This window comes from Phacochoerus africanus, chromosome 11 (assembly GCF_016906955.1).
Source record: "Phacochoerus africanus isolate WHEZ1 chromosome 11, ROS_Pafr_v1, whole genome shotgun sequence".
Lineage (NCBI taxonomy): Eukaryota > Metazoa > Chordata > Mammalia > Artiodactyla > Suidae > Phacochoerus > Phacochoerus africanus.
The window spans coordinates 72,928,024-73,049,919 of NC_062554.1; the positions used below are offsets into that span (position 1 = coordinate 72,928,024).

At 36.3% G+C, this 121,896-nt stretch overlaps 3 protein-coding genes across 6 annotated transcripts; 2 read left to right on the top strand and 1 right to left on the bottom strand.

The window, feature by feature from the left end:
• Positions 1 to 58,681: 58,681 nt before the first annotated feature.
• Positions 58,682 to 103,934, top strand: GNGT1 (G protein subunit gamma transducin 1). 4 transcript variants are annotated; one of them, XM_047753221.1, is made up of 4 exons: positions 58,682 to 58,713; positions 91,940 to 92,279; positions 93,698 to 93,803; positions 103,668 to 103,934. In XM_047753221.1, the coding sequence occupies exons 2-4, from the start codon at positions 92,245 to 92,247 to the stop codon at positions 103,794 to 103,796; spliced, it is 270 nt and encodes an 89-aa protein (XP_047609177.1). In that variant the 5' UTR covers positions 58,682 to 58,713; positions 91,940 to 92,244; the 3' UTR covers positions 103,797 to 103,934. The 4 variants fall into 4 exon arrangements, with proteins under 4 accessions (XP_047609177.1, XP_047609178.1, XP_047609180.1 ...); XM_047753222.1 differs by having other exon boundaries at positions 93,701 to 93,803; XM_047753224.1 differs by lacking the exons at positions 58,682 to 58,713; positions 91,940 to 92,279 and adding an exon at positions 93,317 to 93,606 and having other exon boundaries at positions 93,701 to 93,803.
• On the bottom strand, positions 72,251 to 77,154 carry TFPI2 (tissue factor pathway inhibitor 2). Its single transcript, XM_047753220.1, has 5 exons — positions 76,823 to 77,154; positions 76,380 to 76,562; positions 74,783 to 74,962; positions 73,435 to 73,605; positions 72,251 to 73,067 (listed from the first exon to the last, which is right to left on the bottom strand). The coding sequence occupies exons 1-5, from the start codon at positions 76,908 to 76,910 to the stop codon at positions 72,991 to 72,993; spliced, it is 699 nt and encodes a 232-aa protein (XP_047609176.1). The 5' UTR covers positions 76,911 to 77,154; the 3' UTR covers positions 72,251 to 72,990.
• A 5,860-nt stretch (positions 103,935 to 109,794) lies between the features above and the next one.
• GNG11 (G protein subunit gamma 11) lies at positions 109,795 to 114,654 on the top strand. The gene is made up of 2 exons (XM_047753624.1): positions 109,795 to 110,426; positions 114,226 to 114,654. The coding sequence occupies exons 1-2, from the start codon at positions 110,331 to 110,333 to the stop codon at positions 114,349 to 114,351; spliced, it is 222 nt and encodes a 73-aa protein (XP_047609580.1). The 5' UTR covers positions 109,795 to 110,330; the 3' UTR covers positions 114,352 to 114,654.
• The last annotated feature ends 7,242 nt before the right edge of the window (positions 114,655 to 121,896 follow it).

Genomic DNA, 121,896 nt, shown 5'->3' on the forward strand with positions numbered 1-121,896 from the left:
GAGCAAATAAAATGGGCACTAAGTTTTGTGACTGTTATACAGAAACAATATGTAATTAAGACTGAAGAAGAGTGACAATCACAAGCAATGCCAGAAAAAGATAAAGACTCTGGTAACCTAACAGTGTTCTTGAATGAAGTCCAAAGAATGTCACTGTATACTCCCAAACACACTCTGCCATAGGTGCCCTCAGTCTGATTATGTACCATTACACCAGACATTCTTTTAACAAGCGGAATGAGATCAGATGACCTCATAAAATACAAAGGGACATACCCTTTTTAGCTGTGAGGGACATTGGTCCTGTCTGGGAGACAGGGAGTAGAAACATTCCTTCTGTGGGTTACTTTTAATAGAAGAGACAAGAAAAATTTGTTAAGGTTTGCATTTCTATATTTTGCATTGGTAAAGAAAAATTTTGTTACAGCAAAATAGTATGTGGGCTGGGAATTTTTATGGTGGGAAAGGGACTGGGGCTGGAGTAAGGGTTGCCTTGCACAAAAAGGGCTAGTCTGGTTTGAACTTCCTCTCAGTGCCAGAGAAGGGAGCATCTGGACCTTCTTACAAGCATTTCCAGATGTGAGGCAAAGGGGAAGAAGAGTGGTGAGGCTCAAAAGCTTTTAGCAATCAAGTATCCAAAAATGGAGTCAAATTTTTTGTTATAATCCACCCCCTGATGTTTGACTGATGACTGAAATGTGCCATGCTCATGTAATTGAATTTCAGCGTATTTAAGCAGGTCATTATTGCACTCTATGAGGCTTATTATCTGAGGCTGGCAAGAGAAAGAAAAGATCCTTAAATGTCTTCTTCAAAAGCCCAGTATTATATAGTCTGAAAAGTAAAATAAATGCCTTGGTCACCATCAGTAATATCTGGAACTCTGAAGAAAATGTGTGTCTTGGTGAGGACTCAGGCTGTACTTTTAGTATGTATGAAGGCAGGTGTGACCTTATTTTATATTTTGAGTATCTGCAAGGCAAGAAATTATTAGAGTTTCTTACCTTAAGTGCGCAATCATGGATAAGGGGTTGTTGTTGCTGCCATTGGGTGAATCAGACAGCCAGACCATTTGCAATGGCTCAAGAGACTACTGTTGTGCAGATGGGGCTGATTGCTGGACAAGGCATCCAGGGCTTCAGTGCCTAAAGTTTTAGCAGATGTATTGACTCTCATGCCTATTTTTTATCAGGAATATCCTGGTTAAGGGCTGGAAAGCAGCTGCTCTCCAGAGAGCTCCATCATTTTTGATGGTGATAATGTCATCATAAAGTTTACAGATCTCTTTTGTGCTTCATTTGTTAATCCCAGGAGGCTTAGGTGGCTAGAGAAAGCTGGAGAGGAGTTACCTCCCCTAGCACTCTGACACATAGCAAAGGACTAACAGCAGAGGAGGGCCCAGATCTGGCTCCATCTCATAATAAGAAGCCTCAGTAGTCATACTGAGCTTGAGAGTTGCCGCTTCCATGACCCAACACAATTTAGGTATCTGGGTATGTAGAGTGAAGTCACATATTCAGTGTATGTCCAGAAATTGCCACTATATTGGTATATAGCATGGGATGAAAGAAGGCAGTTTCTTGGATCAGAAGTCTATGGACAACTTATGACCATTGTAGGTGGTCCAGAGATGCCAAAAGACACGATGAGAGGAGGTTACTAAAGCCTCTACAGTAAAGGACTTTTTGGGCACACTAACAAGAGTGTCTGCTATGTCACGATTTGGATAGATTCTAGAGCCTTTTGTTGTAATCACACAGTAGCAGAATATTTACTATGTGCTGTTTGAGTGGAGTCAATAATTTCAATAATATCGAGTATGGCAACATAATGGATGAGAACAAGATATCAAGTTGGCAGTAATCTACTGAGTGATGCTATTCATTCCTTCCGAGTCTGGAAGGAGGTGAAATTAGACTATTAAATGGAAAAGCAGTGGGAATAATCATCTCTTCTTCCCTGAATAGATCTTTTATAATGGGATCAATTCTTGAAATCTCTGGGTCTGGTTTACCTTGAGCTATATTAACTATTTTAACGAGAGAGAGGGTCCATCTGGTCCCATTTTGTCAAACTAATTTGTAAGTGCAAAACAGTTTAATTTTAATTTACTGTTAATTAGGTCAGGGCATTTGTGCTTATTATAGGGTATTTGAGGCAGTAGGTTCTATGAATATGGGGCATTTAGGCAAAGCTGTATTTCCAGTGGCTTAAATGAAGCACGTCCTCTACTTTATGTTCAACAATTCTTTTGAGATACTTGGGGGTGTGCTTTGTTTCAGTTTAGTGGGATGCACCAGTGCAACTGTAATCTGAGCTCCCATAAGATTAAAGGCCATGAAGGTTTACCAGTTGTTACGTTTCAGCAGATGTTAAAGTTAATTGAGAAGTTTTGCTATAGAGGCACAAAACCCAATGAGCACCTTTTTCTTCTGTTACTGTGTAAATTATTTTAGTAACTTTTTGAATTGTAGTCGGATCAAATTGTGATCTTCTTTTAATTCATTTTTTTTTTGGTGTCTTTCCTTCCTTTATATCCAGGTCTGTTGCTTGCTTGCTTGCTTTTTTTGTGATTACTGGATATACCTCAGTGGGTTCCTCTCTACCCTGGTCATATTTATATGCTCCTTCCTCCAGAGAGCCTCAAATTAGTATCATCAGGGTCATGGACCTCACTTATGGCAATGGTTGAATTAATCCTTGATTGTGCCAGAGGAATGCCACAGGTATTTTTCCCTGTACCTCTGATGATAAGTATCCTTTTTTTGGCAACAGAAACATAAGTGCAACAGTAGCAGCCACAGCAAAGCATTTTGTAGGGTCCTAGTAAGTCATCTGGTCTTAGGGGTATGGAATTCTGAAATTCAAATTTTCACATAATGACTGCTATTCAAATAGCGACCACTCTTCTGTGTGAGTTACCACCCAGTGAGCCCACATTTATTACATAGGATGAAATCTTTCCCCTGAATACTCTATAGAATGAGCGCATACACATCAATGAAGCAAACCAGGTCATAGTTGATCACAGAGCAAGAATCATTCTCTGAACCAAGGGTCAGTTACAGCTTATGTTGGAATTGAGACACATGATTAAATCTAAGACACACAGATATGTCCAGACTTATGATATATATGTCCCAGGGCTGCTTTAATGAGGACCTGAATCCCATATTTCTTTCCCTGAAAGCCAATAAACTCCTCATTTAGATTGGTTAAATCTATAATAGAAGTTCAGTAGAGCTCAGCAAACATAGCACAAAGTAGTAGAGCTCAAAGTGCAGGGTAGCCAGCAGGCAGCATCTCAGGGTGCCTACCTGCTATCCAGGCAGTAGAGCCAGTTAGCAAGCCAAAAAAAACCAATGACTTCCCCATCCCCACCCAAGTAATGGTGATCATTGTCTAGGTATTCCACTTTCAGAGCCAACTGTGGTCATCCTGGAAAGATGAAGAGAATACACAGACACTGAATGGACCTCCACCAAATCAAGTCTGAAGACTCCAGGTGCACACCAATAGGGTATAAGAAGGACTTGTTTTTTACATAATATAACTTTCTGGAAAGAGAACAGCAGGCTTCCCAAGCAGGTCTGAAAATGGCTTGAGAAAACAAAGGAAAGAGACTAGTTTGGAGTTTCTATGATGATTAAGGGATGGCAGGAAGGGGCTTTTATGGTTTGAACTTTCTTCTGAAGGAGGGAGCACCTAGGCTTTCTTATTAGATTGCCAAGCTGTGAGACAGAAAGTAAAGAGGAGCGGTGAGTTTTAAAAGCTCTCAGCAGTCAAACATCAAAATTGGACTCAGATTCCATTACAGAGGGATTTTTGTACACAACAGTTCATAGTGGAGTGAATTGCTGAGAAAAGTTGTAGACTGCATAAGCTTAGGGGAGTTTAGGTAATATACTGTGGAAGATGCTATGGTGAATCGCTGGACCACCAACTGGATATTTCGAGTGCCTTCCTAAGGTAAACAAAAAGATGAGAACAAAGCTTTAAATGACAACTCATCCTGAAAAGGAAGACTTTAATTTTTTTTGATATTGTGAGATTTTACCAAGTCAATTTTGAAAGATTATAACTTCCATAATCAAAGTTCACCACTGTATTCCATATGGAGAAGCATACATAGTTTCTAGTCCAGTTTATGTCATAGAATCCATTGCATAGGGTACAGTCCAAACACTGACTAAATGAATATATGAATTTTATGGAGTTTTATCCTTTGCAGACTACTTTCTCATAGTATATGTCATTTGATATTTGAATATCTTCTCTGAAAACGATACTATTATTTACATTTTATAGGCAGGCAAATCAAGGTTCATAGAATGTAATACCTTAGCTCAAATTCAGGCAGCAGAAGAGCCAGGGTTCAAGCCTAGTTATTTCAAAAGACTTACATGTTTCTTACCAAATCACAGTGTCCCTGTTAGTGTTAGAGGTACTTGATCTCTATTTGGAAACAAATGAAATTATCTTTCAGAGTACTTTCTGTTAATTTTTTTTCCATTTTTCAAATGAAGAACTCTTCTTCAGAACTCTGCTTCATTAAAAGCTGTTTCAATGAATGGTAAAGAAAAAAAATCTCTTCATCACATCTAATTCTAATGGCACTTAATTCTACTGATTCACAAACTGTTGTTCAAACAGTTTGTCTGAAGTAACTCTCATTTCTTCCATGAACACATATTAAAAGTCCAGATTCAGGTCTTCTAAAGTATTCATTTATTATGCTTAAAATATTTTGAAGGTTTTGCAGATTCAAAGGAAAAAGAAACTATCAGATCTCTCTCCAAAGTAGTACTTCATATACTCTTAAATCAATGTAATATTGTGTCCAGAGATGAGTTTTAATTGACTGTAATCCTAATGAAATTTATTTAAAGGTCCTTATCACTCTGATTGCTCAATCTGTAATCAACTTTCAAGTTCAAAAGCTATGAGAAATACATTCCTTAAATGGGTGAGTCACATGAAAACTCTCACAGCATTACAAGTATTTTTTTTAAGGAATGAAGCTTACCATAAGTGTTAGAAAGCTGAATTACTTTTTGTTAGTTTAGTCCTCTCAAGGAGACTGTTTTCAAAATGTTTCAGTATGAAATTCCATCTACACTTCGATTCCTGAAACATCTAATTGAATCTCTGTCATTGTATTTCCATCTATGAATGCTCTAGATATTTCAGAGCATTCCATGGTTTCTTGAAAACATTCCTCTCTTGGATGGAAAACACTGTTATTAACCTACGTCATCCCTCTTGGCATCTCTCTTTCCTTAGACCCCCCGATAGACTGGTCCATCAGACTAGAACTCATACAAGTACAGACCTATCTGAATCCTAAGGTAAAAATTTCTTAGGTTCTTACCCTGAAACCCTTCAAAAGGTCCAGGTGATAAGCTTCCAAATATACCAAATATATGTTTACCTTCAAAGAAATGTGAATTACCTATTACAAAGGCATTGCTTTTTTGTTGTTGTTGTTAATTTTATGCCTTCCTACTAAGTCCTAGAAGGTACATTTCTGCGATCTAAAGAGATGCGATGACATCACTATCTATGTACCCCTCTGTTAATATGTGATAATAAAAATAGAGCATTCCTTCTACTTAACTTGTTTCTTTGAGTGTGTGTATGTGTGTGTTCTGGGGTCAGTGGGGAGTGTTATTGGAGTGAGGAGTTGTAATTTATGTAGTACTTACCATAATTTATTATGACAATTTAATTTCCTGTCTTCTTCCACAAGACAGTAGGATTCATGAATACACTCTAGTTCTTACAATCCTAGCACCTGACTTTTCATATAATAGGCATTTGGTTAATGTTTGTTGAACTAGATTTATAAATGAAAGTGATTTTTCCCTCTTTTATTTACTGTGTGGAAGCTTTGAGCACTATGAAATGTGGACAGATGTTTTTCCTGTATCAATTCCTTCCATTTTAAGGAGAATGGGTTTGGGTAATGATAACTTGTACTGTGAATGTTTGATCCAACTGTTATTATTTGTGTCTTAAGGTTAATAGTAACATTTCCAAAGGAAAAATATTTTTAGTCACATTAGGAATAGTGCCATTGCATCCTGTTTCAACAGCAGTTATGTTGAGTGCTTTTATTTAATGTGACAATTAGCACTTAAACAATGACTTCTTATTTTTTATCCTTCCTATTCTATCATGTGCTACTTTGGGGAAAAATGAAATCTTTGGTGGGAGTAATAAACATATCTCATATATAACACTGCTAGTGTTACTACACCTGCATCATAAACCTCTCACTTCTCAGAGTTCTAGAACGTCTTTCTAGATGTATATCAGCAATCTTTATTCTCAAATGACACTTAGGTAATTTTTGTACAACCCATTCTGACCTGCAAATTTTGATTCTATAATCACTCAAGAAGGAGTAGTTTAGTTGAAATCACCTTGAGATTGTGGTAAGTTCTGAAATCATTGTAGACATCCTCAGTTCTAGCCTCTGTGGCTTAGCAATTTCAGCCCATGTGTCAACAAGCAGAGCCTGGTTTCTCACATAACCCAATGCATACCCATGGTTAGCAAGAAACATGCATTTTTGCCTAAGTAGAAATGGAACATGATTTTTTTTTTCAGTTTTCAAATCCTTGCTCATGCTTGCTCACGCTTTTATATTCTCTCAGTTGGAATTAGTTTACAGTTGAAATATGGGTTTTAACTGGTGGGTCCTCTTTTACACAGATTTTTTTTTCAGTAGTCAGGGTTGGTTGAATTCACAGATGAAGAACAGCCAGTATGGAGTACCCAGCTATAGAGAGGGCCAACCATAGGTTACAATTTTTTATTATAGTTGATTTACAATGTTCTGTCAATTTCTGATATACAGCAAAATGACCCTGTTATATGTATATATACATTCTTTTTCTCATTATATATTTCATCATATTCTATCACAAATGATTGGATATAGTTCCCTGTGCTATACAGCAGGACCTCATTGCTTATCCATGCCAAATGCAATTGCATCTACTAACCCCAAGCTCCCAGTACATCCCACCCCTCCCTTTTCCCGTTAGCAACCACAAGTATGTTTTCTGTTCCATGAGTTTGTTTCTGTTCTGTAGATAGGTTCATTTGTGCCATATTTTAGACTCCACATTATAAGTGACATCATATATATTTGTCTTTCTCTTTCTGACTCACTTCACTTAGTATGAGACTCTCTAGTTCCATTCATGTTGTTGCAAATGGCATTATTTTTCTTTTTTATGGCTGATTAGTATTCCATTATTTATATGTACCACATCTTCTTAATCCATTCATCTGTTGATGGACATTTAGGTTGTTTCCATGTCTTGGCTATTGTGAATAGTGTTGCAGTGAACTAGGGATGCATGTGTCTTTTTCAATGAAAGCTTTGTCCAGATATATGCCCAGGAGTGGGATTACTGGATCACATGATAGTTCTCTATTTAGTTTTCACAGGTACCTCCATACTGTTTTCCATAGTGGTTATACCAATTTACATTCCCACCAACAGTGTACAAGGGTTCTGTTTTCTCCACATGCTCTGCAGCATTTGTTATTTGTGGACTTATTAATGATAGACATTCTGACTGGTGTGAGGTGATACCTCATTGTAGTTTTGATTTACATTTCTCTAATAGTTAGTGATGTTGAGCATTTTTTTCATGTGCATGTTGGCCATTCGTATGTCTTTGAAGAAATGTCTATTTAGGTGTTCTGCCCATTTTTCAATTGGGTTGTTTGTTTTTTTGTTGTTGAGGTGTATGAGTTCTTTGTATATTTTGTAGATGAAACCCTTGTTAGTTGCATTGTTTGCAATTATTTTCTCCCATTCCTTAGGTTTTCTTTTTTTTTTTTTATGGTTTCCTTTGCTTTGCAAAAGCTTATAAGTTGGATTGGGTCCTATTGGTTTATTTTTGTTTTTATTTCTATTGCCTTGGGAGACTGACCTAAGAAAACATTTGTACAGTTGATGTCAGAGAATGTTTTGCCTATGTTCTCTTCTAGGAGTTTGATGACGTTTTGTCTTATGTTTAAATCTTTAAGCCATTTTGAGTTTCTCTTTGTACATGGTGTGAGGGTGTGTTTAGTTTCGTTGATTTACATGCAACTGTCCAGTTTTCCCAGCACTACTTGCTGAAGAGACTGTCCTTTTCCCATTTTATAGTCTTGCCCCCTTTGTTTTTGACTGCACTGAAGGTAGGCATCCCTGACCCCCCTGAATTGTTCTAGCGCCCACTGACTCTATTAGCATCCTGAAAGGATTCTTTTCTACCACTCTCAAGTCTACCCTCCTGAATATTTTAATCACTGAGTATTAGTAATAAACATAAGAATGTCACTCCCAAGCTTTCAACCTCCCCAAGTTCTCTCCTTTCCTGCAGAATAAATCCAACTTTTATTAATAAAGTATTCTATGGTTTCATTACATCTGACCACTTACCACCCACCACTTTAAGCCCTAGTAATGCCAGAATGCTTCTAATAAACCTACAGAAATTTCCCAATTCAGTGAGCACTGTCTTTTATTCACTACCTACCTTGCTTGACCTAGCTTTCTATCCTTCATGTCTGTCAGTATTTCCTTCAGGAAGTCCAGGGTGCTGGTTGGAACCTTCCCATTGAAAGATTTCCCTTAAAACCTGAACTTATTATTAACCTATCAATTAAAACATATTTATTGTGTGCCTATGGTATCCTAACTAATCACTATAATATAGTATAATTTAAAAATTTCTCAGTCTCTCCTGGAAGTTCTTCAAAAATGGCAGTCATGTCTAACGTGCCCTTAACTTCCCCAGTGCCTAGTGCAAGTGGTACATAATAGAGGCTCAATAATTATTGGTTATATTGAACTGAGCCAGAATTTAAAAGGAAAATCCAAAATTATCCTCCTTGGTACCTTATTTTAGGAGGACAAAGCTAAGAGTTATGGTTCATGTATGGCTCTCCTAAGGAAGAAATAAAAGACTAAAATCAACTAGTCATTGCTAGATTATTTTAAAAACTCAAAGCCAATTCTTGATGTAATCAGTGGAACTCAACTCTAGTAAAGATTTGTACACAACATTGTTGAAAGTGATTTTTATTCATACTTGTATAACTTTATAATAAATTTTAATTGGAATCAAAATCAGGAGTAGCAGTTCTTATCACAGGTGATTTTCATTAGTTGCATAGGAAAAGCAAATTTGTCTTCTATGTATTCTTGTTGCAATATTTACCAAAGATAAATGATATAAATTCAGTAATATTCAAGATGATATCTCCCAGTTTCACAAATAATAATTTCCATGATGCATTCCTTTGACCAGCGTAGACCAGAATAAATCAGAGGTAGGATAAAACTGTTAAATTAGACCACAGCTGACCAGGAGGACAAAATTAAGGGTTAATTCTAGGGAATAAGCATCAGATGCAAGTTTTGCCCAGAGTCACAATGAGCTACACACATATCTAAATGCTCCTTGGACCATTCTTTTTTAAAACCTGTTTTAAATATATATATTTAAATATAGCATATTTAAATTTATATATGGTTAATTACAATATTAAGACTACTCTTTCATACAGAAATAACCCAATACTTTATAGACACTTTAAGAGACAGATTTCTGGCAAAGTTGCATGTTAACAGTGAATTTTTTAAATTTAAAACCCCAGGACTTGCCTGCTTTACTCCATTAAATGAAACAGTGGTTATTAAAATGAACTCCTGCATTCAGACTGCTTAGAAATTGCTCTTGGCATCCTGTGTCTGTTTTATGTGGGAACATCATATCTTTTGAGTTGACCTGGGGAGTTAGGTATAAACTTTGTCAGTGTGGCCAAATAGGAGTGCCCAGACTTAAATCCTCTTGCCCACGAATCCTCTTCTCACACCCAGTTACCTCTCAACTTTTTTCAGGTGGTTCTAACCTCCTTTTCATGAAATTCTCCTTCCTCTCTCTCATATGTTCCTGGCCATCAAAACTTATTACTTCTCCCAGGAACATTGCAGTTTACTTTTTATCTACTAATATATTTTCTTTTCAATTTCAAATCAATATATGGAAACATTTTTTTAACCAGACCAAGTGACTGGTTAACTAATAATTCTGTAAAATAATCATGTTGATGTTTCACACTGAATTTATGCCCAGTAGATTCTTCTCCCCTAAGGACACACACTTCTGCTCATACCAGGTAAGCTGGATGCATAGCACAAGTCAGATGTTTTTGCCTCTAAATCTGTTTATAATGCCAGTTTTCTTTGCTGTGGTACATTCCAAAGGAAGTTGTCATTTTTCCCCTCCATCCATGAACATGACTTGGCTTACTTCTGGAAATGGAGTCTATTTCTGCTCCCCTTAAATATGATCTGTCCTTGCTTTGACCAATAAAATTCGATGGGCAGTCTAGCTGTACTGGTGCCAGGTTTGAGACTTAAGGAACTAGCAGCACCTGCTCACTCTCTCCCTCTCCCTCTCCCTCTCTCTTGAAAACCAGCCCACGTAAGATGTCTGACTACTCTGAGGCCACCATTGGTAAGGAAAACCAACATATCCTGTGGAGAGGCCACACATAGAGAGATGCCCAATCACCTGCTAGTTATTCCAGCCATCCCACCTGAGGCATCAGACATGCCAGCCCCAGAGGATATCACATAGAATGGAAAAAACCACCCAGGTGAATCCCTCTCAGATGGCAAAATTGTAAAGAAAAAATAATTATTGTTTTAAGCCCCTAAGTTTTTGTTAAGCAGTTGTTATAATAATCATGTAATTTAATCAAATATGTAAGCCCATGAGGCTTGAATGTGAAATGAGTGAAAATTGTTGTTTCTGTAAAGACAAAATGAAAGCTTTGGGAAGTCATAAAAGATTTTAAAAATAACTTAGAAAATGTAAATATCACTACCAAAATATGTATCTAGTATATAAAAAGGATTATACACCATGATCAGGTAGGATTTATTCTAAGGATGCTAGGATGATTCAATACCTGCAAATCAATGTGATATATACCACATTAAAAAATGAAGGATGAAAATCACATGATCATTTCAATAGATGCAGAAAAGGCATTTGACAAAATTCAACATCCATTCATGATGAGAACTGTCATCAAAGTTGGCATAGAAGGCACACTTTGGCTTTTCACCTAAAATCAGGAACAAGGCAAGGATGTACTTTCCTCAGTTCTATTTAACATGGCATTGGAAGCCCTTACCATGGCAATCAGACAAGAAAATAAATAAAAATAAAATTATAAGAGAAGAAGTAAAACTATCACTCTCTGCAGATGACATGACATTATATTTAGAAAACCCTAAAGTCTCCACCAAAAAAACTACTAGAAGTAATAAATTCAGTAAAGTTGCAGGGTACAAGATTAACACACAGAAATATGTTGTTTTTCTATATATACACTAATAATGAACTATCAGAAAGAGAAATAAAGAAAACAATCCTGTGAAAATCACATCAAAAAGAATAAACTACCTAGGAATAAACTTAACTGTGAAAGTGAAAGACCTATACTCTGAAAATTATAAAACATTGATGAAGAAAATTGAATATGATACAAAGAAATGGAAAAATATGCTGTATTCATGGATTTGAAGAATTGATATTGTTAAAATATCTGTAGATTTAATGCAACCCTTATCAAAACATCCATGACATTTCCCACAGAACTGGAACAAATAATTCGAAAATTTATATTAGACCACAAAAGACCTTGAATAGCTAAAGCAATCCCGAGGAAAAAAAAATTGGAGGTATCAATGCTCCTTAACTCCAAACTATAGTACAAAGCTACAGTAAATAAAACAGTATGATACTGGCACAAAAACAGACACATAGATTAGTGGAAGAGAATGGAAAGCCCAGAAATTCACCTGTGCATACATATAGTCAATTAATTTGTGACAAAGGAGGCAAAAATATACAATGGGAAAAAAACAATCTAATAAGTGCTGCAGCTACATGTAAAAGCATGATAATAGAGCATTTTCTCACACCATTTACAAAAATAAACTCAAAAGAGATTGAAGACTTAAAGGTAAGGCCAAATACTATGAAACTCCTAGAAGAAAACATAGGCATAATACTCTTTGCCATAAATCATAGCAGTATTTTATTGGCTGTCTCCTAAGAAAAACAAAAGCAAAAATAAATTGGGACCTAATTATACTTAAAAGTTTTTGCACACTGAAGGAAATCATTGGCAAAGCTGAAAGACAACCTATTGAATGGAAGAAAGTATTTTCAAATGATGACTGATAAGGGGTTAATATCCAAAATATGTGAACAGTTCACACAACTCAATATTACAAAAACAACCCAGTTAAAAAATGTGCAGATGACCTGGATAGACATTTTTCCAAAGAAGATATACAGATGGCTAACAGGCACATGAAAATATGCTCAACATATCTATAATCATCAGAGAAAAGCAAATTAAAACCACAATGAGCTATCTCCTCACACCTGTTAGAATGCCTATCATCAAAAAGAATGTACATATTGGTGATGATATGGAGAAAAAGGTAGCCTACTATATTGGTGGTAGGAGTGTAGACTGGTTTAGCCACTGTGGAGAATAGTATGGAGGTTCCTCAAAAACTAGAAATAGAATTACCATATGATCCAGCAATACCATTCCTAAGTATACATTCCAAAGAAATCAAAAACACTAATTTCATAAGATACAAGCACTCCATTGTTCCTAGCAGCATTATTTATAAAAGCCAAGATATAGAAGCAACCTAAGTCCATCAACAGATGAATGGGTAAAGAGGATGTGGTAAATAATATGCACATAGATATACAATGGAATGTTACTCTGCCATAAAAAGATGAAAATTTACCATTTGCAACAACATGGATGGACCTGGAGGGTATTGTATTTAGTGAAATAAGTTAGAGAAATACTTATTTAATACTTTGTTACCACTTATATATGGAATCTAAAAAATAAAACAAACGAATATAGCAAAACAGAAACAGACTCTCAGATATAGAGAACAACTAGTGGTTACTGGTGGGGAGAAGGAAACAGGAAGGGGCAAGACAGCAATAGAAGAATAAGAGGTACAGACTACTATGTATAAAATAAATAAGCAACAGAGTTGTATTGTATAACACAGGATATAACCAATATTTTATAGCAGGTTTAAATGGAGTATATAAAAACACTGAATCCCTGAATTGTACATCTGAAACTAATACAATATTATAAAGCAACTATACTTCAATAAAAAAATATGTGATTGGGGAAGAAGACATAAAAGCCTAGGAATAATCTTCAGATTGCCTTGAAATATTTTGAAGTATATTTTTTATATTTCTCATTTGCTTTGTTTTGTCTTGTTTACTTATCCTGGGTATGAAATGTTTTAGTCAGAATTATTGGATATGTTAATTGAATCAGCCTCCATTGCCCACTTCATTACAGTTGAATATCTTTCTCTGATCCTGATAGCCAAGGAGCAGTCTTAAGGGTGCAACGTGCTGATCACTTTTCTGTGTCTATTAGCTATCCAACTAATATAACTCCAGTAGAGTGTGATCAAATTCACCTCTTTGCTGCCATCCTGTATTTTATACACAGGAGAGTTGGAGGCAATCTCTAGCACCTTGTCCAGATGAGCAGCCATAAATGACACACTCTAACAAAGGACGTCTGTCTGTTTATGGATTAGCTGAGTTTAAGACTTGTTTCCATAAAGAAAATAGAGAAAAATGGGATATAATTATGACTGCTATATAATAATGAAAAACTTTCCAGTTTGGGGGTTAGTGAAATCTTAGCATCCTTGAGCTGGGGAAACAGGAAAGTTTAACAAATATTTCCTCCCAGCCTCCTGAGCTGACACACAAGCAAGGTGTGCAAAGACTGGTACTTTGCTCATCTCTAAGAATCCATCAACATTTTTAGTTATAAATTCCTTCCAGGGCCTAGCATATACCTAAATATTATTCTTAGCTTATAGTGTTGTTACATAGGTTTTATTGTTAGAGACATTTTAAAGAGTTGGAAGGCAGATTCATTTTAACTTGAAAGTTTTTTGAATACCCATGAAAGAATTTTTCCTAAACATAGCAGTTAGATTATTCTCCTCCTCAACTCTATAGGTATTGTACACCAGCTATTGAATTTAGGCATCTCCTCACTTGAAAAGCGCTAGATAAAGGTAATTATATTACTTGCCAACATTATATTTCCCATATTGTGAACACTTTATATTCCATTATGAGAATATTAAACATGAGGCAAAAACAGTACTACACAACCAAGTATTCCTTTTGTTTCTTGATATTTCCCAGCTCTCTGCAGTTATGGGGCCATATGATTAGTCCTGGCCAATGAAAATAAAATATGATTGGAAGTATGGTAGTCCATTTCTAGCCTGAAGAATTAAAAGCTATCTGTGATTCTCTTTTTATTTCTCTGCCAGAGTATCTGAGAAAACATTGAGTTTACCGGTGATTCTGCTATAAGACAGTAGAGTCTAGATCAGTCTACGTCCCTAACTGGGTGAATGGAGCAGAGCCCTTTGCCCACCTGTGTAGAATATGTCACATGAGAAATTCACAAATCTTTGATGAACTTATATAATGTTTTAGAACTGTTTTGATATTGCAGCATAATGTAGCCTACCTACACACAACAGTGTGTATTAACAAAAATGATTAATCAATTAATTGATTGATTCAGCATACAGTCATCATCCACCAGGGCCAAGTACTGTTGCAAGACACTAGATTTAGGATGATGCAAAAAGACATAGTCTGTGTCCTCAGTGAGTTTTTGGTCTAATGAGAAAAATGGACAAATAAACCCTCAGTAGGAACATCTAGCAAACACTCAGGCTATGCTGCAACTATACCAGGCACTTGACATAAAAAATGTGAATAAGGGAGTTTCCATTGTGGCATGGCAGAAAGGAACCTGACTAGTATCCATGAGGATGTGGGTTCAATACCTGGCCTCACTCAGTGGGTTAAGGATCCAGCATTGCTGTGGGCTGTGGTGTAGGCCAGCCGTGGTAGATCTGATTCGACCCCTAGCCTGGGAACTTCCATATGCCATAGGTGCGGCGCTAAGGAAAAAAAGAAAAGAAAAAAAAAAAACAGCAAAAAAAAGTGAATAAATAAGGAATTTTCAATGCAATGCAATGTAATTCAGTTTAATTCATTGTAATACAGACATAGTCATAGAATGTTATACTATAATATGGTAAGTATTCCAAGAAAGTCTGTACAAGATATTTGGATGGCAAAGGTAAAAAAGTAATTAATTATCTTCAGAAATCATGGAAAGCTTCTCAGAGAAGGTAATATTTGTTTGGATCATGAGTTAAACTTCCCCTACTGGAAAGGTTGACATGGTAGTCAGCACTGCTCAACAAAAATACCCAGCTTTCTTCCTTCCCTGATAGGATTGCAATTCTTATCCCTTTTCTTTTAAAAAAATTATTTATTATTATTATTATTATTTTACTTTTTAGGGCGACACCCACGACATATGGAAGTTCCCAGGCTAGGGGTCGAATCAGAGCTACAGCTGCCAACCTACACCACAGCCACCGCAACACCAGATCCAAGCTATGTTTGCGACCTATACCACAGCTCACAGCAACACAGGATCCCCAACCCACTGAGCAAGGCCAGGGATCGAACCCACATCCTCATGGGTACTAGTCAGATTCATTTCCACTGGGCCACAACAGGAACTTCCCCCTTTTCAATTTAGGAATAATCATGTGCTTTGAGTGTGTGTGTGTGTGAATGAAATGTAAGTAGAATGAATGACTGACACTTTCAGGCATGTAATTGAAGAACTAGTGTACTATTTGCCACGACCCCTCTCACTACTGCTATGATCATGGAAGCACAATTTGAGATGAAGTTTCCACCATCCCTCGTGTTAGAGTGATCTATGATAAGATGAGCCTCACCAATCCATACGACAGGAATAAAAAGTAAATTTCTGTTTTTTAAGACACTGATACGTGAAGGGTCATCTGTTACTACAACACAACCTAACCAATTCTGACCCACACCATATATTCCAGGCTAAGAGAATGGCCAGTGCAGAAAGACCTAGAGATGTGAAATATGATTGTGCATTCCTGAAACAGTGAATTCTGTGGGGCTGAAGTTCAAGGCATGGAAGTGAAAAAAAGGCAGAAAAAAAAGATGAGGTTAGATGGGGCAAGTTGTGAACAGTCTTCCACTTTATTCTCAAAGTGAGGAAAATAGTTCTGGCATCATGATGATTGAGTTATGAGCACAGGTCTACCTTTATTCTTGTTCATCTAACCCTTTGCTAAGGAGAATCTTTTTTTTTCTCCCCTATAAAATATCTTTATTTTAGAAAAGAAACAAACTCATGGACTAGGAGAATTCTTTTTTAAAAAGCTCTTGGAGAAAGATTTTAAAAGATCAGTTGTCCTGTTGAGGTGATTAGGTATGTCGATGAAGTCACGCTGACAACTTTTTGTGTTGTATCATTCAAAGCAGGATGTTGTCAAAGGCTTGAATCTATAGTTTGTCATTGCCACCATATCTTGTTTGGAAAATGCTAATATCTACTAAAAAGTAAAACTGAAAATCTTTTTTTTTTTTTTTTTTAAGATTTGCTTGAGAGGGAGTTAACATGCTGATTATCTGTGGCAGTGGGGAAATGAAACTGTCACATCAATTACAAAAGCTGCTAAGTTGCCAGCAGGGAAAGCATTGATTCTCAGTGAGTTCAGATCTGTAATTTCAGATACCTTTGTCATCTTACTGAATGGAAAACTTTGAAAAGAAAATCACTTCTTCCATTCACAACAATACCCGTCATTGGAGTCTTTGAAAGGACCTGATAAAATGGAAATTTATTTTTGAAATGCCCTCCATTGTTGTTAATTTTTATTTCTAATTTAACTCTCATTTTTCCTTTACTTGAGGAATCAGTGTATCAGCTCACCGGATTCTTACCACAATTCAATATGACCACACAGTAGTTCTCAAGTTCATTTCTACATGCAACTAAATAAGAGTGATTGTGAATTGTGCATGTCAGTATCTCAACAAAGAAACATTTATTTCTATTAACAGTTTAAATTCTGGGCATATTTTGTATCTTCCCTTCTGCTGCCTCTACTAAGGCTATTTGATTTCCTCATAAAATAGAAATCAAGGTATTTAGAAATCTTGGAAAGTCTTTGCTCTCAGTGGGACCAGATCAAGCTGTTCCAAAGTTGGTCAAAGGAGATTCATGTAAGTTCCAGAAGGGATGGCTGCTGGGGAGGACAGAAGGAAGAGAAGGAGACATTATGGTGGACAGCAATTGACATCCCTTGTTTATCAAATATCCTTATGTGCCTCACCTGCTAACTTTATCTATCCCCAGCAACCCTTGTCCTCCCACTTATAACCAGGTTTCAAGTGTTGGGATGACAATCTGAAATGCTTCAAGGTTGCATATTTTTTGTTTAGGGATCGTGACAGAAAATAGCTATGTGCTCATCATTCCTGTTTCCTTTTCCTGTACACAAAGGAAGACTGTATTTCTGAGCCTCCCTTGAAGTTAGATTATGGCCACTTGACTGGCTTCTGGCTAGTGGGTTGAAGGCAGAAGAAATGTATTCATTTTGAAGCCTGTGGTAAAAGTCTGTATGCTTGTCCACACTCTTTTCCTTCTGTGGTTGTCATGGGGGCCATGTTTTTAAGATGATACTGTGATAAAATGGAAGAAACCTAGATTGCTGAGACATTCCTAAAGGAGAACTAGCTATCTTACAGCCAACAGCGATGTGAGGAAGAAACAAATTTTTGTCATGCTGAACCACTAATACTTGGTAGTTGTTTTTCCAAGTACCTAGTGTTTCTTGTTCTAATACGCAGTATTTTTGGAAATTAGAAAAAGTAATCTAATATGATCTGAGTATGGGATAATTTGAGAGAAGCAAAAGAAACCCCTATGACTAAGGTACTAAATAGGCCTTCTGACTCAAAAATGACACAAAAATATCAATACTTACACTTTATGGTTTACATAAACTATAACCCCCCAAGGTACATTGAACTAATGTTTAAAATTACTTTCCAGAAGACTTCGATCACATCAGTTCCTCTTAGCTTAGGGACAATGCAAAGCCATACCATGACTATTATATAAGAGCAGTACGCAGATCCAACAAATAAAAGAATAAGTTATAACAAGTAAAGAATAAATTATAACAAGCAAAAGAAAACTCTGTAAAGGAATAAGTTAAGGATTTGTGACTTTTCCTGACTTGTACTAAAGAAATATTTCGCACAGTTGCTTTACTTAAGCAATGAAATGAAGAAATCAGCTGCACTTTGAATTACATTACAACCAAGTAGTGATTTTGCATCACTAATTTAGATGAAAATGTTTTGTAGTGGTTCTACTTCTCAGTTTCAAGAGAGATTTTCGTGCATTCCCAACATCTCATGTATTTACTCACCTAGAAAAATCAATCTTCTACCTTTTTGTGTATAACTTAGGTACTTAAGAGATTGACAGTTGATTTGAGTAGCATCTTAGTATGAGACATGGATAATTTTGAACTGGTGGTATTGGTTTATGTGTGTAGCCTTTTGAGGAAAAGGTAAACAGCCTCCTCATAATGCTATATTGTTCAATAAGAAATCCTATTAAGCTGCTAAACATCAGTTTTTTGACCTTTTTGCTTCTGTGAGCTGTAATTAGAGTTTTAAAATTTTCTCCCTAAAAGCCAAGTTTTAGCACAGAGACAAATAGTGATTCATTATTGAAAAATGTAGTGCTTTTGGCATTTTATTTCAAAAACTATTTTGTGTCTGGCCCATGTGAAAGACATATTTTAAAAGCCATTAGCTACTTTCTTTAATTTAAAAAAAAAAACTTAAGTGGGTCTATGTAGCAAATTGAGTCACGCTCATAAAACGAAAATGGAGTTTTACAATTTAGCTACCGTACTAAGAAAGCTTATCTATTGTGCCCCCATGCATCTTTTGGATTTATGCACTTGTAAGTATTGTGCAATAGAAAGAGCCCCAGTCTCAAAACTAAAACCTGGGTTTTCTTCTGGCTTTCCACTAACTTTGTATGACCTTATGAAAGGTCTTTCACAATAATAACTTACATTCAGATGGTGCTTGAAAAACTTAAGTATTTTTTTATCTGTCTCATCCTCTGTATGAACTAGTTAGAATCATAATTTTAGTTTACTGGAGGTTCATAGGAACCATCTGATTTTAGAGGAGAGAAGGTACTATCCTTGTTCAAGTAAAATGTGTCACCATGAAATTCTATGACAGATCATGCTGCTAAGCTGCAATACCCATCTGTAAATAGGACAATGATACCCATAAAAATAATATATCACTTATAAAGTCAAAGAGCTCTTTTATTAAATTTTATTGCATTCAGTTATCTTGAATAGGAAAAATGGCTAACTTCATATTTTTCCTATCAGTTATTTTTTATTATTTATGAAAAATATATTAAGCCAAGCTATGAAAGCCAAGCTTACCTCACAGAAATGGTGAGGGAAATTGACTTTATCGTGATAAAGTTAACTCTTGGAAAGATTTGATTACTGGAGAGTTAAATATGGTCACACTTCTAAAATTAAATTTCACAAAAGCTGGAGAAATCCACCTCAAATGATTCAGATTCAATTGCTGATAGTCTCTAGAATGTAAGTTCCATAAGAAGAAAGAAACTTTTTTGGGAGGGGGGCTGTTTTACCCCTAAAATATAATAAATGCTCAATAAATATGTGTTGAATGAAACAGATCTTCTTTCTTCTGTTGGCTTCCAGGGGAAATAAATCTTTCACCTCTATCACTTATTTCAAAGAAATAGGAAATTGGAAGAGTACATGATATGAGGGGGAATGGGTGGTTTAAAGAAAATGAGCATATTATAGTGCAACATGGGGAAGGGTAAAAAGCAAATGACCTTGTATTCATGTCTTTCCTCCAACATTTTGCTTTTAAATGCTTGTGAATAAAGATGTAATAGATATTTTGGGAGTTTGATATGGGGATTAACATATACATACTACCATATATAAAGCAGGTATCTAACAAAGATCTGCTGTATAGCACAGGGAAATCAACTCAATATTCTGTAGTAACCTATAGGGAAAGTAATCTGAAAAAGAATAAATATATGTATGTGTATAACTGATTCACTTTGCTGTACACTTGAAATTAACACAGCATCGTAAGTCAACTATACTCCAATAAAAGTTTTTTTTTTTTTAAAAAGATGTAATAGAAAAAAAGTTTAATCTCTCTCACCATGATGTTGATAACAAAAAAGATAATAGCAAATCTGAAATTCTTTTTACCCCAGTGAAATGAAATGACACTGATAGGATGGGTGGATATTTTTATCAGGGTTTCCTGGTTTGCAAAAGTGAAAAATCACTGATTAGAAAATATACAAAATATTAAAATCTGGAACATTTTGCTTGTCACAATAATGTTACTTCTTTCCTTTGACTGAAAGACAAATTCATTTGAGTTACCTCTCCTTCCTTTTGCATTTCTCTCTCCTCGGAGAAATTTCTAATCTATAGCATGAAACAACTGATCAAGGGACAACAGATGGAATGGTTAGAAAGAATCTAAATTAAGAGATTAAGTGAATAGGCTCAGGAACTCTGGATTTGAATATTGCCTTTGCCATATAAGAGCTATAAGATCCTGGGGAAAAGATCTCATTTCTATAAGCCCGAGTTTCATCATTGGTAAAAAATAGATTAATAATGACCCACAACTCATAGGGTTAAATGATCTAAGAAAAGAAAAGCTCTTAGCTCAGCAACAATAAATAATATCTATCTCTATTTTAACAATAAACAGGATTTACAAACCTTGAATTACAAGAGAAAGCTTTAAATTAATTGCTAATGCTAACTAATTAGAATGGACCCCAAACTATCTGTGGGTTGAGATGACATCTACTTGGATCTGTTTTATACAAATATTCAAGCAATGACAGAGTAATGCACCTACGGTAGAAAAGTTCAGAGCTCTGCACAAACTATAAAATGACAGCAAATGAGGTCATTCATCAGTCTTTAGAAGAAAAACGAGAGTATCCTGACCACCCATTGGGCAATTAATGTTTCCTTATGAATGTCAGTCTGAGGGCAAATAGTATGTCTGTTCTCATGGCTGGAAAGCAAGGGTATCAGCAGGACATTGAACTGGCAATAGGAGGTAGTTCTCATTTAAGTTCAGATGATACATTAGTTTATTGATTGGGAAAAGCAGATTCCTTCTACCCAAAATAAAATGAAAAAACTGAGGCAAAAATGGCTGTTATATAAATCTTTTGAGACTCACACAATCCATCTAATCACCTCATAGAGAAAAGACCAAATTCCTTTGTGTGCATGTGGTGTTTCATTTTTGTTTGTTTGTTTGTTGTTGTTGTTTTTGCTTTTTAGGGCTGTACCTGCAGCATATGGAGGTTCTCAGGCTAGGGGTTGAATCGGAACTACAGCTGCCAGCCTACACCACAGCCACAGCAATGCAGGATCCAAGCCATATCTGCAACCTACACCACAGCTCACAGCAATGCCAGATCCTTAACCCACTGAGCAAGGCCAGGGATTGAACCTGTGTCCTCATGGATGCTAGTCAGATTTGTTAACCGCTGAGCCATGATAGGTACTCCTTTTTTGGGTTTTTAGATCTTATGTCTGAAGAGTAAAATTTCTCCTCTGTAAAACTTTTTCTGTTATTTACATCAGTACCTCATAAATGCTTTATTTAATATAATATTACCCATTATTTAAAAAAAAGAAATCATAGGACTTCAGTGATTCTACTTGAATTTTCACTTGGGCATTCCTACATTTATGCAGACTTGGACATTTGTCTTTTCTTTTTGTTTCTTCTTTTTTTTTTTTTTACTTGTTTGAGAGTCAACATCTGATCTTCCTTGCTTAAGATACAGACTCTCAAAATGAACATTCCAGGCTCTACTTTCATAGGATCTCAGCAGGTGGTAGCCTCAGCTCAGTCACAAAAGGTTGAGAGTGAGGTAAAAACAGGTAGTTATTTTCCAATATCATGAAAGATGATTGATGGTATCCAGGAATTTTCTTAACAAGACAGTATATAAAATGTAATTATATATTGATATGTTTTTATATGTGCCTATATAGTTTTAGTCCAAATAAATATATCATGGTGAAATGCGAAGAATTATAGATGATAAATTTGTATACCATGATTGCTTTTGGTAAGCAATGCTTGTGGGGAAATGTTTAGCTGTGATACAGGTATAAAAAATTTACTGTGTTGGAGTTCCCATCGTGGCACAGTGGTTAACGAATCTAACTAGGAGCCATGAGGTTGTGGGTTCGATCCCTGGCCTTGCGTAGTGGGTTAAGGATCCAGCGTTGCCATGAGCTGTGGCGTAGGTCGCAGATGGGGCTCAGATCCCGCATTGCTGTGGCTCTGGCAAAGGCCGGCAGCTATAGCTCCGATTCATCCCCTAGCCTGGGAACCTCCATATGCCATGGGAAGCGGCCCTAGAAAAAGCCAAAAATACAAAAAAAAAATTTACTTTGTTAAAATAAGTTCTTAGTGATCTAAATATCCATTTTAAGAAACTAAAAGAAAAAAAAAAGCTAAAAAAATAAGTCCAAAGCAAACAAAAGGGAGGGAATAATAAAGATCAGAGTAAAATTAAATGACATAGAAAACAGAAACAAAATAGAAAGAAATTAATAAAACCAAAAACTAATTCTTTAACTAGAGTTCTAAAACTCTAACTAGATTGATTCATTTTATAGAGAGAGAGAAGACTCAAATTACTCAAGTCAGAAAACTGGAAAAGAGATTTTGCAACACTGTCTCAGTCAGGATTCAGTGCAAGAAACAGAAACTGTTTTGAGGAATATTAAGAAGAAAGCGTTTGATGAAGGAAAGTATGCTTTTACAATGTCATTGGAAGGTGAAGGACTGGCTAGAAGCTGGGATCTCTAGGAATCACCCTCCTCCCCTGCCCCAACACTATTTCATGGTCCCATCAGAAGAAGTTTTACCTCCAAAACTGCCACTGTGAACTACCAAGGGCATGCCACTGTAGCTGGAATTCAGAGATTAGGGGGATGTCAGCAAGCTACAAAGCTTCTGAATTGGCACTGGTACATGGTGTTACTTGCTACTCATAGCAAAAGTGCTTCTTGCCACTTACAAAACTGGTATCTAGGAATGGGAATCTCATTACCTCTTCCACCAAAACAGCCTCTTTTCATCAAGAAGATGAGGAATAGCCAATATGTGTATTGGACTTCCATCTCCAAAATTTTTCTTGACAGCAAAAAACCGTTCTGGACAAATAACATGGCTTCACTGTGGCTTCCAGTCAGATCTCATGAAAACATACTTAACTGCAGTACCAATTTAATATAGAAGTCTTGTTTTAAGGTAGTTTGGAAAAGTAGTTATTAGTTTTCTAATAGTTGCAGAAAAGAAGGCTTACTGGTGGTGGGGGGTGAGGGGAATAGAGTTTAAGTAAACCAGTCTGCCATAAACACATACGATGTTTAATGGCTCATCTTTTAATGTATAAGGAGAGCTTATAAATCAATAGGAAAAACGTTAAAATAAATAGTAAGTTCTCAGGAAAACACAGTTTATAAACATGTAAAACAATGCTAAATATCACTCATAATGAAAATTTAAAAATATAACAGTCTTTGTCTATCAGATGGTAAAATTTTAACAAAATTGAATTGGGGAGAGTATAGAAAAAATAGAATCTCTAGAAGGCAATTTTGCAATATCTATTAAAATTCAAAATGCAGTTACACTATGGTTATCAATTTTAGAAATTTATAACAGATATTAGTATATTTTCAAAGAAGTATGTACAAGACAACTTATTAAAATATTGTTTATAATATCAAATACTGAAAACAAACATAACACCCCTAAAAAGAGGATTGATTATAAATTAGAAAGTTCATATATAATGAACAAATGACCAATAAGTACTAATATGGAATGTCTGGAAAATAAAAATGTATTGTTAAATAAAAGTGGAAAATATTATGTATAGCTAGTAATCATTTTCATACACAAAAATGGACAGATATATATATGCACACAAATATATGTTTGTATAGGTATAAAATATTTTTTGTGCTTAATCAAGTAAATAATAACAATGAATGCCTCTAAGTGAAGGGACTATAGGCCAGTTTATCAGGTGTTGGACAGAACCTATAAATTATATCTTAATGATAGTTTGAATTTTTACAAGATATTGTATTATCTTTACAAAAATACAGAAAATCTAAAATGTGAGGCACAGATGTCCATAAAATTAGTGCAGTAAAGGCTATAGCACATTATAAATTTCTCATTATGCTTTTTTTAAATACAGCCCTATCAGCCAAGCTGATATGTTTCAGGACTTGACATTTAATTATACTTAGGCCTTCTAAAAGCTAAGACTAAAGACTGTTTGAAAAAGCTTCGAGATTGGTTCTGATAAGCAGTTTGTAGAAGCATTGTCTCTAAAATAAAGCATTAAGAAAAAAGACTTTATTCTTGGGCCCATTTGGGATTACTTAATTTTTTAACTATAATTTATTGACTCATTTAACTGAAAATTCTAGAGAGAGAGTTAGATTCACCTGAGTTTCATCAGAGTTCAGGGTTCCTTTCCCTTCTGTTTTCTTGACTCTGCCTCTCTACCTTTATTCTCAGGCTTTCATTCCTTAAATTAGCTAAAAGGCTGCAGCTCTGGGCAATACCATCTAGAAGACAAAAGAATTTATCTTTCTGCACCTTCAGGCACAAGTCTTGGACTTTAGAATGAGTGAAATAACACAAATCATAGATCCCTCCTTGAGCCAACTACTGTAGTAAAAAGATGACATTCTTCTGATTGACTTAAGCCAATCAATACCCACCCATAGATTTTTCAAGACAGTATCAACCTAACCAAAAGTATATATCTGTTTTATCCTCCCAACCCACTATGAGATTCTCTTGGGGGAGAGAGGGGCTATAAAAGGAATCATAATATTCACTAATGTGCTGTCTATTTATTTTTAGAATTACTTCCAGTGTAACTTTTTTTTTCTTTTAATGTAGGAATTTAATGCACATGATGTGCTTATTTTCACTTCTTGGAAATTTATATATTCATCTTCTTTCTTTTTTTGCATATACCAGAACACCAAGTCAAAGACTGGAATTTGGAATGGAAAGAGTCACCCAACATTGAAAATGGTAGTAGTAATCGTACCTACTTCATGGAGCTGCACTAGGAATAAACCAATACATACAAAGTGTTAGATTAGTTCCTAGCATATTATAACATGGAAAAAAAAACTATCAATATTTTAAACATGATTATTCATCCATAAACATGACAGAGATATTAGACTTACCTGATTTATACAACAAAGATTTTAAAGCAGCCTTGATAAAAATGCTTCAACAAGCAATTAAAAACACACTTGAAACAAATGAAAAAATACAAAGTCGTAGCAAAGAACTGATGTAAATGACACCCAAATAAACATTTTAGAACTAAAAAATACCCTTTTGTGTGTGTGTGTTTTCTAGGGCCACGCCCACAGCATATGGAGGTTCCCAGGCTAGGGGTCTACTCAGAGCTATAGCCGCCAGCCTACAGCAGAGCCACAGCATGGAATCCAAGCTTCATGGATTCCAAGCTTCATCTGAGACCTACACCACAGCTCACAGCAACACCAGATCCTTAACCCACTGAGCAAGGCCAGGGATCAAACCTGCAACATCATGGTTCCTAGTTGGATTTGTTAACCATTGAGCCATGATGGGAACTCCAGAACTAAAAAATAAAAACTGAAGTAAAAAGCTCAATGGATAGACTCATGAATAGAATGGGTGGGAGAGAGGAAAGAGTAAATGAACTGGAAGACAAAACAATACAAATCATCGATATCAACAACAGAGATAATAAATTGGAAAAATAAAAGTGAACAGAGAATCACATTTTAAAAATGTAAAATCTGTGTCATCAGTATGTAAGGAGAGAAGAAAGAGGGCAGAACTGAAAAAGTACTAGAAGAAATAATGTCTGAAAACGTCCCAAATTCATCAAAAGAAATAAATCTACAGTACACAAATCTGAGAAATTTCCAACAGGATAAACTCAAAGAATCCAATGCCAAGACATGTTACAATTATACTTCTGAAAATTTAAAACAAAGAAAAACACTGAAGTCAGCAAGAGAATAAATAATACCTTTTCTCTATAAAAAAAACTTGAATGGCAGCAGATTTCTCATCAGAAAATGGAAACTAGAAGAAAGTAGCACATTGTTGTTCAAGTGCTAAAAGAAGAGAGGCACCAACTTAAATTCCTAGTGAAAATATCCTTCAGCAATGAAGGGAAAATCGAAGACATTTTCAGACGAGGTTAAAATAAGATATCTTGTTACAGGTAGATCTCTCCTAAATGCATGGCTAAAGGAAGTTATCTAAACAAAAATGAAATAATAAATGAAGAAGTTTATATCATCAGAAAGGAAGACTAAAATGATGAGAAATATGAATAAATAAGTAGACTTTTTTCTTCCTTATAAATTTCCTAAATGATATTTGACAGTTGAAGCAAAATCATAACACTTTATGACATAGTATATAAAGGAAATATTTAAGACCATTATAAGTGAATGAAGGTAAAAGTTCAAAAGATAATGTTTCTGTACTTCACTCAAACTGGTCAAACAATAACACCAGCATACAGTGATTTGTAAGTTTTCTATACATAATGTAATATCCAGAACCACCACCAAAAAAAAAAAAAAACATTCAAAATGCTATAACTAAATCAAAAGGAAATTCTAAAAAAGCCCCAAATAACCCTTAGAAAAGCAGAAAAGAAAACATACACAAAAACAGAATAGAAGATAAAAATTTAAGTGGCAGACTTAATCAGTAATATATAAATAAGTATATGATATTTTAAAAGTCTAAATAACCAAATTAAAAGAGAGAGCTTGACAGAGTGGATTATATACCTTGTTAATTCAAGTGCAAAATGATGTAGTCACTCTTCCAAAATAGTTTGTCAGTTTCTTAAAAAAACTAAATAGGCAATTACTCTAAGGTCCAGCAGATTCACTCCTGGGCATTAGTCCCAGAGAAATCAAGATTCATGCTCACACAAAAAAAAATCTGTGCAAAAATTAGAAATCATACTGGAAACCACTTAGATTTGTTCGGTGGGTGAATGTGGTACATCCATAACATGGAATACTACTCAGCAAAAAAAAAAAAAGCTATTTTAGATTTATGAATCTAGATTAATCGTCAGAAAAATACGCTGAGTAAGAAAAAGCCAGTCCCCAAAGGTTTCAGACTACACAATGAATGTATATATAACATTCTTGAAATGTATATATATACACATATATATAACATTCTTAAAATGACAGAATTATAAAAGAGAACATTAGTGGTTGCCAGTGATTAAAGAAAGAGTAGGGATGTAGCTACAAAATGATAATGTGAAAGATGTTTGTGGTCATGAAAATGCTGTGTATCTTGACTGTATCAAGGTCAATACTCTGAAGATATGCTACTACAGTTTTGCAAGATATTATCTTTTTTTATTCTTGCAAATCTGATAGGTGAGAAATGGTATCTCAGTATAGTTTAAAATCTTATTTCTTTCATTATATGTGGAGGTAGGCAGTTTTTCATATGCCTGATAATTTAAAAAATATGTTTCTTCTTTTATGCTCTATTCGTACCTTTTGCCCATTTTCTTAGAGTTGACATCTTTTCCTCCCTTGATTTGTAGAAGATCTTGGCACATTGTATAAATGGAAATGACTTTCTTTTTAATTTTTGATTTGTCCTTTGATTTTGCTTATGGAGTTTTTCTTTGTTTTATTTTGTTTTTCACAGTGAAACAAATTTTAATGTAGCCAAATTGATTAATCATTTCTCTCATTTTATGTATTGAGTAATGATTAGAAGATATTTCCTGTATTTGGGTTACAAAGGAATTCATCTGTATTTTCTTATAATTTATGTGAGGTTTTCTTTGTATTACATTTAAAACTGTGATGTATTATGGAATTTATTCTGGTGTGGGAGTGAGGTACAAATATGATTTTATCTTTACTCAAATGGCTAACCAGTTATACTAACAATTAATAGGCAATCCCAGTTTTCATGGTTCACATATGCATGGATTTGACTCATCATGGTTTAGTTAAATAACACTGTCCCTCAATAACACAGCCCAAATTTCAATTACCATAGTATATTAGCTGTGAATGATTATACATAGTATACAACTTGCTGCTAGCTCTTCAGTTTACAAATCACTACATAAAGAATAGATGCACATCTTGATAGTGACAAATCATGTTACTTGTTTCAAAGCTAGTTGGTAATTGGTCACTATCCATCAGTTACTCAGTTTGTGCACAGACAATAAAGCATGTAGTTGTGCTCCCTTCTTGTCTCTCTATGTTAAATCCATGTGACATTTTACAAAAATGGATAATTGAGAGAATTGCTCCACAAAGGAGTGTGGCAAAAAAATAATAACATTGCCAGGAAATTTGAATCAAACAGAAATGGAATTTTTTTAAAAAATAGCTGACTGTGGGGATGGTGACATTTCTGCCATTTGAGGAACTCTGCATATGCAGCCAAAAGTATTTTATGTCAAAAATGAGGAATGTGGTTGCAATGAAAAAGATGAGGATGTCCCCGAGGAAGAGATGCCAGTTCTAACTCTTCATAACTTTGAAAGAGCAAAGAATAAAATTTTGGCAACTGATCCAAACTTAGAAATGAGTGTAACAATTTTCCAAGGCTTAGAAAAGATGCCTTCTCTGTTTTATAAGTTATATGGCTGTAAGAAGAAGCTTGACACTGTGAAAACTACTCTTGATAAATTTTTATAAAGAAATAAAACTTTTCATTCTCAATGTTTCTAATGTTTTAAAGTAAGTATACTAAAAAATATTCCTTTCACTGTTTTTTAATTCCCTTGTACATTCATAACTCACAGTAAAGGAATTTCTAGTGCTTTGACAAAAATGTTAAAAGATCATAGAATAATTATACTTTTCCATTAACTATTAAGATTGCTTTACATGATATCAGCTTGCTTGGTCATTTTGTTTTTACATTCCTATGCTACCATGCAAAGTGAGAACTGCCTGTAATAAAAATTCCATCTTTTCCTCTGGGATTTGGGAGGCCCCTTATATTATACACTACATTTCCGCATGCACTTGGCTCTATTATTGGAATTCCTGTTCTATTTCATTGATTTCTTCATGCGTCAGCACAAATTATTGCTTCTATAATTTTTAAATTATAGAAGCAAGCTCACTGATGTTATTTCTTTCCAAAATTTTTCTTGCTTTTTTTGGGAGGGTGGGGAACGCAGGCACAGCACATGGAAGTTCCCAGGCTAGGGGTCAAATTGGAGCTACAGGGGATGGAACCCGCATCCTCATGAATACTAGTCAGGTTTGTTTCCACTGAGCCACAATGGGAACTCCTTGCTTTTTTTTAAGTAATCAATCTTGCTTTGGAATACAGAGACTCTTTAACCTCTTCCTGTTCAGTCTACAATCCTTACATTTCCTCTCCTTGCTTTATTGTAATGGCTGGGACTTCTAGTATGATGTTGAATTGATGAGAATAAGCATCCTTGCCCTGTTCTTAATATTTGGTGAAAGACCTTCAATATTTGGACATTAAGTATGATGTTAGCTTTAGGGTTCTCCCCATTACTCGCCATGGATGCTCTTTATCAGATTAAGTAGTTCCCATATTTACTTAGTTTGCTGAGAATTTTTATCATGAATTACTGTTTTATTGGCTCTTCTTGATTTTTCATTTTCCCATATCAATGTAATAATCATTTCTAGTTTAAAATGGTTTTGGAATTTAATTAGACTCATATTGACTCATAAATTAACAGTGAACTGATAGGTTTATGATGTTGAGGCTTTCTGTTCAAAAACATGATAATTCAATCTTTTAATTCAAAGATATTTTGTAATTTTAGTAATGCTTTAAAATTAAGGCTTTGTTAAGACATTTTTATGTTATGGCTTTACCTGGGTATTTTAACTATTTATATTCTTGATATTATAAATGAGCCTTCATAAATATTTCTAACAGATTAGTGTTTGTACAAATATCATTAATTTCTCTATACTAATTTTTCATCTGTATCCTTTATTATATTCTCATAGATTTCACCACTTTTTTTCATGTATTCGCTTGGATTTTGAAAAAAACTCAGTTATGTGTTATCACCTGCTAATACTAGTTTTACCTCTTATTTTCTACTCTTTGGCCTCTAATTGTAGTTTTGATTTTTTTTTTCTAATTGAATTGACTAAAAAATTCAACCATGTCTAACAGGTGCTGATCCTTGCATTATTCACTGCTTTTGTCAGAAACACTTCCATGAAGTAAAATTCTGGCTTTAGATTGTCATATAAAATTGGTTGAAAATGTCATTGAGTTCTTTATTCTTATACTCTTATGGCTAATCAGTTTGGTTTTAAGGAGTGGTTTCAGGAAGATGTAAAGAAATACCACTGCCATGATCATGTTATAGGAAGTTCCTCAAAGGTTAAATTTTATTTAATAAGAGAGGAGAGAGAGAGAGGCTGAAAAAGAGATTTATTTCCTCTATGACTAGAGACAAATGATTATAGTGGGGAGACCGCTCACCTGAAGGAGACAAAAGAAGGCTTGTTAATCTATAAATAGAAGATAAGTGATGAGAGTGCTATTAACATGTGCAGCTGGAAGAAGTAGCATGACGGGAAAATCCTTATAAGCAATTATGAACTACATGATTGGGAAAGTCAAATGGATTGACCAAGAGCAAATATTAAAAATTGTCTTTGGATGACTCTAAGAACTAATTTGATGCACTAGATAGCCTAGAGATTAAATTGACCACATGTGGGGGGATTCCTGTCCTTTATCTATGGATACATACTCCAAGCTCAGTTAGGACTCAAATGAATAAATGACTTACTTTAAATCAACTAAAAAGAAGCTGGTGAGATTAATTTTTTATTTCTTCAAAATCTACACCTTTTCATCCAGGACAATTTTGACTTCTCACATTTTACTACTTCAAGCTTAATAAAAATACTTTCTTCTCAGAACTAAAATTCCTAGTTCCTAGTACTCTTTCCTTGGAAACTTTTTTGGAGGATACATAACATCTATGATCTAGCTATCAAACCTCCAAGTTATAAAGAAATGACAAAATCTCTAAAGCAAATGTAAGAACTAACCCCCCAGAAAATACTATTGTTAGTGCGAATAAGAGACTAGGGAAGAAGTACATTTGCTTTCTGTTCAGATCAAAGATTTGCGTCTTTCCAGCCTCTCATGAGTTAATAATCCTGAAAAACCAATGTTTGGATAACAAAAGCTTATTTTGGCTTGAACATCCACTCACGGCATTCTGAGACTCCAACTGCACTGAACTTTACCCAAGCAGGTTGCTGTTCATCCACTCAGATCAAGGGATGTTTCCAACCAGGAGGAAAACATATCTTTTCCCATCACACTATAGCAAATGTATTATCAGTGCCTTCTGTGTTGACCTAAATTCAAGGTTGCATTATACTCGTTATCTTGTCGGACTTCAATCAGTTCTTTATAGTTTTCAAATAAGTTTTGGAAATGCTGATTTTGAGTCCAGTTTTTCCCTTTTTAGTATTATGTATGGGCATGATATTGATTTGACCATAAAATTAATTTGTGTGACTTGAGGGAAATAGTATGATGAGTCTACAAAGTCCCTATAAGAATTTCAGTACAGAGGATTTTGCTCTGAATATTGCACAGTTCAGCCTTTCAAATGTGGAAACAATACCTAAGAACTAAGGTATGTGATTATCTTTATTGCCTGGATCCTGAAGCCTGTACAAATCATAATGAAGACTGACTGGGGTATGAATAATAGATATTTAGAGAGGTTGAAGCATGTAAGGAAGGAAACTCCATTTTGACCTAGTAAGCCAGGGGAATGACTTCTCCTGGGACTGTCATGTCAGGGACTACTTGCAAATGCAAGAAAGTTTGCCAGACAGCTGTTCCTGAGAGCTAAGTTTTTATTTTACTGTTTCCTATTTTTGTTTTGTAGGAGAATCTCCTAGACAGCCAAATATTTGTGCTGGAATTATTTTCTTATCCTGCTTCTGCCATACACAAAAGCCAAGAAAATATTCAGTTTGTTTTCTCCACAGGAGCCACATATAGATGGCTGAATGGTGGCACTGAAAAACAGAAGGAAAAAAAATAATTAGTTTATGGAATAAAGGGACGAGAGAGAAAATAAGAGAAAGAAACCAGAAAATAAATCTTTGCCTCATGTAATTCAACTTTATTTAATATGAGAACAATATTAAATATTCAAATTTTTTCAATCCTCTTTGTTTCAGTTTGCCACCTTGGCAAGGAAAAAAAGAAAATGTATATGTATCTCTGTATCTGTCTATCTATCTGTCTGTCTGTCTGTCTGTCTATCTATCTATCTATCTACCTACCCACCTACCTATCTCCTTCATTATGCCCTTCAGAAAAGAAAAATCCTACTTTGGATTGAAATGGTAGAAAATATAACTGTGTGTTAGTAACACATACACATGTGAGTACTGAGGAGGAAGAAATTTTCCTTTACCCTTCTAGGTTTTTCTGGCTGGTCCAAGAATTAAATTAGCGTGAGACAGATTAACAGGAGAAAGTCAAACAACATGTATACATGGGAGAGGCTCTGGAGAACTGAGCCAAATGGCTGAAGCCTTCTCCTTAAGTACCATCTCCAAATTAAGACCAAAAAGAATGTTAGGGAGAGCTGTCTGGAACTTCAAAGGGAAGGAAGGCAATTCACATGGAGACAGAAAAGCAGATGTTTGGTAAACAAATATTTTCTGAGCCACGTGGAGACAATGGGACATAACCTTGAATTGTTTTTGGCTAGAAATAATCTGCATGCCAAAGAGATATTTTGGGGTGGCAAGCTTTGCTCCTCTACAACAACAACAAAAGCAATTTCTCATGTACAGTGTCAAGAACTGTTAGATAAGTATTCAGTTTGGAGGTCTACATATAGGGATAGCTATTGTCATCTGGTTTGAAGAGTTAATATATTTCTAAATTGGAGTTCCTGCTGCGGCTCAGCCATAACGACTCTGACTAGTATCCATGCAGATACAGGTTCAAAACCTGGCCTTGCTCAGTGGGTTAAGGATCCGGCTGTGGTGTAGGTCACAGACGTGGCTCAGATCCCATGTTTCTGTGGCTGTGACGCAGGCCAGAAGCTATAGCTCCAATTCGACTCCTAGCCTGGGACCTTTTATATGCTGCAGGTGAAGCCCTAAAAGGACAAAAATAAGTAAATAAATAAGTTTTATTTAATATTATTTCAGGATGAACCCAATTTTGTGTCCGCATTATTCTACACTGTTATAATAGTAAAAATAATCTGTTAGAATTTCTTAAAATCCATATGCCAAGTTTGGGGCCTTTCTTTTGAAAGCATCCCATTAAATAAAATAGAAACCCTTGCGATATGAGAAATAAGTTGTTTAGGCTTGGGGGAAGGAGGCTCGTAGATGTTAACTAAGACATGAACACCACACTTCCTATTTGAAAACTGCCAAAAGAAATCTATTAGAAGAACATCTCTACCCATGTGTTCAGCATTTTAAAGAGGGGGTCTAGTGTGTGAAAATGTAAGGGTGTCACCCAGAAAAAAATGGAAAACAGAGAAACCCTGTTAGGAAAAGTTACCAGAGGTCATGGAAAGTTTATTAAAAGATGGAGCATAAAAGAAATGTTTCTCCTGTTTTGAAAGAACTATGACATGACATCATAAAGAAGCGGAATGGAGACAAAGGAATTCAATGTAGGATTTCCTTTGAGAAAAAGGAATTTCATCGACTGCAGTTGGGAAACCATTGGATTAAGATAATATTCATGGTCTCTCTCAAATACAAAGTTCTGTGATGTAAGAATTATAAAAGTGAATGTTTATTGCAGTATTATTCACTATGCAGTGAAAACTGTACATCATGATGATCAAAAGAATGGGAATACACCCACGCTCATCTCCATTTAAAAAGTTAGCCATATATGTCCTCTTTAGTGGCCCTTGTCAAGCCTCAGACCTTCTAACAAGATGTGTATTGCTGGGCTGATGGTCCTGCAGTCTGTCAATGGGAAATTACCCTTTGGGATGAGCAGATCACGATTCATATTGTCAAAGCCACAGCATTGCAAAAACTCTCAGGAACATTGTTTCAGCAGGCAAAGTATCTTCAGGAAGGTGAGACATTAGGTAAATGAAGAGAGTAATGATATTTTAAAAATTAAAGCCCACGTTACTGGAAACAAACCAACCAAGAAAATACCATGATGGTATTCTGAGATTGAAGGAAAGTCTGATGTCCTTATCTCCTAACTTGGGTAAAGCAACATGTGATTAATAACCGTCAATATGAAAGGGAAAATCCAGTGACATAATCTTATCTATTTTAATGGCCACCTTCCATTTTCTTTTTCCACCCAGGCATGGTTCCTGTACTTTGCAGGAGGAAATTTAGTCATCCACAGACCAGTACATTGTAAAATTCTGCCTTTCAGACTTTATTTGGAAGCAGGATCTGCCAATCTTGCTTGTGATTTTATGCTACAAGGAATCTTCTTTAGAAACCCACTCTCAGCTCTATTAGTGACAAATTCTAACAAGTGTTATTTTCCTGTCAAACTTTTCATTCTCTCTCATGATTGTTCAATAGAGACTACCTCCAAACTCAAATTTGTAGATTCAAAGTTTATGCTCTATTTTTCCCACCCTCTTGTCTCCCTCCTCCCTCATAGGTATTCAGATTTCTTTATGAGATGGGCATTCTGAGACCAGTCCTCCATGCTGTCTTTCTGTTGACCAGTGTTCCCTAAGACATTTTGAAGTAAAGTTTCTACTCTTTCTATCTCTCTGTTCAAAATCTCTGTTGTCCTTTTATTTTCCACACTGAATGTGATGTGCTGGTTGACATTCTTCTAAGAGTAATTAATTCTTTATCAAATGTTAATATCTTTCTCCTCCCAGGCTGTAAACGCTTCTAACCTAGAATACCGGCATCAATTATATGACTGACAGGCTTTGAGGCATTCAGGGAAGAAAATATTTTTTAAATATACAATTCTCAAAAACTGAAAGTATTCTCCAAAAGCTGTGATGGACCTTACTAAGATTATATTGAGTTTTACCTCACATGTAGGAATCTATCGTGGTATAGCAACCTTTCTTCTGACCTATTCCTTATAATTTGTAGATTGTCTCTGCCCAAATTAAAGGAATTATTTAGCAAATATCTGGCTTATAGAATGACTACACAATACTGATTTGGATAACTTCTTTTCCCAAATGGACTTTTGCCTAGAAATATCCAATTTGGTTGTCCTCCTAGCTTAATTTTTAATACAATGTGCAGGAGTCTTCATTACTTTAGCATTATAAAAATCTAGTTTATGTAGTTTTTTTCCCCCTGGAACTTAGGATATTATATATTTGCTAAGATGCCAATTATAAGAATGGGGTCAGGAAAGTTAATTTGCCAAGTGAAAGATTTCCAGGTTGTCATGGATGAGATGCATTACCTATGTGTGTACACAGGCAGATACTCTAGGAGGGGTTATTGCATTACAGCTCATTAATCTCTCTCAGTTCTCATCAGAGACTCACTGGTAATAATTTTTTGTGTAAGAAATCGCTCAAAGCAAAAGGCTTATTCTTTAAGTGTGACTTCATCAGGAATTTCCATGTATAACCACAAGCTCAGAATTTATGTCTAATTATTTATCGATGTCCATCTATCTTATTTTTTACCAAGTAGGTCAAATGATTAAACAGTTTAACAATAGCTAGAAGTCAAATCTCCCTTAAGAAATTTATTTTGAAATATTTTAAGTTTGATGGGTTTGCTAGAAAACTGAATTAATACCATTCACAAGTTAATTGATCTTAAGTGTGTTGTTTATGTTATCACTTCAAAGGTAAATTGAAAATAAATAAAACCAGATACCTAGCTACTTCAGCATTCATTTTTGAGTAATTCTTTTTCTCTAGTTTCTGACTGAAAAATAAGTAATTAGCTTATTTTCTCTCAGTCTGTTGATTAAGGGACCTAATACTCTCACAAAGTAATTTATTTAACATGGGCAATTATGTATATCTCAAGTATCTCCAGTCACAATACATGTTCTGGGACTTTTAAAAATATGAATTCATTTCACATTAATTAGACTAAAAATTCCACTGGAAATATGAGGTCATGTTCTCAAGATTCCCCTTATTCTCTTTCTCTGAGTGTGTATATAAGATGATTTCCCACGCTTCTACCTGCAGCAATGAATCTTCCAAACTGATCTTCAGTATCTAAGATGGATTTTGACTAGAAAAATATGAAACTCTCTCAGCATACTCAGTAAAGTTTTAATCATTTGGGGAAGGCTTAATGTGGACATAACTCTTATGTATGTGGCGGGGGGGCATAAAAGACTTCTATTTGGGAGGTTACATAACAGACTTCTATTTGGAATTTATTGTTTCATCAAAAAATACCAAGACTTTTATGTTGCTTTATAGGAGGTTGGATGAGAAGCAGCTCTCCCAGCCTCCTGCAGAGGACAGTGATTTCTTATAGGTTTTTATAGTGGATTCCTTCTGAGATTATGTAACAATTTATATTTCTTATTTTGATAACATCATGTCATTTCCACTGTAATTATGATTTATAAGTTATTTAGATAAACTATTTTGGTTTATGTACAATGAGGTTTTTGTGTGGTTTTGCTTTGATAATTTTTTTTTTCTTAGTATTTTTGAAAACTGATCTAAATTGAGTCCTATCATTATCAGAATTACTTAGGATAACAGAATGACTTCCTTATTGCATTTTGTTTTCCTCTTCTTCAATATGGAATCATTGACTCTTGAGAATAAGTGAAAACAATACTTTTAGTTTTTTTTTCTGTCTCTTGTATTATCCTTACCTTGAGTTCATCCCAAATTTTACATGTGATTTGGTCTTTAAAATATTTTGCATTCTTTGAGTTTCAAAGACTGTGAATGCTAAACAGTGATCTACTTTTTATATCACAGTTCACAGAATTCCAGCTTACCTGGACTTTAATAGATAAAAACTGTATAGCAGGAAGATTTCTAGATCTTCAGGTATTTCTTCAACCTCTGAATTGACTCAGCATAACCATCCATATTGAATGGAGTTTAGGATCTTAATCAACAAGGCAAAACCAATTCCATTTACTGGGTTGTGTACAAAGCCTTTAGGAAATAAGATATAAAAGTATAATTCTATTGCTATGCCTTAGAGTCATATGTGAACTTATCAAATTTGTCTTTATGACTGTTATAGAAATCCCAAATGTAGATCTCCGTGATGAGTAGTCATATTCTAAGTATTTTTGGAGAAAATATATTTTCTCCTTTGGAATGTTTCCAGAAATTATGTTTGGTTTTTTGTTTTGTTTTGTTTTTATTTTCTTGTTTTTGCTTTTGTTTTTTTTTCTTTATACCATAAAGTAACTACACAGTTATAATTTTGTTGTTCTTTTCTGTGGCTGCCATGCTTTGCTTTCTCAATACTACCAGAAATAGCAGTTGGACTTTTATTTCTTTCCTTTGTTAAGTTCGGCTTTAAAGCAGATTCAGGGAAGGAAATAGAGGAAAAATTTCCTCCTTCCCAATACGTTTTCCTCATCCAATAAAATAGATAATTATGCTACTGTCTTCTTGACATGCTGTATAAATCAACTTCATAAAATTGTATTTTTATCTTAGACATGAAGTTATTAAGCACAAAACTGGACCTCTTTTAGGGAAAAGGAACCAATTACATACAAGGATATACTTGAAGATAAGGGGCAATCATGGTAAATTACTTGTTTGCATGTTGCAATCTAATCCTTCTTGCTTTCAATGAACTTAGTGAGTTTATTGGCATTCACATAATTTACTCTGGAGATAATGATATAATAAGAAAACCAGTTTATTTTCTCTCACTTAGCCAAGAGAACATAATCAACAAAAAGATTTTATGTAACCATAGAGACTTCTATTTTTTTCAAAAGATATTCAAAATCCAAGGTATCCAGAGAGAAAACTTCATTACTTCAATTAGTTATTTCCCTGAAGCTAAATAGCTGGCTGTTGATCTAAGAATATACAAGATGGTGTATTCCGAGGATTAATCTTTTTTGTCAGTGTTGCTATTTTTATTTTTTTATTTTTTTGTCTTTTGTCGTTGTTATTGTTGTTGTTGTTGTTGCTATTTCTTGGGCCGCTCCCACGGCATATGGAGGTTCCCAGGCTAGGGGTTGAATCAGAGCTGTAGCCACCGGCCTACGCCAGAGCCACAGCAACGTGGGATCCGAGCCGCGTCTGCAACCTACACCACAGCTCACGGCAACGCCAGATCATTAACCCACTGAGCAAGGCCAGGGATCGAACCCGCAACCTCATGGTTCCTAGTCGAACTCGTTACCCACTGCGCCACGACGGGAACTCCAGTGTTGCTATTTTTAGAGTGGTTTAAATGAAAGTGTCAGGTTATTTCTTAAAAATGACTGGCACAGTATTAAAAGAGCAGTTGATTTCATTAAATCTTATTATAATAATTCTGAATTTTACCATAGACTTTCAGTGGATTTATTAAAAAATTGTCTCAAATGTATCATTAAACATAATAATTATTTATCGTAAAGTCTCTAACCATTGGCTGCAAGTGCATTTTTTTCCCTCAAGGTTGAAAGTTTGATTGTATTAACAAGTGAAAAAAAAAATATTATGTTTTAAATCTGGAAAGAAAGCAGTCTCTCCTTTGGTATATCTTTCTTGCTTCCCAGTTAGGTTAAATTTGCAGCCCAGTGAATTCAAATAGTTAAATGTACTTAAATGTCATACAAAGCATAAGTAAAGATAGGGCATATAATGGGGACCTGGTGGGTTTGTCAGTGGAACCTTTCTAAAAGCTATTAGAAAAACATGAATTTTAAAATTGATGGGAACAAAATGAGGACTTTCTTTGCTAAGTTTATGTTATTTATATACTGTGGAAGCAGCTATGAGAAATGACTTCAAGGTCAAACTTACCACTTAACATACATCTGGCACTGGCATGTCCCAGTTCCTTGCTACTTCTGTAGCTGTGTAAACTGACTGTGGTGACTCAGTTTGAATCAGTAGTTAAATAGCATCTACTTTTTAATTGGCTTATCTATTCATGTACCTCCATCATTCAACATTCAGTTATTGAGAATGTACCATATATTATGCATTGTATCAGGCACTGGATATAAAAAGATAAATAAGACATAGTCTTTGCCCACTAGTAGCTCACTGAGTCACAGGGAAAAGGTGGTATGTTAATAGTATACAAGAGCAGTAATGGAAGTATGTACATAAATCAGCAATTGTATACAATAGAGGTTGATTTGCTCTACATATAAAGACCAGGCAATAGTTCACAAGAGGGGGCAATATCTGAGTTGAGCTTTCAAGCATCATGAAGAGGAACTGACAGCCATCTGGGTTTTGAGACACCTATAAGAGTTTGACAGACAATAGAGAAAGAAGTCCTAGCATGCAAAAATACACAGAAAGAATGAACTAAATCAGTTTATTCAGGTAGGGAGAAAAAAAATATTAAGAGAAAAAAAGGTAGGGATAGACTCCTGGGAAACAGTTTTGGGCAGAGGACCTAATTAAGCAGATGGAAAAAGGGAAGTCAAAAGAGACGGAAGGAAACCTGGGAAGAGGTGTGTTTCCGAATCCAAGGGGAGAGACAATTTCAGACAAAAAGTAGGCCACCTGTCAATGCTGAGGAAACACCAAGTAAAACAAAAGCTTAAAAATTATATATGACAATTAATCTTTCAGCTGATCTTTTCCAAGCAGTTTTAGGAGAATGAAGTAGGTAGAAATACAAACTGCATTTCCTATTCTTTGGCAAAACTGGTAATAAAACTGAAACTTCCACCCTCAGAAAGTTTACATCCTACTTTGGAACATAAAACCCAAGTGCATTTATTGTATGAGTTAGCTCTGTGCTGCTATAGAGTTACCACTATGTGGTGGCAATGACGGAGAAGCTGAATTTGACGCCAGCTGAAAGAGGAATAAGGAAAGAAATCTGGGGCTAATAGATGCAAATTATTGCCTTTGGAATGGATAAGCAATGAGATCTGCTGTATAGCACTGGAAACTATATCTAGTCACTTATTATGGAGCATGCTGGAAGATAATGTGAGAAAAAGAATGTGTATATATATATATGTGTGTGTGAGAGAGAGAGAGATTGGGTCACTTTGCTGTACAGTAGAAAACTGATAGAACACTGTAAACCAGCTACAATGGAAAAAATAAAAGTCATCAAAAAAAAAAGAAAGAAATCTATAGTTATGGGACTACAAGGCTGTGAGGAGTAGTGTTTGGAAACCCACAGTGACACTGCGGAGATTTTATGAAGGAGTATAGATAGAAACTTTAAAATTTTGCCAAAATATATTAATAGAGTATAAGTGCAATCTTTATAAATTAAAGTATGTGAGGATTACCCATTGAGAAAGTGAGTTCCTATCATCTCTAAACAGGGAAAAAAAAATTTGTCCCAAGGCAGATCCGTGAGAGCTGAAACTGACATGTCAGGAAATGAAAAATTGGGGGAAATGATGTTGAGGATATTTAGATGCATTTAAATATTTAATATTCTGTGAGATTTACTTTTACCTGCCTTATTGCCTTAAAAATAAAAAATTAAATATATTTGCTAAAATGTCAGCATATAAAATTACTTGTGACTATGTCATGTAGCCAATTTTATTTTCTAAAAATCAGTGGAAATTTCTGTCCCTGTCAGTGATGTCTCTTTATTTAAATTCAGTCTGGAAAATGTTTCTAAGAAAGTAGATGTTGTTACTCAAAGAAACCATTATATTTTAGCTCTTCTACTTACTACATTCCCATTGAGACCCCTGCATTTTATCACTTATTCAAAAGAAATGTGTGTGCTTACAAATTATTTTCTATGATGTAAAAAATTACGTTTGTATATGTGTATATATATCTATGTTATGAGGCAACACAACATCCTAATAAATGTGGTTTGTTGGGTTAAAAATATCTTTTAAAACACAAGTTCATGAAAAGAGGAAATAAAGGGGAAAAAGTGTGTTTTTCTGTAAAAAGTTTGGCTGAAGAACATTACTTGCTATTTAAAATTAATTCTGGCAAAAACAAATCAATAGCTTGACAGACTCAAAGTTCAAGCCAGCAGGAGAAGTGATTTAAGTTACATCTATCTAGATTTAGGACATTTGGCAATTTAGCATCTGTGTTCCCAATAAAGGTCAATAAAATTCCTTTTTCAAATTGAAAAGCAGGATAAGCGAGGAGAATCTTAACTAAACAATGGTCTTAGGCTTGGTTTCCAAGAAAGAGGGAATTATAACAACTAAAATTCCTTAAAATCAAATGAAATATCGTATTTGATGGGGGAAAATACACTGGTTCTGGGCTCAGCCACCTGTTTTCCTGAATCCGTACACAGAAACAAAATAATATGGGGTACACATTAAGGAACGGTAGGTTGAAATCCTTTGGAAAGGTCATAGATAACATAACCTGAAGTGTACATTTCCTTAATTGTTCGTCGTTATTCCTTGTTCGCCGTCCAAAAGCAAGCAGGCAAGGAGATACAGATATAAAGATGTATTAATAGTTCTAACCACTTTTATAAATAATAAATATCTGTCCTTGGACAAAAATGACTGGTTATACATCAAAGATAACTGACAATCTGTTAGATCTAAGAGTGGATCAATCATTTGTATCACACCCCATAACCAAGAGTAAGAATTGGCTACACACAATAACTTTATAGAAGCTGAATTTGGTTTGTTCTTATTTTCATCCTTTAACATAGTCTTAAAGTTAGATTAGTCATCACTGGATCAGCTTAAGAAGCTACAAATCAGGTTAAAATAGAAATGAGAAAGAAATCAGCAGGTCGGAAATGTATGTAGATTGCTCAACCTTCACTTTTAATATTAAGCATTGTTTTCCCATTTTTTCCATATTATTTGGTCTTTCACCTTGGCTCCAACTCTTCATCCACTTTCTATAAAAAGGTGACATAATTTAAAAGTTGCTCTTGCCGATGATGATATGATGATATATTCCCAAAAGACACTGCATTGTCCCCTTGCCTGTGGATAGTGGATACTTCAATCCATGGGAATCAGATGCAAAATTTTCAACACAGAGGAGATTGTTGACTAGATTAATTCCAGTCCAAAATGAGCACTGATCCAGGATCTGGATGGGCTTCATTTATAAAAGGGAAATAGCAAACATGCTATAACTGTTCCCCATCCACTTTTAGAAACACAGTCACCAGTATAAGTCAACTTTGGTCATGTGATAACTGGTTTAGCATGAGCTGTTCAGTCCTAAAAGTTTTGGCATGGGCATGTGGAATTCTGCTTATGTTTATGGAGGAGTAGCTTGTATCAGAATAATTATTCTGCAGATATCAACTATAAACTCTAGACAAAATATTAAAGAAACTGATGTTGACTTTTCCTCTGAGGTCATTAAATCTTGTGGGTGTCAGATAATGAGGTCTGTGGCAGTCATAACAGTTGAAAAATAAGGGAGAAAACCTCAAGCTGAGGGAGCCACAAGGGGAAGGCACAAAAATATGGGTAAGAACTCAAATACCTGAACCATGCTTGCACAGAGAAGACTGCAATGAGCCCTCTGTAAACGTCAGTTGGAACTCAAAAAGAATGGAGTGGAGATTTCAGCTGCTGCCTTCTTCACAAGGGAGACAGAATTGGAGACAGATCAGCTAAGGCATTTGCTTGCTAGAACAAGATGCAACACTATTCAGAGGAAGATGGCAGAAACTGGAGGCTCTAAACCATATCATATGCGTGGCTAACATTAAAAAGACTGACCTTATCAAGGGCTGGTGAAGATGTGGTACAACTAGAACTCTAATTAGTTGCTAACAGGATTGTAACATGGAGCAACCACTGTGAAAAAGTTTTTCAATTTTCCAAAATGTTAAACGTACATCTACCATATGATCTAGAACCTATTCTGCTACATACTTACATAAGAGAAAAAGATATCTATGTGCATACAAAATTTTTACATGATGTCCATAGCAATTTTATTTGTAATAACAAAAAAACACCAAAACCGGCTCAAATGTCTATAAAAAGATGAAAGGATAAACAAATCATGGTATATTTCTTATAATGTAATAAAAAGGGATAAACTGTATATACACACAACATCCAAATAATTATGCTGAGCAAAAGCAGACAAAATGATTATATACTGTATGATTCAAAATATATATATCCCATATATTTATATACACATCCCATGCTGTCTATATATTTTCAGATAACATGGAGTAATCTATAGTGTCAGGCAGAAGATCATTAGCCAGTAGTTAAGGGAAGTGAAATATGTATGGATAGAGGCATGCATGCATGCATGGATGATGTATGGATGGATAACAAAAGGCCACAAGGAAAGGAAACTTTTGAGGACAGTGGATATGTTCATTATCTTGACTATGGTTATAATTTCATATATCTATCTAGCTAGCTAGATATCGTTTCATAAATTACTAGACATATAAAGTATAGGAGCTATCAATAGAAATCTCAAGATAATCCAGATATTGGAATTAACAGACAATAATTATTTGGTCATAATGAATAAACATATCACATATGACTATTATCAGCAGAGAAAGGCAAAGTATAAAAAAGAACTAATTCTAGAACTGAAAACTATAATATCTGAAGTGAAAAATTCACTGGATAGGTTTAATGGCAGATTGGAGACACCAATTTTGGTCAGTAAACTTGAAACTGGATAAATCGAAATTATCTAGCCTGAAAAGGAGAAAGAAGACCGCAAAATTAATATAGCTTCAGAGACCTTGGGAAATGTGTGAAGCAGTCTAGCTTGCAGTTGGAGTCACAGAAAGGAAAAAGAGGAAAATAAGGGCAGAAGAAGTTTTTGAGGAAATAATTACCAAGCTTTTGCCAAATTTGATGAAAAAAATCAAACTTAAAACAAAAAGTCTCCATAAATCTTAAGGATAACTGCAAATAAAACTACAGCTAGGCACACTGCAATCAAATTTCTGAAAATCAAAATTAAGAGAAAAATGTAAAAGTAGTTAGAGAAAAATGACATTATATACAGGGATATAAAAGGTGACCCACATCAGACACAATGTAGTTCAGAAGACAAGTAACCATATCTTTAAATTGCTGAAAGAAAAAAAAAAATCTGTAAACACAGAGTTCTGGTCTTCCAAAATTGAAGTGAAAAAAAGATATTTTCAGAGAGCCAAAAACTGAGGGAATTCATCACCAAAACGTTTGCATTATAATTAAGTATAATTAGGCAGAAGGGATTTGTCTTTAGATGGAAATTCCGGTCTAAAGAAAGAATTGAAGAACTACAGAAATGATAAAGATGTCAGTTAATATAAGAGGTTTTTTATTCTCTTATATTAAAAAACATGAATTACTATGAAGTTCAAAATATATGTAGATGCAATATATGACAAGAATAGCATAGAGAATATAGGTTGCATAAATGAAAAAATATTTTTACAAGATTCTTATATTTTAAGATTCTTATACTTTATATAAAGAAGTGTAAAATTAATCTTGAGTAGGCAGAGATAAATTAAAGATACATAATGTAACATATAAGAAGATCACTAGAGAAATAACCCAAGAATAATAGCTATAAAAGTTAAAAGAAGAATAAAATGAAATGCTAATATATATTCAGTTAACCCAAACATAAGTCAGGAAGGAAGGAAAAGGGGCACAATAAAGATAGGAGACAGGTAGAAAATGTAGCAAATGATACTTCAACTTAACCAAATCATTAACTACATTAAAGGCAAAGATTTTCAGACTGGATAAAAAAGGAAGATCCCATTATATGGAGTCTGAAAGTTATGTACTTTATAAGAAAATAGCATAAATAGATATAAGAATTTATAAAACAGATATATAAGAAAGCTGAAGCGGTTCTATTAATATTAGGGAAAAGGAGTTACCATTGTGGCTCAGTGGTAATGAGCCCAACTAGTATCCATGAGGATGGGTGTTTGATCCCTGGCCTTGCTCAATGGGTTAAGGATCTGGCATTTCCAAGAGCTGTGATGTAGGTTGCAGACATGGCTTAGATTTGGTCTTGCTGTGGCTGTGGTGTAGGCCAGTAGCTGCAGTTCTGATTCAACCCCTAGCCTGGAAACTTTATGCCACAGGTGCGGCCCTAAAAAGAAAAATATATATGTATTAGGGAAGAAATTCAGGTTAAGAGAGAACAGTTTAAAGGAAGAAGGATTAATTGATCATTATAGGAAAACAGTCATAAATGTGTGTGTGCCAAAAGAGAGCATTTCAAAATGCATGAAGCAAAAACTGACCAATAGAGGAATAGGCAAATCCACAGTCAGAAATGAAGATTTTCCTTGCCCTTTCTCAGTAATTAATAGAACAAAAAATTAGGATGTAGATGTAAACAATATTATCAATAACTGATATCATGGAACACTATATCTAAAAACTGTGACATAACACTTATTTTCAAGTGCGATTGTTATATGCTGTATCATAAAGCAAGTCTTAATAAATATCAAAAATTGAATTATCACAAAGATAAAACAAAATTAAACTGGAAATCAACAATAAGGTATCAAGAAAGTCACTAAATATTTGGAAATTAAACAATTCACTTCTAAGTAACCCATGAAAGAAATTACCTTAATGAAAGTTAGAAAATATTTTAAACTGAAAATAAAAACAACATATCAAAATTGGTGGAATACAGCTAATCCAGGACTTATAAATTTATAGAATACTTACATTAGGAAAGTAGAAAGGTTTAAGATCAATTATTTAAATTTACCTAAGAAGCTTAGAAGAAGCTGAACAAAAGTAACCCAAAGTAAGTGAAAAAGAAAATAAATAAGGACAGAAATCTACTTAATCTACTTAATGTAGAAAACAGAGAAATAATGAATACAATTAGCAAAGCTAAAAATTAATTCTTTAAGAATATTTATAAAACTGATAAATCCACATTTAGACTAATTTTATTTTCGGCCACACCCACAGCATGTGGAAGTTCCCAGGCCAGGGATCGAACCGGCATAACAGCAGCAACTCAAGCCCCTGAGGTGACAGTGCTGGATCCTTAACCTGCTGCACCACAAGGGATCTCCTATACTAATTTTAAAAGATAGAGAATAATCACAATTGACTAATATCCGAATGAAAAAGGAGATTGTGCAGATACTATAAGGATAGAAAGAAAATGTTATATAAACAACCTCATGCCAATACATTTGATAGTTTAGATGAAATGAACAAATTTCTTGGAGTTCCCATCATGGCTCAGTGGTTAACAAACCCAACTAGTAGCCATGAGGACTCGGGTTCGGGTTCAATCCCTGGCCTCACTCAGTGGGTTAAGGATCCAGCGTTGCCGTGAGCTATGGTGTGTGTTGCAGACATAGCTCGGATCCTGCGTTGCGGTGGCTGTGGTGTAGGCCGGCAGCTACAGCTCTGATTTCACCCCTAGCCTGGGAAACTCCATGTGTCTTAGGTGCAATCCTAAAAAGGCAAAAAATAAAATAAAATAATAAAAATAAAAATAAATAAAATGAAGTAATTTCTTGATAAACACATCTACCAAAAAGTCACTCAAGAAGGAAGAGCCGGAAATATTCTCAACAAACTAAAAAGATGATCATTGCCATCAAGGGTATACAAAGATTTCTTAATCTAGAAACAGAAAGGAAAAAAAAAAAAACATGAAAATTGACTGAAGATGGGAGAAGATGGCAGAGGAGAGAAAAGAGGAAGCTGAAATATATTAACACCCCCAACTTAAATGGGGAGGCTGCTGCAGAGGGAATTCTGATAAAATAATTAACATTAAAACTTTCATTCATCAGAACACGCTATTAAGAAACTGAATATTAAGCCACAGATTAGGAGAAAATAATTGTAATGGGTTTATATCTAGAACATATAAAGATTTCTTACAACTTAATAGAAAGACTAAGATTAGGCTCGATTTGAAAACAGGCAAAAGAACAAAAACCTAATGATGCAACTGACAAGGGCCTAATCTACAAAATAAACAAACAGCTCATACAACTCAACAGCAGAATAACAAACAGCCCAATTGAAAAATGGGCAGAAGACCTAAATAGACATTTCTCCAAAGAAGACATCTGAACGGTGAACAGGCACATTAAAAAAAGGCTCTATATCACTAATTATTAGAGAAATGCACATCAAAACTACAGTGAATTACCACCTCATGCTGATCAGAATGACCATCATTAACACGTCAAGAATTAACAAATGCTGGAGAGGGCATGGAGAAAGGGAACTCTCCCTACACTGCTGGTGGGAATGTAAACTGGTATAACCGCTATAGAAAATAGTATGGAGTTTGCTCAGAAAACTAAATATTGAACTACCATATAATCCAGCAGTCTTACTCCTTGGCATATATCTGGACAAAACTTTCATTCAAAAAGATGGGTGCACTCCTATGTTCATTGCAGCGCTATTCACAATAGCCAAGACATGGAAACAACTTCAATGTCCATTGTCAGATGAATGGACTAAGAAATGTGGTACATATGCACAATGGACTACTACTCAGCCATAAAAAGACAAAATAATGCCATCTGCAGCAACATGGATGCAACTAGGGATTCTCATACTAAATAAGTCAGAAAGAGAAAGACAAATACTATATATCACTTATACGTGGAATCTAAAATATGGCACAAATAACCCTATCCGCAAAACAGAAACAGATCACTGACATGGAAAGCAGATTTGTGGTTGCCCGGGGGAATGAAGGAGGAAGTGAGATGGCCAGGGAGCGTGGGCTTGGTAGATGCAAACTCTTAACTTGTATAATGGATGAGCAGTGAGGTGCTACTATATAGCACAGAGAACTATATTTAATCTCTTGGTGTAGAACATGATGGAAGATGGTATGAGAAAAAGAATGTATACTGGGTCACTGTACTGACAGAAATTGACACAATACTGTCAATCAACCATACTCTAATAAAAAAAAAAAATAGAACCATTGAAACCTAAAAAAAAGAACAAAAACTTCAAAAAGAAAGGTGGCCAAAAATCACATGAAAGTTGCTTAATGGCATTAATCGTTAGGGAAATGCCAATGAAAGGCACAATGAAATAATACTAGAATGGCTAGAATAAAAAGTCTGACGACCCTAAATGTTGGCAAAAGGTAAAAAGACAAGAACTACTGTATGTTGCTAGTGGGTGTGTAAAATGATAAAACCACTTTGGAGAACTGTTTGACAGTTTTTTATAATGTAAAACCTTCACCTGTGACCCAGCAATTCCACTCCTAGTGTTTTCTCAAGAGAAATAAAAATACACCCTTTTACAATTTGCATTATTTGTAATAGCCAAACACTAGAAATTATCTAAATATTAATCAACAAGTGAGTAGGTAAATAAATGTAGGGTATTCAACAAGTGAGTAGGTAAATAAATGTAGGATATTCATATGAGGAATATTACTCAGCATAAAAAAGAAAGTACTACTGATGTCCACTATCTCACAGATGTTACGTGAGAGAAGCACAAAAAGGGTGTGTATTGGATGTTTCCATTTCATGAAGTCCTAGAACAGGCAAAGTAAACTAGAGGGGAGAGTATGAAAAAATTGATCTCTCTGAGGAGGATGTAATTGTGTGGAGAGGTCTATAAAGGAGAATTTGGGGATGATGGAAATATTTTTCTTTATCTTGATAGCGTTATGAATTATATAGTTGAATGGGTTTATCAGAATTTACTATATTATACTCTTAAAATTTATGCATTTTATTGAATGTAAATTTTACCTTTAAAAACCTGAAGGCTGGAGTTCCCATCATGGCTCAGTGGTTAACGAATCTGACTAGGAACCATGAGGTTGTGGGTTCGATCCCTGGCCTCGCTTACTGGGTTAAGGATCCGGCGTTGCCATGAGCTATGGTGTAGGTCGCAGACATGGCTCAGATCCCACATTGCTGTGGGTCTGGCATAGGCTGGTGGCTACAGTTCTGATTAGACCTCTAGCCTGGGAACCTCCATATGCTGCAGGTTCAGCTCTAAAAAGACAAAAAGACAAAAAACAAAAAAATGAAGGCAAAAATAAAATAAATGAAAAAATATGAGTCATATTGTGAAAATAAATATATACCTATAGAATGGTTGGGGAAAAAACTTTTAATGATTATTTTTAAAGTTTATTTGTTTTTATTTTTATTATTTTTTATGATGCTACGTAAATAGATACTTGTAGCTCAGGATAAAATATCCAGTGAACACATCACCCATGGATTGAAAAAGCACTGCTTCTCTATCCAGACAGACGTGAAAAGGATGTAATCTGACCAATGTAACTGATTCAAAACACACTTTGAAAAGAGATACTGATTTTGTAGATGTGAAGAGTTTGAACTATAAGTAGAAAACAATCTTGGCAAGCTCCTGTATCATTTCATTTACTCTCTGCCTTCTTAAATGTGGAAATAATTTAGACCGTTCTCTACAGCCAGGTGCTGTAATTATCCAGTTATGACTGGTTAACCTTGAGCATCTATTTCTTAACCATTTATCTTTAGGGGCACATCCCCCAGCAAAAAAAAAAAAAAAAAAAACTGGAAGAGTGGGAAGTTTCTCTCTTGGGTTTTCAGTCCCAGTTTTCTGCCATCATTCTGACTCTGTAGACCTCCCTGTGGTAGGTCTGCAATGGAAAGATGTCCATAGATTTCCCTGAGCCCAAGTTATTCTTCATAGGCTCATCCTGCCCCTGTACTGGTCTGTTCTCTCTCGCTGCTAGCCCACAGTGCTATTCTAACATGTATCACACTTAACCTGTGGATTGCAGACTGCTCAGAGAAAGCTCTGGATCAAAAGGTGAGCATCACTCCAGTGGTCAGTCTGAACTGATAAAGCATATCTTGCTGCCCTAGCTCGAGGCTTACAAGGAGTCCCTCCTGATAGACACATTCTTTTTCTCACACTTACCACCTCTCCCAGGGCAGTTTTCTATTTGGCAATAGCCTGCTTCATGTATAACTACCTAAAATTCTGTGTCACCACTGAGTAACTGCTCTCACCACCTTCCCACCACAGTAGTACTATATCAAATCAAAAGTGGGATGTGCCACTTTCTAAACCAGCACATCTCAAAGAAGCCCCTGCATTTCTTTCTAAAGTATTGCCTTTACACACTACTGTATAAAATGGATGATTAACGAGAACCTACTGTATAGCACAGGAAAAGCTACTCAATAGTTTATAATAACCTATATGGGGAAAAATGATATATTTATATGTATGACTGATTCACTTTGCTATACACCTGAAACTAATCCAACATTATAAATCAAAAAAATAAATAAGTTTTTTTTAAAGTGCTTGCCTTTAGCAAGAGGGGATCTACCCATCCCCACCAGTGGTCCAAATCTGCCATGCTAGAACCCTGGAGAGTCTTGTCCCCTTCTTAAAACAGGAGTTCCTCACTCTGGCTTAAAACTCCCTTTGTCATGACCTCTCTCTGCCCTTTTCCTGGGAGAGTGAATACATCCTCCACTCCCCTTCAGCCCTACCCATCTCAGGCCAAAAGTCTGTTTTGCAACTGAGTAAAAGTAACTGCTCCTTGACAAGTGACCCTTGGCCTTGCAAGCTGAGCAAAGTGATCTGAGGTGATTATGCTGCCACATCATTAAATAGTGCACAACTCATTGCTCTACAAAAGGTGATTTATGCACTAGGGAGTATGAGTCTTAGCATTGAGCAATCCAGATCTCTCTCTTTAATTATGCTGCTTGGCATTGCAAAGAAGGGAAATTTACCCCTCCTCCCCTTTAACATAAAAAGAAATGTGAGATTATTCTGAAGGAAGAAAGTTGATTTTTTTCCCCTAATAAATGTAATTTTGCAAGTTCTATAGGAAATCAAAGTATCTATTTGTAATCATGTACTATTCATAGCCTAGGAAAAGCTTTAATAAGAAAAGGGAAAAAGTAACTATTCTTGCATGCCAACTTGTATTTCTTCAGTTCCTTTCTCCTTTATACCTTCTAAAAGCAATAGAAGCCCCACAGAATTTAAACCGACCTATACTCTCACTCTATGTGGTTGAAGGGCATGTCACTTTTCCATGAACTTTGCATTTCCTGCTGCTGACTTCTCTGAGGAAGAAAGAATGTTTGCAATGTTTGGCTTATAAGTTTCATAGTGAAAAGTGTTATTTGTACAAGCCTCTGTGGTCCAGGTAGTGATTAATCTCCATATAAGAATGGAAGCATGGCAGGTGGAGGAAGCTGAACTAGTTATTTCTTGCTCAAAATGGATAACTATGGTGATTAGTTAAGCAGTAAGCATCACCTTCTGACACAAACTGTCTTTTGCTTGTTATTCCCATGGGAGGAAAAATTGGCCATTTATATCTTTAGGTCATTGCCTTCCCCCCAAGCAAAAGGTGATTTTTAAGTCCTTTTTACAAACCAAAGAGTACAACCTGCAATAAAGGGACTATAATTCAAGCATATGATGAAGTTTTGAAATATGATTGTTTCCTAGAAATTCATTTATTTATTCATTCATTCATTGCCAGTAATTTAGAAGGCACTATGCTAGGTATTTAAATCTGTAGGGGCAAGAAAAAGAACAGTAAAAAAGCTTTCACTGAAAATACTAAAACCCTCAGAAAAGGTGGCCACGCTGTGGATAATAAAGTCAGGGCACTACTGGCCTGATCTTAATAAATTATTTGATTAATTATTCATTTTCTTCATCATAAAGCAGTTAATGATTTATCTAAGAAATGCCCTCTAGGAATTCAACTTTTAAAAAAATTACCAACTGGTGATCTATATAATTGTTTATTGAAGTAACTTGTGCAATATTAAGCATAGACCAAGATATGGAACAGCTGGAATTCCTACACTGCTAGTGAGAGTACAAATTATTACCATCTCTTAGAAAACAAATTCTAATTATCCTGAAAAATTGACATGAACACTTTACAACCCAGCTATAACAGAACCCACTTAAGTACCACTACAAATCTATGCTCTCTTTCTCTAGTGTAGAGTTATTAGGAAGCTTGCTGCCTAACCAGAGACTAAAATTTCCTAGCTTTCTTGTATCTAGTTTGAATCATATGATTAGTTCCAGCCAATAGAGTGCGTGTTGCCAAATATTGCTCCTTTCTTGATATTTTAGCCCTATTCTTGGATGTACTAGAGTCATCATGTTGTAGCCATGACATCTGAGGCTATGAGAAGTCCTGTATTTCTTCTATGAATAAGAGGTTTAGCTCTGCTTTACCACATTCTTTTTTACGTTCTGAGTTATCTCAGCACCTAGGCTTTTGAAATTTCAAAACCTTTTACCTGATTTTCTGTTGTAACCTTCCATTTCTGAGGATGTCTTACAATCTAGTTCTTGAATGGGGAGAAAGAGCAAGATAAAATAATAGGTTACTATTTCAAATTCATATCTTCATTAGAGTTTCTAGATATAGTGCATTGTTTTGGTAGTTTTATAATCTTAATGGAATTCTTTGTTAGGGACATTTTTTTCAAGCTGCATTCTAGACACAAAGGGTGGGTGCTTATTATATAAAGATATATAGATGTTTAGGTTTCTAGGCAACTCTGCAAATGGACGTTTCGCAATTCCTCTCTCTCTCTCTCTCTGCCTTCATGATCCCCATCACTGACTTTGCTTACTGATAATTGTGTAGTTTCATCCAGATTATTTTTGGATGGAGCTAATATGATTAATTTAAGAAGTTTCCACCACTGAACAACACCCTTTCTTTTTGACCAATAAACAATCAATGGATAACCTACAACTACACTGCTCCTTGTCATATAATATGCCTTGTGGCTACCCCTTCAAAAAGAATGGCCTGACACGGTACATTTTCTGAATAAATAGGAAGTATAGTTTCAAACAGACTAGGTGCTTATTATATAAGGTACCATGTCAAAAGCAGTATGTCAAGAAATCAAGAATAGATGAAGGAAGCTAACAGTCCAAATAAAATGGCATGGACTCACTTCTTCCTGCTCCTCTCTGCTAAGCAGACCTTAAATAAATCTAGCTGAAATCCTAAAAATGTGATGAAATATCCCACAGGAAGACAAAAAGAGAAACAAATAAAAAAAAAACCACAGAAGCAAACCAAAAACAAATAATAAAAGGGCAAGTTGGTTATAACCTATCAATAATTACCTTAAATATAAATACCATACATATGCTGAGCAAAAGACAGAATGGAAAAAGAAAATATGGCCGAACTAAAAACTGTTTACAAAAAACTCACCTTAGAATTCAATGACATAGATGGATTAAAAATAAAAAGATGGAAAAACTATAGCACTTAAACATGAATTTTAAAAAAGAAGGGTAAGTTATATTAATGTCCAGTGAAATAGGCTTCAGAGAAAGAAAAATTGCTGAAAAGAAAGAAGAACATTACATAATGATAAAAGGATCAATCTACCAGAAATGCATAATGATGCCAAATGTGCACACCAAACTAAAGTCTCAAAATAAATGGAGCAAAATCTGATGGCGCTGACAAAGCAAACAGAAAAATTGACAATCATAGTTGGGGAACATGCACCAAGATACCATATTCTGACCCATAAAAGGAATATCAATAAATTTAAAATAATTGAAATCACATATGTTTAATTGTATTATAGAAATTCTGGTTCGGAATTGAGTTGGCTTAATAAATCCTGTTACAGATTTTCCCAAATGGTCATGAAAATAGCTATGTAGATAAAGAAAAATAAAGAAACTCATAATGATGCTGTAAATTAAAATTATTAGAAAATCTATTATCAGTGTCTGAAGAAAATTGCATTAATTGCAATACTAAGAGAACTAGGTTGAAAAACTCCTGCCTGTGTATGCAGCCATGCTAGCAAAGAGAAAATTCCCTTTTCTGAATGAAAGATCCTTTATTCTTCCATTACTATTTGTTCCCTGGTTGAGAAAAAAACAATTTGGGGACTAAACCACCACAAACCTTGTCAACCATCCGTATGCTTTATATGAGTGATGATTTTTAAGATTATCTATTATCTTTCTCTTTATTCTTACTTATATTAATTATCTATTGCTCCATAACAAATTATCCCCAATTAAGCAACTTAAAACAACAGTCATGTCTTAACTCACAGAGTTTCTGGGTGTCAGGAGCCTGAGAGCTCATCTGGGTGGTTTTGGCCCAGCATTTCTCATAGGATTGCAGTCAAGTTGCCAGCCAGAGCAGCAGTCATCTCCAAAATGACTGGTGCCAGAGAACCCACTTCCTAGCTCACCTACATGATTGTTGACAGGCTTCTGTTCCTTACCACATGGTTCTCTCCATGGGCTACTTGAGTGTCTGTGAGACATGGAAACTGGCCTCACTCAGGAGCAATCAGAAAAGAGAGAGTGAGAGAATACTCAAGATAGAAGCTTGGAGAATCCCAGAAGTCACATTGCATGGTGTTTGTTGTATGCTGCTGGGCTCAGAGACCAGTCCTGATCCAGTGTGAGAAGGGACCACACAGGAGGTACATCCCAGGAGGCAGGGATGTATTGGGTCTCCCTCAGAAGCAGGAAATCACAGTCCCTCATCAGTAGCATTTTTGTACATGTAGCCAATTAGAATTTGTGAATTCCAGTAAACAATGCAAAAGGCAATGGAGAAAGGAGAAGAGGGATCACCACTGAACACTGCACCTTGCGAGATAGGGTTTTCCAAATAAATGCTATTGATAAGCCTGCGAGAGGAGCCACACAGGGTGAGGATTTCCTGTTTTGTCTTTGTTTTTTTATTTCAGTTCAGAACCTCAGGAAGCATCTTGAAGTGGGGACATAACAATACCTTATATTAACCTAGGAAACCTGTGTCAGTTTATTCTCTGCTGATTTCTGATAATTGCTCTCTGTTCAGAGCCCCTCCTCCAGCAGCAATTCTGATGTGGAGATCTGGCCACTGAAGGCAGTGGTAGTAACTATAACTGCCAAGGGAAGTCTACATATGTTATCTTAATGGGCTGAATTGATTTCTTCTCCTACCAAAAAGCATAAAGCATAAAACCAGCATGGGATCTATGAAACTATTCTGTCAATTCCTATTAAAAGAACATGTCGTTAAAGACTCAAAGGAAAAACAAACATGATTTACTGCAGGAAAAACACTTTAGAAAATAGAATGCCAGTATATAACCTTTGTGAAAAAAGAAGAAATCCAAATAGATTGAATAGAGTATGATGAGAAGAATCTAATTAGAAGAGAGGGGTAAAAGGCAAGATAAGCTTATAAGAAAATGAAAAATGAAATAGAATTTTGGTGAAAACTGGAGGAAGAAATGAAAGAGTGGAATTGAAATTTAAAAAGTGAAATGAATAAAAAGGAAAAGCTATGTGAGCTTTTTCAGAATGCAAAAAAGAGAAAAGGAGAAGGGTAAATAGATAAGCAAGAGGAAAATACTTGCATTTCAGTGTTGTACATTCTTTGGGTTAATATCATGTCACCATTAAAGTATCACACAAAATACTTAAAATCCGCTGCACTCTGTTTATCCCTTCCTCCCTCTCCTCAAACTCCTGGCAACCACTTACCTTCTTTACTGTCTTTATAGTTTTGTCTTTTCCAGAATGTCATATGATTGGAATCACATATGATGTAGTTCTTTTAGCCTGGGTTTTTTTAACTTATCAGTACACATTTAGGTTCCTTCCATGTCTCTTTGTGGCTTGATAGCTTTTACTTGCTGCTAATATTTCATTCTATGGGAAGGAACCACATTTTGTTTATCCCAACGAAATGAAAGACATCTTGGTTGCATCCAATTTTTAGCAAATATCAATAAAACTGCTAAAAAGATTTGTGTGTAGATTTTTGTGTAGAGTAAGTTTTCAACTCCTTGGGTAAATACCTCAGAGCATGAATGCCTGATCATGTGGTTAGACTATGATTAGCTTTGTAAGGCTAAGCCCCCAGGTATTTTTAACCTCCCAAACTAGCCCATGCTCAGACTCCAGCAATCAGTCAATTATTACAGTGTTTCTACCAGTTGCTGGCATGAGCTGTGGGCTTACCTTCCTGGTAGTCTGGAATTCCCAGTATTCAACTTTCTCTTAAGTTTTCAGGGTGGCAGTTTACCCTGTGACCTCAATTATCTGATGGGTCTAAGAAGAGTTGCTAATTTGTAGTTTTTTCAACTTTTATTCATGTTATAAAGACAGAATAACAACTTTCAAGCTCTTTAGGAGTAACTAGAAACTGGAAGTCCCTTCTGTTTTTTATAAATATGTTTATTTCATTGGATGTTCTATTTTCTTTGTTTTTTAAGCTCTCTGATATTTTATAAGTTTATTTCTTCCCTACTGACGAGTTTACAATTTTATTATCCTCAGTTTCTTTTTTCTTTAGCCCCTACCTCTCAGTTTCTTATTATGAGCAACAATAAAATTAACACAGATGTTCTATCCTTCCCTGGTAGTTGAAATGCATTGTTTTTAGTCAACATTTTGGTCTTAGAGTTTGTTTTTGTGAATGTGTTACTATTCTAACTACTTGACTTCTCAACTGTTAGGTGACATCTTTTTTTTTTTTAATAATTTTTTTTTTATTTTCCCACTGTACAGCAAGGGGGTCAGGTTATCCTTACATGTATACATTACAATTACATTTTTCCCCCAGCCTTTCTTCTGTTGCAACATGAGTATCTAGACAAAGTTCTCAATGCTATTCAGCAGGATCTCCTTGTAAATTTATTCTAAGTTGTGTCTGATAAGCCCAAGCTCCCGATCCCTCCCACTCCCTCCCCCTCCCATCAGGCAGCCACAAGTCTCTTCTCCAAGTCCATGATTTTCTTTTCTGAGGAGATGTTCATTTGTGCTGGATATTAGATTCCAGTTATAAGTGATATCATATGGTATTTGTCTTTGTCTTTCTGGCTCATTTCACTCAGGATGAGATTCTCTAGTCCCATCCATGTTGCTGCAAATGGCATTATGTCATTCTTTTTTATGGCTGAGTGGTATTCCATTGTGTATATATACCACCTCTTCCGAATCCAATCATCTGTCGATGGACATTTGGGTTGTTTCCATGTCCTGGCTATTGTGAATAGTGCTGCAATGAACATGCGGGTGCACGTGTCTCTTTTAATTAGAGTTTTGTCTGGATATATGCCCAAGAGTGGGATTGTGGGGTCATATGGAAGTTCTATGTCTAGATTTCTAAGGTATCTCCAAACTGTTCTCCATAGTGGCTGTACCAGCTTACATTCCCACCAACAGTGCAGGAGGGTTCCCTTTTCTCCACAGCCCCTCCAGCACTTGTTATTTGTGGATTTATTAATGATGGCCATTCTGACTGGTGTGAGGTGATATCTCATGGTAGTTTTGATTTGCATTTCTCTAATAATCAGGGATGTTGAGCATTTTTTCATGTGTTTGTTGGCCATCTGTATATCTTCTTTGGAGAAATGTCTATTCAGGTCTTTTGCCCATTTTTCCATTGATTGATTGCTGGGAAACCTGGACAGCTGCATGCAAAGCAGTGAAACTAGAACACACCCTCACACCATGCACAAAAATAAACTCAAAATGGCTGAAAGACTTAAATATACGACAGGACACCATCAAACTCCTAGGAGAAAACATAGGCAAAACACTCTCTGACATCAACATCATGAATATTTTCTCAGGTCAGTCTCCCAAAGCAATAGAAATTAGAGCAAAAATAAACCCATGGGACCTCATCAAACTGAAAAGCTTTTGCACAGCAGAGGAAACCAAAAAGAAAACAAAAAGGTGGCATCTTTTGATCCCAGGTAATACAGCTGATTCTGTTTTCCATCTTTCCTTTGCCTCCTGATTTTTGTTAGTTGTTTCATTTCTACCTTGAGCATACAATAAAATCACTCCATTGTATTAGCTTTATTCCCACTTTTTTTTAAGTTAGTCTATAGTTAATAGCAATCATAGCTCCCAATAATCCTTTTCCTCACATTTCTCTGTCTTTACTTGCTTGGCTGCAGGATCTCCTCTAGGATCGTATCCATTTAATTTAAGATTTCTCACTTTTTGTCATAAAAATTGTGGCAAATCTCCAATTATCCTTGTAATCTCTATTCACATCTGCACTGATATCTTTCGGTATTATTTTTTTCCTTTGTTTTTGTTGTGTAATCTTTCCAGAAGTTTATCAATTTTACTAATAATTCCAGTTAATCAGGGTTTGCTTATTTGTGTGCTTGGTGTTGTTTATCCTGCCCATTTTATCTTTGTTCCCTCATCCTTCATTCTTCTATCATTTTCTATTTTGGGATTTTGTTTTGTTCTGAGGTTTATTTCATTGTTCTGACTCTAGTTTCTCGGGAAATAAATGACTAAAGCAGAAGGTCTGCATTGCATTTGCTCTGCTGGTCAGGGGAGGAGACGTTCCTGGAGGAGAATGGAGGTAGATGCCTTAGTCTAATCTTGTAAACATAATGATTCTGTAGAAAAATACGCCTTGTCTAGGAAAGGCTTTTTCAGGCTATGCCTAGTTATTTAGAATTGCTTAAAGAAACCTGGAATATATGGATTTATAGGTCATGATTGCTGGAAAATATCATGTAAGCTATAAGCATCTGCAGAGATGGTTTATGGCCTAAGTAGCACCTTCGGTACAGGGTACTCTGAGTCAGATTTTCTGATGCCGTTGAAAAGAAAAAGCCCTGTAATGCCCAACTAGAGGTCCTAGACCTCCCTCTGTGATTCGATTGTGCCCTGTGACTATTTGCATCCTTAATAAAGCTTGATTTCTTTATTCATGTGGGTCTTATTTGACAGTCCAATCTTTTTAATCTCAAATTTTAACTTGAATGTTCACCTTATTAGTTTAAGCCTTCATATTTTCTAATGTATGCATTAAATGTTAACAGTTTTTCTCTAGGAACTTCTTAGCTGCCTTCCATAAGTTTTATACAATATTTTCTTATTATTCAGTTGGCAGTATTTTCCAATTTCCAATAACTTCTTTCTGACCCATGAGGGCTTTTCTAAATTTTCAAACAAAAGTGATTTTCTAGTTAACTTTGCTGCTATTAACTAACAACTGTATTGTTTTCAAATAATGTGGCTTATATGATACCAATACCTTGAAACTGTTTGAGTCTTGTGTTCTGATTAGGTGGTAATTTTCACTAATATTAAATCAGCAAACTGTGGCCCACAGGCCAAATCTATCCAGGCATCTGTTTTTGTAAATTTTAAATTTACCACCCCACCCACCTATTTATTTATTATCTATGGTTGCCTTTATATTACAATGGCAGAGTTGAGAGGTTGTGACAAAAACTCTATGTCCTGCAAAGGCTAAAATATCTGCCTACTGCAGTTTGGAGGCAGTATTCTATGTCCTACACAGTATATTTGTTCATCTAGCCTTATAATTCTGTAAAGTTTTTCAGTGTTGCTTTAGACAGATAGATGTATCCATAGATAAATGATTTGTTCTTGGGTGCACAGACACTTAAAACAGCATCATTTTCTGGTAATTTTTTTAATTTAAATACTGGATGGAATTCTGGCTTAATAGTAATGTAGATATACTTACTAATATTTTTGTTGAGTATTTGGATTTTCGGTAATATAGATATACTTACTAATATTTTTGTTCAGTATTTGGCATGTATGTATTTCAGTCCTTTTTTGGTCAATCTTTCTGTGTATTTAGGTTTTAGATTGGTCTCTGCCAAATAACAAAAGCTGGAATTTATTATTTGTTCCAGGAAAAAAATCTTTCTCTTTAGAATTTTTTTCATGTGCATTTAATGAGGTTACTGTTAAATTTATTTTTAAAGCTTATATTGTGCTTTCTGCTTTTTCTGGCTTTGGTATGTTTTGACTCTTTATGCCCTTTCTGGGCCTCATTTGAAATGATTATGTGTCTAATTTTACTTTTCCTCTTTAACCTAACAAAATCACATATCAGTGAATACTTTTACTTTCCTGTAATACTTTCATTCTAATCAGTTTACTTTCCACTCAAATATAATTCTTCAGTTTAGTTCTATCATATTTTAACTTCTTCCCTTAAAATTAGTGCCAATGGGTTTTTGCATGGATTTATTTGAATTTAACCACAGATTTCTAATTTTTTAGTTCATTTCTTATTATATTTCAAAACTTTCATATGAGACCATCTAAAATAAGGAAAAAAATCTTATGCATTTACAAAAAGAGGAGGCAGAATTAATAAAGATAAAAGCAAAAACTAATTTATTAGGATATACAAATAGCAGAATCATGTTTAATCAAATCTTTATTAAAAAGTCTAATAAAGTAGGCAAAGCTGTAACGAAGGCTAAAATTAATGCAAAGTTTATCACTAAAAATCTGATGTAAATTTCAGTGGTAAAAATTTTGAAAGCCTCCATAAAATTACTTCAAAGGAAAAAATTGATTGCCAAAATCATCCAGAGAAGATAGAAAGCCTCAGTAAATCAAAAGTCATACTTAAAATGGAAAAGGTTAACAAAGAACTTCCTTTAAAGGAGTGTTAAGCCTTGATAGTTTAATGTGTGAGTTATTAAAACCATCTAATAACCAAATAAAACTTATAAAATCTTAGGGCATAGAAAAAGACTATTTTAGAATATACTTTTTTGGCCCAGCATAATATTAATGTCAAAAGTTGATAGAGCATTAGAAAAAGAAAAACTACAGATTTTTAGTCAAAATTCCTTTAAAATGATCAAACTGAATTCAGAACTATTTTAAAAGTATAAGTGTTTATATAAGGTTTATTTTAAGAATTTATAGATAAGCTCATGTTGAGATATCTATTAGATATTTTATCATATCAAAATTTCAGAGGAGAAAAAATGTGATCACTTTTATTTGCTGAAAATTTGGATCTATGATCTATTCTTCATATAAAGAAAAACCACTGAGCAAATTAGGAAGATAATTATATTTAATTAATCTGATGAATAATACTAATTTCAAACCTGCAGTCAATGCTTAGTTAACTATAAGATATAAAAGGTATATTGATAAAAGTCAGAAATAAACAAAAAGACTTTCCTTACTATTATGTATCGTTGTTTCTCAAAATTTCAGCCAGTGAAAGAAGGCAAAAAAAGAACAAAGAGATTAGGTATTAACAAGGAGATGCAATTATTATTTGCAAATTTTGTGAATCTCCCTGTAGAAAAACTTTTAGAATCAACTGGAATATCATAACAGATAGTAAACTTTATTATTTGATTAATCAGAAAACTACTAGGCTAAAAACCATACCTTTTTCTGTTTAACAGTAATTACCAGTTAGAATATATGAATTATAAAACACTTCCACTAACCCAAAAACTTTAAAAACATGAAAAATAAGCTTTAAATGTAAAATAAATAAATAAATAATGATGTAGCAAGGAATAATTTTTTTTTTCCTTCTGGTACAGTGCCTTACCAGTTTCAGCCTTTTCTTCATCTTTAAGACAGTAAAGGTAACACATCTTTGAAGGAATTGAATAGGTATTTATGGTTGTCATCCCTAGGAAGGAGTGAGATGCATGGATTTATAGTATCTGCCCTTAGATTTGTTGAACTTAACTCCACTGCAGGAAGAGAGAGTTTTATCAGCATTTTACTTCCAAAGTTCGTAAGAAATAAAGCATGAAATCTTGGGGAATTATTGGCATAGACAAAAGGGCAGCGCTTGTAGACAACCCCATTGAACCATATTTGATTCCTTTCAGACATAGCACCTCCAAAGAACCCCTCAGGAGAAAGTGGCTGGGAGTAAGCCTATAAGGCCTGGTTATGCCTGACTGAGGAATATTCCTGACTTCAACATTAGGAAACAGGATTCCATCTGAGCCTACATTCCATTGTAGGACCAGCTGGTTTGGACAAGTGGCTGAGCAAAACAACCCCATCACAGCACAGAGAAGCAAGGCAGAGGTGTGGATGATTGCTGATAGTGCATCCTCTTCCATAGAAGGATAAGTAGGGGCCATGGACAGAGAAGAAGCTTCTCCCTGACTCCAGAGTTAAATGTCTAGAGCTTTCATTTGCAACTAAAGAAGGCTATAGCTCCCAATAATCTTAAACTATCCAAATGAAGCAAGAGATTTCTCATAGATTTATAATGGATGATTTGTCTTGATGATAGTATCTGGAAAAAAATCAAAAGATGCTTTTATAAAATAAAGGTGATAGAAGTATCACTCTTGCTGTTATTGACAAATTTCTCATATTACAGATGACAATTCTATTGTAAATGAAAGTATAGATATGCAAACCCAATTAATGGGATGGAATTATTTTTTAACTTGAAAAACAAATTCTAAAATTAATCTGGAAAATAAATGTACCCAAATAGTGAAGAAATTAGTTTTAAAGAGGAATAAAACACTGTGATATTACTGTAAAAATCATTAAAAATCTTTAGAAAGTCAGGTAACAACCATTTATCTATTTTCTAAGGAGGGCAAATACTGGTCTTTAGTAGTTAAATATTTATACTAATGACTTAATTTATAAATAGCCTGATTTTAAAGATATTTATTTCCTTGGAGCATAACTTATAATCTTGAGATAAGGCTAGCCTTTATTATTAGTTATAAGAGATGACATTTACATATAAAAGTTTGATTTATAAAATAACATTTTATTATAGATGACAATATTTGTTAAAAAGTTGTAAAAAGCTTTGGTTGTTCACTTAAAATTGTAGACTCCTATTTGAAACAAAAGTTTTGTTTAGAAGGTAATAATTAAACTGATGGTATACTATCAGTTATCTCACTTCATTAAACTCAAGAAACAAAAAAATGACCCAGAAAGTATTCTTAAAAATTATAGCTGAACAACTCCTCTATGTAAAAAAAGTTTTTTACAAGTAAAATTATCTGAAAAGATTAATTTTAAAACAGTGCAGAATATCAATTTGTCATGAGAATTATAGTGCTATGTTTCAGATAAAAAATTTCCAGAAGATGGCTAAGACAGACCTCTTCGGTATCAAATGTCAAAAAAACAGTTTAAGCAAAAACTGTAAGATTAATAAAAGATGAACCTACATTTTAGTTTCAGAGGGAAATAGTTGGCCTCTATTGCAAAATTCTAGTCTAGGACCATATCAATTTGTGTCTTTGCTAAAGAATATGTTAACTCCAGATCCTATAAGGTAAAGTTATAAATGCATCCCGTGGGGTTAAGGAGTTTAGGCTCTAAAGGTAGTGTCAACATATACCATGGACCCTTGAACAACTCAGGGGTTAGGGGCACCCACCCCCATGCGAACAAAAATCTGTCTACCTCTATCTCTGCCTCAAAAACGAAGGAATTAATAAATGATTCACTCAAGGACAGGAAGCTAAAAAGGTTTTGATAGAATCAGAATTCAAACCCCAGTTCTTTTGATTCCACATACTGTGATCTCTAAACAAACACAAACTTTTCCTGTCGCTTAATTAAGATCCATAAAATAAAAATAAAGGTAGTATATTTATTGAAAAAAAAATCTGTGCCTAATGGACCTTTGCAGTTCAAACTCTTGTTGTTCAAAAGTCAACTATAATTTGTATCCTGTACACATTAAGAATTATGAATGTGAAAATCAGAATAAGTTTTAAAAAGAAGGTAATTCGATCAGTGGTTTTTAAAACTCTATGTATTATTTTAGTTTTAAAAGTGTTTGAAAAAAAAAAACAGTATTTGAGTTATCATATTTCCCTAGGATAGCGGAGTGTAGTTAAATAATCTTTCCACATATCTTCCAAAGACTGTGTGGATCCATAAAATCTAATAAAAACCACACATAACTTATATCTAGAGCAAAAGTGAGAGAAAGGGAATAAAATTACATGTAATTGAGGAAATAATGTGAAGATTTTGCCCAAAAAAGGAGAAGGGTAGTGTGGTACAGAAATTGGTGAAATGCAGATAATATTATCTCCAGAAGAAGATTTTACCCTACCTGGAGTCTTGAGATCTAGGGGATCAAAGCCATGGCTGTTGGGGAATTGGGGATGGCATAGCTTAGTGTGGCAATGAGACAACCTAAAGGAAGTAGATATCCTTTGGAGATTTGGTAATTAATGGAAAGAAGGAAGAAAAGGATAGAAAGTGAGAATTTCATAGAAAGTAAAAAAATCACTGCAGTAGACAACACACCAACATGTAAAGAATTTATAATTCCATGCACCAACAGAAAAGAGTATTCTTGAACCAAAAACCCTAGTAAACCACCCAAACACCTCATAGGGCTCTAACAGGATGCTTGTTGTTAACTCAAGAAAATCTAAGACATAGGCTATTCAAAAGGAAAATTCTAGATATGTGGCAAGAAGGAAAACTACTATGAATTAAATATTTAAATGTCAATCAACTTCGATATATTATTAGACTCTAAAGAATTATTCTCTGGGGTTTCTGGCAAAAATAGTAAGTCACAGAGGCAAACAAATATCAGCAAGTATATTTCAAAAGCAACATACCGGCTTTTCACTCTCTCACCCCTTGATGCTTTCCTTCCTTTCTTCATCTAACTTAAATTTCATAGATTTCAACATTCATTATGATGTTAATTCTAGGTTTTTGTAAGCATTCTTTCCCAGATGAAAGAGGATCACTTCCATTCCTACTTTGCTGAGATCGTTTTTATCATAAATTGATATTGAACTTTATCAAATGCCTTATCTGTGTATCTAACACCACTGGAATACACTTCACATAGTCACGATGTATTATACATTACTGGTCTTGACTTGATAAGAGTTTGTTCAAGTTTTATGCATGTATTCACAAGGATGAAGTTGACCTATAGTTTTTCTTCCTTGTAATATCCTTGCCAATTATTATTTTTAGTCTTAAAAATGGGAATTATTTCTTTTTTATCATCTAGAATAGATTTTGGAAACTAGGATTATTTCTTTTTAAATATATGGAATAATTTACCAGTGAAGCCATCTGGGCCTAAAGTTTTCTTTGTACTAAAGCTGAAAATTGTGACTTCCAATTTCTTTAACAGATATAGGAATATTCAGAATTTCTACCTATTTTTATGTTAGTTTTGGAAAGAGGACCAGTTTCATGGGCATGCAACCTGTGTAGTCACATACATTTACAAGGGTCTCGCACTTGGTCTAGTATTTTATTGTCTCCATCTTTAAATTCCTATTTATTATTTGAACAAAGAAACTCTGATTCTCACTTTGCACTGGACCCTTCAAATTATTTCGTTATTCATTTTTTGTCATGTGTGTTTTTAAAGGTATTTGCTTATTTCATCTAAGTTACCAAATTTATTGGTATGAATTTTTAATAATACCCATTTATTCTATTTTCTATAGCTTTAGGATTTGTGATATTGTCTGCTTTTCTGTTTGTGATATTAATAATTTGTTTTTTTCTCTTGTATTTAAAATATTGCTATTAACAAAATACTTTGTTGGAGTTCCCATCGTGGCTCAGGAGTTAACCTGACTAGCATCCATGAGGACACGGGTTTGATCCCCCTGGCCCTACTCAGTGGGTTAAGGATCTGGTGTTGTTCTGAACTGTGATGTAGGTCACAGAAGTGGCTCAGATCCTGTGTTACTGTGGCTGTGGTGTAGGCTGGTGGCTTCAGCTCCATTTGGACCCCCAGCCATATGCTGTGGGTGTGGCCCTAAAAAGATAAAAAGACAAAAACAATAATAATAAGTAAAAAAAAATACTCAGCCTTTTTTGCAAAAAAATTTTGACTTTATTTCCTCAAAAATATTTTTATAAACATTTTCATTATTGCTTTTTTTTTTTTTTTTTTAAGGCCCACACCCACAACATATGGAGGTTCCCAGGCTAGGGATCAAATCGGAGCTATAGCCACTGGCCTATGCCACAGCCACAGCAACACCAGATCAAAACCACATCTTCAACCTACACCAAGTTCACAGCAATGCTGAAATGCTGGATTCTTAACCCACTGAGTGAGGCCAGGGATGGAACCTGCATCCTCATGGATGCCAGTCAGATTCGTTTCCCCTGAGCCAGACAGGAACTCCTCATTATTGCTCTTATCTTTATTAACTTCCTTCTACTTTTTTGAGGATGCTTAAGCATGTATTTAATGTGATTAATGTTATACTTTCTTGAGATGTAAGATTGGTTGATTTTCAGTTTTTCTTCTTTTTGATTACTAATATAGTGCTATAAATTTCCCTTTGATCACTATTTTAATGCATCTCTGATTTTTATATTTCAGATTTTTAGTTTCATTTAACTGAAAATATATTACATTGTGATTTCTTCTTTGGCATGTATGTTATATAATGGTATGTTTTTAATTTCCAAACACTTGGAGATTTTCCAGTTATTTTTATGATATTCCTAATTTAATTTTGTAATCAGGGAGTATACTCCATGTGATTTCACTTCTTCATAAAATATCTTGAGACTTAACTATGGATCGGCAAATGCAAGATTTAGTAAATACTCCCTATGTACTTGAAAATAATGTTTATTCTCAGTGTGTTGGATATAGTGTTGTTTAAATTTCCTATTTCTTTAATTTTTCCTATCTGTTCATTTACTGAAAGAAATGTGTTAAATTATACAAATTACAATTATATATTTATCTACTTCTCCTTTTAGTTGTCTTAGTTTTTGTTCTTGTATTAAACTTCTTTCTTTTTCCAGATGAAAATAGCATTATTTTATTTTTTGATTTGATAGATTATATACAATTGTATAGAAAATTCAAGCAGAGTAGAAAAGATGAGGGAAATATAAATAGCTCCCACATGTGTTAAACTTTTTATTAGACATATAGACATTTATAATTATTATATCCTCCTAGTGATTAAATTGAGCTTTTTAATCACTTGAAAGTTTGGCTATTCTCTTCATCTCAAAGTCTTATTTGTCTGACGTGAATAAACTACTATACCAGCTTTATTTTGGTTAGTATTTGTATGGTATACCTTTTCTGCTCCTTTTGTTTTCAGATATTTATAACTATATATAAAGTATGTCTCTTGTAAACAGCACTGAGTTAGATCTTTGATTTTTGTTTGTTTTTCATCCAATATGACTATTTCTTCCTTTAATTGCGGTGTTTAGTCAATTTACTTTTAGTAATATCACTTAGTTGGATTTAAGTTATCTATCTTGCCATTGTTTTCTAATTGTCTGATGTTTTGTTCATTTCTTTTTTCTTGCTTTCCTTTGGATTATTATTCCCTTTTATATATTAGTCCATTCTTTATTTGCTTTTTAGCTCTGTGTATTTTGTGATTTTTTTTTTTTAGTGATAACCCTTAAAATTACTATATGTATTCTAGCTAGTAAGTTGTGATACTTCCCAAAGTATAAAGAAGCTTAAAAAGACTTTTATTCCATTAACCAACACTCCTACCTTTGTTATTAATTCCATATCTTTCAAATCTTTACCTGCTTTAAATGCATAAAATTTAATACTCATTACTTTTTAAAGAGAATATTAATTTATATTTTCCACATTTATATCTTCTAGCACTCTCATTCCAGTTTGCAGTTATATGCTTCCATCTGGGGTCATTTTCCTTCAAAATTCCCATTAATGTTTTCTGTAGTGCAGATCCGATGATAACAAATTATCTTGGCATTTGTTTATATGTAAACATCTTCATTTATCCTTCCATTTTTGAAGGATACTTTTGCTATGCATAGAATTACTGGTTTGCAGGGTTTGTTTGGCACTTTAAAATATTAACCTCTTATTTTCTTAAGTCCATAGTTTCTGTTGAAATATCAATCATCAGTCTTTTTGATGTTCATTTGAAAGTATTATCTCTGCATTTTGTAGGTATATGAAGATTGTCAGTTTGTTTTTAGTTGTCAGATGTTTGATGAAGTTGTGCCCAATTGTATTTTTCTTTGTATTTATTGTTTGGAGTATGTACTTGAGTGCCAACTCACACCCCCTAAATCAAAACCCCTGGGCATGGGGCATAGGAGTCTACATTGTGCCAGGCTGCCCAGATGATTCTTATGCTCAAAATTTGATAACCATCTTATAGAAAAGTAAGGCAGTATGACATGCTTTGGAAACTGAACATAATTTGGTGTGCCTGAATTGTAGGTTACAAAAGGTAGTGGGTTAGGGGAGATGAATCTGGAGCAGAATGCCAGGGTCCACTTGTAAGAAGTCTTCCATGACACACTGGAGAAAGAATGTGAAGATTCAACAAGAAACCACTAAAGAGTTTAAAGCAGAAGAGTAAACTTTTAAGATTTTTTAACGAAAGATTACCCTGGCACCAGTGTGGATGGTTGGATATGGAGCAGACATAGTCAGGAAGGAAACTCTGGAGAATGTTTTAATTTTATTAGAATAAGATAAGAAGGATTAGACTAGGTTTGAATAGATAGACTTGGTGACCAATTGAATACGTGGGTGAAGGCAGAAGAAATGATTTTAAATGAGTTTGATGCCCATATTTGCTTGCCTCCATCTCTAAATTTATAACCGAAGATATAGACAATGAATGTTTTAAAGCTACAACTCTGCACTTTTCTACTTTTTCTTATTTTTTATCACAAGACCTATTTTTTTTAAGAAACATAAAACTTAAGACAAACTTTTACAGCCACCATTACAACATGGGAAGGACATGCTATAGGACAGTCCCTTACTGAATAACATCATTAGCTAAATGCCTATGAGACATTAGCCGAGATGGCATGTCCACTTGGAGATACAATGATACAGACAATTTGGAAGGCTCCATTGCATTCTATGGTTGAACATGTGACAATGTGTGTGCACGAGTGGTAGTCCAGACTAAATTTTTTCAATAAATGAGTATGATATTAAAAGCCAGCCCATTCCTTTTTTGTGTCACAGAATGAGACATTCCTTTTAATCAGGCTGTCTGGTGAAACCACAGTAGTGACGGTCTTCAAGCTGATTGTGCTAGGAAGGAATTTCCCTTTGACTGCAGAATGTCCTAGCTTTATTTCTTTGTTAAAATAAAATGACAGAGGTTTGGGATATTAGAGCAGTTATATCAAAAACTCTACCTCCTACCCATGCTGAGTAGAAAGCTGCCACTCTAAGCTAAGCTGGGTCCATGAGCCCTAAAGGGCTTTGGCTCAAGAGTAAATTAAAGGCAACAAATACTAAATCAAACTTCCCTGTAGCGCTTGGAGTCCCCAACCCCTTCCCCCAAAAGGCTCTGTATCATCTACCCAACAATCCCAGAGCACATATGACTTTTCTGCTATAGTCATTCTCAGAAACCACCAAAAACAGTCATAAATACAGGCCTTATTCAACCGAAAACCTTTTAATGACATGCTTTTTGTTATTGTTACATCTCGTACTCTATAAAACACTGTCTCCTCCTTTTAAAAACGTCCCTGGTTTGTTGAAGAAACTAGGATGTTTGTCTTGTAGAGTCTTAACATTGTGGATTTGGCTGATTGATTTTCCCTGGTTTCTTCCATCTTGCTCCTTTACTCCCATGAGTACTTTACAATCTGGCAATATAGATGATACTATCTAGAGACTTGACTAACTTCAGGTTCAATTTTCTTTCTTTATTTCTGAAAAATTACTTCATCAGAAGGGGTGTACCTGTATTATTGCATCATATCAAGAAGTGAATAACATCTATTGACACACTTTTAGTAAAGTTAAAATTATCCATGGGTTCAGAGACATTCGTCTAAGTTCTCCGTGATACTGTTTCCACATCAATCTCTCATGCTATGGTTTCAGCATCCACAGATGATCATTACCTAGATGCATACTTTCTTTATATATATATATATATATATATATATATATATATATATATATATAATGATTTTTTTTCCACTATAGCTGGTTTACAGTAGTCTGTCAATTTTCTATTGTACAGCATGGTGACCCAGTTATACATATATGTATGCATTTTTTCTCACATTATTATGCTCCATCATAAGTTTCATTAGGGGAATCTGCTAACATTTTAATGAATGAATTAGGTAGGATTCTTCTGTGAGTAACTTTCTCTCATGCACTATTTAGTTGTTAAGAATAAATTTTAAAAGATTTGAGCTTCATTATTTCTCTTAATTCATCAGTTTCAAAGAAATGAGATAGTGCCCTAGCAACATCCAAGAGTTACCAAGGAGTGTACGTGTGTGTGTGTGTGTGTGTGTGTTAATTATCTCAAGTTATATTCATGTTTATATAATATATGTAAAGTGGTCATTACTTGTTTTGATGCTCATATTGTCTCATTTTCGGCCAGTAGAAATCCCCTAATGTCACTCTCCTGTTTTTGTGACATGATTCATTAGTCTTTAATAGTTTCCTTGCTTTCTGGAATAAGATGACCCAGTTTCATCTATTTCATCTTACATAATTCCTGTTCCAGACCCGGACTCAGCGATTTCTTTTAAAAGTTCTGGTTTCTTTTAGTGAGAAATAGTACTTAGAGACCACAGTCTGGATGGTAGGAGTACTTACTGCTGCTGAATTGTCATTGCTACAAGGACTTTTCAATGAAAGAGTGGAAAATATATTTTTATAGACATAGTATTCTATATATGACAAGTTCTAAATAACAATATTACTAATAAGACCTCAAAATGCATTTTCAGATATCTTCAGAATTTACTTGACCCTTAGATTATATCCCCCAAAAGACAGTCAAAATACTAGTTTTCCAAAACCACTGGAAATAACTATATATCCTTTTGGTAGTTATGCCACTATTTGACATTCATTTCAGTTTAGTGGTTTTGGTTTGTTTCCAATTTTAGAAAGGGTGCTTTTTATTCTTTTTTATCTAATTTTTGTTTTTAGTTACATGAAACATTTACACAGTCTAAGATCAAAATTATACAGTAAACTACATTCACATATATTCACCTCCATACCTGTCCAATCTGCTGTCTCCTTCCTCCTCTTACAGGTGGCCATTGTTAATATCTTTGTATCTTCTGTTACTTGTGTGTGTTTACATTTATTCATATTGTTCTAGACCCTGTTTTGTTTTGGGTTTTTTTTGTCTTTTTGCCATTTCTTTGGGCCGCTCCCACGGCATATGGAGGTTCCCAGGCTAGGGGTCCAATCGGAGCTGTAGCCACTGGCCTACGCCAGAGCCACAGCAACGCGGGATCCGAGCCGTGTCTGCAACCTACACCACAGCTCACGGCAAAGCCGGATCCTTAACCCACTGAGCAAGGGCGGGGACCGAACCCGCAACCTCATGGTTCCTAGTCGGATTCATTAACCACTGTGCCACAACGGAAACTCCAAGACCCTGTTTTTTTAATGCATTCTGAGGATCACATGATGTCATCCATAATTCGTCAACCAACCCCCTCTTGATGAGTATCTGCTTTGTTTCCAGTTCTCAGTTATTGAAAATCATAAATAGCATTTTGCTTTAAAAAATTTTTTTTTCTTACTAGGGCCACACCTGTGGCATATGGAAGTTTCAAGGCTAGGGTTCGAATCAGAGCTGCAGCTGCTGGCCTGCACCACAGCCACAACAACTCAGTATCTGATCGAGCCACATCTGTGACCTACACCATAGTTTGCAGCGATGCGGAATCCTCAACCCACTAAGCAAGGCCAGGGATTGAACCCTCATCCTCATGGATATTAGTTGGATTCTTTACCCACTGAACCACAATGGGAACTCCACATTTCACTTCTTTTTGTCACAATACCTTTGGGACATTTTTTAAAAGAGAGATTGCTCAAGCAAGGGGCTACTGCATTTATAATTTTTCCAGATCAAGGGCATACTTTTAACCATTAACCTTGGAATTCCCTGTTGGCTCAGTGGGTTAAGGATCCAGCACTCTCACTTCTGTGGCCTGGGTCTCTGCTGTGGCACGTGTTCAACTCCTGGCCCTGGAACTTCAGCGTGCTGCAAAAAGTAGCCAATAAAAAATAAAAAATAAACATTAATCTTGCTAAGAAAATATAGAAACTTAAAACTTTTTATTACAGAGAAAGAAAAAAACTTTAAATGGAGTAATCATATTTATCAGGAATATTTTATTAATAAAATTTAAATTATTAGGTTTATGAATTATCTCTGGTATAGTATAAATAAACACCTTGAACAGTACAAAACTTTAACAACTTTCATGTGAGTGGGGATGGATGGATAGATGGAGAGAGAGAGAATTTTCCCCCCTGAGAAGAATATTTCTGATTGTAATAACTTTACTATCTTTTTAATTCAAACAATTATTTTATTATCTCTTAAATGACACAACAGAAATGGAAGTAAATTAGCAATATCTACATAATAGCACTTGTAATATTTTTTGAAGTGTTGGTAAATCTGCAAGTTTGTTTCCTTGGGCCTAAAATATAATCTAACATTTATAGGCAGAATGAAATATATTTGATGGTCCTTTTTATGATCCAATATGTTAAAAAAATATGATTATACTGTCTTAAAATTTTTAGCTAGTGTCATCTTTCTGACGTCAGGAGGAGCAACCCCAATAACTGGATGAGTCATATTTGCTTTTATATCTTACACACAGCAAAAGTTTAACCTCATAAAAGAGTTGAACAGTCAATTTAAGCTAAAAGATTCATGTTTGAATAGCAGCTAGTTATGTATAAAAAATATACAAATAAAAACATGTAACATATAAAAACTGGTGAATAAATCACTAATGATTTGTTTACTTATGTTATCAGATTATCCTTCAGATATAACCATAAAGGCATTCACAAGATGACGTACAGATAAAAAAATGGTTAAAATTGCTTCTTCTTAATTTTTAGTCTTCTACTGGCAAGGAGAAGTCTTGGCATCTTCTTTTCCTTCTTCAAGGCTATGGTCAACAAAACAAAAATAAACATCACAGGTCCCCAGTCTCCAGCCTCGCTGTAAATGACCATTTCCAACATACTTACAAATTCACCTTGTCTTACTTTTCATGATTATAAAGGCAGTTTTACTCACTATTTACTAGGTTAATAACATTCTACCTTTAAAACACAAAGATACAGGTATTGTCTCCCGTAGCTAGCCAGTAGAAGCATTTTGACAATACTGATCAGTACGAGAGTGCTATTTAAATAGAAGTTGTCTAGAAATGGCAATATGCTATTAGTTAAATGGATACATAAAAATATAATTTTGCTTATGAATTATTTATAAAGTTAGTTTAAAAACTGAATAAGAAAAAAGTCCACTACCTTTTACACATGCACGTTTGCAGTCCTTCATGCTAACAAAATTATTGTCATTCCCTCCACAGCCAGTATAGGTGAAGGCCTCACAGGCTTTGTGTCTTGGATTAAAATAATAGCGAGTCACATTAGCAGAACACAGTCCCTCATCTTTTGGACTATAGCAAAATGATGGACCTTAATGAAAAAGAAAACAAAATTAGGAATGCAGTAATACTAGAATTAATAAACTAGAGTGATTACTGAAGTAACTGAAGAAAACCTAATCCCATAGAAGCTTCATGCTGAATCCAAAATATCATACTAAGCCAGTTTAAAAAGAGTGCCTTAAATTTCAGAATATCTCCACATGCCATATTTTTCTAATTCTAAGTTTTTATAAAGTGGACAGAATTTCTTCTGAAGCTATATCCTTGTATCATTTGAATATGTAAAGAAATTAAACACAGAAAACAGATATGATCAGGTACATTTCAATGGAAAATATATGACATGCTTTGGTAAACTTTCTTGGGTTGGTAGTTTTATTTTAAATGTTTTTTATCAGCTCTCCTTCCATTCTTCATCGAGAATACATATATTTAATTCCCAGGTAGCCACTGGAGCACCTACATTTACATAAACAATTTAAGACAATGCCAGCAACCATCTCCTCATTAATTCAAGATTTTGCATATTCAACACAGTACAGCTACAGAGCTTTATCAAAGTCTCTGCCAAAGCAAGTCTTCTTTTTTGTTGAACTTATTTATCTATGTGTACATGTCTTTGCTGTGCCTGCAGAAAAGGCCCGCATTGTCTCTCTCTCCAAATACTACATTCTGCCCAAGTAAACTCATCATTTTAAGGACTGCATAGGAGAGGACGTAGGTAAGAAATGGGGAGGAGAGAAAAGAGAGATAGAGGTCAATTTGTGCTACAGTTTGCATTTACTAAATAATACAGAAATCTAACCAAAAACTTCGATTTTCACCATCTTGTCTCTAATATATTGCACCATCTCATATATACAAGTGATTTCATACAAACCTTAGGTCATGCTATTCATTAATGAACATGGTAACTTTTTACATGTAAATTAAGAAGGTGAGAAATAGTTCTAAAGAAAATGCAGAAGAGGAAGCAAAAACTTGAATCATAGCTTAGTCACTTTCCAGCCCTGACACCTTGGCAAGTCATTAACTTCTAGCTTCCATTCTTGTATGTAAAACTAGGTGTAATAACAGACTCTCACTGGGTGGTAGTGTGAAGACTGATATCATATGTGAAACCACTAGAACACAAACCAGATTAATTCCACATCAAATGATTAATTGTTTCACCCTAACATCTTAAAACCTAAATGAGTACTTACTTTTCTTTGGCGCACAGAAGCCCATACACGTAGCTTCATCCAGAAACCGATTTGCATTGCCATGACACCCGCCAGATAGGAATTTTTCACATGTCATAGAACTTAGATTGAAGAAATACTCTTCTCTGAGCTCCCCACATTGCCTCTTACTGACTTCTAATCGGCAAATTTTGGGAACTTCTAAGAGAAAGACAGCATAAAACAATGTTGGTCAAAAGCTGCCCTTCTTAGTATTACTTTGAAAATTTCAGTGTATTTTCAGAAATAGCTGGTGATGGCTGAGGGGTTGGAAGGGGGCATCATATTTAGTGCTGGGATAGTAAATCCCCAAAAGACTGCCCATTAAATCCTGGGTCCAGAATCCACAGATTCAATCAACCCCAGAAATATTCAGAAGATACCCCCCAAAAAGCAAAACTTGAACTTGCCCTGCCTGTGCTGGCAACTATTTGCAGAGCGTTTATTTTGGGTTAGGCATTATAAGTAATCTAGAGACGATTTAAAGTATAATGGAGGATGTGCATAGGTAATATGCAAATACTGAAGATTTTGATGGGGAGGGGGGCTCCTAGAACCAATCTCTACAGACATGGAGACAAAACTTCACTCAGCTTTTTTTTTTTTTTTTTAATGTCTCCAGGGAGTTCCCATCATGGCTCAGTGGAAATGAATCTGACTAGCATCCAAGAGGATGCGGGTTCGACCCCTGGCCTTGCTCAGAGGGTTAAGAATCTGGCGTTGTCATGAGCTGCGGTGTAGCTCACAGACACAGCTTGGATCCCTTGTTGCTGTGGCTGTAGTGTAGGCCAGGGGCTATAGCTGCAATTCTACCCCTAGCCTGGGAACCTCCATATGCCCCAGCTGCCACCCTAAAAAGACAAAAAAAAAAAAAGTCTCCAGACCTGACTCAGCTATGATAAATGTTTCAGCTTCACTAGAAACACTGTTCTCAGTGTGCTGATTGTTTCTACATATGAAGTTAGTCAAACTTATTCATAGGAATACGCATTTTTTGCTGGCTCAGGTCCTTGAAGAACAGAGCCTCATGTTTTGTTACAGGCCTTAACAGAGATAATAAATATAATTAAAATAAAACAGAAAACAGCATCATGAATCTTCACTGTATCTCTCTACCCAAGACCTGTTTAGGTAGCAGGGGATGAAAGTTAGGTCAAACTAGCTAAATCTCCTTTAATAACAAAATCCACTAAAAGTATTTCAGATTGGTAGATAGTGAGCAGGAGGGAATAGTGTTCTCTGGGCGGCATAAAACCCATAGGTTTAGAACTAATGATAAATACAGGCAAGCCTGAATATATTATGCTCTTGCATTGTTATGCCTTACAGTGAAATCTTGCCCCAGTCTGCACACACACTGGATTATGATAAATGCCAGGCAGAAGAGAGAGGATGTTTTAGTCGCTGTGAACTTTGTGATCACTTTCAGGAAACCGAAAAGCAGTAAGCCTTGCTTAATATTTGAGAAAATTTAGGCTAAAAGGTACTGTAGAAAATAAGCTGGAAAATAAGCTGTTACTACTAGCCCTTCCGTGCAAGGAGCCGCGCAATAGTTGTGAGTGTCTGCGAGAGCACTTACTCTCTATCCTCCAGCACGCTTCATCGCAGGCCTCCCACGTTTCAAAATTGTTGGCATTGCCCTCGCAGCCCCCATACATGAACTCTCGGCAGCTCTGCGTGTACCTGTCGTAGTAGTAACTGGGGACCAGGGCACGGCAGGGCCCCTCGTCTGGGGGCAGGAGGCAGATCTCCGAGTAATTTCCTACAAGGGGGGCAGAAGGAGAGCCAGAGAGTGAGAGGAGGAAGTCACCCCCCCGCCCCGCCCCAGTCTCCGTGGAGGGAGAGGCTTCTCTGGGAATTCTGCCTTCACTGCTCCCAGCACCGTGGAAGGGCCTCTGCAGAGAAAGAAAGTGCAAACTTGTGGCGCTTGTGCGCCACAGGGATCAGGGGAAAGCAGGGAACAGAGAGCTGCTGCAGGGGGTCCGGCCCTGGCAATAAGGGGATCCCCTGGGTGGGAAATACCTGGCGACGCCCGAGGAGCATCTCCCAGCGCAGTCCCCACCAGGAGCAGCGGCAGAAGCACCAGCCCGTGGGTGCGGACAGAGTTCATGGTGTCCGACTTAAAGTGGCCGGTGGGGCAAGTTGTCCCCAGAAGGCCCCGGCGGGACGAGGGTACACAGCCTCCAACCTCGAGGCAGTCTTGGTTCCTGCGCGGTGGGTGCCGAGGCTTTATGTAGGGTGGATGTCTGAGCCTCTCTCTGACCCCGGACAGGGCGGAGCAAGCCTTTACGAAGGCTGGAGGGGAGGCTGATTCATGCCTGCGAGAGAGCTCTGACCCTGCAGCCTCCTGGCTGGAAAGTGTGCGGGGGAGAGGAATTCCCCACCAAAGCTGAACCTGCCTCCCAAACTTTCTCCAGTGACTGGGTGGGGATGACCAGATGGGGCATTGTGTCAGTGATGGGAAGTAGACAAGCTAAGGGAAATGACCTGGCTGTGATTGCACAAAGTTCCAAGTTGTGCAGCATCACCCCGAAGCCTAAATCCACACTTTCAAAGCACAAAGTCCCTCTTTGAAGGGCAGAAGGTGTGCAATTAATAGGTCCAAGGGGAGCTGGGCCCATTGGATTAGACCCTTTAGATTAGAAATTTAAGTATATGTGTATTTATTTACCTCTATACATAGATATACACAAATATTCAGATTCCAATTGAGGTCTAATTTACATTTCATAAAGGGCTCATAATATGTCTTAAGTCTACAGTTGGAGCAGTTTTGACAACTATATATACCCTTGTAATCACCATTCCAATCAAGAGTTAGAATGCTTCCATCACTCCCAAACACTCTCTCATACCCTTTCCCAATCTATCCTTCCATCCCCAGGCCAGGGGCAACCCCAGTTCTACTCACCATAGACTGGTTTTGCCCATTCCAAATCTCCTGCAAATGACATCATAAAGTATGTACTGTTTTTTACTTCTTCCACTCCACTGCACCATGGTATAATTTGTTCCTTCTAAATGTTGAGTGTTCTTACAATGTACGAATATACAGCACATGTCCTATTACTGGACATTTGTGTTATTTCTAATTTGGGGCTACTCTGAGTAAAGCTGCTTTGTGTGTGCATACAAGTTTTATTACTCTTGGGTAAAATATTAGAAACTGCTGAAGTAGAACTGTTGGGCCCATTGGATTAGACTGCCAAAAGTGATTATACCATTTTACACCCCCATAGCCATGTGTTGGGCTTGTAACTCTGTTTTTTTGGAGCTGGAACATGAAAGTCCAAAGAGAGGTGGCGTGGGGCGGTGGAGGGGTGGGGTGGGAGGGGGGGTATGTCATCTGTAAGTTTTAACCAGAGCAGCCCCTTCCCTTACCTTTCTTAATGTAGTGTATTTATTACAGTGCATGGTTCCTTTGACATGTTACCCTGAGCCTAACTTTTTACTTATGCAAAACAAATTATTTACACTGGATTTTACATGAAGTATTAGGAATATTCTGGGAGAACATTTTAATGGGTTCTCTTGATGAATGTGTCTTCCATTCCTCCCCCTTTTCCTCTTGCTTTATTTAATATTCTCAAGAGAATAATTATCCTTGGCTTCTCCTGGAGATACTGGAGGGACTTTACATAAGTTCTCATTCAAGTTTCTGAGAATCCTTGTGCTCACAGTGAGTTAATAGGCTGGCATATTTTAACACACTATAACCCCTCAGGCCAGTTTTCAGTTATCCTGATATCATGGCAGAGAATCACATTCCTAGGAAAACAAGCGTGTCCTGAAAATACTCTGCGTCCCATAGGCTTTCAGATTACTAGATATCTATGATTAAGAATGACAGATATAAGGATAATGTGTTTAACAACCTGCTCACCAGGAGAAAAACAATGGCGGGATGGGGGGTTGCTATATGTATATTTTACTGGTTTCCATGGAGTAAATGCTTCCACTTTAGCTGGTTTCAAGCTACCAGATTTGGAAATAGATGGGTACAATCAGTTCGCCAGAGCCAGTGTGAGCCGGCTCCAGCACTGATGGTTTTGGAAAGTCACACTCATGACAATCAGATTAGACCTTCCCACTATCACCCATATATTGTTAGGGGAGGGAAGTTTTACAAATATTTAGCCAAGATCAAGTTCAGAAGAAAAGGTAATTCAACCTCAAGCTCAACCTATTTCAGTTCTTCAGAGTATGATTAAATGTATTTACCAAATGGACAAATTCAAGGACTAAGACTGACTCAGACTTACCATCTAACATTGACTATTGTCTCTTCTGTTTTTTGTTCTTAGCTGCTGGCACTTTCTGATCATCTTTTGCTTCATATAGATAGAGGAGTCTTAAGGAATTCCTGCTGTGGTGCAATGGGTTAAAGAATCCGACTGCAGCAGCTCCGGTCACTGAGGAGGTTCAGGTTCAATCCTGGCCGAATGCAATGAGTTATTAAGGATCCATGTTCTGTATGCTGCATGTGCAGCCATTAAAAAAAAAAAAAAAAAAAAAAAAGGGAGTTCCCGTCGTGGCGCAGTGGTTAACGAATCCGACTAGGAACCATGAGGTTGCGGGTTCGGTCCCTGCCCTTGCTCAGTGGGTTGACGATCCGGCGTTGCCGTGAGCTGTGGTGTAGGTTGCAGACGCGGCTCAGGTCCCGCGTTGCTGTGGCTCTGGCGTAGGCCGGTGGCTACAGCTCTGATTCAACCCCTAGCCTGGGAACCTCCATATGCCACAGGAGCGGCCCAAGAAATAGCAACAACAACAACAACAACAAAAAAAGGAATCTTTTGAATCAGGGCAGATTATTTTGGGAAATTGAATGATGCAGTGGGAAAGCAGAATTGGGAATAGAGGAGACTTGGATTGTATTCTTTGTGCCTTTGGACAAGTTACATAAATCCTCTGAGCCTCAGTTTTCTTTATCTGTAAAGTAGATATAATTACTGTCCCTTATAAGTGTGTTATGAGGGCTAGCACCTAGACACTCAAAGGGATGTGCTTTAGCCCCTCACACAGCCACAGAATCCACCCGGATCATCCCAGGTTCCAGTTCCCACTGAAAGCCTTGGCACAACATTTTATGGAGAATCAAATGCAATCAAGAACCAGAGCAACATGAACCGGCCTTGTAGGACTGAAACCTGTGACTTTGCCTCAATCAGCTCTCCTCTTTGTCAGAGGTCGCCTCTCTGCCTGGAAGGGTGCCACACAATCAGACTGTGCTTTGTGATGGTCTCTTCTGAGAATCTGAGCTTCAGGGTCCTCTCAGCCTGAGCATAGTACTTAGTCCACTCAGGTCTGCTGTGTAACAGATGGAGGGGGAGGGGACCAAAGGTAGGCTTTTCACCCTCCTTCAGACACAGGTTGAAACCCGCATTCAGAGGTACTTTACAAATGTTAGTTTCCTCCTCGTTCTATGCCAGATAAGGTGCACCTCTAACACCTCTGTGACCACTGAGCAGGGACAGGTAAGAAAGAAACAAGTAGGTGGGTTAAAAGTTAGAGAGTGTCAAGCCAGGTGATCAGGAAGGAAAGTACTCCTTAATTGCAAAACACAGAAGTATTTTTATAACCATGAAGAAGATAGGTTCCAATATAAGAGAAGTCTAAATTTCCTGGTATTACTTTAAGTTACCGAATTTCTCCTTAGGACCATGGGGGAGGAGCCATGGTACCACCGCAATCAGTCTCCAAAGGAATGTCATAGTACTTGTATTTCCCTAAGTAGGGTCTAAGCCAAAAGGTTACCACAACCAAGGAAAAGAATTCCTTTATCCAAAGTCAACAGGAAGTGTAAGACTGGAGGGAATTGGGGAGAAGGGTCACCCAGATTGATTCGTCATTGCTAGACCAAGTGACAGCTTTAGTGGCTGCAGCAAAAACAAAGGTTCCAAATAGTTTAGAGGTATGTAAAATAAGGCATGGAATTATAATTTGAATGCTGAAAGTATCTATAAATACCATCTGTTCCATATTTTTATTTTCCATTTACAAATTGATACCTAGAAAGAGAAGATGGCTGGTCATATTTACTTACCTTAGTTTCTGGCAAAGCTGAGATTAGAACCCAAATTCGTGATACTCACTCAGCCCTGTATTCTTTCTGACATGTCCAGATCTAGGTTCTTTCTACCATATCAAGACCTTAGAGTAGAAAACTAAACACCAGAAATGAAACACACGAGAGCTACCATGAGTTCAAGAGCAGCTTTGCACATGTCAGATCACTGCCTCTGTTCTCTTTCACCCCCTCTCCCATCTTGACCCCATAAGAAGTGGATATGAAGTTGATTTAGAACACAGTAGCTAGAATTTCCAAGCCTTGTTGTTCTAGCCTCTGAGATCCCTCTAGACTTGAAAGGTGACCATGAGCTTAAGCAAAGGATTAAGGCAGATAGTCTTCCCCTCCTCAGATACCTTAGGGAGTGGTGCAGGTCTAGCCCTCTAGTGCTTGAGGAGAATTAATTTAGCCTGGGGATTTGAGGATGCACATAACATAACGTAGTCACTTAAGGAGTTACACCCATAACTCCTTAGTAAACAAAGTTCCTGCTGCCGTTAGTTTAGCCCTGTCAAAATAAAATCTGAAATGAGTCCAGCTGGCACTAACAAGAAGTTTGCACATCTGCTAAGAAAGGCAGTTCATCTCTTCTGAGAGATTAGGAGTCACAAGAGTCTTATTAAAGTTTAGACAACTCTTCACTAACATTTTTCTGGTGGGTTGGGCCATGTAGGAAATGTTTCCTCTAACTTGCCCTCTGTTGGACACCGAGTGCATCTTTGAGGGTTACATGATAAAGTGCAGTCACTTAAAAGGAGGAGACATTCCCTATGCCTAATTTTCTTCTTCTCTCTAGGCAGAACAAGATTATGGAGTATATAATGTATCTCTTGCCATAGTCATTTGTTTATTCACCTATTCAAAAGATAAGCAGATTAAGGAGTCCCCATCGTGGCTCAGTGGAAACGAACCCGACTAGTATCCATGAGGATGGATGCAGATTTGATTCCCTGGCCTCACTCAGTGGGTCAAGGATCTGGCATTGCCTTGAGCTGTGGTGCAGGTCACAGATGAGGGCTCAGATCTGGCAGCTGTAGCTCCAGTTCGACCCCTGGGAACTTCCATAAGTCACAGGTGCTGCCCTAAAAAAAAAAAAAAAAAAAAAGGTGTACAGGGGAGGAAGCAGACCCCTGCCTGGGACGGGTTCTCAGCCCAGGGTGTGTGTATACAAGAGCCCCTGGGGAGCAACTTAGAAATGTAGATTCCTAGCCCCTCCCCGACTCTCTCCTGACTCAGTAGATTAGAGACCAGGAGCCTGACTTAAATAATGAAAGATAAACAGATTAAACATTTAAAATGTGCCCAACTTTGTGTGCATATGGGATACAAAGATGAATAATCACATTTGGGATCTCATAGCAAAATAGGGTAAAGAGATAGACACTGTATAACCCAGCTGTAATATACTGTTCTTAGTATAATATTAAAAATATGTACCAGGTTCTGTGGGATTATGGAGTAGGAAGTAAAATTTAAGCAAAGAGCTCAATTCACACTAAAAACCAAGCCACATGAACACATCTCACATTACATCTTCTGTGTCTGTGGGACACAGATTCTTTCCTTTAGTCAGCTAGTTGCTTTGGTTGGTATTTTTAGGAGCTATAGTTATGGCAAAGCATTACCTTTCACAGTAGGGCAGAATCTCAGAGACCCCCTTTCTCTTCTTCCTAGATATATGTTCCCTCAGATGTCATGCCTACTTAGGATACAAACTATCACTTCTCTAGCTCAGGTTGCTACACATTTAATTATCTAGGGCACCCAGAAGGTTGGAACAAATTTTGGACTATTTTATCCAAGACCTTTTCCACACAGTGCAGCCTCACTGCCAACCCAGAAATTCTAGTTTACCAGTTCTCTAGAGAGTTATCACATTAAAAATGGGGGAAGAAAAGGAAAATTTCCCCTAACTCTCATATGCCATGTAGAAACCTCAATAGCAATAACTAAGTGCTGCAAAAAATATTTATTGAGAGTTTGCATTGTACTTTACATTCATTAGCTATTAAATCCCCCACAATAACCACTTGAGGGAGATACTTTATTCTCCTCCCCATTCTGCAAATAAGGAAGCTGAAGCTTTACACAGATACATGACTTGCTCAAAGCTATACAACTAGCCCAGGCAGTCTGTATCCTGGTCCTCTGGTCTCACTCACCATGCACACATCCTTTTCTTCCACGATAGTGGGGACCCAAATCAGGCTCATCATATAGAACATGTGCTCACGACCTTAGTTCAGTACCTGAACAGCTCTATCTCAGATTTCCTTTTCCCTCAAACATAAAGTTTATAATTGAGGACTAACAGATAGCTACAATTGAAATACACTGCTCTAATGCTCTAAGAGAAACATCTGCCAAGGTTGATAATCAGATTAGAAGATTGAGAGAGGTAATCACTAAAGACCTTATTTTCAGAGTTATATTTAGCAGAAAGTAATGGATCTTGACCTTTCAAGTGTAAAGATACCCTTTCATGCAAAAGTCTTGTCATTTTTATACTCTAGTCCAAATCTCATGTGCATTATACATTATAAACTGTCGTAAGCCCACCAAATGTTCATTTGTTCTAGCTCTATGTGTAGAAGCTTTTGCATCTTAAATCACACAGGAGGGACAATCTGCCATTTGGGGGCAGGAGGAGGCATTAGCTATAGTTTGAAAGGGGCATACATCTCCTAGCACTCCCTCTATTTTTCCCTCGTATTGACTATTAACTGAGGGAAAAACTGAGTTGAACTGAAAGGTGTATGTTAGAAGAAAGTTGAGTACACCAGCCTGAGATAGATATGCTGAACCAGACAGAGAAGGGGGAGTTGTTCTATTGGTCAACTGAATCTCCTGTATTCTCTCTCTTCCTTTCTCTCACAATGAAGGTCATGTCCTGGTCCAGTCAGTCAAACTCCTTGGCTAGGGCTTTGAGTCCTTCTCTTATCTTCTCAAAGGCTGCTCTCTTCTCACTCCTCTGTGACATCAGTGCTGCCTCTCTCTTACCCTGCAGCACAGGTTTTAAGTTTCCATTTGGAATGCTCTATCTCTGATTTTTTTTTTTTCATCCCAAACTTAAAAGTCATATTTGACTTTACATTTCTTCTGTTAGGGCCCCACTTCATTGCTCCTTTTTCTAGCAAAACTTATCAGAAATATTATCTTCACTATCTGCCTCCACTTCCTTATCTCCCTCTTCCCCCACATTCCACTCAATAAACTTTCATACCGGAAAGAGGAAGGACAGAAAGTACTCTTTTCAGGGGCAACTCATCATGTTGCCTCATCTTACCGGACCTCTCAATGCATATGACAAAGCAGCCGGAAACCACATTTTTCCATTTACATTTTGTCTAACCCCTCAGCAGTATTTAACAATTTCAAATCTTTTGTTATCCTCGAAATACTTTTTTTTTTTTTTAGTTTTTATGATACCCTTTTTTTTTCCCTTTTTCCTGATTTAGTTGACGCCTCAATCAGTCTATCCTTCTCCTCTGCCTGCCAGTTAAAGGTTGAAGGGATTCAAGGTTTCCTATGACTTCATGGTACTACAAACTACCCTTATAGTGTTTATAATTTTTTTTTTCCTTTTTTTTTCTTTTTATGTCCACACCTGGGGCATATGGAAGTTCCCAGGCGCAAGGGGTCAAATCAGAGCTGTCAACTACAGCCTACACCACAGCCAGAGCAACACCAGATCTGAGCCATATCTGTGAATTATGCCACAGCTTGTGGCAATGCCAGAACCAGACCAGGGATTGAACCGACATGCTCATAGAGATAACATTGGGTCCTTAATTCAATGAGCCATAATGGAAACTCCTCATTTATCATTTGAAATCACTGTGCTTATTAGTTTTGTTTTACTTATCTGATCCTCTCACTATTATATAAGCTCTTTGAGAACAGAAAACTTACCTGCCATACTCATCATTGCATCTCAATGCTAAGGATAAGATCTGGAAAGTAGGCACTCATAAATATCTATGAAATAAAAAAATTAGTTATTAGCACTATCCCTCTTCTGCTTAAGTATCTTGAAAACCCACCTGGCTCAACAGAAACAGAGTTGCTCTGGGAAAGAAAGTGAATTGTCATAGAATATATTTGAAGGTCTATAAGTCACATGAGTTTAAGAAGAAGCTACAGGTTGAGTGAGATTGCTACTCATGTAATAAAAATAGCAACAGATACAAAAGCAACTGGCTTTCAAAAATATGATAAAATGTATGATCAACTTAATTAGATGGAAGAAAAACTCAAAATATAAACTACCTTTTGTGTGACAGAAAAAAAACTCAGCTGAAAGGAATGATTTATAGAGTGATGAAGTATAAACACAATGAGATAAGAAAGCCGATTTTGTTTGCTGCTTCAACCCCTAGAAATCAAGAGTGCCTTGTCCCTGGTAGTTAATAAATATTTGCTAAATCAATGAATACTTGTTAGCTGCTATCATTGTATTGGCCCGTGTACAAAAAGAGAAGGAAGAAGAATAGATCCATAGATATAAAGGGATAGATGTATTGCACATATGTATTAGCCCAGTGTCTGGCACATGGTAAATGCTCAAAAGTTAACTAATATCAGCTCATTTAATCCTCATCAGAAGAAACTCTCCTTTATTAATTGCATCTCCTCTCCCTCACTTTAGAGGACTTCAGTGTTTAATCCTTTGTTCTCTTCTCTTTCCTATTTACCCTGGGTGTTCTCATCCATTCTTTTGGCTCTCTCCTAAACTCCAGACTCTCCCCTCAACTCCAAACTCCCCATTCAAACAAATTTAACAAGCATCTCAAATGTGGGATTCCCCTTCTTAGGTCTTCCCCATCTCAGGAAACAGCAAATTCCTTCTTTAGTTGTTCAGACCCAAATCACTGGAGTTCTCTTGCTTTTTGGCTACTTTTTCATTCTACATCTGATCTCTCAGCACATCCTATTATCTCTACTTTCAAAATATATTTAGAATGGTACCAGCTCTACTTCTATTACCCTGGTTTCAGCCACCATCATGTCTCACCTTAATTACCAAAATTGCCTCTTCCTCACTTCTACCCTTACCCTCTATGGTCTAGCCTCAAAATAGCTGCCAAAGTAATGCTGCTAGAATATATGACAGATAATATCACACTATTACTCAAAACCCTGGGATGTTCCTTAAGTCACTCAGAGTGAAGCCAGAGTTTTTACAATGGTTTGAAAGACCCACATAATCAGTGATATCATCTACAATTCTTCACCCACATTCACTTGGCTCCTCATGTTCATACTGGCTCATGGCTCTCCTTGCACTTTCTGTTCACTGGGAACAGTCTCCTCTTAGATATACGCATGGCCTGCTCCTTCATCTCTTTCAGGTCTTCAGTCAAATGTCTCAGAGCGCCTTCCCCAGCCACTCTCTCAATAATTGAAACACTTCTCTTGACACTTCCTATTCCCATTCCTGCCATGTTGATTTTTCTTCTTAGCACTTATCACACTATATTGCTACATTTAATTTTTTTTTTAATCCTGTCCATTGTCTTTCTCCTCTAGTTTGTGGCAAAGTTTACTAATTTTTTTTTTCTCTCTGCTCTACCCTCAAGCATCCAGAATAGTGTCTGGCACATAATAGCACTTGATAAATATTTGTTGAATGAATGAATAAAATGCTATTATTTTTAATAGTCACAAGTATAATGTCAGGATGAGAAAGAATAGTACAAGATAAGAAAATTTATACTCACATGACTACAAGTCTATTATACATAATAGAGTGGATTTATTTCTTTAAAATGTGTGAAATGGAGTGTTTATGAATCAACATACTTATTGTATTTTATTTATTTATTTTTTTTTCTTTTTGCCTTTTCTAGGGCCACACCTGCAACATATGGAGGTTCCCAGGCTAGGGGTCAAATCGGAGCTGTAGCCACTGGCCTATGCCAGAGCCACAGCAACATGGGATCCAAGCCACATCTGCGACCTACACCACAGCTCACGGCAACGCCGGATCCTTTGCAAGGCCAGGGATCCAACCTGCAACCTCATGGTTCCTAGTCACAACGGGATCTCCCCCAACATATTTAAAGTATGCTAACAACATTTCTATTCTATTCTAACAACAAACTGTGATTGATTCTCTGTGTAAAACAAAAGATTTTTAAAGTTAATTTTAATAATTCCATCTAATATAGCCCTTATGAGTTAAATATTTCTTCGTTTTCTTACTTCAAAATACACTTATCTATAACGTGTAAAAGCAAAGAACAAGTGACCTTTTAACTTTACACTAACCCATTTTAGTTCTAAACTAAATCAGCAAGAAATCTCATGGAAACTTGGAAAGATATTAGTGAGACACTAAACTACTCTACATAGTTCTATTCTCAACATTCCTCACCCACACCCACAAACCCAGTGAAACAAAAGGCCCCCTAGGGGGCACTATTGCCCCCACTGAAAAGCAGTGCTCTGTGGAGATGGTACAATTCTGAGACCCTTCCTTCCTCCTCCCCTTCCTCTTCTTTTCTTGGCTTTTTTTCTTTTTTGGACCTTAGCTCCACCATAGGGCAGGTTGAAAGAAGAGGTGAAAGATGACATAGCTTCTACTTAATGGGGGTGTTTCTCCCCTGAAGTGGCTGTAACTGCTTCTCCTCTGAGGTAGCTTGTTGGTCTCTGAATCTTCAGTCCTTCCCTTTATGTTCTGGTGAAGGTCAGGGTGGGGTTGCCTGATAATAGGTCCAGTAATCTGATCTAGCCCCTCTTAGGACTTCCTGTGGAAGGAGGCCCCCAGGGGGTGGTTAGTGCCTTGGTTGTCAATTCTGTTTTCTTTCTGTATGTAATTCTGGAGTCTTAAAAAAAAAAAGAAAAAAAAAAAACTACTCCTTTACACTAGTTTGAGGAGGGTAACTGAAAGATGCATGTTGGAGTGGAAAATATCCTAGACCAGAAAACAAATACCCAAACACCTGTGGTATAGCCCCAGCTCTGTTGCCACCAAGTGTGTGATTTGGGGCATATTTTGTGGACCACCTTTGCCTCACCTGCAAAATGGGATAAAGAGTAATTAAATGATATTATATCTGAATCCTTTTAAATCTTTGACTTCAATACAACTCTGAGCATTTGAACTCTCTTGTGCAGACAACATACACCATGTTTCTGTGTGTAACTAGGTATCCTTGAGGGTAGTGAGATTTTGATCCTCACTCTGTATTTTTTCATACAAGACCCATGGCATCAAATTTGGCAAGCATTCTCTAATCTTCTAAGATTCACCTCCACCAAATGAAGTGTGTTTTGCTTAAAATATTATTAAATACTTTAAGCATCTTAAAGTTAAGAAATCATTTGTTAATAAAGTAAGGTTAGATGCTGGAGGAGCGCAGAATATGCCACCCCAAAATATACCTCTCTGGCATAAGGAATATTTTGAGCTGATTATTTTTAAGAAATATCAAACACAGGAGAAGCTGTGAAAATCAAGTTATCCTGTTATAAGAGGCATTTATATTTATAAGGGAAATCTCCATTTGGAATGTGCCTCCCTCTCTGTACCAGTAAGAGGAGGATGAGTCTAAGTCTCTAAAAACTCTTATCAGTTGGGGAAGGCAGCAACTCAGATCTCACAGCCCTTGTTTACTGTGGTTTGTCCAATAACTTCCATAACTGACTCCTCCTCCCAGTCCCCAATATTTTGTCTTTAGCTGGAAGCCATATTTAAGGTGGTGGCTTAGGCCATTTGGGGAGTTACTCAGTTTTCCTGGGTCTCTCCCACATATTCAGAAGGTATACATGTTACTAAACTTTTGTTTTTCTCCTATTAATCTTTTATCATTGGATGGTCTCAGCCACGATCCTAGAAGGGTAGAGGGAAACTTGTTTTTCCTCTTCTACAACATCTTGTACTTTTCTATGTCTAGGTTAATATTTCTGACATAGGTTGCAAATGACTTTATCACTACTTGATGATTCTCTTCTGTACATGCAAGAATATGCAGGAGTAAGGACATAAGTTATGAAAGATATAGATGCTCTTATAAAACCCCTTATAAATTCTTCTTATAATCCTTACAATTTCTTAGAGTTCTTCGAAGCAGAGCCTAAGACAGGGACCCTTGTCCAAGTAATTTATTGATGGTGATTTATCAGGAGAAACCTCTGAAGGAAGGAGGAAAGCAGGGTGAAGGAGAAAGTAGGCCAAGATGTTTCTGAAGTCTAGTGGTCATCCTGAACCTATGAGGCATCAAGAAGGTTCTCAATGACACCAAAGCGTTACAGCCCAGAGGCAAGTGGTCTGGCTATTGGAACCCCATTTCAGCCAGCCATTTGTTACAGGACACCCACAGGGGCCAGCTGTCATAATCTCCCAGACATTACCATCTGAAGTGGTTTCCATCTGCCATGGACAGGCATATGCAAAGGTTTGGCATTCAACACCCATGGCTTCTGGGGAGATAATAAATACCCCACCCCAGAAAGGGGAATCTGGACACCAACAGTATCGACTACACATGGTATCAAAGGAGCTAAATTATGTCCACATGATGTCCTTTAAGAACACTTACGAGGAGTTCCTGTCGTGGTGCAGTGGTTAACAAATCCAACTAGGAACCATGAGGTTGCGGATTCGGTCCCTGCCCTTGCTCAGTGGGTTAAGGATCCAGCGTTGCCGTGAGCTGTGGTGTAGGTTGCAGATGCGGCTCGGATCCCGCGTTGCTGTGGCTCTGGCGTAGACCAGTGGCTACAGCTCCGATTAGACCCCTAGCCTGGGAACCTCCATATGCCGTGGGAGCGGCCCTAGAAATGGCAAAAAGACAAGAAAAAAAAAAAGAACACTTACGAAACCACCTATTAGCAAATCACATGTAAAACAGCATAATCTGAAAGCCTGGAGAACCAGAGTAAGTGAGTAACATCAGCTAACATACTGAGTGTTTGCTCTGTGCTACACATAGTTATACAGTCTTTATTCTTCTCAGGAAATCTACAGTTATGTACTATTATTGCTCCTATTTCATAGTAAATTAAGACACAGAGAGGTTGCATAACTCAATCAGAGCCACACAGCTAGCAAGTGCCAGTGGATGATCTGGTGATCATTAACCATTGACTTTATATGGTAAAGCTTCTCTGGAACAGAGAACGTGAAATTCTAATCCCTATCGCAAAGCAAAACCTCTTAAATTGGGCCCCCATTTTAGCAGGTTCCTAAAGTGATCCTTTTTTTTTTTTTTAAGTTTCATCAAAGTATGCAGTTGATTCACAATGCTGTGACAATTTCTGCGGTCAACAAAGTGATTCAGTTATACGTATACATACATCCATTCTTTTTCAGAGTATTTTCCCATATAGATTATCACAGAATATTGAATAGAGTCCACTATGCTATACAGCAGGTCCCCATTGGCCAATCATTCCATATATCACGGTGTGCATAGGCCAATCCTGAACCCCCCAATCTGTCCCCCTCCCCCACTGACCTGTCCTCTTTGGTAACCATAAGTTTGTTTTCAAAGTCTGTGTGTCTGTCTCTGTTCTGCAAATAAGTTCATTTGTATCCTTTTTTAAGATACCACATATAATGATGTCCATATGATATTTATCTTTTTCTGCCTGACTTCCTTCACTTAGTATGATAATCTCTAGGTCCTTCCATGTTGCTGCAAATGGCATTATTTCATTCTTTTTTATAGCTGAGTAGTATTGTTTTTTATATGTACCACATCTTCTCTATCCATTCTTCTGTCAATGGACATTTAGGCTGCTTCCATGTATTGGCTATTTTAAGCAGTGCTGCAGTGAACATTGGGCTGCATGTATCTTTTCAAATTATAGTTTTCCCTGGATATATGCCCAGGAGTGGGATGGCTGGGTCATATGGTAGTTCTGTTTTTAGTTTTTTAAGGAAGCTCCTTAATGTTTTCCATAGTGGTTGTACCAATTTACATTCCCACCAACAGTGTAGGAAGGTTCCCTTTTCTCTATACCCTCTGCAGCATTTATTGTTTGTAGACTTTTTGATGATGACCATTCTGACCGATGTAAAGTAGTACCTCATTGTAGGTTTTTTTTTAATTTTTTTATTACTCAGTGAATTTATTACATTTATTGTACAATGATCATCACAATACAATTTTATAGAATTTCCATCCCACAACCCCAGTGCATTCCCCCACCCTCTGAACTGTCTCCTTTGAAAACCATAAGTTTTTCAAAGTCTGTGAGTCAGTATCTGTTCTGCAAAGAAGTTCAGTCTGTCCTTTTTTCAGATTCCACATGTCAGTGAAAGCATTTGATGCTGGTGTCTCATTGTATGACTGACTTCACTTAGCATAATAATTTCTAGGTCCATCCATATTGGTAAAAATGCTGGTATTTCATTCCTTTTAATGGCTGAGTAATATTCCATTGTGTATATGTACCACATCTTCTTTATCCACTGCTCTGTCAATGGACATTTAGGTTGTTTCCATGTCTTGGCTGTTGCAAATAGTGCTGCAGTGAACATTGGAGTTTATGTGTCTTTCCGAGTCATGGTTTTCTCTAGATAGATGACCAGGAGTGGGATTGCTGGATCAAATTACCTCATCATAGTTTTGATTTGCATTTCTCTACTAATTAATGATATTTATCATCTTTTCTTTACTTTTTTTTTGCCATCTGTATGTCTTTGGAGACATGTCTGTTTACATTTTCTCCCCATTTTTAGATTGCATTGTTTGGTTTTATGATATTTAGCTGAGTGAGTTGTTTGTATATCTTGGACATAAATCCCTTGTTGGTTGCTTCATTTGCAAAGATTTTCTCCCATTATGTGCGTTGTCATTTCATTTTATTTATGGTTTCCTTTACCCTGGAAAAAGCTTTTAATTTTAAATTTATAACTAGGTCCCATTTAAAAATTTTTATTTTCATTACTCTAGGAGGTGGGTCCAAAAAGATATTGCCGCAGTTTGTGTAAGAGAGTGTTCTGCCAATGTTTTCCTTTAAGAGTTTTATAGTATCTGGTCTTATATTTAAGTCTTTAATCCATTTAGAGTTTACTTTTGTATACGGTGTTTGAAAGTATTCTAATTTTTTTCTTTTCCATGTAGCTTTCCAGTTTTCCCAGCACCGCTTACTGAAGAGATTGTTGCCACTTTTATTGAACATAACTTTGGAAGTCTTAGCCACGATAATCAGAGAAGAAATAAAAGGAATCTGAAGTGGAAAAGAAGTGAAACTCTAGCTGTTTGCATATGACATAATACTACACATAGAAAATCCTAGAATAATACTATACACAGAACACTACTAGAGCTCATCAAGAAATTCAGTAAAGCTGCAGGATACAAAATCAATACACGGAAATCTAAAGTGATTCTTCAAAGCCACTGCCAAGTGGAAAACATTTTCCAAAATGGAGAAAAGTTGTGCAAAGGACAATGTCAGCAGGTAAAAATGATCATCAGAAATAGATGCACCTGTGAAATTTTTTCCAGGTAGTCTGAAGGGAGTGAGAAGGAAAAGCAAGAATGAAATTGAGAATAGGCTGTCAAGTACCAAGCGATAATTACACAGAAAGAAATAAGTTTTTGTTGTTATTTTTATTCTTAAATAAGAGCAGAATAAAATAAAAAATATAAAATGAAAATTAAAAGTATAGGAAACATTGGCTTTGTGTTCCCATAGGGTGCCCTACTACTTCTGTGCTGGCCAGTGTAGGCATTTATCCCTAAAAATAGGCTAACCTACCTCTTTCCCAGAGAGGAACAGAATATCGTAAAACTGAGAAAGAAAATAATATTTCCTTAGAGTTTTTGGAATTAAAAATGCTTTATAAATGCAAGGAAATAAGTTAATTGCTGATCTATGATGAGCAGCATATTTTTATGTAGATGTATGGTGTTGTTTTCTGAAATACCTTGTGACCTGAATATGTCTACTTTCATAAAAATATGTCATCATGAAAGTTGGACCAGGGAGACAAAAGAGAAAAGAGAACCAAAAAAGGAGAGATTACAAAGCATAATGCCACTTGGCTACAATGAAGTATTTTCCAGGCACTTTCATACAGAAATCACCAGCTACGGTGCCATCTTTCCCATTGCTCATTGATCTAATTAAAAAGATTGCTAAAAGGACAGAAGAGTCTTTTATGATGTAGGTCGACAGATCAGACTGACCACATCCCATTTAATGCTTCATTTGTTCATCACTGCTATCCAATTCATTGTGACAGTTATATACAAAAAAATCCCAAGTCTTGTCTGGAGAAATATTCCTAAGTAACAAGCTTGTTTCTAATTAAGGTTATTTGTCTGCTATATCTGCATTCTTTTTGGTTCATATTTAAATAAGTTTATATGGAATTTATAGTGATACTTTTTGTATGTTACTCTGTTAAGACCAGATTAAATACTCCAGCAATTTAGGGGATTAATGGGTAGTCCTCAGAATGACCTCAAACTAACTTAAAAGGCATCAATCATGTGATGGAGAGTTTTGGAGTTGGGAATGAGGGTTGGAACCTCAAGTTTTTATACTGTGCTAAAAAACAGAAAAGAAGGAGCATTGGATATTTAAAGTTATGTACTAACTGAACTGACCCCACCCCACAAACCTAGTAGCAGGTGTTGAGTCAAATACTTAGTTTAATCATATTAGTGATGATTATATGGAAGCTCTAAAATCTCAAGGCTAGTGTGCAGTGCCAGAATTGTTCAGAGAGCATTGAAGAGAAATTGATTATCATAGGAAGTTAAAGCAAACAGTTCACTTAGTAAGTTAATAACTGAGGGAAGGGTTGGGTAACATTAATTTGAAGCAAGTCTAGCAATTCAGGTGTATAAACTCATTTTCCACCTTTTCAGCAGGCCAAAGATGCCAGTGATCAATATTGAGGACCTGACAGAAAAGGACAAATTGAAGATGGAAGTTGACCAGCTCAAGAAAGAAGTGACACTGGAAAGAATGCTGGTAAGTTGCTGCTCTCTTTCAAATTTTATTTTTAGAGATATCTGTAGCACTACCAAGTAAAAAATTATTGAAGGGGAGCAGAATTTGCCACCCCAAAATATTCCTCTTTGGCATAAGGATTATTTTAGGCTGATCGTTAAAAACAAAAACCAACCAAACAACAAACTAAAAAACAGACACAGAGGAAGCTCTGAAAACCAAGTAGAAGTTACCCTTTCCTAAGAGATAGGACATTTATAAGGGAACTCTGCATTTGTAAGTGTATCTCCCTCTCTGTATCAGGAGAAGTATGACTCTAAATCTCTAAGAAACTCCTGTCAAGGGAGAAGCCAAGGATTTAAAGCTGTTAACAACCTGACCTTTGTTCACTGTTGTTACAAAACAAAATTCAATGGTGTAAGTTTGAATATATAATTGGCTTTATTAAATATAACTCATGAATTGGGCAGCAACCCATCAAACAAGGCTCTCCCTGGAGCTGCACTAAATTGAAGGTGTTTATAGGCAGAAGAGGATGGGACGAGGAAGTCATAAACAAAAGAAAGGAATTATTTCAGGCAGGGTCACTTTTCTTTGGATAAAGGACAGGGGTCTGTCATGCAGATGACTTCACTAGTGTTGATCAGGGAATTCCGGACTCATGGGTTTAAAATTCCACTCTTGGGAAAGGGTGCAATTAGGTTAGGTATTACATTTTGGTTTGTTGACTTGGGACTTCAGCATAAGTGATTGCATTGGGGGCCAGTTCTTTCTTCCTTCCTTTCTTTTTTCTTTTATTTTCTTCTTTTTCCTCTTAACAATTTCCATCTTTTGACCAAACTTTCAGCTTAACTGAGACTTGTGATCAAAATATAAATCATTAGCACCATTCTCAGCTACTGTTCTGTAGTTCTTTTTTACTGATCCTCTATGTGATATTCGTAGGTCATGATGTTTTTGCTGAATCTCTGTGGTATTCATAGGTCATGACTTCAAGCTCAAAAATTTCTTAATTAGTCATTCTCTTCATGCCTTTTCTGGTGTTCCAGTCTTTGGGAAATCATTTGCTTGGGTTGGCAGCTGCAGACATGCACTTAAAGCTTTTGAGAGAATACAGCACACCAGGGAAACTACTGTGATTGTTATAAGCTGCATAATTTGGAGTCCATTTCAGAGCCATGGTCCCAAGACCCAAACCAATCAAAGTCAAATCAGGACCCCATTGAAAGAGTCACCTTTGTAAACCAAGCGGCTTGCTCTGTGAGCTTATGTAACTAAGTTTAAACTTTACTTTTTTTTTTTTTTTGGTCTTTTTGCCTTTTCTAGGGCCACTCCTGTGGCATATGGAGGTTCCCAGGCTAGGGGTCTAATCGGAGCTGTAGCCACCAGGCTACGTACGCCAGAGCCACAGCAAAACAGGATCCAAGCCGCATCCTGCATCTGCGACCTACACCACAGCTCACGGCAATGCCGGACCCTTGCTTGACCCACTGAGCAAGGCCAGGGACCAAACCCACAACCTCATGGTTCCTAGTCGGATTCGTTAACCACTGCACCACGACGGGAACTCCAAGTTTCAACTTCTTCAGAAGTGTTAATCCAGGTATAGCAAGTGGTATTGGCCACAGCATAGACACCTCCTTTCTCAGCTAAAAGATAATCAAGGGTTGTCCTATTATCAAGAATAACTTTGGCCAGAGAGTCTAGGAATTTTGTTGAGCAACTATTATTTTGGCAGTTAGTTCTGCAGCAGTTTCAAGAGTTAAGGAGTGATTCTTGATTGTATACTCATTTGCATTTACTCCTAAGGAGGGAAACGGTGATCTACCAAAAGGAGCTAATTTTGAATCATGAATGCTTCCTGGTGGGTCTTTCTAACTTGGCAGTGTAAATCAGGGCAGGGTGGGTTGATGAGTGAGGTGTCTCAATTTTTCTGTGAGAATTAGAGGCATAGCTAGATAAGTTAAGAGGGATTGCCCAGTTATGTGCAGCCACCCAGACATTCATAGGCCCAAGGAGAATAGTAACCACCACAGACAAAGGTAAATCCTATCAGCGGCCAAACCACTCCCACTAAGGTAGCACTGTTAATGGTTTCTAGCATCATGGACAGACAGGAGTTTTTGATGACGAGTCCAGCCATCTGAAAGATTAAACCCTTAACAGAGGCTTGGGAGCTATGAATAATGATGTTATCTTTCAAGGCTAATGCCAGAGTAAAGGAAAGAAAGGGAGTAAGAAAGGTTTTCATGTTTAGTTCAAGTCTGAAGTCTTGCTTTGTCACTTTGGGTGGAAGCAGTTTACATCAGTGTCAGCTACTTCTCTTCCTTGTGGATTTGATTTGAAGGTCTCCAGCATTTACACAGAAACAAACATCAGGTGAAGCCTTCTTCAGCTCTAAGATGTGTATTCAAGGTTTAAGTCCTTGAAGTTTGGCTGCCATCTGGATAGTGCGGAGAACCTGGTATAGTCCCTTCCAAGGAAACTCAAGGGTATTCTTTGTTCTAGTGACTTAAAATAAAAAGGATGGGTGAAAATTGAAAATGTTACAGAGGAGTAGCTAGATATTTGAGGAAACTAGAAGAATTCAGGATGCAGTCCAGTTTGTAGGTATATAGCAAAACCTCAAAGACAATTAATAAGATTGGAATCTAATATCTACAAAGGTACAAACATAATTTTTCTCTATAGAGATTCCACCATTTTTATCAAAGATAATTACAGAAAAACTAATTTGTTTGCATGCATTAAAGTTGGCCTCATTATTTACGTAAGTTCAGCAAGAATAGTGATTAACCATATAAGCCCTTTCAAGACTGCTTTGCTGGGACTTTTCACAAGGAATCCCAGATTGAACACTTAAAGTATTCAAAGTCAGGAAGCCAAGCCAAGAACTGGCCATCAGGTTTTACCTGCAATACCATTTCAGTTAAAACTTTGGTGTTTTAGCAAGTGTTTCAAATTGTGTCCTGTTACAAGGAAAACAGATTCTTATTGAAATTGCATGAATAACTACCTGTGTTGCCAGGAAAAGAATACTCAAGAGTTTCCAAATTTTGGAGGATCTGGTAGGGAGAAAAAGTAAATGTTTTCATCTTTATTTACAAAGGTATTCTTTACCAAATTGCTCTAAGTCATAGGTAGCTTAAGAGAAAATGTTAAATCTGGAAAAACAAAACATTGAAAAACCAGAAATGTTTCTAAAAATTATAATCATCTTCCTTAGTTCTTATAGTTCTAAGTAACTCAAACTCTTTGAATACAGTTTTCCATTGGTTCTGGAAATTCTTATCCAGTTCAAATTTATGCTCCTAAATTTATCAGAAACCTTGAAAAAAATCTTTGCCATGGATCTCCTTGAGGATGAAATACTTTTGTACGAAAACTTTTTCAAAGCATCAGAGTAAAACAATAACTTTCTATAAATGACAAAAGATTTTAAAATGTCTGTTATTAAATATCCAATGAGAGTTCGTATATAATGCAATTGACAAGAGAATTTGATTATTTCTGTGAAACACAACATTAAAGATAGTAACCAGAATTGTTAGTGATAATGTTATACCAGGACAAATAAGACTTTAAAAATGTCATCTAATTTCTGCAACACACATACATATACCTATACAAATACATCATAAAGAAGGCTTAGTGTTCTTATTTTACAATGCTTCCAGACAATTTAGCATATTAAATGCACTTAATTATTTTAGCATCTCCCTTTTTATAAGGAGAGAGCACAAATCTTTTGAAATGTTTCTGGAACCCCTTGGAAAATCCCAAAGTCAGTTTGAGGTCAAAACGACTTTGCTTAGAATTTAATTTGGGGACGTTTGTCAAAGATATCAAAAGATTTTAAAACATTGGGTCAGATAGGATCATAGGTCACTATAAAACAAAATATATTTACTTAACCATAGTGACAACTAAAGACTATGCAGGCAAATACAGAAAGTTAAGTCATTGTAAAACAAAAACTAAAACAAAACAAAACAAAAACCCCTAGCTTTTTAACAGAGAATATTTGATTTTCTTAAGTAATCAAAGACCTAATAAAAAAGATACAGGTAATTATCTTGTCCAGATACAAAACTTTTGTTTTCTAGACAGTTCACTTACTTGCAAGGTAAATAAAAACCTTTGTTTATAATTTATTAAAAGCATACCAACAACCCAATAAAACTTGTTCTTTCCAGCAGATGGAAGAAAATTGTGCTCTACATAAGTACATTATAGATATTAAAGTTTATTTTTTAAATCCTTATAACAAATTCATTTACTCTCATCCAGCTTAACCACATGTAAAATTCCTTTCCCCAAATTTCTTTTTTTACAAACACCCTGCAGTTTTCTTTTTTGAATTAAGATTTTGTCCTATTCTTTTCTTTTTCTGAAATAACAAACTCATTTTGGGACAAAATTACTTTATTTTCCCTCCGCAAAACATATCTCCATTCCTCATATATATTTTTCTTTTACTGAAAATACACATCTCTCTCTGCATACAGAGATGTGGCCCTTATTATATCTAGTAGTTTTAGTTACGTGTATTAGAATTTTTAGCCCTTAGTAAGTTTAATTACTAGTGAAAATAAAGAAACAGTTGTGACTGTCCCTTATACTAGGATTCTGTCGTTTGGTAAATTTATAAATATGTTTTATAATCTTATTTTTAGAAACCTATGCTTTCTCAGAAAATTTTTCAGTGTGGCACAAAACATGCTTATTAATAGACCCAAATATCTTTAACTCTTTGATAAAGGGAAGCAAAATTGGATAAATCTGTGCTCAGTAATATTTCAGTATTTTGGTTTATTTAGAAATAATCTGGATACTCATCATTTAAATTATCTTTAAGGCTTTCAGCTTATTGAAAAGATTTGGGGAAAGTATTTTAAAAGTGTTTTTATCCTACTTACAGCTAGTTAATTTTCTTGTTCTTAACAATTACGTTAAAGTTACCCACGAAACTCCATGAGACATCAAAGTTAGCCATTATCTCAAGCTATTTTTCTTGCTGACAATTTTTGTAAGAGATAACTTGAGCTTATTTAACCTTTAGTAAGCCTAGGTAAAAGCTGTATGTCTAAATTATGTTTAGTATCAATAACTCTGAAGACGTCTGTTTTAATTAAATCAAAAACTTAAACTAGCTTTTATCTCAGATCATGTGAATCTGAAAAGCATTTGAGTTAGTTTTTATTGTATCTTTTAAAATATTATGAATATGTAATTCATTTAAGTGCCTACTTTTCTTTAGGCCATTTAAATAGAACTCTTTTGTAAAATAATTTTGGCAATTTGGAGATAGAAAAATATCATACACATACATATAGAGAGAGTCATGAATATAAAAATGCAAACAGAAGAGTTCCCATCATGGCTCAGTGGTAACGAACCCAACTAGTATCCATGAGGATGTGGGTTCAGTCCCTGCCCTTGCTCAGTGGACTGGGGATCCGGCATTGCCATGAGCTATGGTATAGGTCACAGACGTGGCTGAGATCCCATTTGCTGTGGCTGTGGCGTAGGCTGGCAGCTGTAGCTCCTATTTGACCCCTAGCCTGGGAATTTCCATATGCGGTGGGTATGGCCCTAAAAAGCAAATAAATAAATAATTAATTAAAAACGAAAACAGGAGTTCTCTTCATGGCACAGCAAAAACAAATCCCACCAGGAACCATGAGGTTGTGGGTCCCATCCCTGGCCTTGCTCAGTGGGTTAAGGATCTGGCATTGCTGTGAGCTGTGGTGTAGGTCAAAGACATGGCTCAGAACTGATGTTGCTGTGGCTGTGGTGTAGGCCAGCAGCTATAGCTCCAATTCGACCCCTAGCCTGGGAAGCTCCATATGCTGCACTCATGGTCCTAAAAAGCAAAAAAAAAAAAAAAGTTAACAGAGACCTTATAGCTTCCATTCTAAAATTTTAAGCATGAGATAGGTATTTGTGGAAAAGATGCCTAGTTTTGTTGTTGTTGTTATTTTTGTTTGTGGTAGCCTTTCCTGAGAACAAAATTGTATTCACCCAAGTCCTCGAACTGGAGTCCAGCTTAAATCTGACCCAGTTTAATCCTAGACCCAGTTCAGTTCTTAAATCAGAGCCAGTCCAATCCTAGACCCAGTATGGCTTTTAGGTCAGACCAATTCAATCTCAACCAGTAACTGCCAGCAGTTTTCAAGGTAGAATTTGGGGAGCAAGGAGAAGACTGAACCAGCAAACCTTAGAAGTGAGAACAGCAGACTGATTTCAAACAGATGAGGAACTGCAGCTGCCACCAGCAGTTCTCAGTGTGGAATCTGGGGACAAAACCAAAAGCTGGGGTTTCTAACCAAATGGGCAAAGCCACAAGACTGTAGTCTGACGCAAGAAAGGAAATACTTGTCCTAAAGAGATAGGCTGTCATGAATTATTTTAGGGTTAAGAGTCTGATAAGTATCTTAAGCCCATAACTGTCTCCCCACACCCTTGTCGTCCTCACCCACCATCTTCTTTTGTATGTCACTGCACATGGTATATAAGGTCATGTCTTGAACCGTTTCAGGGAGCTACTCAGTTGTCCTGGGTCTCTTGCTTGTTTACCGTAGGTATACATATGATTAAACTTCTGTTTATTTTTTTTTTTCCTGTTAATCTGTGGTTCTTATTATAGGGTCAAGAACCTAGAGGGGTAGAGGGAAAATTATTATTTCCTCTCCCAAATCAGTCCCTGGAGAGATTCAATGTAGTTGAAAATGAGTTGTTCAGATGCATTTCATCAGAAATTAAGAAAACTAATCATCATATTTATTTCTTAATTAGAGTTTAAATCACAAGTCTGGCAAACTATTTCCCATAAGCGAAATCCAGCTCTTAGCCTATTTTTGTTTGACTTCTAAGCTAAAAATGTTTTTTTACATTTTGATGGTATTGTTTTTTAAAAAAAGGAAAGAAAACTAAAATGAAGAATAGGAGACAAATCATATTTTAAGCAATAAAATGAAACAATGCATGTAGGCATTTTGTTTTTACTATTCTAAATTGATAAGCTTTTCTTTATTTGTTATTGTGCAAAACTTTTACCCAAGACCTCATCCCCTCCAGAACTGTCATGACCAGTAATGAATGTGAGTACATTCTATTCCTTCTCTGCAAATAAAAATGAGTTCAGGCATAAGAACTAACTGGCTTCTCCTAAAAACATTTGTCAGATCTTGGAAATGGTTCCCCAAAGTCCTCCACTATGAGAAGGGGCAGAAATGGCAAAGGAATAAAAGTTCCCACCAAACAGTGACTGAAGCTTGGAAAATGTAGATAGGTGTTTTAGATCTCTTCATTTTAGGAAAGTTAGAAGAGCAAAAACTCCTCCACAAGTGATAAGAGTATATTTTATGCTTTTTTTAAAAAGCTCATTTTATCAGGCCAAAGCAAAAAAAAAAAAGAATTTGTATTATCTTCATACTTTGCTTAAAACTCTTACTCCCAATAAAAATTGGAATTTTGGCTTCTTTTATATTTTTAGTTGTCTCAAACTTCCCTGTTGCCCTTTCCATACAGGCAAGACATGTTTTACTATAAAGATAAAATTCAATCTGTTAAACAGCGCAAGAGTTTAGAATACGCACGAAAAAAGTTAAAATCCTTATCTTTATAATTTGGGGAAAATAAAATAAACTTTTGAGGTAAAGGAGAATTATTTTTTCTTCTTTACTGGAAACATCCAAAAGCTGTCTTATTATTCATATACTCAGAATTGTTTTGCAGGCAGTTTTGTTATCTTCATTTTTATTACTCACTTGTATCACGTTCACCTGGGAATTTTTGTTTTGAGTAAATGCTACATACACCCCCATTTGTCAGGTTGTTGGTTTCCTTTCCCCTGTTACTCAAACTGCCAAAACTACACACACACACACACACACACACACACACACAGAACTTTCCAGTCCTGACACAGGATGGCATGGTGTCACCACTGTATGGTTAAGCGGTATCTTCCATATCCCTGGTTCAGATTCTGACTCCACAAATGTCTCCCTGTGTAACATTCACTTAAATTAGCTAATTTAGCTGGGCCTCTGTTTCTTCATCTGTAAAATGGGAATAGTAACAATATATAATTATTATTCAAAAAATTTTTGTTGTCTATGAACCAGAACTGGTTCATAATATTCCACAACCTAATTTGCTATCAAGGCAGTAGTACTGTCAGAGTTAGACAGCTCTTTGTATTCAGTTTCTAAAGCTGCAATTTGTGATGACTATAAGTGAATATGATAGGCAAAGACTAAAGACAATCTTTATAGTATTAGCCAAAGAGAGCTATCATTTGATTGACTGCCTATGTATGCCAGGTACTTAATTCAACCTGTGTTGCTTCTCCTATTTCATAGATTGAAGTAACTAAACTATCTTAACTAAAGACACACAGCTGGTAAGTGGACAGAGCCAGTATCAAACCTGGAATGGCCTGAATCCAATGCCCAGGCTCTTTTCACCATGCCATGTAATCCCATATTAAACTGTATATTCTTAAAATAAGCCTTCTAAAATAATTTTGAAGCATATACACTCACATAGGAATTTTAGGTAGTATATTGATCCTCATTTTCTCAGATCCTAGCCAGATATTATCAAAACTAGCCCCTTACTGATTCTTGAATTAGAACAATTTAAACCTCTGTTCCTGGCATCTGGTTGGGGCCAAAAGAGCTAGTGTTTGGAAAGGGCGGGGGTGGGGGTGGGAAATGAATCTAAAGCTCAAGTTTAAATTTTGAGGAGGAAAAAAAGTAAATCTAAATTATTGCATATTTCAAATGTCTGCCTAAATTCCAGGTATTGTCCTGTGAATAAGCCACCTGACCATTGCCTTGCCCTGGTTATAAACAATTTGTTCTAATACAGAGATAATGAGTTGGTAGATTGTAATTAATTTTAAGTCTGGTGTCTAATGTTGCTTGGAATTTTCATGCAAAAAGGCATAAAGATTTTATTAAAACAAAACAAATTCCTTAGATAACTTATAGAATGGTGATTTCATAGACTGCCAAAAATGAAGCAGTAGTGTGTTAATGATATATTAAGTGAAAACAAGCTGACAGTTTAAAGAAATGAATGATTTGGTCTCATGTGTGTATGTGCTTGTGTATACACACACATTTATATTTACATATGTAGAAAATGCTGCCTCTCTCTAAAAGTTATATTAAATGGTACATTAACAGGCAGTGGCTGAGTCCATTAAAATACTAAAACCTGATTTTTCACAAAGTCATTACTATAATGCAAGTGCAGATGACAAGGAGCAAGCTCAATAAAGTGATTTAGTTCAGCATATATTTATTTACTGAGCACCAACTAAATGCAGGTTCTGTTCTAGATGCCTGGTATACCTGTGAAGAAATCAGCCCAAGTCTTTTGGAGCTCACCTTCTAACACAGTCATGATCGATCATTGTAGATGAGTTTCAAATGAAATTTACATGTGTGTACTTCTGAGAATCCAGGAGGTGATAAGCCTGGAATTTAGCAATTATTCATTCCCTTCCACCTTTACAGGTCACATTTTTGGAATGAGGAAAAACTGTTTAATCAGTGTTCATTCTGGTAACATTCTTGACTTAGGATGTCAGCTGTGTTCTGATCCTTGGATCCTGTCTCCTTTAAAAAAGCTGGAGGCAGTGTCTGCTGAGAGCTCTTAGCTGAAGTAGGGCTATCAGATTAGTCTCTGCCTGAAGATATCCAGGAGAACAGGGGAGGGAGCAGCTCTTCTATCTTAGAAAGTACAAATTCATTGGCAGAAAGCAGGATCACATTTAAAAAATAGAATGAAATTATAATTATAGATACATTCTTAGATTCTGCAGTATTCTCTATCAAACTGAGTCATCTCTTTCTTTTTTCCTTTAAGGTGTCCAAGTGTTGTGAAGAAGTAAAAGATTACGTTGAAGAAAGATCTGGGGAGGATCCATTAGTAAAGGGTATCCCAGAGGACAAAAATCCCTTCAAGGAGCTCAAAGGAGGCTGTGTGATTTCATAGAGAAAAAAAAATGTAATTCCATGGAATATCTTGAGCTTTAATGACAATACTAAATTTTGGTCATCTGTAGTAATACTATTAAGCATGTGCATGAACTTCTAAATTATAAGTTTCAATAAAACTAGGAATGTGGTAATGCCTAAGTCTCTGCTTTTCTTAAAGATCTTAGCAGAGGGTTTAACATATAATTGACAAATATTGATTGACCCCTTCGACAATAATTAATGCTTAATAATTAATTAATGGATCTATATTATTCTGGATGCTAGCATAGAGTTAATGTTTTATGCTTCTCCATTACTCTTAATATTTCACCTGGAAATGTCATGGTTTCACTTGCATTTTCCCCAACCTTTCTCTTATTTACAGAATTAAGAAGTGTGTTCTTTTGATTCACAGAAGACCTCTCCTGGAAGAATGTCTGTTGCAAAAATTTTTGATGTTAATCTTTTGGTTTTTGTTTCTCTTTCTCTCTCAACCCCTGGTCAGCAGCGATGGTTTTAACATAACATAACCTCTTTCTACATTCTTACCAACTCTACTTGTCACCAATGACATGACTTTTCCCCAGAATGCCAGCTGGATTAAGGGTTCAGTCTGTCGTCATGGAGCCCAAAGGATTTAACTAGCACTCAAAGGCTTTGAGAAGCTGGAGAGTTCTGGCTCTGGCACTTTACTGCCTAACTCTGGATGTCTTCTACTCTAGGATAGGGATAATAATGGCCCTCTCCCCTTTTTCCTGGCAGTTAAATAGGTTATGAATCTAAAGGTCATCCCAAGTTTGGTTCCTAGCACATTGCTCTCCCACTCTGGCCAGTGTAAATGATCAACAAAGATCTGTTGGCTCTTGCCCAACCCCGTCCTCTTGCAGTGGAAAAAAATCAATGCTCAGAGAAGGAACTGGCAAATCTCTCAGGTCCAGATTCTGGATCTCTGGATGAATGAGTGGCAACACACTTTAACACATATCAAAAATGCTTTGTGGGGAGTTCCTATTGTGGCTCAGCAGTAATGAACCCGACTAGTATCCATGAGGACTCAGGTTCGATCCCTGGCCTCGCTCAGTGGGTTAAGGATCCAGCATTTCTGTGAGCTGTGGTGTAGGCTACAGATGTTGCTTGGATCTGGTGTTGCTGTGTCTGTGGCTACAGTGGTTACAGCTGCAGCGCCTATTTGACCCCTAGCCTGGGAACTTCCATATGTCTCAGGTACGACCCTTAAAAAAAGACAAAAAAAAAATGCTTTGTGTATTTAGAGATTCCAGGATAAATTAGGAGCCTCACCTCTTTTTTCCTCAGGAGGAGCTCTTTTCAACCTGCCCTAGGTAAAGTTAAAAAACCCTTTGTGCCCCCGCCCCCGCCCCCAGCACTTCCTTTCTTTCTCCCTTTCCCACTCTAATTTTTCTCCCCAGCAACCATCACCTTCTAGCATACTATATATTTTATCTGTTCATTAGTTTGTTTAATTGTGGGCTGTCTCTATGAGTTTTACATGTGCAATTTAATGTGTATCAATTGTTCCATATATCTTTTTTCCCCCCGATTAAAAAAATACAGTCTTGGCTATGGCATTTAGTAACGTATAGTCTTAACCAACATCTCTAGCTTTCATTTACCAACTGGAAATAGATTTTGGAGCCAGATAATGCTAACCTAAAACCATGACTCATCCACTTTCTAATTGAGACCTTTAGACAAGTAAATTCAACACTTAAATCTAATTTTTTTCGTGTGTAAAATGGATTAAGATGCATTCTATGTGAATATTTTAAATCACTTAGATAGGAAATATATAGGGAAAAAAAACTAATAAATGCCCTCTATAATTATAAACCCTTTAGACTTCCTGTTGCCAACAGACTTAGCCATTAAATAATCACTGCCATGATACCTCATTTTCCCACCTTTTGGATTTAGTCATACTGATCTCTCCATCTGAAATGTCCCTCCACTCCATCTAATTTCAGCTTTTTGAAGTCCTACTCCTTTTCCAAAGATCACCAAAAACTATTTCTCTCTTTAATTCCATCCTCGGTGTATTTTACGTTTCTCTTAAGTCATTTAATATTACTTTCTTTATTAAAATTTATATGGTTGTCTTAATATCAATGCTATATTGTAAATTTTCCAAGTCAGCATCACTGTTCATCTTTGAAACTGCCTTACCAACTAATAAATTGTCTCCACAATTAACTTAATTAGTGCTTAACTCAAGAGCAGGCAAGGACAGTATTATTGAGTAATTCAGAATTCTTATTGGCTTAACTAATGATTAAATCAACAGGGGGTAAAGTTCCTATTGCTTAAAAATACAAATTGTTAGCAGAAATTTGAATAAGATAAAAATTATAAGAAAGGAAGTATTTGATCCATCAATCCCACTCCTGGGCATCTATCCAGAGAAAACTATGACTTGGAAAGATACATCTACTCCAATGTTCATTGCAGCACTATTCACAATAGCCAAGACATGGAAACAACCTAAATGTCCACAGACAGAGGAGTGGATCAAGAAGATGTGGTACATATACACAATGGAATATTACTCAGCCATTAAAAGGAAACAAATGATGGCATTTGCAGCAACATGGATGGATCTAGAAATTACCAGGCTAAGTGAGGACAGTCAATGAGATACCGACCATCAAATGCTATCACTTACATGTGGAATCTAAAATAAGGACACAATGAACTTCTTTGCAGAACAGACACTGGCTCACAGACTTTGAAAAATGTATGGTTTCCAAATGAGACATGTTGGGGGTTGGGGGGATGCACTGGGGGTTTGGAATGTAAACGCTATAAATTTGGCTGTCATGATTATTGTACAACTATAAATGTAATAAGATTCATCACATAATTTTAAAAAAAGAATTAAATGAGAAGGAAAAAAAAAAAAGAGAGACCTCATAAAGCTCCCTAGACCCTTCTACCCTATGAGGACACAGCAGTAAGGTGCTGGCTCTGAATTAGGAAGGGATCCTCTCCTGACCATACTGGCACCTTGATCTTGATTTGTGGGAAATAAAATTCTATTGTTTATAAGCCAAAAAAAAAAATATCTTACTGGCTTAACTAGTGATTAAATCAACAGTAGGATAAAGTTCTTGTTGCTTAAAAGTACAAATTGTTAGGACAAATGTGAACAAGATAAAAATTATAAGAAAGGAAGTATAGAGAAGATGGCCTAGGAAGAAGAAAATAAAATTATGACTATCCTTCAGCCCACACAGCTACAGCTGGCAATATGTGACTGTTTTTTGTTTGTTTGTTGTTTTTTTTTTTTTCCTTAGACGTTTTTATTTGAAGGCCATGGATTCCTAGACTAAAAGGAATGAAGACTACAGGGAAGAGAAAAAAAAAAAAAATCCTCCATAGTCTTAGCATTTGGCTCTTCAACAAAACTTCCCAATATCATTGGTAGAAATGAGTTATGTGTACATTCTTACTATATCACTTGAAATAGTTGAACTTTGAGGCTGTTTTATTCATATATGTGAGTTTAAGTTTTAGCAAGGAAAAAAATATTGTTGTTTTAATTTGGATTGATCTGATTTTAGCCAGATTTCAAAATAAGGCTAATATCAAACTTTCTGAACTCTTAAAAGAATGCATTACCATGAGGAAAACAATAAACTGAGTAATGAAGTTGACCAATTAATTATATGCAATAGAAATTAAAGTCTGGTATGGACAGAATTGGTAAATCATTTTGATATCATGAATTGTAAGTAATTGTTAATGTAATCAGAGCATCAGCCGCTGGTCATCCTGTGATTGCCTATTATTTTTACCTGGAAAAATAATTTGTGTTATAATAAATTGAACCAATATCAAATGAACCAAGAGTGCATCAAATGTGGGTTAAATAATTTCCTTAAAGGAGCTATCATTTTAATGGCCTAAACAATCACCCTTTACTTTATAAGTTTTAGAAGAGCAGAATTTGGGAAGTAACCTCATTTCATTACCTACAGAACAGAGGCAGAGAGGATCTATGTCTTGCAAAAATCACAAGGTAAAGTAAACCAAAACCCAGTCTTTTTGAAGTTCAAATGAGTATTAAATCAACTCCCATAAAACTTCCCTCAATATTTTCTTTATATGGATTTTTAACAACATACTTAATACATCAGATAACTAGTCACAGAATTATTTTTCCTTTTTTTGCATTCCAAGGTAAACATGTCATAGTCTTTGCTTTTTCATACTTTAAAAGTGAAAGTAACCACATGGTTAATTTTTTTTTTATTAAGCAGATTCTTTAAAACGTTTATCAAGAGATAGTGGACTAATAAAGGTTTATTTTGGATTACATCTATCATTTTGACCACAGAGTGGTTTCTATACTATTTTGTAATAACTTCTACTAGAGGTAATATGGACGAGATAAGTAAAAATTTGACAATACAATTGGATATAACTAATAGTGGATTTTAACATTTGTCTATCCAAAATGTTTTGCTGATAAAATTCAAGAATACATGAGAAATTGCTTACTACATTGCTCTCTGGGAGGTGAATTCCATGCTTGATCATAATATCGTAGAAGTTAAATAACCATTATGGATTTATAAATATCACTGCATAGAACTAGATTTCCCAAGGAAGAAATTTCCAGGCCCAAATAATCCTATTTCTATGACTTGATACAGACATACATTAATTTACCTAACCAGCTTATTTCATTTGGGTGCTGAGCTTATTTAATTCAGGCCACATTAACTACTTTCACTAAACTTTAAGCTGTTTTTAACCAACTTTTTTAAATTTAGGCAAACGGAATCAAAAACATGAATCAGTTCTGGAGACAGATGTGCTTTTTGTCTTGGCTCACTGCTCACTAGCAGGGGAAAACTTAGCACAGCTGACATAATTTCTTTGAGCCCAGGAGATCCTGGAACGTGTGGTATTTCAAATACAGAAAATGAAGCTCCTAAATATTTTTCGTGAAAGTAACTTAACAGATGTAGATACATAAATACAGTTAGAAGTGAAATGTATCTTAGCTAATTCACTCCTCCCCTACCCTATCACATATTTCACAAGTTAGAAAACCAACATCCAGAAAGAAATGTGACATTTCCAGTGATGGCCAATGGCAGAGCAGGCACTGGAACCCTTGAGTCATCAAGGAGCTCATTGTTCTTTACATTCTAATATATTCATTGAGGACCACTGGGAGGATCATGGACAGGAATTATGAGCAAATGCAAACTTCTGCTCACAAAGCAGAGAGTGGCCATGGCATCTAAGGCCAAGTACCCTGAAATATTCTGTTACTGCCTCCACTCAACCTGAATTTGACTCTGTGGGCAGGGGGTGTACTCTGGGGAGAAAGAAATATGTATCTGACTGCTTAAAATACTTTTTCTGTGCTTTTTTTCTTCTTTTAATCTTTTGAGCATCATTAACAAGGTTTTAGAGAGTCAAAGGGAAACTGCAGGTAAACATCAGACCCTTTTTCCTGGCTTAGCAGCCAGATGCATACTGCGTTACAAAAAGTTGAGAGAAACCAATATTAAGTGGATCCACTGCAAACATCCAGGAAGGTGCTTGAGCCAAGAATTCAAAACTCTTGGTGTCAAATGTCACCCAAACTTTGGCAGATGGGGAGTGGAGAAATACTTTCTGCTGAGAACTTTTAATAGTCCTGCCTCTGTCTTCTCTAGGATCATCCTTTTCTACCTCAAATTTTACAAAGAAGAAATAACAACTCTGTTGTTGAGGATGCCGTTTATTAAGTTCAGAAAATGGCCTGCGAGTTATAAAAAATGTTCCCATCCCTATGCCCTTTTCATCCCCAAATTTGTAAATCTGCTTCAGGCATTTAACAGACTAGCTGTGTGCACATCAACAGAAGCAGTGGGTGTTTCTGGAATAACAGCTCAGTTTCATTTTCCTCTTGGGCCTTTTCTGAAACGTCCACATTTCCCACAAAAAACATGTATGAACTGGGGGAAAGTTACACGCTGTGTATTTTTGAAACTCTTGGAGAGGTGAAGGGCCGTTATTTCCTGCAGGGTAGTGTCCTCCTTTTGCTTGCTTCACAAACAAAACCCGGATGTGACTTGGAAACGAAAAAAAAAAAGGAACAAAAAGTAAAACTTTTGTTGTTTCTCCAGGAAAGTGGAAGTGGGCTAGCTCAGCTCCAACCTTGGGCCCCAGCCCAGGCCGGTCCCCCGCGGAAGTGGCAGGGTGGGGAGCCGAAGAGCGGCATCCCGCGGGAGAGCGCACGGCCTCACTACTTCGGCCGCCCCGCAAACTGAACCCTCTCTGGACTCACTGGGGCAGGCCTCCCGGGGTAGTGGGGACCTGAGAAAGAGCCCAGGGCTTTTAAGACCGTGGGACGCTAGGCAGGGCTGGCGTTAGAGGACGTCGTCGGGGCGCTGGGGACCACGGCCCGGGGAGGCAGTCACCTCCTGCGCAGGCGGGGTGCGCCAGCAGCGCAGTTATTTCAGGAGGCGCCAGAGTTTGCCGCCCGTCCAGGCGCTCCACTTCCAGAGCTGCCCCTGCGGCTGGTTCTGGGGTGAAAATGCCGGCCCTTCACATCGAAGATCTGCCAGAAAAGGAAAAGCTGAAGATGGAAGTTGAGCAACTTCGCAAAGAAGTCAAGCTGCAGAGACAACAGGTAAGTTGGGTGTCCCAGAAGATTTCCTTCTCTGAAATGAACCAAGGTCAGCTTTTCCTAGGTTTGTTTCAGTAAAACAAATAGGTTTTTTTGCTCTTGGGTTTGGGGGTTTTGTTTTTGTTCTTCCCCCCCCCCCCCAAGCTTCTCTTGAAGAGGGGCTTTGGTGGTGCTTGGGAATTGCCAGTTGATGTGGGAAAACGGAGCCAGGCAGGATCCCGTTAAAGCCAAATGTTGGAAAACGGCAGGGACAGATGAGAAATTCTGCCTGCTGATAGACAGTTGGTTTTAAAAACTTAAGCTGTGGGGAAAAGGCAGGTGGCTCCTTATTTCCTTGATCTTTTTCATAATGGGAAAGAATGGTATTTAAAAGACTTTTCTTTGAAAAAAAAAATCACAATGTAAGTCTTGGATTACCTAGTTTTGAGTTTCGTCAGGGTTCTCCAGAAAGTGTGTGACAAACAGTCCACAGGGGTTTGGAAGCAAAACATTACAATTTCTATCTTTATTTGTAACTTTCATCCCTTTATAATTTCTAGTTTATGTTTTGTAAGTATGCACAGTGGACTAATACCTATGCAGTAATATCTGTTTATGAATAATTATACATACACTGTGTACAGAAATTCTTTTTAGTTATCATGATTAACAATTTTAGGCACCCCTGAAGTGGATTACAAAGTCTATGAGAAAATAGGTCCCAGTGTTCAGAAGTTTCCACTGAAATTTGTTGGAGACTGTAATTTTTACTTCAAATTTTTACTGATAATAGGGGCCTGTATTTCTTCCTTTTTTTTCCCTCAGCCAGGCAACCTGTAGTCCAGAAATAGATTGGGGGTAGATATTTTTTAAGGGAAATGATCTGGTAGTTTCTCCACAGCAAGAAGAATTTAACCTGGTTTTATTTCTCTATAGTCTAACACTAGAAACAGTGAAGGAAAACAATGGAAAGGGAGTAGGTATGGTTACTATGCTTACTTACTTTCCTGCTCTAGTTTTGGTAAATCTGTTCAGGACAAGAGTCTTGTTACACAGAAGCACATTTTGAGTGATGTTTGGAAGATGTGGGATTCGGGGGGTTTACTCTTTATACATTTCTTTTCCCAATTTTAATCTTCCAAATCCCTAGTCTCCCCAGATTTTGAAGTGCCAAGCCTTTTCTGTGCATGTTGAAAGCTTTTGTAGCTTTAAAAATACTGCTCATGTTTAAAGGGAAAACAGTTACAGGACTCGATGAATAGGCCTGTTTCTTGAAATGAAGGGACCCCTTTTGTAGATGGCAAAGCCCACAATTTGGCATCTCTTGGCCACTTAGATTTTTTTTTTTCACATGGTGAACCTTATAGGTTACATATTAAAGAGAGTTGGACTTGCACATACTGAAGTAAAGCATTGTGCAAAGTTGAAATATCTTAATATTTGGTATCACGATGCAGAACTTAGAGAGGAAAAGAGACAAGTGTCTTCCAGTTATCTAAAGTTTCAAATTAGAAATTGGTCAAGGGCCTGGATGCAGCTGACCATGTAGAAATTAAAGGTATTATTCATTAGCAATGCCTCCTGCAAGCTTCCCACCTCCAGTCCCTCAGACATACCCTGCAGGAGTGGCCTTCCAGCCCCAGAAACTCCAAGTTTATGCCACATGAAGAGAAAATTCAGGGATAACCTTAGAAGATGGCACGGGGTGGGGGTGGGGGAATCTAAGTCCTAATATTAAGATTTCAACATTTTATTACACACTTTCCATTATATAGCATTAGTGCTGGAAAAACATTATGGCTTCTAGAGATCATTCGACCCTTTTGCTTTTAAGGATGAAAAAAACCGGAATCCCAAGGAAGCTGACTAGCCCGTTATTTGACACCCCAGAGAAAATGATAGGGCAGTTGTTAAAGCATGACACTAAAACACACATCTTCTGATGCCCAGTCCATTATTTTGTTAATAAATTGTCCATTTCCGAGCTGTGGTTCTGCTCAGGCCAAGGACACACAATTCACAGGCTAAACTCGGGCTGTAGCCAATTGTTGTTCAACCATATCCTCTTGATCTTGGAAGGAAATGCACAAAGGAGTAATTATTCACTTTTGGAGGTTACACATCTTTTTGGAAACCTAATGTAGAAGCCTCTGTAAGAACAGATACACTGTGGGGAAACGTGAGTCTTATCCACAAATTTTTTTCCTTTTTTTTTTTTTTTTTTTTTGCTTTTTAGGGCTGCACCCGAGGCAAATGAAAGTTCCTAGGCTGGGGTTGAATCAGAGCTACAGCTGCCAGCCACAGCCATGTCCACAACCTGCACCACAGCTCATGGCAATGCTGGATCCTTAACCCACTGAGAGAGACCAAGGATCGAACCTGCATCTTCATGGATCCTAGTTGGGTTGTTAACTACTGAGCCCCGAAGGGAACTCCCCATAAATTTCTTTGTGGCCAAAGAGCCCAGTTTATGATACTAACATCATCACCTCTGAGGATTCACTTAAAATGCCCATACAATGAATGTTAGCAAGACTGATAGCAAATGTTACCTGAGAGAATGGTACTTGGAAAGATTTTATTTTGCCACATCTTAACTATAGCACTTAAATTTTATATCCCTGTATGCCAAGAATCTTTGGGGGTGTGGGAATAAAACACTAAATTTTTGATTTTTTAAAGATTTCAATTGTGGTATAATAGACATGAAGCATGTTAATTTTAGGCATATAACATAGTGATTTGATATTTGTATATATTGCAAAAATGATATATGTTAGGTTAGTTTAAAATCTCATATTTTATAATTTCCAGTTTCTAGTTTGTGATTATACAGGATGTACTAACACAGTCATGTCTGCACTTCTAAGTAAATAATTATATCTATTTTAGGATACATATGCAAACATTTTTTAGTGATCACCATTAAAACAGTTTGAAGATTATTAATCTAAATTACAAAATGGGAACATTTGCCTAGATTAAAGGTCTCCATTGGAATTTTCCAGAACTACTATAATTTTTACTTCTAATTTCTTACCAGTTATGTAGGCCTTCATTATGACACTGACCCTTTTTTTTCTTTCTTATTCCCCTCCCTTTTTTAAACCCACTTTTACAAAATGTTTCTTAAGGATAGACTTTTTGAAGAAAAGTCTTCCTCCTTTCAGAAAAAATTTAAACTACTTACATAAACATAAGCTTCAGATAAGGCTAATTAGCCTCAGATAAGTCTTTTATTATGATCAATTCTGAGCAGAGACACAGAGGGAGACTTAGGGGCAACTTTAGCCTTTCCAGAATCAGACTTTCTCCAATGCTTCTGTCATTTTGTAAAACTGCAGAACCTGGAACATACCCACTAAGTAGGAATTGTTGCAGGACACATCCCCAAACTTTTGGGGAGTGTCTACTACTGCACCTGCTCAGTAGCATGGAAAATTGAAAGTGGGGGATATTTTAGTTCCCAAAATATTGTGATACATCATAAATGTATTTGCAGAGGAAGGAAATCATATGAGGCACAGTGGATAGAAATTGCTCAGGATAATTTTTTTAACACAGTGACTTTCAAACTTTTTGACCCTGACTGCATTAAGAAATATATCTTATAGAGTTTATATCATTCATATATATTATATAAGCTCTGTGCTGCACACCAATATTTTTATTCTATTCATTTTAAAAATTCTGGTTGTACCCAATTGCATTAATTTCACTAAAGGATGGTGACAAAATTTGAACAATCATGACCTCTTTCTTTCTTCCTTCCTTCTTTTCTCTCTCTTTCCTTCTCTTTCTTTCTTGCTTTTTTCTCCTTAAGGTATCTAAATGTTCTGAAGAAATAAAGAACTATATTGAAGAACGTTCTGGAGAAGATCCTCTGGTGAAAGGAATTCCAGAAGACAAGAATCCCTTTAAAGAAAAAGGCAGCTGCATTATTTCATAAATAACCCTGTGGAGAAACTTCATCCTCAGTGGAAGGAATATTTTGTTGTATTTTTCTGAAGTAAGACCGAAGTGCCTTTTAAAGAAGGAACAACGAAAGTTAAAGGAGACTTTCTTAAGCATTCACATAAATATGGTCATGTCTGAAAGCTTTGTGCCTCTCATCTTCATTCACTACACACTTCTTATAAGAGGGCGCTCAGTCCAGATGGACAATTATGGAAATAAGGACATCACTTGTGCTTGACTCACCTTCAGTATTATTGCTTGATGCCTCAAATAAAGTTTTATCTCTGGAAACTGAGTGTTGGTGGTTTAGGAAAGCTGTTTGTTTGTTTTTTTTTAATTAACTTTTATATTTTTCTCCATAACATTTAGATGTTCAGGCCCTGTATCTAAAGAGTCGGTGGTTTGGAGTACCCATAGTGGCTCAGTGGTAATGAACCCAAGTAGTAGCCATGAGGATGCAGGTTCTATCCCTGGCCTCCCTCAGTGGATTAAGGATCTGGCATTGCCATGAGCTGTGGTGTAGGTCACAGACATAGCTCAAATCAGGCACTGCTGTGGCTGGCAGCTGCAGTACCCATTCAACCCCGAGTCTGGGAACTTCCATATGCCACAGGTGTGGCCCTAAAAAAGAAAAAAGAAAAAAAAAAGATTAGGTGGTTTGATAGATCATGTCTCAGATCCAGCTCTTTCTGTTTCAAATCTCAGGAGGTTTATAGCACTGACTTCTGACTGCTGGAATGTTTGCATCTAAAATTAGCTATTAAAGGATGTTCCCGCTGTGGCACAGTGGGTTAAGGATTTGACTGCAGTGCCTTAGATCACTGTGGAGGTGAGGGTTCAATCCCTGACCCAGCACAGCAGGTCAGATTCCCCCATTGCCACAGCCACAGTATAGGTCACAGCTGAGGCTTGTCCATCTGGACTGTCTGCCTTCTTAGAAGGAGTGTGTAGTCCCTGGCCTGGAAACCTCCATGTGCTATAGGTGTGACCTTTGAAAAAAATAATAACTATTAAGGAGTTCCCTGGTGGCTCAGCGTGTTAAGGATCTGATATTGTCACTGCTGTGGCTCAGGGCTTGATCTCCAGCCCAGGAACTTACACATGCCAAGATATGGCCAAAAATTCAATTAAATTAAATAAACTACTAAGTAACCAAGTGAGTGTGTAGAATTCCTAATGTTGAGTCAGGAACCAGGCCAAACCACATCTACACTAGCACTCCCCAGCTTATCCTTATACAGATCTTTTCCAGAGTGTAGTGGCTAGAGAAAGGGAGGGAGCTAGGGATCAGGAGGAGTTCAGTGGGGCTAGCCCTGGTCTGTCCGCCCACAGGGAGCTGCGCTTCCCATATGATCGGCAGGTCTTGGCATGGCGAACCTCCAGTTCTGTGGCATTAGGCATTGGCACAGATGCTTGACTCTGTGCCTACTCCAACCACCCTTTTCCAGCCTGGACCAAACTCACCTCTTTTCTTTCTCCAAAGGAACAAATTAGTCACTTGCCAATTTCTAAAATTAGCTTGCTAAGTTTCTCCTTGATCTATTGGAATTCTTCATACATTCTGCCATTCATCCTTTGTTGGGGACAGGTGTTGTGAACACCTCTACCAATTCACAGTTTTAACTTTTCACAGTTGGATCGTAGCTACAGAGGTTTTTGCCTGCAGATGCAGCACGGCAAAGTATATGGCCTGCTCAAGTCTTTCATGAAGGCACCAGGGGCCTGGCCTCCAAAAAAGGGAACTTTCTTCCTTTCTTTGAGCATTTCCCACCTTTCCCTCTGTTTTTTTTTAGATGTAAATTGCTCCAGGTTTAAGCTAAAAGAAAGACAAGCAAAACATTTCCAAGTTGGCTCCAGCTCAAAGGGGTTTATGTACTAACTTGCCCCGCAATTTTAAATGTGGCATAGAAGCCCAGATTTCTCCTCCATTAGGTCTTTTCTCCTGCTTAGATGCGTAAATGTACCTTATTGAGCCAGAAACATGCCAAGGATCTCTACACTAGCTTCCTAAAGTATATCAGCATCCTTGCTCCTAAATTACCCCGCCCTGAGAAGGAACAGGATACCCCAGGCTTTTGAAAGAGAAGGTTACAGCAAACCAAGAGCAGAACTCTTTCCTCCAGTTTCCTGCCTTTTTCCAAGTGTTGACGTCAATTGGGATTACTGAGAGTCCAGGGATAATTATGATCCACTCCATGGCGAAGTTTAAAAAGTAAAGGTATGTTTCCAATAACCAGAGGACAATTAGCATCTGGGATATGTTTCTACTATTAGTTATTTAATATTTAAGGTGGCATGGGGTTTTAGTACCTTGGTGCTTGAAAAGTTTTACTTTAATAAGCTGTTTCGTTTCTTTCATGTCATAAGGTTTTCTTCTGTTGCATAAGGAAACAGATATCCATTCTGGTTATTGACAAAGCAGGTCAAATCACTTGGAGGGCCAAGTCAGCACCTATAGCCCCTCGCTTCTTGAGCACTGTGGATGACAAGGCTGTACCCTGAATTTCTATTAGCCATATTCATCTGTCCAATCATGAACACTTCCAAGTCTAGCTTTAGTTCTTCATGCATGTACTTTCAACATATTACAAACGAGTCGGCTCACTTCTGTTTTCTCCTTGGTAAATACCCAATCTTGTAGATGTTTCTACTACATCTCATTCACTTCTTTTTTTTTCTGTTTCATCAAAGTAACTCAGCAAACCTACAGAAGTGTAATAAAATCCTTTTGATTTTCAAGGGTTCAGTGCTAAAAACACATTAGCCTTTATTAGGAAGAAAATGAGAAATACAGCAACTATATATTTGGATATATTATAAAAGTAACCCTCAATAAGTGGGAATTTGTTAAGTAGAATTTAAGTCAAGTGTTCAATTTCTTGCAAGTATCTAGTTCTGTAATTATTTGGTATCTGATTAGACAGTTACTGTGCTTTGTGTTTTGAGACTTAGATTCTATGAGCTCAAAATATTAGCAAAATTGGCCTTTCTACTTCTAGGCAGATTTAACATTCTAAGTTCACCCATACTTGGTATTTCAAGACAATTTATCTTGCATATTGGATGCAAACTAGCATCTCATTATTGTCTAAATTGCGTTTCCTTGATTTCCTGAGATGTTCACAGTCAGATTGTCGCATACCTTTTGACCACCTTCAACCATTTCACCTCCCCAACCCCCCACATCTGGCGACCACTCAATTTCCTTTATCTATGAGTTTGCTTTTCTTCTCTTCTTTTAAGAGTCCACATATAATGAGATCATTTGGTACCATTTTTTTTCTTTCTTTTTTTGCTGCACCTGAGGCATGTGGAAGTTCCTGGATGAGAAACTTAACCCACGCCACAGCAGTGACTGGAGCCACAGCAGTGACCATGCCAGATTTTTAACCCCCTGCACCACGTGGGTACTCTGGTATTTGTCTTTCTTTGTCTGACTTATTTCACTTAACATAATGCCCTCAAGGTCTATCTCTATTATTGTAACAGCAAGAGTTCCCTCTTTTGTGATAGCTGAATAATAATCTGTTGGGTATCTACGCCACAATTTCTTTATCCATTCATTCATCAGTAGACATTTAAGTTGCTTCCATATCTTGGCTATTGCAAATAATGCTGCAATGAACGCGGATGGGTGCATAAACTTTTGTAAGTTCATGTTTTCATTTTCTTTGGATAAATATCCAGAAGTGGAATTGCTGCATCATACGGTAGTTCTATTTTTCTTTTTTTCTTCTTTTTTGGCCGCCCACCAGCATATGGAGTTCCCAGGCCAGGGATCAGATCTGAACCACAGTTTTGACCTAAGTTTTGACCTGCCTACAACTGTGGCAACACTGGATTCTTACATCACTTTGCTGGATGGGGATCGAACCTGTATCCCAGCGCTCCCAAGATGCCACCGATCCTGTTGCACCACAAGAGGAACCCCTATTTTTAATTTTTCAAGGAACCTTCACACTGTTTTCCATAGATGCTGCACCAATTTACATTCCCACCAACAGTGCACCAGGGTCCCTTTTTCTCCACATCCTTGCCAACACTACTGTTGCTAGTCTTTTTGCTAATAGCCATTCTAACAGGTATAGGTGATATCTTACTGTGGGTTTGATTTGCATTTTCCTAATGATGAGTCATGTTAGGTTCCTTTTAATGTACTTATTTGCACCTGCTTTTATTTGTTTAAAGAAACATTGGGAGGTTATACATGAACTAATAATTGCTACCTATTAGGGCCAATGTTGGGTATATTCAGGTGGGAAAGAATGAGGTTGAGATTTCTCATTGTACATTTTTCTATAAAGTTTTGGTTTTTGAACCTTGCAAATATATTATCTAGTTTAAAAAGGAAAATGATTTTAACATAGAAGCAAAATTCATATTTCTATGTATAGGCTTTGAAAAATTCATATTTCTATGTATAGGCTTTGAAATTCATATTTCTATGTATAGGCTTTCTATCTATTTGCCAAAGTATATTTTGGCATAAATGTCCTGTAAATCAGGAATAAGTTTGTATATTCAACATGATCTGACTAATCATAATACATTTTGAGGCACTCCTGTTGTGGCATAGCAGAAACAAATCCAACTAGTATTCATGAGGATGCAGGTTCAATCCCTGGCCTCACTCAGTGGGTTAAGGATCCAGCATTGCCGTGAGCTGTGGTGTAGGTCACAGACACGGCTCTGATCCTGTGTGGCTGTGGCTATGGTGTAGGCTGGCCGCTGTAGCTCCAATTTGACCCCTAGCCTGGGAACCTCCATATGCCGGGGGGGAAGGCCCTAAAAAGCAAAGTAATAATACATTTTGATCTGTTAAGATTACCCCACTGAGTAAAACAAAGGTATTAAGTCAGTAATAGTTATATTCCACCCTTATCCCTTTTTTGAGTCTTAGAAGGATGATAATCAGTGAGAAATAAGTCCCTACTTTTAGTGTGACAGTCTAGGAGAGCAAAGACCTGTGAGAAGATATCACTGATTTGCTAGGAGTGGGGTGGTCAGAGAAGGAAAGTCTGGGGTGAAACCTGACTCCCCGCCCCCCACACCCAGTGCACTGGGCTGCTTTCAACAAAACACCAGAACATCAATAGCACTTTTCCACTCAAGCTACACTCTGGCTGAAGGCATGAATCCACAAACCATTAAAAAGCCTTTGCTTATATTAGAAACTAAATGATGCCCTTCCTTCCTTTTCCCTTTGGTTCACACACACATTATATGATGACCTCTTTAAAAAAAAAAAGAAAAGAAAAAGAACCCTAATATTAAAGAGTGCATAATTTCTTTGCATGTGAAAATGGAAGAGGAGGATTAAAATAGGTAGATTATAAATTTTAGAAATTGGACCCAAAGTTATTGTGCAAAATTTACACTTAAAATGAAGGAAATCAATACCATTTGATCTAACAATCCTACTCCTGGGCATCTACTCAGATAAATCCATGACTTGAAAAGACACATGTACTCCAAAGTTCACTGCAGCACTATTCACAATAGCCAAGACATGGAAACAACCTAAATGTCCACAGACAGAGGAGTGGATCAAGAAGATGTGGTACATATATACAATGGAATATTACTCAGCCATTAAAAGGAAACAAATGATGGCATTTGCAGCAACATGGATGGATCTAGAAATTACCAGGCTAAGTGAGGATAGTCAATGAGATACCAACCATCAAATGCTATCACTTACATGTGGAATCTAAAATAAGGACACAATGAACTTCTTTGCAGAACAGACACTGGCTCACAGACTTTGAAAAACGTATGGTTTCCAAATAAGACATGTTGGGGGTTTGGGGGGATGCACTGGGGGTTTGGAATGTAAATGCTATAAATTTGGCTGTCATGATTATTGTACAACTATAAATGTAATAAAAATTCATTGAATAATAAAAAAGAATTATGGAAAAAATTTAAAAATTTACTTTGAAAAAAATAGATAAGCAGCAAGGACGTATTTTATAGCACAGGGAATTATAGCCATTATCTTGCAATAAAGATAATTATAGCCATTATCTTTCAATTAAAGCCATTTACTTTTAATAAAGTATAATCCATAATAAAAAAATTTAAAAATGAAGGAAATCGATCCTTGTAAAATTCAACAGTCCTGAAAAATAATCCATATTGACATATATGTAAATGCATTCATGTATGCATGTACTTATTCAACAACAAAAGTATCTGGAGCTCCCTCTATGTAGTTTAGGCCTAAAAGATATAATGGTGAATTAGACAAAGACCTTAGGTTCATGGAGTTTATAGAAATCATATTTACTCAGATATAGGTGGAAATTACAGAATGTATTATAATGTATAAGTTAGGGTAAACAAGAAAGCATGTTTTGTATTTTTCAATGGTGATGCTGATACTGGCATGAAGATGATTATGGAGACAGTAATAAATGATGATGATGCCAGCTTCTACATATGAAGTGCAACTATTCCGCACTGGAGTAAGATTTTTACATAGATTATATCCTTTAATTCTCACAAGTACCTTACACATTAGGCATATAGTTCACACAAAACCATAAAGCTAGCATAACTAGCAAAGCAGAGACTGTGCTTAAACATTATGCAATGGTCCTCTCTTTTAGGAACTAACATATATTTAGAGTGTAAGGAACTATTAGTTTAACAGTTTTCTGAAGTGGCTTTTGGCACAGGTATATTCAGCCACTGTGGCCTCAGAAATTTTAGCCCTGTAACAGAGAATTTTGTAGTTGCTTGTTTTAATTGTTTTTTGTTGGTGAATTTGTTTTCTTAAAATTATATCACAGCTCTAAAAGTACTATAGCAATGCTGAATTCTAATTATATAATCAAATAGATTTTGCTCATTTGCTGAATAACATAATGTCTTAATTTAGTGCCAGAATTTATCTGATAGAAGCTACGTGAATGATGGTAGAGTGTCAAGAAGAAATAAACCAGACTCTGTAAGGACTTTCTTGAAAATAACAAAATTATCAGTGATAGTCAGCCAGCCTTAGAGAATTATCTACAGGAACCAAAGAATCTTTCCTAAGAAGTCATCTAACTTGGTCTCCATAAACACTTGTATGATTTTTTCAGTAAAGGTAGACATAGGCTTTCATTTACGTGTGTCATCTCAGCATTTTCTCATGGCAGCCTGAGGCAGACAATGTGAATTACCTACTTCAGAGAACTGGTTTGAGAAATAATGAGCCTGATGGTCTACACTATGAGTTTAAGAGCTCCTTAAATTCATTAAATTTAAGAATTCCTTAAATTCATCAGAAAGTCCTCATGTATTGGTAGTAACCAGTATTTATCAATAAACACCTTCAAATCACATTTGGAATTAGATTAAATATAAGTAAGGAATATATCTATTCTACAGAATTGGTATAGTTACTCCAACTTTCACAACTTTGGTACAGTACAGAGAAAGAAGAGAAGGGAATTGGTCTTGCCTGACTGGGTGTTTTGAAATAGTATTAAAGCCTGTACCTGTCACAATCTAAGAGAGAAAAATGAAGAGGAAAAGAGAGAAATAGTTA

What these genes read in the sequence shown, in the direction of transcription:
- TFPI2 (XM_047753220.1), bottom strand. Translation starts at nt 76,910, where the DNA reads ATGAACTCTGTCCGCACCCACGGGCTGGTGCTTCTGCCGCTGCTCCTG. An exon ending in AGCGTGCTGGAGGATAGAGA is followed by an intron (nt 74,963 to 76,379) that starts GTAAGTGCTCTC and finishes TCTTTCTCTTAG; the next exon opens with AAGTTCCCAAAATTTGCCGA. An exon ending in CTTCTGTGCGCCAAAGAAAA is followed by an intron (nt 73,606 to 74,782) that starts GTAAGTACTCAT and finishes TTTTTCATTAAG; the next exon opens with GTCCATCATTTTGCTATAGT.
- GNGT1 (XM_047753221.1), top strand. Translation starts at nt 92,245, where the DNA reads ATGGAGAAAAGTTGTGCAAAGGACAATGTCAGCAG. An exon ending in GCAAAGGACAATGTCAGCAG is followed by an intron (nt 92,280 to 93,697) that starts GTAAAAATGATC and finishes CCACCTTTTCAG; the next exon opens with CAGGCCAAAGATGCCAGTGA. An exon ending in TGACACTGGAAAGAATGCTG is followed by an intron (nt 93,804 to 103,667) that starts GTAAGTTGCTGC and finishes TTTTCCTTTAAG; the next exon opens with GTGTCCAAGTGTTGTGAAGA.
- GNG11 (XM_047753624.1), top strand. Translation starts at nt 110,331, where the DNA reads ATGCCGGCCCTTCACATCGAAGATCTGCCAGAAAAGGAAAAGCTGAAG. An exon ending in TCAAGCTGCAGAGACAACAG is followed by an intron (nt 110,427 to 114,225) that starts GTAAGTTGGGTG and finishes TTTCTCCTTAAG; the next exon opens with GTATCTAAATGTTCTGAAGA.